General features: G+C 43.4%; 1 protein-coding gene across 1 annotated transcript; it reads left to right on the forward strand.

Annotated features, from left to right (window-relative positions):
- The first annotated feature begins 26,766 nt into the window (after positions 1-26,766).
- On the forward strand, positions 26,767-92,851 carry TNFRSF21 (TNF receptor superfamily member 21). Its single transcript, XM_039231195.1, has 6 exons — positions 26,767-27,266; positions 45,681-46,332; positions 48,019-48,513; positions 69,906-70,171; positions 89,878-90,106; positions 91,406-92,851. Exons 1-6 carry the CDS (start codon positions 27,180-27,182, stop codon positions 91,633-91,635), a joined length of 1,959 nt encoding a protein of 652 aa, XP_039087126.1. The 5' UTR covers positions 26,767-27,179; the 3' UTR covers positions 91,636-92,851.
- Positions 92,852-144,179: the final 51,328 nt, after the last annotated feature.

Raw genomic sequence — 144,179 nt, forward strand, 5'->3', positions numbered from 1 at the left:
TCCAGTCAGGAAGTTATTGTAGCAGCTTGGGAGTAAGATGGGAGACCCTGCGTCCTAAATGAGGGCCATAAGTGTGGGGAAGGGAAGGTGGGGAGAGACAGTAGAGAATATGTGCACCTTGAACATGCAATTAGTTACTAAGTCCTTCTATGTGCTCTCTACTGGGCAGGAGGCAAAGGGCAGGAGGTGTGAGGTTGAATTGCTCTAATTACTCCTTAATCCAGTGCAGCTTTGTGAACCCAGAGACGAGGTAGAGAAGATTCCTTCATTTTGAGGTCTTCTAGTGTTATAAAGTTGTCCTTTTGCCATGCTTTTGGATGAATGGCTGACATCTAGGAGGAAGTCAAGGAGAGGTCAAGGCAAATTTTCCCAAATTTTCAATTTTGCTAAACCCTCTGCTCATAGTTTGTGAGTAAAAATTCTAACTTTGAGGGGGCACTTGGGTGGCTCAGTTTTAAGCATCCAACTTTGGTTCAGGTCATGATCTCACGATTTGTGATTTTGAGTCCCACATTGGGCTCTTTGCTGACAGCTTGGAGCCTAGAGCCTGCTTCTGATTCTGTGTCTCCCTCTCTCTCTCTGCCCCTCCCCAGCTCGCACTCTATCTCTCTCTCAAAAAAAAAAAAAAAAAAATTAAAAATTAAACAAAAATTTAAAAACCTAACCTTGAGCAGCTCTTATTATTACAAGTATACTACTTTCATTTCCATGTGGCACTAAGTAATCGGGATTCAGTTATTCTCTTTGCCATCTTTCCTCTTCATTACCAGCCACAGCCATGAAGGTTGGGCTCTCCAGTTTTGGTGGGTATAAGATCACGGGAGGGTCCACCAGAATTGACCAGAAGGTTTTCCAATTTCTTAATGAAAAATGCAAGTTGGAAATCCTTTCCAAGAGGAAACTTTGGGAGACAAACTGGACTACCCTCTACATGAAACAAAACAAAAACAAAAAACAAAAACTAAAAAAAGAAACATCAACAAACAACAAAAAACACAGAAAGGGACAGCCTGAAAAAATTCACAAGAAAAGAACCCACGGTTCTCTCAGATTCCAGAGGGCCATCTGGGTGCATCTCTCACTGATATAACGGTCAAGAGGAATCATAAAAACTCACCAAGAAAAGCAACGGGGCTGCCAAGGAAGCAAAAGAGGCTAAGAAACCACCTGAAAAAGACAGCAATGGCTGCTGCAAGACTCCTGCAAAGGCAGCACCTAAGCCAAAGATTGTGAAGCCTGGGAAGGTTTCTGCTCCTCGAGTTGGTGGAAAACACCAAACTGGCAGATCAGATTTTTAAATAAAGCTCTGACTATATATTTAAAAAAGGAATCCGTTCTTAAAATAAGATACAAATATTTTACATCTTTTCCTCTATTCTCAGCACCTTCCCCTTTTCTCACCCAACAAATGAGTTAAGAGGCTTCTATGAGTTAGCCATGAGCTAGACCTTCCCTGGCCCTGAATATCTACACTTGATTATCTTGAACCCCACTCCATGCCTGACAGGAGTTCAAAGCCCACTTGAAGACACCTTTATTCCCAGGAAGTGTACAACGTATTCTGATGCAAGCTCCTGGTTTTCTCTGAGTCCACAGGTTGATGAATCACCTAGCAAAATTCTAGGTGCCTTTCCTTCTTGCTCAACGCTTCACTCCAGGCATGCAATATAGGACTCACTAAAGACCTAGGGCTTCTGAGGGAGGGTTTATATTTCAGAAAGGCAAATATATTCAAATCTACAAAGTCATTCAGCCTTATCACTGACAGTAACTTTCCACTTTCCCAGCACTGATTCCTAGTGTCCCTTAAAATCCTTCTCTTTGCTTTTATTTTAAAGTTTATTTATTTTGAAAGACAGAGAGAGAGAGAGAGAGAGAGAGAGAGAGAACAAGCATGTGAGTGATTGAGGGAGGGAGAGAGAGAATCCCAAGCAGGTTCCACACTATCAGCATAGAGCCTGACTTCAGGTTGATCTGATGAACCCTGAGATAATGACCTGAGCAGAGCTCAGATGAATAATTGGTTGCTAGGGGTGCCTGGGTGACTCAGTCAGTTAAGCGGCCAACTCTTCACTTCGGCTCAGGTTATGATCTCATGGTTCGGGAGTTTGAGCCCCGTATTGGGCGCTGTACTGATAGTGTGGAGCCTGCTTGAGATTCAACCTCTCTTCTTCTCTCTGTTCCCTTCCTTCACTTTCTCTCTCTCTCTTTCTTTCAAAATAAATAAAAGTAAACTTAAAACAAAATAGACTGTAAAGGGTTGGATGCTCAACTGACTGAACCACCCAGGCACCCCCTTCTCTTTGCTTTCTGAGAAAAGGTCCCAATAGCACCCTCCACCCCCTGACTCTACACCCATTGGACGTTTAAGAGTTCAACCACACTGTAGGGGTCTATACCGAGCACAATCTAGCCTCATTTTTTTTTAAGTTTATTTATTTACTTAGAGAGCATGAGCTGGGGAGAGGCAGAAAGAGAGGGAGAGAGAGAATCCCAAGCAGGCCTTGTGCTATCAGCATGGAGTCCAATGCAGAATTCGAACTCACAAACCATCAGATCATGACCTGAGCAGAAACCTAGAATTGGATGCTTCACTGACTGAGCCCCCCAGGCGCTCCCAGAATCCAGCCTTTTTAGATGAGAACTTGTGGTTGTAAAAAACAGATCTTCTTCTCCCTCTCCAGTCCCCTCACTCTCTTCTTTTACTGTTACATGATATCCTTCCTTTAGGAGATTGTAGTCTGTCAGGAATAGGCTTAATAAAGATATGTGCCAAGTGCTGGGAGGGTATCAGGAAAGGAGAGACTTGCACCTAAAGGGACTTGTGGGGATTAAGGGAAAGCTTATAAGTAGTCATCCATCTATACACCCACCCACCCACCCACCCACCCATCCATCCATCCATCCATCCATCCAACATTGACTGAGAGCCAACACTGTGCCAGACATTGCTCTAGCCATTGGACATACAGTCACGAACAAGACAGCAAGGGCAGTGCCCTACTGGGGTTATATTCCAGGAGGGGGATATGAATTTTGATTCATATCTTGCAGGAAGGATAGAAGTCCACTGGGCAGGTAAGGGAGTCAAGACTTTTCCAGTAAAGAGAATAGGACATACAAAGGCACAAAGGCAAGAAATAGCATGTAATATAATTAAAGCACTAAAAAAGTGTAATATAGTTAGCTCATAGGTTGCACGGTGGGATGGTGAAGATGGAGGGGGATGAGGTAGGGCCAGGCAGGCACACGGCTGGGAGCTTGGGTGTTCTCCTGTGGTGAGGAGAAGGTTTGATTAATCGTGTAATGTCTCTGCCTTCCTTTCCCTGCTGCTGTGCCCTCTCCTCCTGTCTATTCCAGTCAGCGTGCATGCATGTCAGTCCCACCAAATGAGTCCGCGGAGATGGGAACATTAATTTATTTGAGCAGACATGTGTCAACATCATTTGGAGAAAAGGCACCAGACCCATTACACACACTCAAATAACATAATTAAGACTAGTTTGAGAGCAGCAAGTCTCAGGCCTTCCTAATTTAGTCCTGGTTGGCTCAGCTTACTCTGCTTCTCAGCCTGTCTCCCTAGTGAATTTCTCCTTCCCTATCTCCCCACCCCCATCCTTTTTCCCTTGCTACACACACACACACACACACACGCACGCACGCGCGCTTGTGCGTGCTTGGTATAACTGGGTCTGTTTCCTGTTGTCTTGGTCTTGATTTATTGTTAGGGTGAGCCATAATATTCATTAGATCACCCTAACAAGGAAGGGATAAATTCTTAGAACCTGTTTCCCTTAATGTAGGGGAAGGTACTATAATAAAAACGTGGTCTGATCCTAATCTCTTCACATCTTTATTAGATTCATGAAATTGTAAAGGCAAGATCTGGACAGGATCTTAGAGACTGTGTAATGAAATCCGCCTCCTTCATTTTAGAAAAAAAAAGTCTAGAGAAATTTATCTAAAATTGACAAGGCTCTGCAGTTGAAAACACCATGAGCACTTTCTGGTTCCTTAATCAATGGTGGATGTGTGTGTGTGTGTGTGTGTGTGTGTGTGTGTTTGTGTGTGTGTGTGTGTGCGCGCGTGAGTGTGAGAGTGTGTGAGTGTTAGTGTGGGAGAGAGAGTGTGCGTGTGTGTGTGTGTGTATGTGTGTGTGTTGAAGAGAAGCCTGTGGTAAGAAGCCCAGGGGCTATGAGGTGGGAAAGTGGAAAAGGTAAGAAGCAATCCCAACAGCCACACAGGCAGGCTTTATGGATGCTGGAACATTCTTTCGATTCTGCAGGAGTTGAATCAGCACTGAATCCAGGCCAGGGGGCCATGCCTTCAGCATCAGGAACTCTAAGCTCCTACTTAAGGGTTATGACTTGTGATATCCCCATTCTTCTTGATCTCTGTTTCAACAATTTCAGCTGCCTCTACTACCTCTGGTTAATAACTTGTAAAAACCTCATCTGTCGCCTTTAGGGGTTATGCTGACGCTTGGCCTTTCCTGACTGTCATTTCTGCTTGTTGGTTCTCTCTGAGGATCCTTCAGCTTCCCTGTTGCTAACTCTCTCTCCTTCCGTCTGGCCTTCAATCTCCCTAAGAGAAAGGAAAGGGACTGACTGGTTCATTTAGTCTCACAGTTATTCTTTGTGGACAAAATTCTAGGGTCAGCCCTTCTTGGAGACCACCACCTGGCCTGTGGATAATCTGTCCGTGGGCCCTTCGCTTGTGGCCAAGGTGGCAGGAGTTTGCTTTCGTAAGATGGGATCGTGCAGGTGGCAGTGTTGAACTTCCTCTCCAAGCAAACCCTCCATAAATATTATTGACTAAGATAGAGCTTAAATCCAGGTTCAGACTCCTAGTTCAGTACCCTTTCTATTATACCAAACTCGCTGGGTTCTCGATCGTTCTGCCTATTTCTTCCTCACCCCCTGCCTGCGCCTTAGCTTCTCATGCTGAGTATGCCAACCTGTTGCCTTCATTCTCCCATAGAGCAAGGTCCACGCTCAGATCCTGGCATTATTGAAAAGGACCCAATAAAGTAATTGTAAGTAAGGATGGCTTAGTCTATTTCCGTGGGTATTTACATTTTAACGATGCCTTAAGCTGAGCGAATGACCCTCTAATGTGGCAATTCCTGCTCAAGGAGGAAAGAAGAATCTGGGAAGGAGCAAGTTTTCCAGCATGGCTCCAGCGACCATATAAACAGAAACTTATTCTGTATGGCAATAAACAGAGCTTCCAGCCTCTTCTACATCCATCGTGTCCTCTGTCACCACCACCTTTATTTCACTGATGAAGAATAAGAAGTTAATACATTTTCGGGGCGCCCGGGTGGCTTAGTCGGTTAAGCGTCCGACTTTCGCTCAGGTCACGATCTCGCGGTTCGTGGGTTCGAGCCCCGCGTCGGGCTCTGTGCTGAGTGCCAGCTCAGAGCCTGGAGCCTGTTTCAGAGTCTGTGACTCCCTCTCTCTCTGACCCTCCCCTGCTCATGCTGTCTCTCTCTCTCCTATAAATTTAAAAAAAAAAAAAAAAAAAAGAAGTTAATACATTTTCTAGGCACAACCCAGATTGGGGATGTTGAGACTGGCACACATAATCACTTCTTAAGCTCCCAAAACAGCGCATGCTATACAGGGGGAAGGATGGAAAATCCCTTTATAAGAGAAAATGTTTCTAATTTTAAAAATTCTCAAACATTCTGCTACCTATTGCACTCTCCTGCAAGGCAGAGGTGCACCGTCATTCACAGACCTGGAATAAGTTGACTTGGATTCCTGGAGAGTTATTAATCAACAATATTATTCTAATGCCTACTATGGACTGGGCAATATTTAAGAAGTGCCAGTTAGTTCCCAGAACTGAGTAGGGAGCCCCTAAGGAGAAGATATCCACTGTGAATATTTTATTTTTACATTTATTTCTTTCATGTTTCAAATAAAATTGGGAATATGTGTATGTATGTATATGCATATGTATGTATTAATATTCTATTTATCTTAATTTCATGTTATATGATAGGAATTTTTACATAACTGAACATGTGGAAAGATATTATTCTCAAAAGATGTTATCCTAAGAAGCTACATAGTATTCTACCACTTCAATATAGTGTATAAATTAAGTATTTCCCTCTCGGTGGATATTTAAGTTGCTTTCAAGTTTTCACAATGGCAATGATGCTGTAAATAACCGTTTACATAAATCCTTGTTTGCACCGATTATTATTCCCTAAGGTAGATTCCCAGATCTAGAAACAGTGAGGCAAAGAGTCTGATGATTTTCCCAGCCAAGAGAAAAAGTGATCTTTGAGACGGAGTTGTAAAGAAGATGCAGGGCAGACCTGGGAGCCATGCCAGGACCCTCTTCCCAAGTCCAGGGGAAACTCCGTGAGTCCACATTCAGCTTCCTCTTTCATGGGAAGGGAGCCCATGGGAAGGGAGCCCACTTGAGGGCTGTCTTCCATTTTGTCTATCTTTTTGTTGGACAAATGTGTAACCAGAGTTAAGAGGACAGGTCAGTCCTTTAATCTCATTGACCACTTCTCATTCTCTGCTTAAGCCTTATTTTCCTTTTTTTAAAAAATTTTTTAAAGTTTTATTTATTCCTGAGAGAGAGACAGCATGAGCAGGGAAGGGTCAGAGAGAGAGGGAGACACAGAATCCAAAGCAGGCTCAAGGCTCTGAGCTAGCTGTCACACAGATCCCGATGCAGGGCTTGAACCCACAAACCGTGAGATCATGACCTGAGACGAAGTCAGATGCTCAACCGCTCAACTGACTGAGGAGCCCCCCATATTTTCCTTTCAATGGAAAGGAAAAATTTTAATTTTTTTAATCTTTTATTTATTTTTGAGAGAGACAGAGCATGAGTCGGGGAGGGGCAGAGAGGGAGACACAGAATCTGAAGCAGGCTCCAGGCTCTGAGGGATCAGCACAGAGCCCAACACGGGCCTCAAACCCATGAACCTCAAGATCATGACCTGAGCCAAAGTCAGGTGCTTAACCAACTGAGCCACCCAAGTAGCCCACAATGGACTTCTGACAACTCTTAGAATAGCAACCAGGGCCCATGTCATCCACACCATCTGGCCCCAGGCTGCCTTTGCAGCCATCTTGTGAGACTTCCCTTCCTTAATGTCCTTCTGTGGCTCAAACGTGCCAGGCTCTCTAAAAAGCCTTAATTCAGCATTTTCTCTCAACCTGGAAAATTCTTCTCCACACTCTTTTTCGTTTGTTTTGTTTTTGATGTTTACTTATTTTTTGAGAGGGAGAGGGGGGTAGTAAGAAATCATGCAGTGAAGGGGCAGAGACAGGGAAGGAGAGAGAGAATCTGAAGCATCCTGGGCTCTGAGAGGGCAGAGCCTGACTCAGGGCTCAACTCACGAACCTGTGAGATCATAACCTGAGATGCAATCAGGAATCAGATGCTTAACTGACTGGGCCACCCAGATGCCACTTCTCCATACTCTTTGCGTGACCTAGCTCTTTCTTTTCCTTCAGGATCAGTTTTAAACGTTCCTCCTCAGAGATTTCTTACCTGGCCATGTCATTCAAAATGTTGCTACTTTTTAGGACTTACTAAAACTTGCAATTTTTTTTTTTTTTTACTTATTGCTCTATTGCTGTTACTTGTTCTTTTCCTCTGCTCTCCCATCAGGTTCTGGGCATAGCACATATGATCTAGAATCCCTGGAGCTTAGTGTGGTGACTGGAATGTGTTAGAGCATTGCATAATTATTTATTGTTGAATTTCTGATGAATTTGGCCAATTGCAGTGGTGGTACAGAGTGTGCAGTGAGACAAGATGTGAAATCAAAAGCCAGATTTTGAAGGGAGAGAGGGACTCGGGCTATAGGTCTGAGGTTGGGTTGATCTCCATTTCCTGATGTGGTGGTTGAATAATGGCCCCCAAACACTGCATGTCTTCAGCTCTGGAAATTGAGTGTCTCAGAATGAAATACTAAGGTTTGCTTGGCCAAATGGCCAACAAAACCTTCCCAAGGTTGGGGTAGCTGTGATTGAGGTTCAAGGCCAGAATTCTATTCATTAAGTTCCCAGCTCAGCAGAAATCTGAACGGCAGTAGTCACAGCATCCGATGAAGCCCAAATAAAATTAAGACAAGACCAGATACTGAACTCAAAGCTGAGTGTAAACCTCAACAGACCTGATGATGTGCTTCTCTTTGTGGAGCTGAATATTAGAAAGTGGCCTAGTGTAATTGAAACAACATGGACTGTGACATTAGACTCTGATCTGAATCTGACTTTAGCTATTTACTAATGACCTAGTAGCCTTGAACAAGTCCTTTAACCTAGCTGAGATTTAGTTTTCTCACCTATAAAATGGCAGTAATAACTACTACTACAATGTAGGATAGTTGTGGATGTCAGAAGTTCTGTTTAGTGTGCCTGGAACATAGTAGGCTTGCAAAATGGCAATTATTATTTTTACTGTGGTCTCAGTTAGGGAGTCATTGCCACAGCCGCGGAGCAGGGACTGGGGTTCTGCCCAAGGTTGGTTCTGATAAATGGAGTGTCTGCTTCCCACCCCCAATCTCAAAAAGGAAGGCAGTTATAAGAAAGAGTTAAGCTAAGGGACAAAATCCATTTCCCCTCCCACCCCCTACATACTCCTAATCTCAAACCCTGTTTAGCACAACCTGGCAAACTGTGGAATAGGAAACATGTGTATTTATCTACCTGGCAGAAAGCCTATGAAACTTCAGTGCAGAAAGTTACCTTTCTAAATTTTTTTAATGTTTTACTTATTTTTGCGACAGAGAGACAGAGCATAAGCAGGGAAGGGGCAGAGAGAGAGGGAGACACAGAATCTGAAGCAGGCTGCAGGCTTTGAGCTGTCAGCACAGAGCCCCATGTGGGGCTTGAAATCATGAACTGTGAGATCATGACTTGAGCCGAAGTTGGATGCTTAACCCACTGAGCCACCCAGGCACCCCTGGAAAGTTAACTTTCAATCTAATTTTCTTCATCTTTAAGATAAGGGTACCTTCCATACAGGGCTATTATAAACGTGGCATTAGATAACTCAGGTAAAATACTTATCAAGGAATCTGGTATAAGGTAAGTGCTCAGTAAACCTGAGCACTGTCACCATGTGGTACAACAATAGTGAGCCTGAAGATGCTAATAATAAGGACATGATGATGAAGATGATGATTCAAGAAGATTAGTTTCCTGGTTGAACTCAGGGAATACCCTGGGAGTTAACAGCACTCAAGCAGCCTTAAGGCAGAATTTTTTTCTTTTGTTGTCTTTTTCTTTCTTTTCTTTTTTCTTTCCTTTCCTGTCTTTCCTTTTCTTTCTCTTTTCTTTTTTTTTCTTTCTTTCTTTCCTTTTTCTTTCTTTTGGTGGGAGGTGGGGCTCAAACACCACAAATTTATTCTGACAATTCTGAAGTCAGAGTTTTGAAATCAAATGTCAGCAGGACTGGTTCCTCTTGGAGGCTGTGGTGGGGTGGGGGCAATCTGTTTCCTTGGCTTTTTCAGCTTCTAGAAGCAATCTTCGTTCCTGGGCTCATGGCCTTGCTCCATCTTCAGAGTGCTGAAGTCCAATCTCTGCTTCTGTCATCACATTGCCTTCTTGTCCCTTTGACCTCTTGCTTCCCTCTTGCAAGAATGTTGGCGGCTGCATTTATGACCCATTGGATAATGTGGGATAATGTCCCCATCTGAAGTAGCTTAACTTCTATCTGTAGTCTCTTTTGCAATATAAGGCAATATTCACAGGTTCTGGGAGTTAGGATGTGGATATTTTGGGGAGAGATTATTCAACCTACCACAGACATCCATCATCTGTCTCCATTTCCCACATTTCCCCAGTGTAGATTCCAGAACCGTCTGTGAGACCTCCAGTGTGTACACTCACAACACCCTTGCTCTCATTTATGTTGTAACCTCGTCCCTGGTCAACCCAACCCCCCACTGATGTGCCTACATCCAAGCAGCAAAGTGAGTCTGGAGAAAAATGCAATTTTGCCAGCAGGTCCTGCCTTAGAGTTTTTACCCCAGCTCTGAAGTGGGCCCTCAGCATTGTGGCAGAGCTCTTGACATAGACCAGGGCACAGACAGACAGGGGAGAGGTAGAATGATTCACTTTGAGATAATTAGTGAAGTAGAAGGGGGGAAAAAAGGTAGATGAGGTTAAATAGGGATAAGACAATCCAACTGGATTAAAAAGTGAATTGTGAGGAACATTTGTCCTGACTGTGAAGAGTTTGTATTCGCCCTCTCGGTGATGGAATTCTACAGCAGAGCGAACGCTGTGTGGCCAACTTGAAAAGAGGGAATCTTCCCAGATCTGCTAAGAAGCTTGGGGAAGAGGTCATGCAAGTACAGGGCTTACATTCTTTATGGGGGAGACAGGAAATGAGATAAACACATAAAGATAAAAAATAATGCCAGTTGGAGAAAAATGCTGATAAAAATAAAACAGGGAAGCGGATGGGGGGAATAACAGGGATAGCTATTTTAAATTATTATTTTAGCAAGAAGAGAGAGACAGAGAGAGAGAGAGAGAGAGAGAGCATGAACAGGGGAGGAGCAGAGGTAGAGAGAGAGAATCCCAAGCAAGCTCAATGCTCAGCATGGAGTCTGATGTGGGGCTTGACCCCATGACCCTGGGGTCATGACCTGAGCCCAAATCATTAGTCAGATGCTCAACCAATTGAGCTTCCCCGCGTCCCAAGGGATTGCTATTTTAGAAACAGGAATTAGAAAGAACTTCTCAGAGGAGGTGGACTGCGAGCCCAGGTTGCAGCCAGGGAGTTCACGAAGAGATTGGCAGGCAAGGGGAACAGCCAGTGTAAAACCCCTGGGGTAGGACTCGCTTGGGGAGTTTGAGGAACAGCATGGAAGTGAGTGTGGCATGGGCAGGAGTGGTAGATGAAGCTGGAGGCGTGTTCTTGGAGGATTTTTTGGCTTTGGCTGCTCCTCTCATCAAGGAGACGGATGCCCCTCTCCTCCTCCCAACCGGGGAGCCATGGTGCCGTCTGCAGAGCCCTGTTCTCTGTCGCTTCTGCTGGGAAGCCCTCTTGAGTGTCCCGGAGGCATACCCAATCACAGCCTCCAGCATTCTCCCAGGACTCTGGAGTACCTCCTCTCGGGCAAGCCATTGCTTCTCAAGATCTCAGCCTCTGCGTTGGACCAGCTCTACCTTTCTGGGAGAGTCGAAATGACACATCTCTTCCCAAACGCCAATTTATGAGTCACCACCACATGTCAGGATTTTTTAGAGGATTTGCTTCTTTCTGCTATATTTGAAAAGAAATTTTGCTTTCACCTCCATTGTCTAGTTTTGTTGACCTCTCCTATGATTTCCTTTATTACGTGATTTGCACTTTTGGCCTAGGGGATGAAGAGGGAATCAAAAGCATAGAAGGTGCCAGGTGGAGGTCAGAGAGGAAGTGGGAACTTAAAAGGGAAAGTTGAGAGCATATGACTGAGGCAAGGGCAAAGGAAGAGTCTGACCACCCCTGAGAAATCAACTTCTACGCCATTGCTGCTAAGCTTTCTTGTTGATCCAGAGGCTAGAGTGGACGTCCTTGACCGTCCCCACCAGGGGTGGCTCAGCCCTGTCTGCCTCCTGCAGCTGAAATGTCTGAGGGCTCCGGAGCTCACCTTTGAGGATGTAGAGGAGGAAAAATGGGCATTAGGGATTTGCTTTTTGTTTGTTTGCTTGATGAATTGCCAAGGTTTTATTGATTTTATGTCCTTCCATAGGTTATCATAGGAACTAGGACCAGAACTATGTAAAGACAGACATTCTGAATGATGTTTCTATAAGAAATTTTAAAAAAAGAAAACAGCCAAAGGAACATTCATTTTAAACTCTTGATCGAATCTCAACTCTCTTCCAATGTTAAAATAATCCTCAAATGATGAGGGGGCAAAGAGTGTTTGTGACCTTGTCCCTTATGTTTTCTCGACACTTTTGGTACCTTTGACATAAGTCTATGGTTTAGTTTTTGAGGAACCTCCATTCTGGCTTTTCGGCAGTGGCCACATCAACTTTCATTCCCACCAACAGTGCATGAGGGTTCCCTTTTCTCCACATCCTCACCAACATTTGTTCTCTCTTGTCTTTTTTTTAATAATAATTTTTTAATGTTAACTTATTTTTGAGAGAGACAGAGAGACTGCGGGTGGAGGAGGGGCAGAGAGAGAGACATACACAGAGAAAGCAGGCTCCAGGCTCTGAGCTGTCAGACAGAGCCTGACACGGGGCTCGAATCCATGAACTGCGAGATAATGACTTGAGTCGAAGTCGGACGTTTAACCAACTGAGCCACCCAGGCACCACTCTCTGCCCATTTTTTAATTGGATTGTTTCTTTGTTTTTGCTATTGAGTTGTATGAGTTCATTTATATATTTTGGAATATTAGCCCCGTATCAGATATATCATTTGCAAATATTTTCCATGTAGTAGGTTTGCCTTTCATTTTGTTGATGGTGTTCTTTGCTGTGGAGAAGTTTTTCAGTTTGATGTAGTTCCACTTGCTTAGTTTTGTTTTTGCTGCCTTTGCTGTTGGTGTCAAATCCAAAAAATCATCACCGAAACCAATGTCAAGGAGCTTCCTGCCTGTTTTGTTCGAGACGTTTTATGGTTTCACGTCTTGCATTCAAGTCTTTAATCCGTTTCTATGGAGCTAAATTTTGCATATGTGTAAGATAGGGGTCCAGTTTCACCTTTTTCCATGTGGCTATTTAGTTTTCCGAAACCATTTATTGAAGAGACTGTCCCTTCCTCATTGTACGTTCTTGCCTTCTCTATTGTAAATTAGTTGACCATCTATGCGTGGGTTTATTTCTGACCCTCTATTCTGTTCCATTGATCGATGTATCCGTTTTTTTATGCTTATTTATGATATGTTTTTGTTTCAGTTACTGCAGTTTTGTAATAGAGTTTGAAATCAGGGAGTGTGATGCTTCTAGCTTTGTTCCTGTCTCCCAAGATTGCTTTGACTATTCAGGGTCTTTCATGGTTCTGTACAAATTTTAGGATTGTTTTATTTTTCTGAAAATATTGTTGCAATTTTGATAGGAATTGCACTGAATATGTAGATTGCTTTGGGTAGTGTAGACATTTTAACAACATGAATTCTTCTAATCCATGAGCATGAATAGCTTCCTATTCATTTGCATCTTCAGTTTCTTTTATCAAAGTCTTACAGTTTCCAGTATTTCTAAGTATCTTATTCTTTATGATACAATTCTAAATGGAACTTTTCTTCTTAATTTCTCTTTCTGATAGTTTGTTATAGAAATGCAATAGAGGTCTGTATATATTTGTGCCCCGGATTTTAAAATTGTAACTTAAAATTACACTGGTCAAAATTGAAGATTGAAAAGGTAAAAACCAATATTAATAATAACAATTGTAACAAAAACCAAAGGTAACTTTTTTGTTTTTGACAAATCTCATGATCTTAAATTTATTTATTTTTGAGAGAGAAAGAGAGAAAGGGAGGGACAGAGAGAGACAGGGAAACACAGAATCTCAAACAGGCGCCAGGCTCTGAGCTGTTAGCACACAGCCTGACTTCGGGCTCAAACTCTGAATGGTAAGATCACAACCTGAGCTGAAGTCGGAGGCTTAACTGACTGAGCCACCTAGGTGCCCCAACTCTGGTATACTTTTAAAAAGAGTTCAAAGAGGGGCGCCTGGGTGGCTTAGTTGGTTGACCGTCCCACTTTTGCTTGGGTCATGATCTCACGGTTCGTGGGTTTGAGCCCCGCGTCGGGCTCTGTGCTAACTGCCAGCTCAGGGCCTGGAGCCTGTTTCGGAGTCTGTGTCTCCCTCTCTCTCTGACCCTTCCCTGCTCATGCTGTCTCTCTCTCTCGCCTAGAAATAAATAAAACATTAAAAAAAAAAAAAAAGAGTTCAAAGAGTAGGCTTGCAGGCCTGGGTTCAAGTCTTAATTCTGAAACTTAACAACTGTGTAACTTTAGGTACATAGTTACGGGGGTTTTCCTTGTGCGTAAATGTGGATAAGAACGTGGCTTGCAAATGCGTGGATTTACTAACAGCATTTATCTACTAAGTTGCCTAACCTGTCGTTAAGGCCCACTCTCTTAGCTTTCCTTCCTCCCTTCCTCTCTCCCCTTCTTCTTTCTGAGTTTTTAAGGAGGTGTATGGCATTCCAAAGATACTTAGAATGTACAAACGTACCAAAAGAATTTAATAAAAATGCTGACATTTTTCTAAGGAAGCGTGTCAGTGTTTATACAAGGTGTCATACCAAACTCAAAGGAATAACAAGGAGAGGGAGGAGGAGAAGAAAACAAAGGAAGGAAAGAAGGAAAGAAGGAAGGAAGGAAGGAAGGACGGAAGGAAGGGAGGAAGGGAGGAAGGGAGGAAGGAAAAGCCTGCTTAATTTTATCTCTCTCCTTCCCCACCACTTTCTTTCTCTCTCTTCCCCTCTCCCCCTTTCAGAATATAAATTCCTGGAGAACAAGCAATTTATATTTTCAAACATATTTTAAAACATATTGTGATATGTTTTTTCAACATATTTTTACATCAAGTTTTTCAAACATATTTTTATATCAAGTCAGAAAAAAGATTAGATATACTGCTAATCTTGAATTGGTTAAGTGAGCAAAAGCTTTTCAAGCCTCTGTATGGAAAGCATTGTAGCAGGTGCTGTGAGATGAACAAGAACAAGAGAAGTCTCTACTTTTAAGTGCCTTAAACTCTAGCTATATTCACTTAGAATCTTATGGAAATTCAATAACTATGATGCAGTGCAGATATCCACGTGTACAAAGAGGCTGAGTCAGAACCAAATAACCCAACTCTCTACTCTACCTGCGCTTGAGGTTTTTATATCTACAGAGGATATGAGGATGTAGGGCACAGTTGACACTTTTGATGCCAGCCCGGGCCCAAGCCACCGCCCTTTCTAGTCTGGGTTTATATCAGTGACCTCCTAACTGGTACCCCAGCTTCCTCACGGTCTGTCCTCAACACAACAGCCAAACCGATCTGGACAAACACACATCAGCTCACGAAACTCTGCTCAGTGGCTTCTTGATTCACTGGGAAAAAGCCAACATTTTACCATTGTCCATGAGGCCCTCCAGGATCCCGTTTTCTGTTGTCTCTCTGAGCTCTCTCCCTCCGCCCTATAGCACTGGGCTTTCTTGGGATTCCTCCAGAACTATGGGGGCAATCCTGCCATGGCTTCTGTGATGTTGCTTCTCCCAGACACCTGCTTGGCTCCCTCCTTGCCTTTCGTCCTATCTTTATGCAAATGGTCTTCCTTGTTCAGAGACTGTGATCTTTTTCTGCTTTGCCTTGTCAGTATAGTACTGTGTGTAACTGTATCGGTTTGTGGAGCTGTCTTAACAAAGCCCCACAGACTGGGTGGCCTAACAACAGAAATTTATTTTCTCACAGTTCTGGAGGCCAGAAGTTAAGAGGTCAAGGTGTCCCTGGGATCATGCTGATTCTGAGCTCTCTCTCTTTGGCTTTAAATGGCTGCCGTCTCCCTGTGTCTACACACAGTCTTCCGTCTGTACGTGTCTGTGTCCTCATCTCCTTTTCTTACGAAGACATTAGTCAAATGGGAGTATGGCTCACTCCAATGCCCTCATTTTACCTTAAATGCCTCTTTAAGTACCTCACTTGCAAATATAATCATGTTCTGAGGTACTGGGGATTAAGACTTTACCATATATGTCTGGGGAGGGGGTGGGAAGGACACAATTCAGCCCATAAAAATAACTTAAGTATCGGGGCGCCTGGGTGGCTTAGTCGGTTAAGCGACCGACTTTCGCTTAGGTCATGATCTCGCGGTTCGTGGGTTCGAGCCCCGCATCGGGCTCTGTGCTGACTGCCAGCTCAGAGCCTGGAGCCTATTTCAGAGTCTGCGTCTCCCTCTCTCTCTGACCCTCCCCTGCTCACGCTGTCTCTCTCTCTCTCTCTCCTAGAAATAAGTTTTAAAAAAATATTAAAAAAAATTTTTTTTTAAAAATAAAAAAAAATAACTTAAGTATCTATTTTTATCTGCTTCTTGGTAAGTTCCAAGATGTCAGGGTAATTGTTTGGTTTGTTGTCGGTTACCCAGAACTTAGAAAAATGGCTGGCCCATAGCGAATGATTAATCAATATTTGAAATGAATAGATAGCAAAGGAATCGACAAGAAAGTAAAATATAAATCTTTCAATAGTTTGGATACATAATGGCTGGGGCCAATGTACACTGTGAATTTAGAGAGCTGTCTTCAGCAAGTGGTCAACTGGTCAGGGGGAGACGGAGCCCAGATTCTTCTCTGATCTTAGCTGATCCTTAGGGGGATAGAGCTGCATTTCTCAAACTGTATCTTTGTCCCTGCCACAAACAGGTCTGGGAAGGACCCTTCCCAAGAGGCTGGGAAGGACTCTAGTGTCATCACTTGGCTGTGTAAGCTTGGACCAGTTGCTTGGCTCTCTGATAGTTTGTTTCTTCATCTGTAAAATATGGTTAAGGATTTTCACTTCATAGGATTAATACGAGATGCTCTTTGTGAAAATGTCTGGCATATAGTATTCACTCAAGCTAGTTTCTGACCCATGACATTTCAAGTTATATCCTTCTCAGAGGTATGCAGAGATAACATTCCATCCCTTAACTCTGCCTCCCCATCCTTCAGTTCTGTTCTCTGCCTTCTGTATCCTCTGTCTCAGCCCACTGACAGAAGAATTTGAAAAAGAAGCAATAGAAATGAGGGTGTGCTTATTTTTTTCATAACTTGTAAACAGATAAATTATTTTTTAGGAAAATAATAACTTAATGCCTTAACATGAAACTCACTTTTACAATTACCTCAAATAGAAAAATTGTATAAGATAGCTGTCTAGCAAATGATACAGTCATTTACAACCCTTCCTTTCTTTTTTCTTAATGTTTGTTTATTTTTGAGAGAGAAAGAGACAGAGCATGAGTGGGGAAGAGGCAGAGAGACACATATGGAATCCAAAGCAGGCTTCAGGCTCTGAGCTGTCAGCACAGAGCCCAAGGTGGGGCTCCAACTCACAAACTGTGAGATCCTGACCTGAACTGAATTTGGACACTTCACCAATTGAGCCACCCCGATGCTCCCTACAACCCTCACTTTTTAAAATAGTAAACAGCTCTGTGTTAAAGACAGAGTTTAACTGATTTGTGGAGTAAACATGTAAGTAGGATGGATTTTCAAATAACACTGTTCATAAATCATTTCTAGAAACAACTACTTTAAAATACAAACATCCATTGTGCTCATCGTTATGAATTCTTTATGTAGCATTAGTTTTAGTGCTGTGAAGACGGACAGCTGAAAACCGCACAGCGACAACATTTTTGGATAAACTAAGCCTTTTAAGTACTTTAGATACTTCAGTGAAATGATTATTTTCCAAGCACATTCTGGTTGTCCATGCTACTTGGGAAATGACTTCAGATTCAAGCAAATGACTTCAACTGAGCCTAAGGCATAATATGTAAGGATGTCCCAAAGTTTTACTGCGGGTTTAAGCTTTAATTACTGGAAAAGCATATGTGTTACCAGCAATAACGAATCGTTTGAAAGGGTTGTTGTTTCAAGTATTTTACTTGTACGCAACTTGGTGAATTTTGAACAATCACTGTTTTAATTTTCTTTTGTGTTCTGGTCAATGTATGCCACTTTTGGTTAGGTCCAAAATTCGAATGAAATGTGTATTATTCCAAAGACTAAAACATGTAGTCACGGTACACAGGTTAAAAATGAAACTTTCAAAGGTCTTTTGGTAAGTTTGTGACACAGACTTCTGCAAGTATTGAAGTTTGAAACTGCACTGAGACCTGTAGGGCGTTCCCTCTAGAACCTTCTACATCGTAAGTGCTATGAGGAACAAAAGTGCAAAAGATTTAATCAGAAGGGGAAAATTTCCTCTCCAGAAAAAAAAAAAAATCCCTTTTCCCTCAGATCAGTTGCTTCACGCAGGGTAGGAAAGACCAATCTTCCAGAAACCCCCAAAGGCCTTTGAAGGGGTGAGGCAGGGTGTGTGGAGTGGAGAATTGGAATGAGATCGTATTACCTAAATTTCCATTGCTTCAGTGACTCTGGATCCAGTTTTCTCTTGCTGATGAAGCTGTTCATCCATTTGTCAGAGGCTTTTAATGCTGCCATTTACAAAAGCTGAGAGAATGGCTCAAGGGAGGTGCTGCAGTAGCTCTTTTCCAAGGGATCTTCTACAGCCAACAACCTACCGTTGTGAGAGGATCTGTATATTGGCTGAGCAGGTGAGCTATGAGCTCACAAGACTTGGGTTCAAATCCTGTCTCCACCAATGGCTGGGTATGTGACCACAGGCAAATGACAGAACCTCTAGAAAACTCAGTTTGCCCATCTGTACAAGGGAGATGATGACTCCAATAACACATACCCCAGAGGTTTGTTGTAGGGATCAAATAAAATAATGTATGTGAACGGCTTATATGGTGCCCGGTGTATGGTGAATGTTCAAAAGGTGTTGCTGACGGTTAGTGTTACTCTGATTACAGTGCCCCCCACCCTCTCCTTACTCTCATCATAAATGGAATCAGATTTCTTCACTTGAAGCTGGCAAAAGGAGAACACTGCTGTTTGCTCTGCAAAGTGCCTAATTGTGCGGCAAGGTTCTCCATGTCCAAGACACAGGAAGCCAAAAGGCTGGACGTGAAGAGTAAAATGTTTCTTCCCTACGATGTGTAAGTTTGTCCATGCGAAATAACTTGGCGTTCTAGTGGGACAGACCTTAGGAAGGTTTGGGGAAGGGCAGGGAAGCCAAGAAGAGAACAGATGCTGGAAAGGACTCTGGAGAGAGGGCTGGCCCAGAGGCAAGGTGGGAATTTTGTTTCCCTTTGACTCCCTTGGCTCCCTTTGACAAGCAAGTGGACTTCAGAACACCGGCATCGAGTCTAACTTAGTGTGGTGCCAATGATCTTCACCTCTACACTGCAGGGCCTCCCTCTCCCGTAAATCTAACTCTTTCTTTAGGTCTTCCCAGATGCGCTCCCGGTTGAAATGAATCTTTGCTTCCTATGCTCCACTACTGCACTCTGTTCGCATCTCATAGAACACTTCATTATTTAGTCATTCAGCAACCATGCATCACATAATCTGGGTGCCAGGCTCTAAGCTAGGCGTTTAGGGCAGAGTGTGAAAATCTGAAGGCCATTTGTATGTTTCCACTATCATGTTTCTCAATAATATTGCCAGCCCCTGAAGGCAGAAGTCACCTTTATTTATTCCTTTATTCAAAATTGTATGACTTACCATTGCCTAGCCTAATGCATTGAACCCAGTCCCCAGAAAATGTTCGCTGAATTGAATGGAATTAAATAAGAGAGGTGAAATGTTAAGATGAGCCTTGACTGATGGTTTCAATCGGTAGAGACTGCTGGCAGAGAAAATGGACGACACAAAACCACTTAGGAAAATGCACGGTGTCTGCTAGGAATGATGAAAAGTTTTTACTCTCTATAGCTAGAGGATGGTGTGGAAAAGGAGGAGGAAGGCATACTGTAGAGACCTTGAAGGTCAAAACAAAAATTGTATACTTAATTTTTCAATCACTGGGGAGCCATTGAGTGTTCTTCAGCAGATATGAGGAATAATCAAACCTGTGATTTAGGAAGCCGAATTTGGCCCCGGTGTGTAAGAGTGTTGGGGGGGGGGTGAGCTTAAGATCAGTAGCCCAGTCATCAAACTAATTAATTCAGCTAAGCAAAGATGTTACCAACTTCATTTAGATTGTTTGTAAAGAGAAATGGAAAGACATACAAAGACACAAGAGACTTTGCTAAAGTACACGTCTTAGCAGCAAAGTAGATGCAAGGGGTAGGAGGTGGGAGAGAGAAGACAAAGAAAAAGAGGACTCAGGGATACTTTGGGAACCCAGGGCTGTGGATGCCATTAAGAAAACAAAAACAAAACAAAAAAGACAGCAATCGCAAAAAGAGGTGTTGGTTTATTTAGGAAACAAGTGGAGAAGTGTAAGAGTTTTCTTTATTTTGTTTATATGTTTATTTACTTATTTATTTACATATTTAAGGATGAAGGTCCCTGGATATTATAGGGATGGGTAAACCAGAAAAGAGAGATTTTTGAGAGGCAGGGGGAGAAGCGGTTGTGATTTTAGAGACAGAAGCAGTGAAGTCAAGATCATAAAAGGAAGCATCCGCCTAGCCGAGGACAGGCGCTTCAAGCACTGAAGTGGAAGTAAAGAAAGAAAAGAAGGGGAGGTTAGAGAATGACTCAGCCTTGTGAACAAGGGAGCAGAGAAAGCTCACATTCCAAAACTGTGATCATCAGCGGGGCGCCTGGGTGGCTCAGTCGGTTAGGTGTCCGACTTCGGCTCAGGTCATGATCTCACGGTTCATGGGTTCGAGCCCCGTGTCGGGCTCTGTGCTGCAGTCTGGAGCCTGTTTCGGATTCTGTGTCTCCCCCTCTCTCTCTGACCCTCCCTTGCTCATGCTGTCTCTCTCTTTCAGAAATAAATTAAAAAATTAAAAAAAAACACAAAAACTGTGATCATCAGGGAGATCTGATGAGGGCGAAGGGGTCAAGGTGGGAAAGAGAAGATTTGAGGCACATAGAAGTAAAAGAAAGCCTGAGAGCCACCGAGCAGTGAGGACCAAGCCAGAGTATGCCCACCGTAACAACTTAGTCCCTGAGCGGGCGAAAGATCCATCAGCGAAAGCAAGTGAGGAAAGGGGAGAAGCCAATGACTTGATAAATGCCAAAATGGAAGAGCAACTCCTGACTAGAAGCTAACTGGCCTCCGCGCATCTCCCACCCCTCCTAGCATCCGCTTCAACTTCCTCCTCCCCCAATACTTCTATCTTCTCTGCCTTCTGATTTTAAAGAACTTGAACCCCCGCTTGGCCAGGAGAAAGTATACAACATGAGCCTACTACTAGAATCCCAGCAGTAGAAAGAATCATACACGATTACTTAGTTCGTATTTATCATGTCGCACACCAGGAAGCTTAAACAGACTCAGACAGGTACAGAGGAGTGCAGTGACTTGTCCAAATTCGCACGGCTGGCTAACGCCAGAGCCAAGACCGGAAACCAGATTGCCTGTTACACCTTTCCTGACACCACTTCGCATCCCAACAGAGTAAGCAATTTTTCTATTTGTCCCAGCCCCAAATTCTAATGTGTCTAGGAAGAAATATTACACTTTCCAGCCTTTCTGTGATTAGAGTAGTTTAAAAAGATTATCCTCTCAAAAGGGAACTGGAGAAGGGGAGTTGATTTATTGAGTACAAACGAAAGGATAGGCACTGTGCTGGGAATTTTACATAATTTATTCCGTTTATTCCTCGTATCACCACTGTGAGATGGTTCTCATGTCTTACAAATGGAGAAGCTCAAAAAGATTAAGGGACTTTCTCATACCCACCCAATTAGTAAGTGGTATATAACAGAGATTGTATCCCATATCTGGTCAATCCTCAAACCAACTCTTTAGATTAAACTATTAAATGTTAGACATAGAAATAAAAGTGTATTTTATAAACGTATCATACATGGTATTAGTATATAAAATTATACAATGATGTATTTATAAATACATCTGTATGACAATTAAGTCTTAAATATAAAATTATTAAGCTTTCTCATCAACTCTCACATGAAGTGAAAAATTATTTAGGGCCCTGAGTGAAAAAGCTTATGGCAAAATGAAAACATTACCAGGGTAAAACCCTAATGTGCATCGATGATGGGCAATTCAAGGCGAACCCCACTATTCCCTATGCTACAGATTCTCTCCTTTGAGGAAAGGAACTAATTTAGTCACCTCCCTGCTCTTGGGAGTGAGACAAAGGTGTCGTCCCTTCAAAGGACTGTCTATTTTATTTTTCAAATCATCTCTCTCCTGTTTTCTGAGAGAGAAGGAAGCTTCTGGAACTGTGCCTGCTTTGCAATTCTATTCCCATTCGATCTTATCCAAGAGTGCCTTCTTTGTAGAATGTCACCATGGAGACTTGATCAAACTCATGCTCATGCACTTAATCTGGCAATCTGTTGCTGAATGGCTGATATTTCTTCTTAGGCCAAAGCACAGCTAGTTCGTAAATGAATTTTTGTAGGAAACAGACCTGTGGACAAAATGTTAACCCATGTGTGGGATATGGCACTTGAGTAATATGCAAGATTAAACCTGTTGTTGCATAATACGACTCAGGATGTTTAAATTAAGGCTTGGAAAAAAAGAATGTACAATCTGGTATGTTAACTATTCTGCTGCTTGTCAAATTTCTCCAAGTGTGTGTCACTCAACACATATTTACTGAGGCAGGTAAATAACTTGAATCTTGACTTTAGAGATGTGAAGATGATTAAGATATAGACTTTGGCCCCAAAGAGCTCAAAATCTGGCTGGGGACACAGAGAGGTAAGCTAACTATAGTATAATGTCATATGTTCTATACCAGAGCTGCCTGGGAAAAAACGGGAGAAAGGAATAACTAAATCTTTCAAAAGAAGGCAGAGAAGGTGAAGAGAGGACATTACAGAAGGCTTCTTAGAGGAAGTACTGCTTGAGGTTGGTCTTAAAGGGTAGATTCACTGGAATTCAAAAGCAGAGGCGGGGGAATGAAAAGAAAACACCACCTAACAAAGGACAAGGTAGTCAGAAACACAGTGGTCTAAAGGGATTAGTACACAGACCTTGGGATTTGTAGGGACTGGTAGCATTGCACATGGGAAATACAGGATGTAAAGGCTCTATGTGCTATATTTGTGCTTGTTTACTCAGTCCGGTAGCAGTGGTGGTGGTTGAATCATAAGCAGAATATGAATGGCTTTATTAGGACTTTGAACTTCAAATTGAGCATAACGGGGGTTCTTTGTGGGGCTTTTGGTGAGAGAAGGGCCTGATCGGATTTGGGTTCTAAAAAGCTCATTTTCCTTAGGGTGTGAAGAGAAGATTTATTGCCGAAGAAGAGGTCCAGGCAAAACTAGAGGCAGAGAGGCAATCATGGGGTTTGCGTAATCATCTAGGCAAGAGGCAGAAGGGATAGAGGAGGAGCAAGGGGGAAATTTTTGATACAGAATCAGATCTGAATTGACTGAGATAGAAATAGCAGGTTTTAGTAAAGTTTGAATGGGGATGGGTGGTGGATAACTACGTGCTAGCCAATGGGAATGTTTTTTTTTTTTTTTTTTTTTTTTTTCTTTTAACAGTTTTATTTTATTTATTTATTTATTTTTTTTACAAATAGTTTATTATCAAATTAGTTTCTACATAACACTCAGTGCTCATCCCCAAAGTGCCCTCCTTCATGCCCATCTCCCCCTCCCCCCCACATCCATCAGTCCTCAGTTTTTGTCAGCATTCAAGAGTCTCTCATGGTTTGCCTCTCTCCCTTTCCCCCACCATTCCCCCCCTTCTTCTCCCCCTTATTCCTCCGTCAAGCCTAAGTGTCCATCAACAGATGAATGGATCAAGAAGATGTGGTTTATCTATACCATGGAATACTACATGGCAATGAGAAACAATGAAATCTGGCCATGTGTAGCAACATGGATGGACCTTGAGGGTGTTATGCTGAGCGAAATAAGTCAGGCAGAGAAGGACAAATATCATATGTTTGCACGTATAGGAGGATTAGGAGGAACTTGACGGGGGAATGTTTTTCAGAAGACACACGTGACAATTCTGCTGGGCTGAAATGTGAGACACGTGCATGCCTAGAAGCACTGGAGGCTGGCAAAGGTCGACTTTTATCCTGCGCAGCCGCATGACACCCGAAATAGGTGTGCATCTGTAGTGGGGTTACAAGAGCAATCTTTTACCACCCACACCAGCTATACTATTATTTCCTCTCCCCGAGACTCCTCAAAGGCAGGATCACTTAGTATTGTTTCGTGGTACCCAGGACACCTAATAGATACTCTATACATGCTGCAATGAAACAATCTTGCTGTTGCTTCACAAGTTTCTTGCTCTTCTTCCCTTCGAGCTTGACTTTAGTGGACTCTTGTACTTTCCGTGTGCTCACACCTATTCCTGTCAATTCCTGCCATTCCTTTACAAGGATCAGCTCAGGATATTGGCCATACAGCTATCACTACTCAGGATGCAGACCACTTTTATTTTCTTTATAAAAATTGGGTGCTCGCATTGTTGGGCAGCTCACGTTTTTGAAAGTTGAAATTTTATTAGAACTGCCCCAAGTGCGCAGGATAAGGCAAAACTCCAGGCAAGATGGTAATTTTGGTGATTTCTCCAATGTCCAAATATATACTCAGGATTTAACTAGAAAGATGAAGAAAATGGAAAAAATAGGAGGATAGAAAAAGCAGATTGGCTGGAAACGCACTAATGGAGGGAAAGGAATCAACAATGATTTTGAAACTGGACGCCTAGGAGAAATGTGTAGCACTGGCAGAAATTTTTCAAAAGCCCAAAGCTGGGATGTATATAAGGAGATGGGAGCTGGAGAGTGATATTGTGGCAAAGATATGACAAAGCTAATACTTCCATCCTTTCCCAGAAAATAAACACGTCTAAGTAGCCATACTGACAATGTGGTAATCAGTTAATCAACAGTTGAATCCTTACGAAGCGAAATAAGATCACTTATGTATTTTAATTCAAAGTGATAAAGTTTCACACCCCATTTAGATTCAAATTATCCATAATCCATTTATGAGTCATATAGAGGGACATTTATTTAAATATTAGTAGTAAACAGGATTGAGTGAACTTTTCATCCCTCAAAGTGGATATTTGATTTCAACTTGATGTGATCAATACCACACCAGGAAATGATAAAATTTGGAAGTGATGGAAGCACAATTCAAACTTCTTTTAAGAAGAGAGATAGTTAAGACAAGACTCCTTACACCCGCATAGTCACAGAAAATCTAGACCTGAAATGTGCCCAAGTTCATGGAGAAAATCAATCAGATCCGACTTTGAGAAAGATAGGTTTGGTGTGAGGAGTTAAATGAACTAGCTAACAAACAAGGGCTTTCACTCTCTGCTTACCCACCCCCATTTTTTTCACACCTATGTAACTTCTTTTTTTAAAAAACATGATATTGACCAGTCCTTTGAATTTTTAAAGAAATAGGAAACTGTTATATATGGAGACACAATAAATAACCCTCACTCTTTTGAACTTTTGGAAATAGCTAGAGACATTTAAGTCCAAACATTACCCTCTCCTTCAAACTACATGTTTAGTGGTAATATTTTCTACAACTTCTTTGAATTTCACCAGAGGTTATATATTATGGCTTTTTTTCCCCTGTAATATTTATGGATAATCCTTTCCTTAAAATTTTTTTTTATGTTTATTTATTTTTGAGAGAAAGACAGAACATGAGCAGGGGAGGGGCAGAGAGAGGGAGACACAGAATCTGAAGCAGACTCTGGGCTCTGGGCTGTCAGCTCAGAGCCCCATGCAGGGATTGAACTCCCAATGGACTGAGCCACCCAGGCACCCCTGGATAATCCTTTTTTACTGACAGATGTGTCAAATAAGAGACTGGAAAGAATCCTCATTTTTTTTTTTATCATCTTCCAAGTGTGCACAGAACAATGGCCAAAAGCACAAATATGTCAATCAAAAAATGAAAAGCTCACACCTCTGTCTTAGTAGGTTATCTTCAGGAGTCCTGGGTAGTGAGCCTTGAAGCAGCTGACTGAGAAAGGGTGTTTACCTTGAACTAGAAGGGGGTCAAGGAAAGCTGGAATAAGCACAGCACTACAGGGCTCACAAATGAGTGAGGACCACATAGTGAAAGTGGCAGGTTCAATACAGTATCCTAAGAGCAAATCAGTACCTAGATAATGAACACCACTGTACCAGACATGGTGGTCACAGTCCAGAGATAGACGGCTCCCAGTGAAACAAAGAAAGGGATGCCAGGTCCTATCTCACATTCAGAAATGTAGATGTTAACTATCCAAGATAATGTTCCGGTTGTTCCCACTTCTGAAGCAGTGTGCTAACTTCCTTTCTACCCGCCCACAATGGCATTTGAAACTCAACTAAAAAATGTTAACACTTTTTTGGGGGGGAGAAATGTTTTTCATCTCTGTGATAATCCGATTCAAAACACTGGATCCTTTATTTAGGAGGATGCACCTGCCCACACATTTCAAGGATTTCCAAGGCCTCACAATGACCACCTACGGACCCAACGCTGTAGACTCTGAGTTTGGAACCCTTAGTCCGGATTTTCTTAACTGTATTCATCAGCCCCGAGGTTTTCAGAGTTCGCTCCATAGTAAAATCACCTGGAGAACCTTTAAAAATCCCGATGCTCGGGCCACACCCCATTTTCGATTAAATCAGAATCTCTGGGGTGGGATCAGGCATGCATACATGTGTTTTCTAGGTGATTCGAAAACGCAAGCCAGGTGCGAGAAGCAGCTCACCGGTACATTTTTTGGCACGCAGTTGATCTAAGTGCTCTAGGGTGCTTGGTTGTCTTTAATCACTGCGTCAGAAACAACAGATCGGCGCTTGTCGCAGAAATAATTTACTTAGAATCGTCGTAGAAAAAATAAGTAAATATGGGTCAGGGGTGGGCACACCTTCCCTGCGGTTTCCTTGGGTCAAAAAGCAGCTGCAATTTCTTCAGCCAACGCCAAGGGGCACCCTCTCTCTCTCCGCTCGACCTGGAACGCCTTTCCACGTCGGATCGCACAAAGAGCCCGGCCTCCTCCCGGGTGACATCACAAAGGGCCGATCCCCCGCCCCTTCGGCGCCACCACGTGTGTCCCCGCGCCCGGCGGTCGCCCGACTCAGTCCCTCACCGGCCGGTCTAGGCAGCGGTGGAGGGTGGTTGGCAGTGGCCGGAGGCTTCGCTATGGGAAGTTGTTCCTTTGCTCTCTCGCGCCCAGCCCTCCTCCCTGGTTCTCCGCTGCCGCTGTCGGAGGAGAGCACGGGGAGGCGCGGGCTGCAGCCGCCGCTGCCTCTCCACGCCCGGGCGGCCGCGCGGCTGGGCAGGTGCTGAGCGTCCCCGGAGCCTCCGTCGCCGCCTCCCTCCTCTGTCCGGCTGCCCGGCTGCCGCAGTGCACATGGGGTGTTGGAGGTAGATGGGCTCCCGGCCCGGGAGGCGGCGGTGGATGCGGCGCTGGGCAGAAGCAGCCGCCGACTCCAGCTGCCAGGGGGCCACGCGCCCCGGGCGCCTCTGGGAGCCCCGGGCTCAGCCATGGGGACCTCCGCGAACAGCAGCACCGCCCTCGCCTCCTGCAGCCGCGTCGCTAGAGCTACAATGATCGCAGGCTCCCTTCTCTTGGTGAGCGCGCTGGGGGGCCGGGGGCGGCGGCCGCGCCAGAGCCGAGCGCGCCGCGCTCTGGGAGCGGGGCGGGTCCCCGGGCTGGGAACTGCTGGGGGCGCGGGGTTGGCCCGGCTGGGTCGGGGGGCGGAGGCGGGGGGTACTTGCAGGCAGAGCGAGGTACCCGGGTCTTCTCGGGGAGCCACCGGGTTCAGCCGGGACTCCGGCATGACGGCGAACTGTTTTGCTCGCAGTCTGGCTGCGCTGGAGGAGGCGCTAGAGGTGGCCACCCGGCTTCCTGCGCATTTCAGGGCTTGCCCCAGTCCTCGGGCCCCTCGGGACCCCACCCGGTCCACACACCCGCACGGGCACCGGCTGCTGCGCCCTCCGCGTGGCGTGGGCCGGGGGCTGCGGTGCGGGGTGCCGGGGGCTCGCGGCGACCGCCGCTTTGTTGCAGCTGCAGTGTCATGTCGGGATGCTACCGCAGTGGGAGAGCGGGACCGGTGAGCCCCGGCCGCCGGAGACCTAGGTGCATCCGCGCGGTGCGGTCCCGAGCCGGCGCCAGCCGCCCCTCCCCCACCGCTCCTCCTCGGCTCGGGTGGGTCCCAGTTTCTGCGTGCCAAAAAAAAAAAAAAAAAGGAACCCTTAGACCTACACTCAGGCGCCTCCAAAGCGCCGGCTCCCAGCCAGCCAGCGCGCTGGCGCTTGAGTGGGGGGAGGGGGAAAGATCTACAGAAAGGAAGACAATTTCTCCCGTCTCTTCCTCCGCCTCGCTTACCTGTGGTCAGGCAGGTGACCCTGCATACTGGAACAGGTTCGTTCTTCAGCCGAGCTGCATAAAGCTCTAGGGCGTGCCCTGTACCTAACCCTCCCTCACCTATTTGGTCAAAGCCTGAAACCCACCCTTGACCCAAAACTTATCCTCAACTTCCCCCAGGTCCCCTTCCCTTTCCAAATGTTACAAGGGAGGGGCCGAGTTAGGGGGAAGAAAATTTGAGATCAAACCCTTGAGCCATCATAAGCTTCCCATGCCTTTTTTGTCTCTGCAGGGAGAACAGAGATTCTTAGCTGAAACCCAAACAAAAACAAAAGACAAGAGCCTATTTTCAAGGCAGGGCTGTGTAAGGGAAAGGCAGGCTTGCTGTCTCCTTCCCCAAAAGGACTTAATGGCTGGTTAGCCAAGATCTCTTAGATCCCCGGGCATTGCAGTTGCTATGGCCTGGGAATTCATCCTACAGACGCTCTGGTTCCCTGTGTGAGCGTGGGTTTTAAGGGGAAAAGAGAGGCTAAAGAAAAGTTTGGTGCCGTTAGCATTTATAATGAGGCAAGTCCCAGTGTCCTTTCAAAAGTCTTTCCTGCCCATTTATAGTAATGGCAAAGTCAAGATCTGTATCCTTGAAACAAGTGGGAGAGATGCTGAGCATAAGGGGGGGTAGGTCTCTTCCAGCAATGGACCTGGGTTGACAGTGTTGGGGTGGAGAGAAACCCATCTGGGTCCATGGGAACACTGACCCTAACATCAGTGGAGTTAGATCAATCCTTGAATTTCCTCCTTCCATACTGCTCTACCCTCCACATGCCTGTCGGTCTCTCAGACATATCTGATTATTACATGCCCCACACAGTATCTGATTATTACATGCCCCACACAGCCCACACCTAGGTTAAATCTTAAGTCTGTGTGATATTTCATTCATTTTACATTTGAGCATGAGATATGTGTTTAAAGGAGGGTCTCCATGTAATAAGTGTCTCCATTGCTTTAAGCAACTGAGAAAGAACCAAGTGTCTTTTCTGAAATCATTAAACTCCGTTTCTCTAAAAAATCCACTGCACTGGATTTGCAGTGAAAGACCTGAGAATTTAAAAGTAGCTGTCTTTTTTTTAAAAAAATGAGATTTATAGTGGGCCTTAGAGGCTAGCTCAGGTCGTTAACTCAAACAAGAGTCCTTATTCTCCCGGCAGCTAATTTCAGTCCATGAAATGGCTTGGGGTTGACCCCGTTGTTCTGAGGGTGACCAGTAGGATGTACCGGGGTCACTGGGGATTTTGTTCTAACACCCAACCAGGTAAGGTTTTTTATCTTTTGCCCTTCCCCACTCTGCCAGCCCCAATCCTTGGGATAGGCATTGCTAATGTATAAAATAATGATGTCATGATCTTGGTATAAGGATTATTTATCCCTCTGGGGTTCTTAGCCATGTGAAAATGGTAGACACCAGGCACTGGAGCCCAGCTAACCATGGCAGGTGCTCAGATCTGGGGGAGGTGGGGAAATTAGTGCCCTACCCACATAGTGCCGTTAGATTAAAAAAGAGTAAACTCAATAAAATATTCTGTTTATTACGGCTTTCAGTTACCCTCGTTTTTCCAATATCTTCCTTTTTATGACAGTAATTGTGATTGTCATCATTTTTGACACTGTTTTCCTTGCAGTGACCTGCTAACTGTATGAAAATTTTCATATGGCCTTAATAAGCTTTTAAAAAACTTATGATACCCACAGAACATACAGTATCATATATATAAAAATGACTATGTCTGGTGCTTTATGTACCGTATCTCATTTGCTCCCAGCATCTCTGCGAAGCAGATGGTGTTATCCTCATTTTACAGATGAGAAAACGTAGGCTGCAAAAACTTCATTGGTTTGTCCTGGGCCACACAGCTCTGTAGTGATGGCCCTCGGGCCGGGACCCGGGAGCGCCTCATTCCTTGGCAAGTGCTCGCTCACTCCTGTGCCACATTACCCATTTTACAACTCCAAATTGCCAGACGATGAAATGTAGTAACAGAGAAGGCTCAGCGAAATGTAGCAACAGAGAAAGCTCAGTGGAGGAGAGTTGATACTGCTGGTTTGGTTTGTTGCAGAATATTAATGAGAATTACAGGAGCGCTTGTGGAAGAAAGTGTTCCTGTTCCTTGCATGTCTGTTTCTGATGGGTCGAGGTGTCTGCATGATACTGGCAAGTAAACCACAGACTGAAAGCTGAAATGTTCTGTGCTCCAGGCCAAAAGTCTGGAGAGAAGTGAGGCCTTGAAGTTTGTGCCAGTGTTAAGGAATGCCCTACAAGGGCTCACCCAGTACGGACACACTCACAGGTGTCTTCTGCCCTCAGGGAGCTTGCTTTGACTGAACAGATAGAATGTTGGCAGGAAGGCAGTCAGAAGAGAAGGGAACCGTAACGGATAAGGAAATGAGGTCTGAAGTTTTGGAGACTGCTCTTCTGTATGTATGACAATTCCAGATAGAGGGGCGTCCATTCTGCTTGGCCATGTGCCAGCCTAGAAAGTACCAAGTATTCGTGTCAGGATCATTGAGACTGGATGTCTAGCTTTGGGTCACCTCCTGCCCTCCGCTTATTGAAGTTAATTGTCTAGCTTCTTGGCACTTGACTTTGGCTATTTGGCTAGGCATGCCTGGCATGGTCTGGTGGGGGCTGACGTCCTGATGCACTTGATGGCAAGTTCAAGTAGAACTCTGAATCAGAGCTGATGTTGTGTCCGAAAGATGTTCTCCTTTCTGTAATATAACTTCCAGATCACAGAGTAGGAAAGTGGGGAGGGAAAGCTGGAGGGAAGAGCCTAGGTTAGGGAAGTTGATGTCCTTCCCATGTGAGCAAACCTACACTGAGCACCAGCTCTGAGAGGGGCACTGTACAAGGCAGTGGGAACCCAGAGATGAATTAGGATTTGGATCTTGGCCCCGCAGGCACAGTTTCGGTGGTATGTAAAATGTACATAGCTGTCAGTAGTGCTGGTTGCATTTCACATGCTGATATGAAATCCATGGATGAATGTACTCAAAGTAACACACAGCATGCGGTTGATGTTAAAATCTTGAGACTACTTACAGTGATGTTGGCTTGTTTAGTTTGAAAGCCAGCAGAAGAAAAACCTTCCCAGGTCTCAGAATAGCCCCACATTAGCATTGCTAGGGAAAGTGACCTCTAATGGGAAGAATAGGGAGGGCAGACTTGTGCTGGAATGCAGGATCTCTGACTTACCTCGTGAGTCTCCCATCCCTCTGGTCAAAATGTACAGTATATGTATAGGATCAAGCTTCCTCAATCTGAACTGTTTCCAAAGGCATATGGCTGAATCGGCCTCAGGTCCAGTGCAAAACAAGCAGACAAAAACCCAGTGCAAATAAAATACACAGGCAAACCAGATCAGCCGGAAAACAATTCCTTGTCGTGGAATGTATGCTACCTTAAGTGGAGGGAAAAACCTGAGACCAAATAGGCAGAGATCACCAACTGGCCCAATCACGGGTTTTAGCGAGGCCAAGTTTGCACAAAGGCTAACCAAGCTGGATGTGGTCCAAACCGTTAATGCTCTGTTTCCCACGACAGGTTGAGGAAGGTGCCTTTCTCCAGGTATGCCTTACTGGGTTGAGGCAGGTACGTGTGGCCTAAGGGCTCTCTAACAGGTGGTCTGTCTCCTGTCTGCGTTGTAGATCAGAACGTGGGGACCTCTTACACTTCAGCTGTACCTTTGAGTCCATCTGTGGGAATGAGGGGTAAAGTGTCTTTGGTGACTCCTTTGACAAGCTGTAGTTTGGTTTTGTACTCCACTGGCCTTTTATAAAGTATAAAGCTTGGGTAAACCTGATTGATTGATAGATGCTAGGAAATGATCAGAGCGATCACAAGACTATTTGGGAGCCAGTATGAACTGAGTGACTTATCACCGCATAAATGGCAATGTCTGTTTTCCAGTAAGCACTAAACGCCATTGGCCTTCTTCCCCCCCAAACAGGCCTGGCAAATTCTGCTGAGGCCAGGTCACTTGCAGCTTCCTGGAAAACTCAGATGCTTCTGCTCTGTGACAGGAGGATCCCAAGATATGCCATCACCGTTGGGCATGTGCCTGATGACCATATGAAGCAGATTCAGTCTGGACCGTCGGGCGCGTATATGTGTGTTTGATGGAATGAAAACAGAAGCCTTAATGGGAGCCGACTTGTTCCTCCAAATCTGATCCCTGTTTGGCCCAGGACACTGAGCTTTGTTGCTACTGGGGTAGCAGCTGTTGAGCTTTGATTCTTTAGGAACGGGGTGGGGGGGGGTGCTAGATCATGAATAAATACTGGCCTTGCCCCAGTGTTTGTATTTGTCAAATACCAAAAAATAAACAGGGATCCTAAATTGGCTTCTCTGCTGACCCCTGGCTTTCCTACCCCCTCCCATTTCCAGCCTGAGTCCAGGGGAGAGGAGAGGGCAGAGGTTATAACTGGGGAGGAACATAGCAGATGTCAGTGAATGCGCGCTGACTTTGGGGCCACAGAGAGGTGGGGCTCCCTGATACTCTGGCGTTGATTCAAAACTGTGGTTTCACGGATATTTAGGCTGTTGACCTCACTCTTCTTGAGGGGTGGAGAGTCCTCCAGGAATGGTCCATTCTCCCTGGATTCTGGCTATCTGGATTTTTTTTCTTTTTCACATGTCAGCAGCCTGGCCTTTGTAGAGGCCGATGTTTGCAGTGGAGGGCAAGTCTGCTCCAAGGGAGCTCAGGCAGGGTGAGAGTGGGCCGGGTGTAGGTGGGTAGTCAGGGCCCCAACTCTTCCTTAGAAGATTTGGCAATTACGGGAGCGTCTGGGTGGCTCAGTCAGCTCTAAGCATCCAACTTCGGCTCAGTTCATGGTCTCACGGTTTGTGAGTCCGAGCCCCACGTCGGGCTCTGTGCTGACAGCTCAGAGCCTGGAGCCTGCTTTGGATTCTGTGTCTCCCCTGTTCATACTCTGTCTCTCTCTTCTAAACAAAATTGAGAAGATTTGGGAATTATGTCTAAGGCTTTGTTGCAAAGTAAAGAACAAAACAGAAACAGAGAAGGGGGCTTCATAAGCTACATCACAGCCAAGGCTCATTCCCTGATCTTTATATCATTTTCCATTTGCCCACTCGCTACCAGAACAGCTTGGTGGGTCATCTGCTTGGAGCTGAATGCAGATCTGTGCTGGGAGAAGGAACCTGAGTGTAATGGATTTAGGAGGCAGGAGACGGGTGAGTTCCAGGAGTCCTGGAATCAAATGTGCTGAGAGCCCAGAGGGGAGCAATATTAATGGTTGTTCCTATTAATCATTGATGTTGATATTACTAAGCTCCTATTTATTGACATTGCCATTGACATTGTGTTGAATACCTTCTACAAATGATCTCAGTATATCTTACAAGTCCGTGATGTAGTAGCATTAGCCCCATTTTATAGATAAGGGGACTGAGGTGTGCGTGAACTTAGCGTCAAGCAATTGGCAAGTGGCAGAGAGAGGATTCAGATCTAGGTCATTGTGGCTTTGTACACACTGCTTTCTCAGCCAAGTTGTGGGGAGGGAACAAGTAACCTTCATTTATTGGCATTTTGTTTCTTGTTAAGGGAGTGATTTTACCAGAGAGTCGAACATTCCCTTTCGCCCTGGCAAGCCGTTCTGCCCTGTGATGGCGCTTGGAAGGTTAGCCAGAACAGCCGATTATACAGTGAGACCAACCTGTGTGTGTGTGGAGGGGGGGTGGGGGACTGAAAGCAGAGGGCGTGGAGTCCCTGGCAAGCCTTTTCCTATGGGGTGACTCTGACGGGCAATGGTGCCATGGTCAGGATGGAAAGATACTCTTGCAAATTGAAATGTTATAAATAGGGAATGGTTGCTTTGCCTTCCTGCTCCTTGGGTCCTTTTGAAAAATATTTGCTTAGTGAGTAACGGTATGACATGGGTTCTGCTTAGCAAGTAGTTTTCACTCACTTATCCGGAGAACTTGAGGAGCCAGTAGGGTTTTCTTTGCTGCCGACCCGGTTATTTGTGTAGGATTAGTGCACGGGCTTGCATCATCTGCTGGTAGTATTTACTTCGGTTAGATTTTCAGATCTCTTAGAAACTGGTTGAACTGCGTGATCTGCATAGTCCCATAAGTCATGTGTTTGTGTGTGGTTTATCACACTCACTTTTAGCATTCTCTTAAGTGGGCTTTTGATCATGTCTCTTCCTAGATTGTAGATGCTGCGTAGCCTAAAGAAAGGCTAAAGATGAGAAGAAGTTTAATCATTGCTTTTGGGAAAGAGGTTGAACAATTTTGGTTTCCCAAAGAACTCTTGAAAGAAGACCGTTATTTGATTTCATCCTAGGTGTGGCCAGGTCAGCCTCACCAGGATTAAGAGAGATGGGTCGGGGGAAGGAGAAAAAGACTCAAAGGCCAAAATGGTAACAGGTTTGCAGAATAATTTAATTGGTTATCATTCACTTCTTGCTCTTTTTTTACTTCTAGGAGTCCATGCCCCTCTCTCCTCTTCAGTTTAAACCTTGTGTTTCTGGTCCAAGAAAAATACCAAATGGGACAAGGTTTGGGTGTGCTTCTCTCATTTGGAATGCTCAGGGCCAATGCCATTGCTCCATTTTAGCTTCTTAAAGACAACATAGAGTGTACTATTCATCTTTGTGTTTTTGGCGGAGTGCCCTGAGACATAGTAGTTAAGGAATAAATGATTGTTGAATGAACTCCAGAAGGATCTTGCCCTAAACTGACTGTTCATTCATTCGACAGATTAGAGGATAGCTGGGACTCGAGCTACATCTCAACCCTTTGAGCTACAACTGATGGGTATTTGAGTTATTAACAAAGAACATTTTAACCTTAAGCAAATTGGCAGATTTGAAGAACCTAGTGGATATGGATTTCCCTTCCCAATTTGTTTTTATTCTTTGACATACACACATTTACGTATAGTTAAAATTAATGTGTACGTACTTGCTTGTATTCTGCTCTCCCTTATGTAGCTATTTCGTCTTACAGAGATATATTTTCCTTCATTTAATAAATATTTATGTGCGCTGCTAAATTGCACTGCAAAATGTCAGGCATTGCTATACTTTGGGTATGACAGTAAAAGGCCTTTCATGGTCCTTCCCTTTTAGACTTCATAGTATATCGGGGAAGACAGGAAGGGAGGTGTTCTGAAAGAGCCCAAGGAAGAGGATGCTAGTGAGAAGGAAGAGCATGTAGAAAGGTCCAGGGGTAGGAAGGAGTCTGCATGCTCAGAGTAGGCAGAAGGCCATTGTGGTTGGTGCCCAGCGAGTAAGGGCAAAGGGAGTGTGGACTGAGGTTGAAGAGGCAGGCAGGGGCCGGATTAGATAAGTCCTTTAAAGATGTGAACGTGCCAGGATGTCACTGGGCATACAGTGGTAAGCAAGATTATAATGTGGTTTTAATGAGATTTCTTCAAAAATATTTTTAATGTTTATTTTTGAGAGAGAGAGACAGGGACAGAACATGAGCGGGGGAGGGGCAGAGAGAGAGGGAGACCCAGCAGCCAAAGCAGGCTCTAGGCTCTGAGCTGAGAGCACGGAGCCCGACACCAGGTTCCAGCTCATGAACCACGAGATCATGCCCTGAGCCGAAGTCAGTTGCTTGACCAACTGAGCCACCCAACCAACCCTTAAAGAGATTTCTTTTAAAGATCATTCTGGCTGTTCTGTGGAGTGAGGCTTAGAAAGGGGACATGGAGATAATACAGGAGGGCCAGTTGGTTTCTTTTGCAGTTAGTTCCGGGGAAAGACAATGGTTCGGGGGTGGTGGCAGTGAAGATGGGGATTACTTGACACATTTTAAAGATTTTGGAGGTGTTTACCGACTGTGAGATGTGAGGGGGCAGGAGCTGAAGGAAAGCATGGCAGCTTTCACTCAGGCGTCAGGGTGGATTCCCGGGTTCCTGAATGGAGTCTTTGGTGGTCTGATCACTTTGAAGAGGAAAGCTGGGGGAGGGGTGGGGTAGGCTTGGGGAACCCAAAGTTTGGATGTGTGTTAATAAGTTTGAGGTGCCCGTGATTCATAGAGTTCAAGCCTTCCCTCCTGCCATTTTTGAATAGCCGCCTCTCCTCCGGTTGGCGATGCATTGAGCCACCCTGCTGCGTTTGGACACTTGGGTTATTGGCATTATCCCGCAAGCGAGCAGCACTAATGCAGTTGTCTCTGTACAGACCAACTGCTCTTTTTTCCTTTTGGGTTGGTCCCAAAAGTGAAGTATATTTGGGGCGTCTTCCCCAAAGTGGATTGCTGGGTCAAGGGAAATGAATGAACAGTTTTATGGCTCTAGCTGCATACTGCCAGATTGCCTTTAGAAAGACCGAATTAATTTAAATTGCCACCAGGAACTATAAATGTGCTTTCTATGCCACAAGGCTGCCAACATTGGAGTTTATCATTTTAATTTATTTATGCCACTTTAGTATAGATGTGTAAGGGTTCTTGGTTGCCCACACTTAACATTTCGGTAATTGCTAGGATGTCATAAGTTTATCCATGTGATAATTACCTTTGTAATTACTCTTGTCATTTTCTGTTGCAAGGATTGAGCGGAATTTATGCTAACCTCATGTGCATTAATTCTTTATGTTTTTGTTTATAAACTTTGGTTAGCTGTGTATGGCACACATTTTTGTGTTCTACTTTTAATATTAAATTTAATAATGAAAACTTAGGTGAATCTTCCCTCTGCTTTTTCTTTTGTGTGTCTGAGAGTATCTTTTTTTTTTGTCATTGGTTTTGTTGTAATGGTCACAAATGGATCTCATTACAGACAAGGCTCAATCAACTGTTCCGATCACTTTGAATTTTATACTTGCTCTTTCTAACGTCGGGTTTGCTGGCTTTTCTGGTCTTAAGCAGCGCTTCGGGGTGGTGGACACCTCATCTGTGTGTTCTGCGGCGTGTTTGTACATCTTGCACGAACGAGTATAGGATTGTGTGGCCAGATAAGTTTAGGAAATGCCAGATTCAGCAAAGTCACGATTTTCTCCAGCCCTTCTCACTGAGGCTCCCAGAGCCGTAACAGCTAATATTAATTGTGCCTCTGGGAGAGCTGCCATCAGGAGTATTTCCTAAACTTTTAGTCCAGGGGCTGGTACACTTTATCTGTAAAGAGCTAGATAGTGTTTTTTGGCTTTGAGGGGCACGTGATCAAGTCTGCTTTTGTGCTTTGAAAGCAGCTCTGGGCAGTACCTAAAACAAAGGGCGTGGCTGTGTTCCAATAAAACTTGATTTGTGAACACTGAAATTTGAATTTCAAATTTTCATGTGTCACAAAATTTTATTCTTCTGTTGATTCTCATGCTCCACCCCCACCCTTGCAACTATTTAAAATGTAAAAATCGTTTTTAGCTTGTGGGCTATAAAAAAAAAAAAAGCAGGCAAGGGTGGGGGGGACATTGTTTACCCAAGTTTCAGACCCAAGATCATTAGCATCCTATGGGACCTCGTCAGGGAAACTCACTCTGGAACGTGCTTACTGAAATTCTGCTGCTCCATTTGTCTAAAAGTGCATTTTATTGAGAGTAAATCCTTTCTCCTCTCTTGTGTTTTCTCATTTCTCATTTCTCACAAACAGGTATATTGTTTACCTGTTAAACCTTTTTTGAAGTGTCCGAAGTATTGGCCCTTGTTGTCTTTTAACTCATCACCAAGCTGTCTGTATTTTGTTTTTCTTTGTTTTTGTTTTTGTTTTCTAGAATGTTCCAAAGCTAGTAGGGGATGTTTTAGGATTACAGCTTTTAAAAATTTGGCATTTTTTAAAAATTAAAAAAAAATTTTTGTTAAGTTTTATTTATTTATTTTGAGAGAGCGATAAAGAGAGAGCATGAGCAGGGCAGGGTCAGAGAGAGGGAGAGAGAGAATCCCAAGCAGGCTCCGTGCTGTCAATGTGGAGTCCAAGGTGGGTCTCAAACTCATGAACCTTGAGATCGTGACTTGAGCCGAAATCCAGAGTCTGGATGCTTCACCGACTGAGTCACCCAGGCGCCCCTGTAATCTGGCATCTTTGATACACTTCTCAGGACTTGGACGTTTGCATTTTAATTGGGATGTTTTAGGAGACCCTCTAATCCCAAGGGAATGAAGCTGCACTATAGTAATATGATATGTAGAAGGGAGTGTTCATGAAAATAACGAAAATATATGGGGGGCTTGTGTCTCAATATTCCACCTGCTTTGTCTGTATTAACCGTGAGTTCTGCAAACAGCCTTAGGAGAGTGGGTATTAACTGTTCTCTCCATTATGCTGATGAGGACATGGAGACACAGGTTGGGTCCCTCGCCAGTATCCTACAGCTAGGACCTGGTGGAGCGGAGCCTGCTGAGCACCTGCCAGGTGAAAATAGGTGTTGTTTTTGCTCTCTTGCTGGAGCTGCTGCCCTGGCTGGTGGTGTTCGTGCTGCCTTGGTTTATAGGAGGATTCTGTAAACACTTAGGGAGCAGGGAAGCGTGTTTCCCCCTGAACCTTTACCACCGCCTCGTTCAAACTGCGGCTTCCCCACGTGGGCGGGGGTCTTGGCCCCCCGGGGAACAGCCGCTGGCCTGGACTGGAAGGAGATGAAGCGTGTGGTCCAAGGACTCGGGGCCGGGTGCGGGCACGCCTCTGCATTGCAGGTTTCGGGCAAGACGGCATCTGGGTTAAGTCGTGCCTGTGTTTTTCCTTTTCCCAGTGTGCCCTGAGCTCGCCTCCTTCCAACCCCGGAGTCAGCACATTCTAGCCTTGGGGTTCTTTATATTCACCGGCCTTAACAGTCGTCCCTGCTTTTGCCCTAGCAACAGAAGGCCTTTTTAAGGCAGGGGAGATAATAGGAAATGCAAGAGCTGACCAGATTTATGTAACCTACCTGGGAACAGTGCAGTGTTTCGGGGAAGCTTTATCCTTGGAGTTTTCCTCTTCATACCGTTCATTTTCCCCTTCAAATCTGGAGGACTCCCAGCGGCGTCTCGTTCCTGTAAATTTAGTGTGACCCTCATAATAAAATGGTCAGAAATTCGGGGCCTGCCTAGCTCTGCCTGGCTTTTGCCTTGTGATGCCAGTCGGCGTGTTTTATGGTCACCATCTCAGGAATAACTTGCTTGCCTGATCTTTGTTAGAATATCACAGTCACTGAGATCCCTCGTAAAGTAATCGTTTTGTGAGCCATTAAACATTTTCTGTAGCAAACTCAGAAGCAGTCTTTCTGCTTGCCCATTACGAACAGACAGAAGTTTCTCACCGCCTTGGGCTTACTCGCTTTCCATGAAAAGTTTTTGGAATTTGATACAGAGCAAGAATGGCATAAAGGCATTGTCCCGGTAAACCGCAGGGGATTTTCTTTCCCATTTGTTTGAAGGATGAGGTCACGGGATGCGAATCGTTGAGGATCAGTAGGCATCAGCGATCCGACGCATGTTTGCACATCTGGGTGCTTCTGGTCCTCAGTCCCATCCCAGTGCCCTAGAGAAGAAGTGACAGTAGGGCCACTGTGATGTGGGCCACCAAGGGCCACCAAGGTGAGCGTGGCAACCTGGGGGCCTTTACAGCCGGTCACGTTGGAGCTGCCTCTTCCCTTGTTTGCAATTTGCTTTGTCCTGGGCTGCTCCATAAGCATTTACAGCATCCCGTGTCCTGTACAGTGAGGGTTGGTTCACTGACATTTGGTTATTTATCCATTTTTGCCGGTGAAATCAGCCTCCTGGGTAAATAAAAATTTCCAAAGAACTGAAGTTTAAACCAGGATGGAACATAAACAACTTCTGGAGAATCATCTCATTATACTTCCGACAAGTCTAAGACTCAAATTAGTGCCTTTTTTTTTTTTTTAATAAAATGGGGAGGGATGTTTTAAATCCTTTATTACATCTGGTTGTCATCATAAGCGCCATGCCGAGCATAATTCTTGTAAACCCGGTATGGTTCTGTTAAAATGGCGATGGGCCCTTCGTGTCTTTGGAGGTGCAACAGACTGTCCCTCCACTGAAGGCTGCCAGACCGCTTTGGATTTTGATGGTTACATTGGGGGGGCCGTTTGGTTTTCTCACGCTTGCTCTCATACCTGTGCTCCAGCAACTGCTTCTACCATCACACTGTGATTTGTTGCTTCTTAATATTTATGGGCCGCACATCCACTCACTGAGTCCATAGACACTTGTCGGGTATGTCATGAATCGGGTACTGGCCTTGAGGGCTTGGATGAGCATCAGTAAGTAAAACAGACTCTAACCTTGTCTTCATGGAGCCTGTGGTCCAGATGGGAAGGCGCACTAAACTAGATGAATGTGCCACTACAAAATTATGGTCATCCTATAGGAAAAAAGGGGAGGGGACGATGTGAAACCTGATTTAAGCTAGGAAGAGGAGGGCAGGAATGATATTGCAGAGGAAGTCCTATCTCTGTGAAAGATTTTGCATTTCATCCTCAGCCATTGAGGTTTTTTTTAAAGTTTATATATTTCTGAGAGAGAGAGAGCAAGCATGAGGAGAGAAGGGGCAGAGAGAGAGAGGGAGAGTCCCAAATAGGCCCTGCACTATCAGTGGGGAGCCTGATGTGGGGCTCGATCTCACGAACTGTATGATCATGATCTGAGTGGAAACCAAGAGTTGGATGCTTAACTGACAGAGCCACCGGGCGCCCCTCGAAGCTATTGAGTTTTAATCAGGGGATAAAAGGATCAGATTTAGTGTATGTCAATAAAGGAAGCCAAGAACTCAATCCTGATTGAGACAAGACTAGACTCTAGAGGAGGTCTGGGGGTTTCTATGAATGGGTTCCTGGTCCCTCCATTTTTTGACATTTCTTTTGACTTCACAGAGCAGGTATTAGTTGGCTTTTTTTCCGGTAAAGGGCCAGATAGTAAATATTTTTAAGTTTGTGGGCCATCTGGTCTCTTTTGCAACCCTCTGGCTCTGCTGTTGTCCTGTGAAAGCTGCTATAGGCAATACATAAATGAATGGCTGCATCCCAATAAATCCTATTTACAAGAATAAGTAGCATGTGGGATTCAGCTCACTGACCCCCGGCTCAGAGGTTGCTTTGTTTATGATTTCCATGGTCGTCATTATTGAAGTGGTTGAGCAAGGAAGGAAATGCAATCTATGTGGTTGTCCCTGGCCTTGAGCTGCTTGTAATCATTATGGAAAGATAAATACATGCACTTATGAGGCCATCAACAAACATTACCAGCAAGATGTAATTAGGCACTGACATGAAGAATAGAAACAGGAAATGTGATGAAGAGTTTGCTCATCTGCTTGGAATCCTAGACATAGGAGTAATTGTAAAGCCTTTGTGGAGGAGGTGGAACTTGACCCATAGTCACAGACACTTTGAAGGTTAGAGTTGAATAGGATCTAGTACGACATACCTAATTTGACACTCACATAAGGCAGGGTCCAACTGATCATAAGGCAGAACCTGGACAGAAGCATGTCTTCTGTTTTCTAAACCTTGGCGCACATATTCTTTCTTATTCAGGCCTTGTCCTCCAACAGGCTGAGAATACCTATATAGTAGATTCATTTTAATAGGGAGGGGGCAAGGGAGAGGCAGAGAGAGGGGAGAGAGAGAGAGAGAGAGAGGGAGAGAATCTCAAGCAGGCTCCACACTCAGCATGGAGCCTGGCTTCGGGCTCGATCCCATGACCCTGGGATCATGACCTGAGCTCCAATCAAGAGTCACCCAGCTGACTGAGCTACCCAGTCGCCCAGCACAGCATCAAAATTACCTGGGAAGCTTTTTTTATTAATCCGCATCCTTCCACAATGCCTATCACCTCACCCCCAGACTTATCTTTGGGGAGGATTTTCACATCATTTTAATTTTCTTAAAAACCAGAGGGCTGCCTGCCACCGGCCTCGTGGGAAAAGCTCTAGTTTTAGATCACCAGCCTTCAGGCAACTACAAGTCTTCGGGAAAATAACTTCTCGGGTGCCACCTGTGTCCCTGAGGAGAAAGGGATATTGCCACTTCTTCCCCTCAGGAAGGTTTTGCTGTGATGATGAGGAGTCCACGGGACAGGTTCTCCAGCTTCATAGCTCAGATGGGTTTTGCTCTTAACTTTGGAATTGGAGGAGATGTTAGAGGTCCCTCAAGTGCGGTGGTTTTCAAACTTGTTTTAGGAGTAATCCTGCCTTCAAACGAATTCTTACTTGGAGCCTGATAGAGGGCTCGTTCCCACAAACCATGAGATCATGACCTGAGCCAAAACCAAGAGTCGGACGCTTAACTGACTGAGCCACCCAGGCTTCAGAACTTTGCTGCGAGGCTCCCTCTGCCTAACCCGCCTTCCCTTCCCACTGCCCAGAATTAAATTCTGCTTTTCTGTCCTTCAGAACAACTCCAAACACTTCTCTCACATCCCTGAGCTAGGAAGCACATGCTAACCTCCCCCTCACAAGACTCTGTTTCTCCTTAGCAGAAATCTCCATTGGAATCAAGTAATTCCTGATGTAATTAGTTGTTCTGTCCCTCTTCCTTTAGAAGGTGGACTCCATGGGGCTGGAATGGAGTTCACAAGGCTCTGTTTTCAGCCAGTGGTGTGGTACCTCATACACATAGTAGGTCTCCACAAAATATTTGTCCAGTGCATTCATAACGCCTCATTCTGCACAAATCTCATTTCTAGTGTTCAGTCCAGGGGAGGTGCTGACACACCATTGTTTGGTAACTCCGTGTGTAGGAGCCAGAATTGCCCCCTGTAACATGAGGTAATCAAAAGGTCCATTTTTAGAGCCCCATTGTCTAAAGTGGGTTACTTAGTATGATGTAGTTAAAGAGCCCTGAGCTTTGCTTCAGTTAGAAATTTGACCAGTTATTCCAAAGAAACAGAGAACTGGAAAGTCTACTTAATGAGTGGTGAAGAGTGTGGGTACAGTGGGATTTGGAAGTGAGTTTTGTGTGCCTCTTGGGGGACCTCTGGTAATTCAGTAGTCAGGGACTGATGTGTCCCCGAGAGGTATTCATCCTGGGGAGAGAAGTGAAGCTACAGAAGACAAGCTCCATGCTTGGACCCACACACATGTGCATGTGCTCGCGTGCACGCACACACACGCACGCACACACACGCACGCGCGCACACACACACACACACACACACACACCACTATTCACCGCTGACTGTGCTTGTCCTGCAAAGTCACCCTGAGCTAGATGCCTGGCCAAATGCCTGCCCTCCCTGCACAGGTAAGGGGCCAGACTCAGAGCCCATACATAGCACAGCATGGTAGTGGGTGTCCCCAGCACCACTCTCTGGCCAGATCTCCTCTTATGTTCTCTGATTTCTCTCCTTTACCAAAGTGTAATAACCTGCCATTTAGGTTACTTATGCATCTTTCAAACTTCCAGAACACTGTATCCATTCCATCTAGAAGTGCTTTTGCACTGAGAAACTAGGTATAATGGAACGTGGAGAAATATAGCGCAGAGCCACTTTTGCGACCTCTTGAGTCAGTCCTTAGTGTCAAGGAGATGGGAACAAGATTTGTCCCCATGTGCTTGACAACTGGAACTTGGCTTCCACACGACGGTGATGGGCTTTCTTCCCTCAATCTAATACATCTGCAATGCTCAGAAGAGTGTGGCTGGGCTGATTTTGCAAACAGAAAGACCAAGAGAAGAGGAAAGAAAGCCAGAAGCAAACGCGGGTAGATAGTCGGGAATTTATCATTATTAAGCAGGCGATTCTTTTTCTTCACAGTCCAACCTGCAGTTAAGGGTCTTACCAAGAAAAATCAACCTGCTAGCTCTTGTTTTTCCTAATGTTTATTTTTGAGAGAGAGACAGAGTGTAAGCAGGGGAGGGGCAGAAAGAGGGGGAGACACAGAATCTGAAGCAGGCTCCAGGCTCCGAGCTGTCAGCACAGAGCCTGATGTGGCACTCGAACTCACAAACCGCAAGATCTTGACCTCAGCCGAAGTCAGATGCTCAACCGACTGAGCCAACCAGGTGCTCCCATACTAGCTCTTTTTTTGTGGGTCTCAGATGAAAGAAACGATGAATAGATTCTCACAAGCTAAAAATTTGTGTTGAGCATTGTTTAACTGGAGGCGGTCCTGGGGGAGAGTACGGGACTTCAAGGGAGAGAGATACTTTTGATCCAAATAGTTAAATTTTGTGGTGGAGGGGAAGTGGATCTTGGGGTATGTTTCAAGGTTCTAAGGAGACAGGAACTCCAGTCAATTTTTGGAAAAAAATTCTGCTTTTATTCTTCTAGTTACTGGTACTAATTTAGAAGGAATTTGCCCTGATGGATATCTGGTAGTTTGAGGCAGCCATTATTTTCCTGACACTTGATCTTTCTCCATTGTGTAGAGGGTAGTGGAAACTTTCTTGTTGGAACCTCTTAATCTTCATTGATGCAGAAAAGCTCTCTCTTAATATTTATTCGGAAACATTCTCCCTCCCCTTCCCCCAGAAGGACCTCAGGATTTAATTTTTTTTAATGTTTTTTTTTTTTTTTAATTTATTTCAGAGAGAGAGACAGTGTGAGCAGGGGAGGGTCAGGGAGAGAGGGAGACACAGAGTCTGAAGCAGGCTCCAGGCTCTGAGCTAGCTGTCAGATGCAGGGCTCGATCCCATGAATCCTGAGATCATGACCTGAGCCGAAGTAGGACACTTAACCGACTGAGCCACCCAGGCACCCCAAGGATTTAGTACGACAATTATAATTTCCTTTTTCCCCAAGTTTTCAGTCTAGAAGCTAGTGTAAAACCTAGCTGGATGAAGTTTCCATCCTATGACTTAAATTTACATCTGTTGAGTCCTTGCTGGGTCCATCTTTGTGTTTGGACCCCCTGGGTGTCTGTAGATCCATGCTCCAGCAACCATGCCCTTCAGAGGCTGAGCAGAACAGGATATACATCTAAAAGCATCGACTTTGTTGTTTAAAGCAAATTAAGAATGCCAAGGGCCTGCCTCCATTTTGCACATCAAACCAAACCAAAAGCTGTTTGGTGTTTCATAGAGAAAAGCTTTGAAAAAATCGTGCATTATCGGTTAACTCCAGGTAGGTAATCTGGACCTACATATTCAAGCAGAAGTAGCTTGAATATATGTCGTCATACTTTTCAGTTGCTTTGTCCGGGTACCAAGAAATGGCAGCTTAACCTTTGGGCTGTGGGAAGGAAGACGACTATTCAGGAAGTCATCTTCTTGCATTAGGATTTTTCATTTCTATACAGCATTTCAAACAATTTTTTTAAGTCCAAAAAATTTATTTTAGGTAAGCTCTGTGCCCCATCTGTTCAAGGGGGCTTGAACTCACCACCTTGGGATCAAGGGTTGCATGCTCCGCCAACTTAGCCAGCCAGGTGCCCTGGGATGGTATGTTTTAATATGAACTACAAAGTGCTTTCATGTTCATATTCTCAACTGGATTTTTATAATCCATTTGAGCGGTATCATCAGCTTCACTTCATTGTAGACAGAAAAAGAAGGAAGTTGAGGCAAAGGTCATGCAACAAAACCAAATCAAGCCCCAGAATGGAATCAGAGTCTTTGTCTCTTTCTACCGTGTTGCTGCCATAGTGTGACGGGATACGGGATGGGTCGGTTCTTTAATGGGAATGATGGTGGTGGTGTTTCACCCTTTCTTCTCCTCTGTTCCTGTCTAACATCTTCTTGGTTTTTGTCCCTTTTCTCTCCCCTTTTCTCTCTCTCAGCTTGGATTCCTTAGAACCACCACAGCTCAGCCGGAACAGAAGGCCCCGAATCTCATTGGCAAATACCACCATGTGGACCGTGCCACTGGCCAGGTGCTAACCTGTGACAAATGTCCGGCAGGAACTTATGTGTCCGAGCACTGTACCAACACAAGCCTGCGCGTCTGTAGCAGCTGCCCCGCGGGGACCTTTACCAGGCATGAGAATGGCATAGAGAAATGCCATGACTGTAGCCAGCCATGCCCATGGCCGATGGTTGAGAAATTACCCTGTGCTGCCTTGACTGACCGAGAATGCACTTGCCCACCTGGCATGTTCCAGTTTAATGCTACCTGCGCCCCCCATACGGTGTGTCCCGTGGGTTGGGGTGTGCGGAAGAAAGGGACGGAGACTGAGGACGTGCGGTGTAAGCAGTGTGCTCGGGGTACCTTCTCTGATGTGCCTTCTAGTGTGATGAAATGCAAAGCATACACAGACTGTCTGAGTCAGAACCTGGTGGTGATCAAGCCGGGGACCAAGGAAGCAGACAACGTCTGTGGCATACTTCCGTCCCCCTCCAGCACGACCTCACCTTCCCCTGGCACAGCCATCTTTTCATACCCGGAGCACACGGAATCCCATGAAGTCCCTTCCTCCACCTATGTTCCCAAAGGTAACTTCACCTCGTGAGTTATTTATCTGAAAAAGGCTTTGAGCCCAGTGAAACTGCCAACAATGGGCTTGTACGGAGGAGGTTTTCTCCATTTTGTATATTCCAAAGTCACCCATTGAAGAAGGGGCCTCCATTTTGTGGCTGATTTAACCTGGCTTCTTTGGATGTATTAGAAGCATTTAGACTCAGGTTTTCTGTTACGGGGGATCAGATATCGAAAAACTAGGTCATATCAAGCTTAAAAATAAGAACGAGAAAACTAAGGTTAGTGTGTGGCCTTATGTAAGTCACATCTTCAGGCCTTGGTTTCAAACTTGTTAAATACATGATGTGCAAGGTTCTTTCCAGACTAAAAGTTTTCCAACGTGGAATCAATCCTAGACAGACACAGCCCGAAGGAGAGAAAATACCATGATGCCTGGAAGGGATGGATGAATATTAGAAACAAGTTGGGGCATAAAAGGGGAATCGAGAAGTTTCAGGAAACAAGCAAATTTGTAGCACGTTGAACATAACTGGCATTCACATTTGGAAGATAGTAAGTTTACTTTTTTTCTTAAAAAAATTTTTTAATGTTTATTTTTGAGACAGAGAGAAAGTGGGGGAGGTGCAGAGAGAGAGGGAGACAAGAGAATCTGAAGCAGGCTCCACACCATTAGCAAAAAGCCCGACATGGGGCTTGAACCCACGAATTATGAGATCATGATCTAAGCCAAAGTTAGACGCTCAACCGACTGAGCCACCCAGGCACCCCCATAAGTTTAATATTTTCAAATTATTTTAACTTTATGCCTTTCATCAAGTATCCTAGTTGTTAGGATTTGGATGTCAGGCAGAATATAAAATTTATTTTTTTTTTCAAGTCCTTTTTGATTAATTTTCATGAGGTGATAGCCAACTCGAGTTGTGCTTTCTAGCATACTCTTCAGGAATGATTACACTGGACCTTCATGATAACTCTGTAAGGAAGGCCTTCTTACAACCGCCATTTTGAAATGAAGAAACAGGCTCAGAGAGCTCAAATGACCTGTCCAGGTTTTCTCAGTGAATGGCGCAGTCCAGGTCCTGTCTTTTGGGACTCCAAATCCCTGGCTCTCACACCACAAGTATGTGGAAGCTTCTCTGAAAAAAGTCCCCTAAGCTGCCAGCCCTAAACTTACTTATTATCTATTAATAGCAGATGCTAAGTCCTGCTTTGTTTTATTCATTGACTTGTCTCACCAAAGCTTTCTCTGATCAGATTTGGAACTGAGTCTGAGCTCTTTTCCCTACCTTAGTTATATTCTCAAATTTGCCATTGTGTCCTGAAATGGCCAAAAGGCAGGAGAGGAGGAGTAAAGGATTTAGATTCTTTTTGTGAATAATCAAGACAATTAAGAGTTGATTAGAACCCTGAATATATATGTGTCTGCTCTGAATGGGAAGCAAAGGAGAAGCTGCCGTGAAGCTCAGATGTTGGGTCCCTTTTTTGCCATGAGAAAGTGAGTTTAGTTGTTAGGTGTAGTTTTTACCTTCCACATAAAAGTGCCGTTAGAGTCCTTACCAAAATGTGCAGTATAATTTACTCTTAAGCTCCATGGTTCACCTCTTCTTTCATTATCTGGCCTGGTTTGGAAATGAGCAGGAAGAGGAGGAATATACAGATCCCCAAATATAGAAAAGCTCTTCCCCCCTCCTTTTTTCTAGGCATGAACTCAACAGAATCCAACTCTTCTGCCTCTGTTAGACCAAAGGTACCGAGTGGCATCCAGGAAGGGACAGTCCCTGACAACACAAGCTCAGCGAGGGGTGAGGAAGGCGTGAACCAGACCCTCCCAAACCTCCAGGTAGTCAACCACCAGCAAGGCCCCCACCACAGACACATCCTGAAGCTGCTGCCATCCATGGAGGCCACTGGGGGTGAGAAGTCCAGCACGCCCATCAAAGGCCTCAAGAGGGGTCACCCCAGACAGAACTTACACAAGCATTTTGACATCAATGAACATTTGCCCTGGATGATTGTGCTTTTCCTGCTGCTGGTGCTTGTGGTGATAGTGGTGTGCAGTATCCGGAAAAGCTCAAGGACTCTGAAAAAGGGGCCCCGGCAGGATCCGAGCGCCATTGTGGAAAAGGCAGGGCTGAAGAAATCCATGACCCCAACCCAGAACCGGGAGAAGTGGATCTACTACTGCAATGGCCACGGTGAGCCTTCTTTCCTCCTTGCTCACAGGTTCCCCTGCCTTTCCTTTCTTAGCCCTTGCTGCCTGAAGGAGTGGGAAATGCGAAGTTTCTGGAAGCTACTGTATACCAAGTGCTATTTGATCTAGTTGTGTTATGAAAAATGAGGTGGTCAGCATTTGACGTAATCCATTCAGAGAGAATAACCACTCTGCCCTTTTCTCCCCTGGCACATTTAAAGGAGAATGTTGACAACTCAGAGACCTGAGAATGACCCTCAGGGACTTTGTTCAACCGTGTCATTTAACAGGCGAGGAGATAGAGTTCAGGAAAGTATGGCTGTGTCCTTGACCCAGGCTGGTTGCTTGTTCAGCACAGATGGGATTGACTCCGTGTCTCCTGACTGTTGGGTCCCTTGCTTCTACAATACTAGGCTGCCGGAAAAACAGAGGGCAAGAAATCCCAACTTGTCTTAATTAAGTTTGCCTTTTTGAATCTGAACCTCGCTCTTAGATTCCTATCACTTTCTCATGCACTTTCCCCTCCTTGTGTCTTTAGGAACCCATTTCTGTCAGGAGGATAGGAAAGTCTTTTAGATTAACGACTCCAAAAGCTTACTCTACTGGTTCTTAACGGAGGCTGGACCTATGTCTTCTACCTAGTGGTCAGTATGTGCTGTTACAGGCTGGAATATTTCAGTTTTTCCTTTTTGTGAAGGCTAAAAATAGCTAACAGAACTTGTCCCAGCAACTAAGTTTTGTTTGAAGAGTGCAGTTTTTAACTTGTGGCAGTTACTTCCCTTTTTTAAATTCTCAACAAGATTTCAGCCCAAAGTTTCAATAATCCCCTTCAGGTGTCTTCTTTTTCCTCAAAGATAGAGGCATAAGCCTAACTTTCTAAAAAAGCCATTGGGCCTTTTTTGCATTGTCTTTTTTTTTTTTTTTTTTAATTTAGAGAATGAGTTGGGGAGTGGGGCAGGAGGGACAGAGAGAGAGATTCTCAAGCAAGCTCCAGGCTTAGCGTGGAGCCCTATCTGGGAGCTCAATCCTATGGGATCATAACCTGAGCTGAAATCAAGAGTCAGACGCTCAACTGACTGAGCCACCCGGGCGCCCCTGTATTGAGTCTTAAAAATTTGAGCCCAAAGACCTTATTAAACTTTTAAGTCAGCATGTTATATAACAAATAAAAATTAAAAAGAATTGAAGGCCTAGCTTTAAAGAAATGAATGAGTAAATTATGGCATATGCATGCAATGGAATACTGTGTTGACATTGAAGATTTAATGAGGTGTTGTTCTTTTTACCCATGACATAGGGAAATGTTTCTACTAGCTTAAAAGAACAACAAAGCCAAACCAGGCTACACACTTTATACGATATAATCCCGGTTCTCTTAAAATGTTGGGAAAAAGGCTGAAAAGAAATAAGCCAGAATAAAAATAATGTTCCTTCCAGTTTGGTGGGGTATGGTGGAATTTATGAGTGCTGTTTTCCCCTTCGTTATTAGTTTTCTGTTCTTTTCCCCCAATTTTCTATAATAAGCACATGCAATTTTTATAATCAGAAATTTAGGGAAAGTTAAAAAAAAAACCCAAAATTCATTTTGCTTCCTTTTGCTAGTCTGCATGAAAATCAGACGGGGAACATCCTGCTTGGGATAGAGCCTGCATAGATTTGAATAAGACGTCTCTTTGCAGGCAGCCCAGCTGGGGAAGGAAGGCTTCAATTAATTCTCCCCTCCTTTTTCACAAGACGTAGTTTTATTTGGACATAATTTCAGACCTAATGGAAATATTTGCAGTAGTACAAAGAATACCAATATACCTGTGCCCAGATCGACCAGTTGTTAACTTTTGTCCTTTTGCTTTATTATTTGCTCTTTTTATATAAAAATACATACAGACTTTGTGTTGTGACATATGTATAATATAGACTAGTTTATTACATATAGCATAATGTTATATAATATATATACTATAATATTATATAATGCATAGTGTACATATACAGACTGTTCCTGACTTAGTGATGATTCAACTTAAGATTTTTTGACATTATGATGTTGCCAAGGCCATGTACCTTCAGTAGAAATTGTACTTCAGATTGTGAATTTTGATCTCTCTGGGCCAGTGATATGCAGAACGATACTCTCTTATGATGCTGGGCAGCAGCATCTTCCAGTCAGGCACGCAATCGCGGGGGTGAATGACCAGTACATGAGAACCACGATGTACCCAAATAACCATTCTGCTTTTCTCTTTCAGTACAGTATGCAGTAAATTACATGAGATACTCAACACTTTATTATAAAGTAGGCTTTGTGTTAGATGATTTTGCCCGTAGGCTAATGAAGTATTCTGAGTATGTTTAAGGTAGGCTAGGCTGAGCTATGATGTTTGATAAGTTAGGTGTATTTTTCTTTTAATTGTGAATAATGGATTAGGTGTATTAAATGCATTTTCAACCTACTGTATTAAATGATACTTTCAACCTCTGATGGGTTTATCAGGATGTTACCCTATCATAAGTTAAAGAAGATCTGTATACATATATACATACATACAATAATTTTTCTGAATCATTTCATGGCCCTTTAAGCCTAGATACATTAGTATTTATTTCTTAACAGTAAGGGTCGCCTTTTTATTTTTTTCCTTTTTTAAATTAATTTTTTAAATGTTTATTTATTTTTGAGAGAGAGAGAGACAGAGTGCAAGCAGGGGAGGGGCAGAGAGAGAGAGACACACACACACAGAATCTGAAGCAGGCTCCAGGATCTGAGCTGTCAGCACAGGGCCCAACGTGGGGCTGGAATGCACAAAAGGTGAGATCATTACCTGAGCCGAAGTCAGATGCTTAACTGACTGAGCCACCCAGGAGCCCCAAAGATTCTCTTTTTAAAAGACATAGTCATTTTCAACCTCAATACATTTAACATGGATACAATATTTTAATTCAACTGCCCGTATTTCCAGTGTTGTCCGTTTACCCAGTCAAGCCCTTGACTGATAGCATACCTTTTTCCTCTGGTCCAGGATCGGCCAAGGATCAGATATTTCATTGAATTGCCCTTCAAGTGGCCAGTCGGGACACTTGTTCTGATATATCTAATTAGGAGAAATTAGCAAAGAACATCCTGCTGGATTCCGTAAATGTCCGGAACTCTCTCCCACTTTATTAAAAAAAGTGATTCCATTCTTCTAGAAGCTGCACTTACGGATTAGATCACGGTCATCTGTATTTCTAGATGCTTTTTTTTTTTGCAGCGTAGCTGTCAGAATTCTTGGGAACACCATAAGCTGTAGAAGTAAAACTGGTCCAGCAGTAGAAAGCAGCTTAATTCAATGACCTTAGACATTCTTATGACTGCCTTGTAAACTCCCGTGCCCGTGTCTTTGAAACAATATCCTGTTTCGTAAGAAGAATGGAAGTGCCAAATCAAATAAATCCCAACCAAACCTTCTGCATTCAAAAGCAGTACTTTGGGATTATGCTTTTCCAGCTAAATCACAGTAGTCTCATTCAGGTATGATGATCTCTTCCCGTACTTAACCTTTTCCCTTAGGTTTTTGCTTTGCAATGTTTATATTTAAGGTTCTTTTTTTTTTTTCTTTTCTAAGGAAAGTGTCTTCTTTTCAAATTGTGATTCTCAAAGGTCCAACCAGGTAAAATCCCATTACAAAGAGAGGTTCTGTTTAATAACCATCCCAGGGGCTCAGAGAGGCCTCTAGAAACAATACCTTGTTGATCTGATTACAGTGAGTTCTGGGCAGCAGATACTTCTGTATAATAAGATCTTTTTGTGATCCTCACCCATTTCACACTGAATTGTTCATGAGGATGAGAGTGGGGATAAAATCACCTAGGCCTGGGGTGTGCTGTATAAAGAGATCGTGCACATGTATGTCCTCACTTATCTCTCCCTACCTTAGCAGACTTTGCTCTGACCCTGAGTGCCTTATAGACCGTTAGCACTCCGAAGCTGGGCTGTTGGCTGCCATCTTTTTTCACAACAGGAGCCTTTTCTTTTATTTGCCCCCACTTACCCCTCTTTACCTACTGTGGACTTAGGTTAGGGGTCATAAAGTTGAATTCCACCAAACTGCAGTCCTACTTGCGTGGAATCCTAGTGTTTGAACCACCAAATGAGACATTCTGTGGCCAGGATGGTCAAAGACCAAAGGTGCTGTGGTAAATGTATACTTCTTTTTTGAAGTTGTAGCAATTTTATGTCTGGTAGATTGGGACTGGACTGTGGTTTCCTGTAATACATCTGCTGCAGCAACAGAATTAGAAGTCCTTTCAGAATTTTTAAAATTTACTTATTAGAGAGAGAGAGAGAGCATGTGCATGTGAGCATGAGCGTAAGTGGGGGAGGGACAGAGAAAGAGAGAGAGAGAGAGAGAGAGAGAGAGAATCCCAAACAGGCTCTACTTTATCAGCAGTCTCATGAACCATGAGATCATGACCCAAGCCAAAATCAAGAGTAGGCCGCTTAACTGACTGTGCCTCAGATGCCCTCGGAATTTTTATACATAAAAATCTATGTCACTATTTATTACTGGGTCATGAGTGTCCTCAAGATGGATGTCTGTTGTTAATGTCCCATTCATCGTCATTTTGTCACTTTTAAAAATTTTTCGTCCTTTCTGTAGCATAACCTCAACATGATGGGTCCAGTGGTAGGTTCCAAAATGTTCCATTTAGTTTAAAATTAAGAGAGGTGTGGGTTCACATTCGTTGGGCGGTTACACGGGAACCAGTAGTTTTTGTTTGAGCTGCTTTGTCACAAAAAGCATGAAACGAAAGATAGTGAAGCTCAGCCTGTGCCCCACTGGCCATGCATTGCAATGGGAGAGGCTCAAATGATCTCAAAATAGTCTCTCCATTCCCATCCTGGTAACCATGGAAGATAGAGAACTGTCACTGAGGGGATGGCTGACGACGGAAATCTGTCACCGCTCTCATTGCTGTCCCTTTATGGGCCATTTCTATTTACCGTTCCTTCCTTTCTTCCTCTTCTCTCTCCATCCCCACTTCTCTGTCTTCTTCCTTCCTTTATTCCCTCTTCTCTTCAGCTATTTGCAAAGAGGCAACCTATTGTCCTATGGATTTGGAAGGGGAAGTGGAAGAGGAAGTTTGAGAGGCAGGGCGAGGAGTGGAAATCACCCGGAAAAATGCTGGTACAGATAAGAGGGGAAAATACAGACAGGAGACTCTGCAAGGTGATAAAAGGAATAAAATAATGGACAGTATTTCTCCTCGAATGTATTTCTTTTTTCTCTCAGACTTCAGGATATGAAGAAAAATGAGGAATAAAAGGGTGAGAGACAAAGGAAGTGGATTTATTTTGTTTAAACTGAACTGAGTTCCTGGTTAGCACGTTCTGAGTTCTGTGTCTTGGGGAGATGGTAAGCATTTGCCAGGGACAGCTATTCCTTCTGGGGTGGCTACTTCAAGCCCATGACCGATAAGGACAGCGGCACCTCCTAGAAATTGCAAAAGCAATAAGTGTGAGCAGCTGGTGCACTCTTTCTCAAGCAGACTCTTATAGCAAAAGGGTAAAGGACACATTCTGTAGAACTAGATTCTAAGATGCTATTTCTTAATTCCTTTCGCTCTTATTGTCTGTTACTGTTTAATTGTTTGTGTCTGTGTGGTTTGTCTCCTCACATTACTTCTAAGCTCTTAGAGAGCAGACACTGGGTTTTATTGTGTGTCCCCAGCACAGGGCCCTTGGAGGGGTGGTCTGGAGCCCAGCTGGTCCATATGGCAGCCACCTGAGCTATTTCATATAAAGGCAACAGTAACTAAAATGAAAAAATTCAGTACCTCAGTTGTACCAGCCACAGTTCAGGGGCTCAGTAGCCACATGTGGCTAGTACTTACCAGGTTGGAGAGGACAGATCTAAAATATTTCCATCACAGAAAGTTCTATTGGATAGTGCTGGTCTAGAGCAACCATGAACTAATTAATCTACTTAATCTTTTTCAAGGTTGGACTGTTTTCAGCCCATTCAACTATTGGAGTTTTTCCCTTTTGACTTCCAATAATATTTGGTGGTAGGGATTTCACACAGAGATCTTAAGGTAGGTTCTTTACATGAAATTGCCGTAGATACCAAGAATTCTTATTCAGAGGTCAAGGAGGCTCCACAACAGTAGTGCATTAAAATACGCAAAAAACAGCTACAAAATTTGCTGATATTTCTCCATCTGATATGCGTCTTCAAGGTGGGACACTTTGGCTCTTGGATACTGGAGAGCTGGGTGACATGAAGAGAGAGAGAAATTCTCTTAATTGACGAATACTTTGGTGCTTGTGTTTAAACAGAATGGTAATGGCTTCGTCTTTTTTATTTATTTTTTTAAACGTTTATTTATTATTGAGAGACACAGACAAAGCATGAGCAGGGGAGGGGCAGAGAGAAGGGAAGACACAGAATCTGAAACACAGATGTGTGCTGTCAGCACAGAGCCCGACGCGGGGCTCGGACTCACAAACTACAAGATCATGACCTGAGCCGAAGTCGGATGCTTAACTGACCGAGACACCCAGGCACCCCTCCCCCCCACTTTAAAAAAAAAATTTTATTTTGGAAATGGCTTCGTCTTGTGGGTGCCCTTAAGCAGGGAGGCCAGTGGGCGTCCCACGGTTGGGTCAAAGGTGAGAGCAGCAGAGGCAGTGGAGGTCAGGGGCTTGGGGAGGAAAGCAGCACCATAAACTAGAAATGACAGCAATAAAGCTGAGTTTGAAAATTCTAGATTTGCCATCCCCTGTTCATTTCAGCCAAGACCTTTTATTTCTCTGGGCCTCTGTTGATAAGGTTAGAAAGAAATTGTTCTAATATGCGCTTCAGAGCAAAACCTATGGAGTCTGATTCCACTTTACCGGCTGTGTGATCAAGATCAAGATCCAGTTATTTAATCAGCCTGTGCCTCATTTTCCAGGTGTGTAGAATCGGAATCATAATAATAGTTTGTCATGGGAGTGAACTGAGTGTGTGCCCAGGACGTTGCTGGCCAGGTGGTCAGTGGTCTGTAAGTGCTGGCAATGTTCAGGCCGGTGATGAGGGTGGTGGAGGTGAGTGGTCTCGTCATCACCTCTGTCCTCACTGGTAATCTCTCGGTTTGCTTCCTGATTCACTCGCAGGAATCATGACCATGAGAAAAGGCAGAAATAGTCTCCTTTATAATGCATGCAGCTGTACTTACATCATGTCACCGCCACCGTGAAAGAGCTTACTGGAAACATGGCTTTCCCTCCATGTGGGTTATGGTTTTCTTCCTGGTTTGCTTCATCTGCTGCGGTCGGCAGTGCGCTCTCAAATGGCAGAAAGCCTTACAGGCAATCAAACAAGACTCATTGGCTTTATATTTAGATGTGGATTTATACTTTCCATAGTAATATTTTCTCTATACTCCACCGGGGTCGGCAGGCTGGGAAGTATTTTAGACTTTGAAGGTTATACAGTCTATGTTGCTATACTCGGCTCTGCTTTTATGGTATGAAAACAGCCATAGGCAACATGGAAATGACGGACGTGGCTGTGTTCCAGGAAAACTTTATTTGCAGAAATAGGCGGCTTGTCCTGTAGCTTCGAGTTCTCCAGCCCCTGATGTATACCGTAGCATTGTCTCTTAGCAGCTTAAAAAAATTTTTTTTAAGTTTATTGATTTTTGAGACAGATACGCAGAGCATGAGAGGGGGAGGGTCAGAGAGAGAGGGAGACACAGAATCTGAAACAGGCTCCGGGCTCTGAGCTGTCAGCACAGAGCCCCACACGGGGCTCGAACTCACCAACTGTGAGATCATGACCTGAGCCGAAGTCGGACGCTTAACTGATTAGGCCACCCAGGCGCCCGTCCTGGCAGCTTTTTTTTTTTTTTTTTTCTTGCCTCCTGGTGCTTGGCACGGCTTGGAGAAGCAGTCTGGTTCTTGGACAGCTTCTTGAATTCTAGCCACTAGCGTTCCACCTTATATTTAGCAGTAACTGTTTCCCAGTCTGACTGCAGAAGGGATGAGTTATAAAACAGGGCCATCAGATATGTGTGGGAGTGAGGAAAAGGTGGCAGTTACCCTGCATTTTGCCTAAAAATTGCTCCAGAGTTCCTCCATCTCCTCCTGATTGGTAGTTTTTGCCAGGAGGCCTCTGTCTTACCTCGCGGGTCACTGCACAGGGGTCGCTGCCAGGCACCCGCCCTAACTTGGCTCTGAGGCAAACGGGAGCCATAGAGGAGGAGGCAGTAGTTTGGGGTGCAGTCTCCTCACCTACCTTTGGTTGTTTGCTCAGGGAACCAATGCACTGAGTGGAGAGAGGGACCAAGCAAGCCAGTAGACACACACAACCAGCTAGAGGTTGCAGTGCACCCCTGCTTTCCTCAGAAGCTGAGAGAGTGCATGGTTGCATCATCTATTTTCTTAGTTCGATGTCTGATCAGTGCTGTTGAGGACAGTTGGAAGGGGGAGGCGTGCCGGATTGCCACGCCGGGCAAGCGTATCTGAAATGCAGTCCTTGTAACAAGTATGAGCCGGTTGAGTAGATCCATGGACTTTTTCTTCAGAGGCTGGATTGCAGTACCCAGAAGGTGCCACGGCAGCAGAGATGACACTGGGCTGTGACACCTGAAGTCCAGATCTGGGTCTTCTACTAAAAGACTGCATGGTCCTGGGAAGAAGACTTGCTCTCTTTGAATCTCGGCTTTGTAGAATGAGGAAACTTGAACCCAGCACAGTGAGGTCATCAGATTTTGATCTGCGTGATCATTTTGCTGTAACTGAGGATACTACGGTCACACCGACATCTATCCTGGGAAATACTGCCCTCACTGATCTTGCAGCCTGCTGTAGAGTGGAGTACGGGGGCAGAGATAAGAGGCCAGGCTTAGCCCCAAACTGATGCCAAAAGAAGGACCCCTTGCTCATTGCCACACGGGAAAGCTTTCCCCTGTGCTTACACCAGAGTAAGGTCAGGGCAGTGAAAATTTCCATCTCCGTCCAGACACGTGGCTGGGGAGGACGTGCAACAGCCATGCATGCTTTTGGTAGTGTGGTTGAGCCTGGGGGGAGACCTACTTTTGAGACTTTCTGTCCCTCCAAATGTGTCACCTTGATTGCCAAGGGGAAGCTGTGTCCCAGGCTCTCATCCGTTTCTGAATTATTATGCTGAGGGAGACCTTGATCCCCTCGTACAGGCCAGGGAGCTCGAGTCCCAACAGAACTCCCGAGAAGAGCTCTACCCTGGTGACACAGACAGCATACCTGGTAAATGCTTTCCTGCCTTGGAAAAGTTACTTGACTCTTGTTCTGGCTGGCGGGTGGCCAGCAGCTCATATCCACCTGTCAAGAGCGGGCAGCTTCCAGAATACACGTGCTGGGGCAGTACTCCTCCCCGTCTAACTGAGTATCAATAAATAAGTTCAGACTTCTGCTGAAACTCTCTTGCACTTTCATATTTTTTTATTCACTCTGATTAGTTCTCAGGGAGCATTACTCTCCCTGCCAAGGGGTTCTTAAATTACAGGTTTAGCACAGATCCCTGTAGCTTTGTAATTTGTTGGGACTTTGTGCTTAAAATGTTACAAGATAATCCAAAAATAATCCTTGAGGATGAGGGGGAAATGCCACTCATAGGAGAGTGGAAGGCTGGGGTTATAGAAAGAATGTATCTCGCTTCCAGAAAGGCAATGTCCAAGTGTGGTTTCACCTGGTGGGCACGGGAGGGGCCCTCCCGGAGACTCCAGAGGCCAGGGCAAAGCTTCTGTCTGCAGGTTTTGCCTTTAGCCTTGACAGTTGGGAATTTCTTCAGGGTAAAGTGCTTTGAGAGACATTAGATCGGAGAGGAGCTATTCTCCATGTCAGTTACACATTTCCCTCTCTTCGTTCTGTCTTCTGCTGTATTATCTCCTGTTTCAGAGGCATTGTCCAGATGTTGAATTATTTGCCTAAAGAGAAACCCAGTGGTCAATCTGCCTGATTCTGAATTAGCTGCACTTCGGCTGAAGTAGGGGCTGAAGTGTCTGAAAGAAACTTTTCCTGTTTGTAACCAGGTGCACCTTTAAGGAATCCCAAGGGGGAAATAATGAGGAAATTTCAAACATGACTCATTATTAAACTGCTTAACTTCTGTTATTTTTTCATTTAATTATTTGTGTGTGAACACCAAGTTTAAGGTATTGTCCTAAGACTAGGCTTGAGTAACATAAAAGGTATTTTGCTTTAGTTTTATTTGGGGAGAGCTTCAAGTTGGAGATCGTGGAGAAGTGTGTGTGTGTGTGTGTGTGTGTGTGTGTGTGTGGTTTGTGTATTTGTCTAACCTACCATTTTACAGAAGCTGAAACTGAGTCCCAGAAGAGAACGGTGACTTGCCCAACGTTACGTGGCCAGTAGGTTTAAAGAAGAGACTGGGGCTGAGTCTCTTGGCTCCTGGGACAGAGCTTTTTATATATCACGTGTTGTTTCTCTGGTCAAAGGACTGCAGAGTCCTGTTCAGTTCAGAGGCTATTGTGGTTTGAAAGCAATTACTCCCATTTCTTAAATGACAAAACGGAGAGGCTGTTTGCCTGTGAGGGTACCGAAGGCTGAGGTTGGGGGAGCAAAAGAACTTAGCCTTTTGGCCGCAGGGACTCAGTAGTGGATGAGGGAGGCAAAGACGAAGGCATGTTTCAGAGGGGGGACATCTCCCTGGATTGCCTTCATGGGGATGGTGATGGTCCCTAGGTGCTCGCTCATTCAGTTGGGGGGCTGGAGGTGGTGGTGGTGTCCCGCTGTCTTTGCCACGTATCTTAATTGGATGGTTTCAGACTAGGAGAGGTGAAGATGATGGCTGGAGATGAATTAGATCTTGGCTGCAGGTGAAAGAAGTTCTTAAAGCTCTTGCAATATATACCTTGACCTTAAAGAGGCAAAGGCATTCTCCTTTCATTTATCCTTTCCTTATACCCTCATGGCCTGCTTCTCAGGCACTTGAGCATCTTTCTGGCTGCTCTTGACAGTCTCTGACTTTAACTCAGTGTTACTCAAAAGTGTCCTTGTCTCGGATTATTCTATAAGCAGATTGCTCCAAGGGACTCTGTGTAAGGCCTTGGCATTGACACACTGGTTTGGGGGAAGGGAGAGAAATACTATATCAGGGTTATATGCTTACTGTATGCCAGGTACTGTTCTGTGGCATTTATATGTACTTCCTCATTTAATCTTCAGAACAACCTTATAATGTCAGGACCGTGCCCATTTCACATCATATTAAGAACAGAGGCACAGAAGGATTATATGGCTTGACGAAGATCCACACTTAAGGCCAGTGGTGAGCCAGGACTGGCACTCATGCACCTGGCCTTGGATTCTGAGCTGGTAGCTAGCGTATGACACTGCCTCTCACTCCTGTCTCTTCATTGTTTGGAGGAGGAAGAGTGGGGTGTGGACAGAAGGTGGAAACCTAGGCTATCTTAAATGTATCATTGTAACAGATTTCTCCTTTATTTCCACTCGTCTCCTTTTCTCTGACCCCGTGAGGGGGAGTCGGGGTTGGTGGAAGACGTAGTCAAAAGACTTATGTTCAAGAAAGCAACCAAGATGCAAGAAGGACAGGGTTGGTAACACTTTGTTTGGTCCTGGGAGGCATCATGGTGCAGTGAGAGATGAGGGCCACGGGCGGATTCACCTGCGGTTTGACTCCCAGCCCTGACGGTGCAACTATGCCAAGCTACCGAACGTCTCCTTAGTGTTCTCATCTGTAATGTGGACATAGCTCCTATCTCATGGGGTTGTCAAGAACTAAGTGAGATCGTATGTAACTATCGATAAAGCTGCCAGCTTGGCTTCCTTTTCTTTCTTTCTTTCCTCACAGGAAGGTCAGGCGGTTGAGCTGTATTCATGGAGTGCTGAGGTCAGGGTGGAGGGACAGTTGCATCTGATTTTCAACACAAGTAGAACTCCATTAAGGGTGAGATTTAATGAGTCCTAAGGGCCAGGAGAAATGGCTGCAGGGAAAGCATCTATACGAAGAACATTGGCCATAACATGCCTCAAAGCGTGACTGACCCAAACAAAAAGAGCTGGAAAGGAGCTGGCAGTGTGGCACTTGGAGTGTGACTCTCCGCATTCTCGAGGGCGAGAGGAAGGAATTTTGCTCACCCAGCCTGCTCCCATGGTGTGAGGCGCACTGTGAGGCAACAGTGCAGCCTGGGGCGGTGGGGGTTTGGGAACACACCGCGCACAGGGGCATGTGCAGTAGGAAGCTTTGGCTTGGAGGGAGACTCTGCAGAGGGAGGGACCTTGTGACCTTGTGGGGCCCGGTTTTGCTCCCTGGTGGGATGAAGCCCTTGGCTCCAAGTGTCTCTAACATCTCCCATTCTAAAATCCTATGCTTCGGTGCTACAAAAACTTGACTGGTGAAGTTAAGAACAACCCACCACCAAACATCTTCCATATCTCAGGCTTCAAACCCGAAGATAGAGTTCAAGTACAGACCAGCTGGCTTGGCGGTTAAGCCTCTTATTTGCATAACTTGATTGCATAACTTTATTTGTCTAAGACTGATATCCCAATCTGTCTGTGAAGACTGCTCTTTGGGGGAAACAGTGCTGCCTGAGAACCAGCACAGAATTTGCTTGTGTACTTACTCAAAAAGTTCAGACACTGCCCTTGAACCAAGCTCCTTGTTAGGGGTTGCGTCTCTGCTAATGTGTTTTTGGTTTCTTCCATCCTGTCCCCTATTGGCATCCTGCTGTTCAAGCAAAGCTCTCCCTAGCAAACAAGCAAAACCTGTCCCTTCTCATCGGGGCTGTCTTTGAGTTTTACTCATGAATGACTTTCTTGGTTCTAGGTCCTTAATGAATTCTATGAAATGTGTTTCCTTTCTTCCCAAATTGGGGGTCCTCCTTCAGGATGGGCCAGGTATGGGAGAATGCATCTTTATGGAGGTTGTGAAGGAAACCTGTTTCTTGGATTCCCAGCACTTATATATAGCCTTTATCCTCTTTGCAGGGAAGCAGCAAGATGCAGTCCAATTGGGATTGGGTTTCTGGTGTAAATCTTTCCCCGAGGTTGCAGTGGTTGGTAGGGGACAGAGGCTGAGTAACTGGGCAGCCGTGCCCTGGATATATTTGAACAATATCAATATACTCTTCAGTCAGGTTTTGGGGATGACTGGAAAGATTCCAGTCGAATTATGAAAACTACCATATGCGGCATTCAGAAATGAAGGAGAAGTGAAGTGTGTTAGGAATTTGACAATAAGGACTCTACTCCCCCCCGCTTTTTTTTCCCTAAAGTGATATTGTGGGATGTTTGTTAGTGCTGACATCAGCAAGATCGTGAAGATCATCAAGATCCTGGGGTACAACCATGACATAAGCTGTGACCAGTAAATATATTTTTCCTAGCCTTATAAGAAAGCCTTCTGCTACCATTAAGTTTTCATTATTTACTTTTCTTCAATGAAGACTTATCTCATGCTTACTGAGTGCCGTATCCTGTTCTATGAATTTTATAAATATTTTAATTTTTATTTTTTGAGATTTCCCATGAATCACCTGAGGCTGGAAATTTCTTAACGTTTCTATGACTGATTTTTTTTTAATCATGCTCTATTAATAAAGAAAATTTTATTTCCCTTAGCAAAACCCAACTCGTCTGAAATAAAACACTACAAAATTGTCATCAGTAATGAGTTCTCCTCTTTAGAAGTTACACTGGCTTCCTAGTTTTCACTTTTTTCTGAAGCTTGCTCCAAAGGGGAAAATTCTAAAGCCAGATACTCAACAGGCTGAAGGCTTGGAGGGCTGTGGTAAAAAAAAAAAAAAAAAAAAAAATTAAGGGCTGTTCCAGATAAGTCAGAGGTGATGGAGCCCTGCTAATCGGAAGTCACATCTGTTGAAATTGGTGGTTTTCTCAGCCCCAGACAGCAGACAGCTGCCACCAAGGAAACCTTACTTCTTTGCCTCAAGCCTCCTTGACTCAAAATTCCAGACGGTCACCTCTCTGTCGGCCCAAATTTCCTATGGGAAGTCAACTTGAAACATAAACACTGGGAAGCTGGGCTGAGGGGAGCAGACTGTTCCATTTTAGAGGCTGCTGTGTCCTTCCCTGGGGGGCTGCCCCACCACAGTTATTTTACAGTGGCAGGAAGAGGCTTTGTATCCACCTCACCCCTCACCCCCCTGCCTTTCCCACCTTTGCTTCCACTAATGCCATTTCCCGAAGACACCACCTTTCTGTTTAACCTCGGAGGATGTCTGACGATTATACAGCAGACAGAACTGTTGCAGGAGAAAAGCCTCTTATCGCTGGAGCCTAAAAAGCATTATCTCGTGCACAGAGTGGCCGGGGATGGGCTCTTGCCCTTGGGGATCGCAGGCTGCTGTCTTCCCCAGGCCCACCCACTGGTGATCCTTCCTCTGGGCTTTGGGAAGGCATTATATTTTATGTTACAATTTATCTAACTAACAGCTTTTGCATTTAAGCTCTTTGGGATATTAAGCAACAAATTAGTGTTTTCTCCCCCATAGGGCTGAAATACAAATAGAAACCAAAGTTAAAAATTTCCTTAAAAATCAGTGCCCTTGAAGCAACCTGGTCAGGTGTTATGTAAGCAGATTTCACAGAGGAGGAGGAATTAATTTCTAGATTTCCGTTGGTCATTCTTCAAGAGTAATTGGTTGTTAACATTGCAGGGGATGCACAGAATTTGACGTATTAAGTGTGTTGATGCTATGTTGTATTTTAAACAAATAGATGGGTTCAAGTTTAGAAGTTAAAAAGATAATGACTCAATATGTTATTAAATCTAAGACACCACTAATGGTGACATAACATGTTTTAAAATACTACTAAGGTGGGTGCCTGGGTGGCTCAGTTGGTTAAGTGGCCGACTTTGGCCTAGGTCATGATCTCATGGTTTGTGAGCTAGAGCCCCGCATCGGAGCCTGGAGCCTGCTTCAGATTCTCTGTCTCTCTCTCTCTCTCTCTCTATTTCCTATTTCTCTTTCAAAAATAAACAAACATTTAAAAAAATTACCACTAGGGAAGAAAACCCACCATAACCAAGCTATGAAAAGGCATTGATTGAAATACACATTCAGATGTCCTAGAATCGGTGAAATATGACAATATTTTAGCTGTAATCTTGCATCTTTTCTGTAGAGTCTGACAACATGATTCTTTTTTTTTTTAATTTTTAAAATTTTTTTAAATAGTTTATTGTCAAGTTGATTTCCATATAACACCCAGTGATTCTAACTGTTCAGTTCAGTTTCCTCTGAATCTGTGTGGCCTATTGACAGCATTTAACACTCTTGGTCCCCTTCTCCTTGAAATGTTTCTTCACCTTGGCCTCCAGGACACTGTTGTCTGCTGGTTCTTGCCCCACCTCTCTGGTTATTCATTCCCTCTCCATCTCCTTGGCTAGCTCTTCCTCTTTAACTTGACCTCCCAACAGTGGACAGCCCCAGAGCTCAGGACTTGTAACTCTTCTCTCCTTCCACACACTCCCTTCCTTGGTGACCCAGACCTTTACATACTGTCTGCTGGTGATTCCCAAGTGCGTAGGTCCATCCTGCTTCTTGTACCTGAATGTAACGTACATTACATTTCCTGATGTCTAGACGCTCGACACCTAAGACATTTAAACTGAATCCCAAACCACACGTCCACATCAATTACCTATTGCAGAAAGAGGCCCCTCTAGCCTTCCCAGTGTTCAGGCCAAAACATTACAGAGTGACTCCTTCCCTTCTACCTCACCCCGTATTTAGCAAACCCAGTAGCAAATCCCATCAGCCTCCCTTTCAAAATATATTCGGAAATTGACCATTTCCTATCATTTTGCCCCTTTGGCCCAAATGACTGTCCCCTCCTTTGGGAGACCGTTGTGGCCTCTGACTGGTGGCTCCTATTCTACATGTATCCCTTCCATGTGTTCTTGACAGCAGCCAAAATGGCCCTGCTCAAATGGAAGTCTCATGGTGCCATTTCTCGGTTCAAAAGTCTGCAATGACTTTTTGTTGCATTTTTTCCCCCAGCACACCTCACTGTCTATCACACTAAATATCTTACTGCTTTCCATATCTCCCAGTAGAATGCAGGAAAGGCTTTTGTTCTGCCCTGTACACCACAGTGTTCCCCGTGCCTACAATGGTGTCAGGTGCAGAGTAAGTGCTCAATACATTTTTGTTGAATGAATAAATGAACAGCTTCAAACACAGACTAAGACCAGGAGAAAGGAGGCGTGTTGAGCTTTCTGCTTTTTATTTTCCTCCACGGAGTGAAATAAAAGGTCATTACTTTTCCTTACAGCATCCGTGGCATTTATTTCTTCCATCTGGACAATTGTCTACTGTTTTGATGGAACGTGTCATTGGTAGACAGTCCGTCGTTAGCTTTATGAGACCTTTGCACCGTGGTGTTTTCGTAGCTTTTGAGATTCATCTGAGCATATGGTGATTGTCCATTGAACCTTCAACAACGTAGTGATTAATTCTGCTTCAGAAGTCACTTTTTGAGTTAAAATGAAGTTTAAGCAATTCCTTCAACTTTTGTACTTCAACTAGAGAAGGAGTATGTTTAACGCGGGGAGTACTAAGCTCCCAGCTGCTGATAAAGTAGTTTCCTGTGTGGTGCATTGAGAGTGATTCCTGTTGCTATCCCATTTTTTAAACCATCCTGTAATATACTAGTTACTACAAAACATGCACATGTTTTTGGTGTGTTGCTTTTATTTTTCTTTTTTTATTATATTTATTTTTTGTTTTATTTTTGAGACAGAGTATGAGTGGGGGAGGGGCAGAAAGAGAGAGAGAGAGAGAGGGACACACAGAATCTGAAGCAGGCTCCAGGCTCTGAGCTGTCAGTGCAGAGCCGGATGTGGGGCTCGAACTTGTGAACTGTGAGATCATGACCTGATCCAAGGTTGGATGCTTTACCGAGTGAACCACCCAGGTGCCCCGGGTACGTTGCTTTTAGGAGCGCTTACTGTGTCATCGGCCAGACAGACCTTGGTCTAGACAGCTTCTCTCTGCAGGAGGATTTGGCTGCGGAGGCAGAATCCAGGAGACCTTTTCCCCTGGCGCCTGACGTGGATGTGGTGGACCACCCACACTGGGAAGAGGACACTGCCAGAGGGAGAGGCTGTTGCATAGGAACTGAGTTCCTGTGCCGGGAAGCCCGGGTTCCACCCATTGTTGACCCCAGGAGATCTGGCACAGCTAAGTGACAAGGGTGTATCAGCATGTGGCCCCTCAGGTTATCAATGGCTGCTGTTATAGAGATTAATGAGATGATGGGGGGGGCTTCAGGCAAGACAGGAAAGCTGAGAAAAAAGGCTCCCATTCATTCTTTCATTCATTCAAGATGTTTGTTGTAATTCCTGTTATGTGCTAGGTTCTGGCAGGTACTGGGGATAATAGTAGACAAAGCCAATGGGGGGCTTAGGCAGAAGGTCGTCAGAAAAGGCACCAATGAGGACATGACCGGTGTATAGGGAAGAACGTCATTTCTAGGAATGCTAAAGCCAGGCTTTTATTTAGATTTCGAACTTGACATACATTGCTCTGTACATATGTTGAAACATGCTGTATCCATCTTTGCCCCGTAAGCTTGAGGTCACAGCACATACTGATAAGGAGTAATGTCTGGGGGGCAAGAATTAGGGTGATGGTAGAGGGGAGATAATCTTGAGCCCACTTCTCCTGGGGTTTTTTGTGTATACCGCAGGAGACTGCTCTGTGTAGAGAAACCAGCATAGAGATAATTATGGAGTCGTCTGTCCAGGGAGGAGGTTGGGTATTAATTGCCTCTATGGGAATTTTCTCATTATTCATCCCTCTACCTCTCTTTCTAAGGATAGTGAAAACAGACATTACATTTCACAAGTATGGGAGATGCAGTGGGAATGCTCGATTTCTTTTAAATGATGAGAATTGGGCACCATCACAAAGCTTATAACCCACTCATCTTTTCCACACACCCATTCTGTTGAAGCCAGGTCTACAGCCTGAAACTAGGTGCTGTGTTGGGGGTTACAGATGGCCTTTGTTTCTGTCATCCCTGTCCTTCATACCTTGTCCAGGGAGGCTTTTATGTGGCCTCTTAATGGTGGCACTCATTTCAGATATTTATCTCGAAAAGGAAAGAGCTTTAATACCTTCTCTGATTATAAAGGTTAATTCAGGTTTTTATGAAAAGAGGTGGAATTCTTTTCTTTTTTGCATACTGGAGCTGACATCGAGCTTGACAAAATGAGCCTCAAATTAATGTTGTCACCCAGATGATATCTAATTCAGGATTTTAGAATGCACTAGAAAATGCCATTCCTTCCACAATACCCAGTTGATGACCTCATTCATGTCTCTGTGCTTGAGTTCCCTGGTGGCGGATCTGGGCAATGTCAGCAGTGAGCGCTGATGGGAAGTCCCACATATTGCAGGGGCGGAAACATTTTTCTTTCATAGTTGCCTTTCTGTGGATGCTGCCCTTCTGTGTCATGGTGCCTCTTCTGATATGTACTAGTGAGGCTCCAAAAAGGACAGGAAGCGAGGATGCCGGTGCTTGCCCTCATTGTTGAGTACCTATGATCCTGGTGTTAAACCCTATGGCTCAGTGTAGTAGGCGTTGGACTTGGGCACATTTCATGATCTCACCACTTGTGAGTTTGAACCCAGTGTTGGCCTCTGTGCTGACAGCTCAGAGCCTGGAGCCTGCTTTGGATTCTATGTCTCCTTCTCCCTCTCTCTCTCTCTCTCTCTCTCTGTCAAAAATAAACAAACATTAAAAAAATAAGATGAGACCTGATCTTTGGGCCCTAAATTTAGCTTCCAGTCAACATGAGTTGAAAGAATGTTTTGTTGTAACCATTCTTTGTATTTTTCTTGTTTTCCTCATTTTTCTTTATTTTGTGGCGGAAAAAGTATAAATACTGGGTTTTGGAAGAGGGAACTGTTGTTAAATTTGAGCCTTTTAAACTCTGTAATTACTCTGTAAAGGCTGTGTATTCGTATCAGAAATGCATTTAGTCTTAACTTTTAGTGTTTAGTATATGGAGCATTTATAACGACGGGGTGCTTCCAAAAATAAATCAACTCTATAGAAAATGTTAATCAGCCCATCTCCAGGGACCCTAGTCAGTCTCTCCATTGTACACGTGAGGAAGTGGACATGACAGTTAGTATTTGTCCAAGGCCACACTGTCACCAGCATTATGAAGATTTAAGCAAAGGTCCCATGTACAAGAAAATGCAGTCATGTCTTCATGTAAGACACTGTGGGCCTTAGTCAGATTAACCTAAATTAAGATTCAGAGACTAACACGCCTCTTGGTATTCGGAAGAACCCACCACATCAATCACAAAGCGCTGGCTGTCTCCTTAAAATTACCTGCAGGGTTTTAAGTAGGACATAGATTTTTGTTGTTGTTGAGGTGTGTGTTGCTTGAAATCAAAAGGTCTGTATCTAGCTAAACGTTGCCATGAAAACTGAAAAGCAACTAGTTCAAGTGTATTTCACACTGCCAGGGAAAATCGTATGGAAAGGGCGGTAATGCCTCAGTTTGTGGCATTCTGCGCCTGGAGTTGACAAGAAAGCAGCTTTCTACTAGGAACTTACTTTTCAAAAGCCATCTGTAGGTGGTTGATTCAGGAAATGTATGCAATCTTGCAGATCATCTGTGTCTATAGATTGCATGGCAGGGTAAGGATTGACATTGTGGAACAACAGAGTTCTCCATTTTCAGAGGAACTTCTGGAATTAGTGTTGGTCTTGGCAAAAATTGAGAGCTAATTTTACAATTATTTTCCCCAAGAACTGACTGAAGCAAAAAAAAAAAAAAAAAGACTTTTTTCCCCTGGTTAACCTCTCGTTAATTAAAAAAATCAATTCTCTATCACAGGAATCTTCTCTCTATTCTCCGCTTGTCTTTTTTCTTTCCCCTAAGCTGCATGTGAGAATTTGACTCCTTTTTTTGAGTAGTTGGTGTTTTAAAGATGTAACTGTTAACTATAATAACTCCGGTATCTGGGCGTGGGATTATGGCCTCATTCAAAGACATGGTATTGGCTGAGAGGAACCCCCCCTCCCCATTGGGTAAACTACCAGATGCCTATGTGCGAGGGTCTCTATGATGCTGTGTATCAATTTGGGCAAAGCCAATGTGTAAATGCCAGAGAAGATGCTGTGTAGAGGAAGACCCCAAAGTGTGTTGCTAAGGGAAAGCCACACCTCACAGAGGGTCAGGGTCAGGCAGTCACCTTGAGCTTGACGCTTCCGGGATTTGACTCCGCATTTCAGCCTGCGTTCATCAAATCTGGGTACTGCAGACCCACGCTGACGGAGTTTACAAGTGACCGGTCCGCCTTTGTGACCATATAATACATGACCCAGTGAGTTAGATTCAGTTCCAACCCAGCTGCCTTTGTGCTGTTGGGCAAATTGTCTAACTTTTCTAGGTGCTCTTGTCTTATCAGTGCAATTGAGATGTTAATGCTTTATGAAGACGTTCCAAGAGCTAGTGCCTTAGACTTAAATCCGGGAAGATAATAGCTATTGTTATTATACTGTCACTTTGGTGGTTGTCTCCATTATAACTGTGCAAGTCAACTTCGGAGACTGAATAATAGATGAGAAAATTGCTTGTTGAGCATAAGATTAGAGCACAAGGAGCCAGAGGTTCTTAAGGGGTGCCTCCATGCGGCTGGAATGCCAGGGCACACCATCAGTTGATGTAAAGGACATTATTTCCAGAATCTTAACACTCTACCTGGACGGTGCTGGATAAACTCCACTGCAATTTTAATCCCGGGCTTACCTTTTTCTTAATTTCATGAAGTTCTTAACTTCTTAATTTCACCCCTTTTTTAGTCTGGGGGCCTCTATTTGGTTACCCCTTTTTTTTTTTAGTTTATTTACTTATTTTGAGAGACAAAGTGTGTGCGGCAGAGGGGGAGAGAATCTCAAGCTGGGTCAGCACTCTCAACATGGAGCCCAGTGTGGGCCTCAAACCCCTAAGCCCATGAACTACAAGATCATGACCTAGGCCAAAACCAAGAGTCGGACACTTAACTGGCTGAGCCACCCAGGCATCCTGGTCGCACTTGTTTTTCATAGTCACAAAGGAGTCACTCGTTATTTTGCTTGGATTTGGCTTTCAAAGCATCATTTTGGGGGCTATTTATCGCACGTCCAGGATTGCGCCTTCTTCCAGTTCCATATTTAGGAAGTGAAACTTGTAGAAAGGAGGGTGCCTAGCTAGTCCCCAGAAGGGGTTGTGTGTGCTAAGCACTTACAGAAGACACTCCATTCCTTTGATGTCTTACAAGGGAAGAACATGCTTCTTTTAGTTCATTAAAACAGAGTAGCCATACATAAAGACCCTCCCTCGCGGGCCTGTGTCTGTGTTTCATTTCATTTTCTCTCCGGTTTAGGGATCGACATCCTGAAGCTCGTAGCAGCCCAGGTGGGAAGCCAGTGGAAGGACATCTATCAGTTTCTGTGCAACGCCAGTGAGAGGGAAGTGGCTGCTTTCTCTAACGGGTACACGGCAGACCACGAGCGGGCCTACGCAGCTCTGCAGCACTGGACCATCCGGGGGCCTGAGGCCAGCCTCGCCCAGCTCATCAGTGCCCTGCGCCAGCACCGGCGCAACGATGTTGTGGAGAAGATTCGGGGACTGATGGAAGATACGGCCCAGGTAATGTCCCTGGGTGGTTGGTCTTTCCAGCTAACCTTTTGGTCCGGTGTTCAGCTTTTACCAGGTGTGCATAATAAGGAAAAATACGGATATTAGGTGTCCCCTTCTGGGACAGTGTGGCTCTCAGTGGTTGTCCGTTAGGATCATCTAGAGAAGGACGTATCAGAAATAAAGAAAATTCTGATACTTGGACCCCGTTGTAGACAGTCAAATCAGAATCTATAGGTGGAGCACAACAGATCAGTGTTAAAAAAATTTTTTAATGTTTATTTTTGAGAGAGAGAGACGAGCATGAGCAGGGGAGGGGCAGAGAGAGAGGGAGACACAGAATCTGAAGCAGGCTCCAGGCTCTGAGCTGTCAGCACAGAGCCAACGCAGGGCTCAAACCCACGAGCCCCAAGATCATGACCTGAGCCGAAGTCTGATACTTAACCGACTGAGCCACCCAGGCGCCCCAAAAATCAGTATTTTAAAATGATGTTAATTTGGAGTTGCAAAGTTGAGAACCATTGTGTTTGGGGAATGATTTAGCATCAGACTATGCAGCCAGATCTCCTCGTCATCCCATTTATGGTCTCATTGTGCATGACACATTTTGAACAAGTCCAAGAAGGAAAACTTTTTCTCCCCCATTCTCCCCTTCCCCATCCCTCCCCCAGGATATTTTTTGTGCTGTAGTTTAGGAGAACTCAGTCTTACCTTCTGAGGATACACATGGTGCTGACCGCAGTGGGTAACAGGATTGACCGATCCTTTTTCTTGGGCTTGTTCAGTCTGTACCTCAGATGGGAACTAAGAGGACCCAGGAGTGACTTACTTATAGTCGCTGGTTACTGAGCTCTGGCTTTGGGGCCAGGCAGCACTGGCTTTGAATCCTGGCTCTGACACCTATTAGCTGGGTGACCAAGGGCAAGTTACTTCAACTTTCTCTGCTTCTATTTTCTCATTTGTAAGCCAGCCTTATAGGGCTAATTAGGATTGGAAATAAAGTATATGGAATGGCTGATGCGTTGAAGATGTTCTACAAATGGTAGTTATGATCATAACCTGATTTTACTCAGCCTTTCCTTCATCATAATGTGCTTCCCTGAAAGGCCATGAATTAAGTACAAATTTGAGTATTGACTTCTATTTCTCCCAAACTTCGATTAAAGTCTCTGAATGTATTCCCAAAGTAAGGAAAATGTTGCCACCGAAACCTGATAAAACCCACTTAAAATTTAAAAGGCCATTCTGTCGGTGTTACTTTCCAATGCTCCAAACTCATTACCAAAAGAACTGGAGAGAGATATTCCCCCCCCGCCCCCCCCGCCGTCAACTCTAATTCACTACTATTCTGTACCAAACTTTGTATATCAAGGGACTCGATTTTATATATTTAAGAGGTCTAAGTGCTTTTATTTTTTTTGTACTAACAGTGGAGTCTTTCTTCCCTATTGAAGTAAACAGTCAAGAGGTAGATCTTTTATCTAAGTGACTGGATAAAAATTTATGGGTGCTAATTGGCACTGAAGGTGATCTTTAAACTCCTGGTATGTTTTTAACTTCTTCGAAATGTGGAATTTCAGAAAAAAAAAATATATGTTTATTTATTGTTATTTATTTATTTTGAGAGAAAGAGAGTGAGCAAGCAGAAGAGAGGTAGAGAAGGGGAGGGGGGTGAGAGAATCCCAAGCAGGCTCTATGCTGTCAACACAGAGGCGATACAGGGCTCGAACCCACCAACTTTGAGATCATGACCTGAGCTGAAATCAAACCGGACGCTTAACTGACTGAGCCACCCAGGCGCCCTCAGAAAAAAATATGAATAGATGCCGTTGTAAACATTCAAAGGCATACATTCGTGTCTTGTGGCTTCCTGAGAATGGTACCAAAAGTATGGCTCACAGCTAAAGCTAGGCTTTAGGTAGCTGGATCTGGGGGAAAGAGGAGGAAGATGTTTAATCTGTAATTGAACAAAATGACTGCAGTTCGAATAAAGGGAGTTGAGGCAAACATGAATGGGCTTCCATGGAATATTGACTTCAGGGAAAGAGCTGATAGGGCAAGCAGAAGACTTGAAGAGAATTTAGATGTTGGAGAATAAGCCACTAGGTCTTTTCAGTGATACCCACAAGAAAAGTAAAATGTGATCGATGCAACGTTAAGATTTGGCTAAGTGGAATCTTTGATAAAGTAGAAAAATGATCACGATGAATTTTTTTTTAATGTTTTATTTATTTCTGAGAGAGAGACAGCGCGAGCAGAGGAGGGTCAGAGAGAGAGCGAGACACAGAATCTGAAGCAGGCTCCAGGCTCTGAGCTGTCAGCACAGAGCCCGAGGCGGGGCTCAAACCCATGAACCGTGAGATCATGACCTGAGCCAAAGTCCTGACTGAGCCACCCAGGTGCTCTGATCACCATGAATTTTAAAGGAAAAATAAAAAGGTTTCTCATTAGAAAAAAAAATACAAGTATAGGAAATATAAAACAGGGAAATGAAAAAGCATTAATGTTATGTTATTAAACATAACTTTAAACATGACTTTTGAAATTTCTTTCTGTAATGAAAACATACTACTTTTGTGATTTAAAGTTTATGTATTTATTTAAATGGCAAATAGAATATGACTTATTTTAATTTTTTTATTATGTTTATTTATTTTGAGAGAGAGACAGAGTGCAAGTGGGGGAGAGGCAGAGAGAGAGGGAGACACAGAATCCGAAGCAGCCTCCAGGCTCTGAGCTGTCAGCACAGAGCCTGACACAGGGCTCAAACTCATGAGTGTGAGATCATGATCTGAGCCAAAGTCGAACACTCAACTGTCTGAGCCACCCAGGAGCCCCAAATCGACTTATTTATATTCAAGTTATCAGAACATACAGATTTTCATAAATCAAGTGATATCCACAGTCCACCCCTCAATCATAGAATTCAAAGATATAGCACGAACTCTAAGAAAGTAAGCTCTGGAATCAATCTGTCTAGAGTTCAAATTCTGGATCCTCAGTTTACCCACTGTGTGACCTGGGCCAAATTACTAAATCTCTCTGGTCTCCCATTCCCCATTAAAGTATTTTTTAAATGACTGAGCTGAAAGGGCACAAGAGAAAGGTTAGGTAGGGCTTCGTTTGACTGTGCTGAATTGCAAGAGGGAGGCCATCCTGTTTCAGTTTAGGGAGACTAGACATTGTGACCATATCTGTAGGACAACCCATTCTTCCTTGTTAGCACCGACTTGAGGTTCGTGCTGTTGGGTCAGGTTTGCCAAAAAAATTGCTGAGGCTTATGTCTCCTTTTGGTTTCTGCAAGTCAATCTCATTTCTCTGTGTTTGCTCAGCAATCACTTCGAATTTGGTCCTAGTCTTCAGGGTAATTCTCTTTTGGGGGTGGTGGTAATGGTGGTAGGGTATTGACTAGAACAAATTACCTTTGTATGTTTCTCTGATGATTCTGTTGAGGTCCGTAAATGTTTCTTGAGCACCTGCTTTATTCCAGGCACTGTCATGGGTGTTGGGCGAGGTAGGCCCAACGTCTCTGGGGAGGTGACTGTGTCTGCATTTCAAGGAGAGTGATTCGTAACAAAAATCACGGAGTCAGTGAATCAGAAAACAAAACAAAATACGTAGTCCCAAAGTGCCAAACTCTGGTACCCTTTGGTAGTTTCCTTTTATCTCCTCTGTATCCAACAAGATTCCAGCACCTATTTTGTCATTTATTTTTTAAGGAACAGTGGCATCGATGCTTTCTATAGCTTTCTCTGTAATTCTGGTGTAGCCTGTGTGTGATGATGGAGCCTGAGAAGCCAATATTAAGCTTCTCGTTCCATGTTTTCATAATGGCCATCATTGTCTAGCAACATTGTGGACCCAGCTCTGACTCCAATTTTAATAGCCAATGAGCATGGATTTCTGGCTGCCAGCTTTTATTAATCACACAGTGTGTAATTGTCTGCAGCTTATCTCTGAGATTAGTTGAGTCAAACAAGGCACAGAGTGCAGGGGGCATAATTGAGACTTAGTCTTCCCACTTTATGGTGGATTTGTATTCTCGGTGTATTGTGGTATTGCTGGCGACTTGAGATTTTGCCCTAGGAGTTAATGGCAGCTTGATGTGCAAAAATGACTATGTGTGCGTATCTTGAAAAATGGTGAATAGTTTTTCCTATTGATGAACCTAAGAGCACCCACATTATGTTCCACTCAAAGGATTAGCCGGGTGTACCTCTTATTTTTCTCTGTCAAGAACAGCTGGGCCATTATTAACCATGGTGGCCTATCAGCCATGTTTTAATTAAACACATCCAGAGTCTGACTGTTTAAAAAAAATTTTATGTACTAAAAAAACACTACATGGTAAAATTCACTTTTTGGTGTACTGTCCTTTTTTTTTTTTTTTTTTTAAGACTTAAGTTCTTAAAAGCAGTTTTAGGTTTAAAACAAAATCGAGAGGGAGGTACAGAGATTTCTCATATACCTTCTGCACCAATGTATACATAGCCTCTCCCATTGTCAAGATCACTTACCGGGATGATACCATTTTTCACCAAGGATGAACCTACATCGACCTACAACAGTTACCCAAAGTCCATAGTTTACCTTAGAGTTCACTAAGTGCGTATTCTACAGGTTTGGACAAGTGTATGATACATATCCATCATTATACCATCATGCGGAATGTTTAGACTACCCCTAAAGTCCTCTGTGCTGTGCCTGTTTATCTCTCCCTCCCACCCCACCCTGCAACCACTGTTTTGTTTTTTACTGTCCCCATAGTTTTGTCTTCTCTAGAATGTCATATAGTTGGAATCACGAAGTATGGTAACCTTCTCAGATTGGCTTCTTTGGCTTAGTAACATGCAGCGAAGAGTCCATCGTGTCTTTACATGACTTGATAGCTCTTTTAGTTTTTAACCCTGAATAATATTCCATTGTTGAGTTGCGCCAGTTGATTTGTCCATTTGGCTACCTGACTCTTTATCTAAGGTGTGAGTTGTTTTTCAGTCCTCTCTTCTTTTGAGTTCAACGTTAAAAGCCTTCTAGAATCGTATCTATTTTTCCCATCCAGGCATCAGCATTCGGTAGAAGCAGCAAAGCAGTGGGGCCATAGTTGGAAGTTATTGGGGCTTTGCCAAAGCTATTTAAAAACCTTAATACAGCATTCCAAATTGTATGTTATCTCTTTTTGTCCATCCTTTTACTTTGATGTTTCCCCCTGTGGCTTTATTTAAAGCAATTCTTTTGTAAGTAGCATATATTTAAGTCTTCAAAAAATTTAGTCTGACAGTTTTTGTCATTTAATTAGAGAATTTTAGTCTGGTTACATTTCTAATGTAAACTCCTATATTTGGGTTTAAATCTACCATCTAATTATTTGTTTTGTATTTGTCTTCTCTCTCCCCGCCCTTCTTTCTTGCCTTCTTTGGGGTTAATCGAGTATTTTTTATTGTTCTACTTCTCCTCCTCTTTTAGCTTATTAGTTACACATGTTTTACTGTACTTTTAATGGTTACTATAGAGATCGCAACTTACATTATGAGAGACATTTCATAAGTGTGTACTCCTTACTCTTTCTAAACAGCACAACAGCCGTAGGAGACTTTAATTCTATTTATCCTTCTCTTGCATTATGTTTTTTGTTGTCATGAATTTTCACACCACACATTTCCTAGCCCCCAAAAGTCACAATTATTATGGTTTTTCAAAAGCCAGGATTCCCATGGATATACCTGCATCTTGATCTTTTCTGTCATTCTTCATTCCTTTCTGCAGCTTCAGCTTCTACCTGAGATCATTTTTCTTTGGCCCAAAGAATACTTAGGGTAGGTTTCCGGCAATACATTTCTGTTTTTCTGGGTCTGGAAAATGCCAATTCAATAAATAAATTGCATTAGTTTCCCTTTGTCTTTGAAAAATGGCTGGAAAAGAGAATGTAGTGGGACCATTATTTCTTTTCAGTGCGTTCATGTCCGTATTTAAGTTGCCTCTGCTATAGAGCAAAGGGGATGATGTGATTTTACGTTCAAATCTCTATTACCTAACAAACTAGGTGGACAGTATTATACCAGACATTTAGGCCAAAGGCAAAGACTAGTGTAAGACAGAGTCAGGGCTGTCAAGGAAGCTTACGGTTGAATGGTAGAAACTTCTATATACTTACAAAGTTAAAGGGAATCAATCCATGAGGGTGAGAGGAGGGGGGTGCAAGATGTACAACTAATCAGTCGTTAAGGCTCCTAATCGGAGCATCAGTGTGGAGATGTGGGCCAGGTGCACTTCCTGCCCTGCAGCACATCACTGGGAACACTGGCCTTGCTGCCTCAGTTTGCTCCTGAGGACATGGGAGCACCATTAGTGCCTGGCCTATGAGGTGTTATGAGAACTAGGTGAGTGTGCCCCCCACAGTAAGCACTGGGTGAATGGTTAGTGTTCATAGCTGCAATTATTCCCCGGGCTCTAGAGGCAAGAGAGATGGAAGAAATGTTCCTAAGTAGCTCCAACTCATGCACATAATGGATCCTTTAAATCCGGAACACCGAGGGGTTATGTAGTGTTGGTTGGGGAGGTACTTCCAATTCCAACACTGCTCAAAGTGGATGGTTTTAGCATCGGGGCTGCCATTCGGGTTCAGTGCCCAAGAACTGGAAATTCCACTAATGGTAAATATTTATTCCTTGCTGCCTGAGCGAATGTTCCTAGGCTGGGGATGTTTTCTCTTTCTCTAGACAAGAAACAAAGGTGATGGTATGTGTGAAGATAACCGTCTGTTTTCTCAGTGGCTGTCAGAAAAAGGGAAACAAAATTGAGCAACTGAATTTCTAGATTTACTTTCCCTTCGCCTCACCACCCCTCCCCTACCTTCTCCTTCCCTCCCCTGTCCCCTCCTCTCCTCTCCTCAGATTTTATTTTTAAACATTTATTCGTTTTTGAGAAACAGAGCATGAGTGGGGAGGTGCAGAGAGAGAGAGAGGGGTGCAGGCGCGTGCACACACGCGCACACACACACACACACACACATACACACACATACACACAGAATCAGAAGCAGGGTCCAGGCTCCAAGCTGTCAGCACAGAGCCTGATGCGGGGCTCAAACCCATGAACCATGAGGTCATGACCTGAGCCAAAGTCAGACGCTTAATTGACTGAGCCACCCAGGACCTCAGATTTTTCTATTTAAAATGGGAAATCAAGTGGCTATCAAAATTAAATGAGGTACTGTTTAGTCAAACTGCAGGATATAAGAAAGTGAGGTAAGAGAGCACTACTTCCTGGCTAGGCTCAGCAGTCGTTGTGATTGGAATTTCAGTATTCCTTTATCATCGCATTTTGATAAAGGGTGGAAAAAAGAATTTTATGTACATTTCAAAGGATGATAATATTAAAAAGAACTGCAACAATTGAAAATAACGTAAAGCATTACTTCTGCTGTCTGCTTTGACCAGCGATCCTCAAATGGAAAGAATTGGTGCTAATCAGGCAGGGGGATTGGGTACCTTACCCCTCCCGCCCTCCTCGCATTAGATAAACTAGATTAAAACTACTCTGTAATGTAACTAGTGGACTTGAAGCCAGTGTTGTTGTTGTGGACTGCTGTGCAGTAGAATGACTCTTTGTTAGGCATCCTCCATCCCTTCCAGAAACCACGCAGGAGACTACCTCCCAGAGAAAGAGTCCTCCCCCCACCCCCAACTCCCACGGGCAGCCCCCAGCTATAGTCCACGCTGTCTGGACACTGGACGGCTTTGCCCTGTGTAAGCAACTGGGTCGGCCTCCGCAGTGGGGACAGCACTGGGCATTCTAATTGGCAAGGACGGTTCACTGTTTCTGCGGCGGAGGGAACCACAGTTGCTGATTTTTTTGGTTTGTTTTTTGTTTTTTGTTAACCAGCTGCAGGATGCAGCTGTCCTTACCTAGCGTCTGACTGAGACCAGCTCTTTTCAGAAACTTGACACAGTGATGGCAAGTCGAGGCAAGTAGCAGCTATACGTTTAACGGCTGGCTTTTGGGCCATTCAGACTTGTCTTCATCTTTAATTGGTCATCTCTGAGAAAATAGGGATTATTATCCCTCGGCCCTGTGATCAACAGCGCGGAGGCTCGTTTAGGGTCAAGTTACTTCATTTGCAGGTACTTTCGGGGTGTGCCTGTGGGCTCTGAGGAACTCCCCTGTGTGGTGGCAAGGGGACTTTATCAAGGGATTGTTGCCACACAGGAGGCTTAGGTACATTTCGTGGTGCTGGTGTGTAGGGTGGCCACGTGTACAAAGCAGCACGCTCTGTGAATAAGCTTTTAGGTTTTTAATGTCATTTCAGGGCGTTCTATTTATCATCACATTCCAGGGTGTCATTCAGTTAGTCAACAACCTTTTGTGGAGCACCAGCTGTGTGTCTGGTACTCTGTAAAGAAGAAAGGTGGTCTCCAGGCCTTTCGGGTGCTCCGTCACCGAGAGGGAGACTCCTGGGCAAACAACGTGCAATTCAGTGTGATAAGCACCTGTTGTAACAGAAGGGTACATAGGATAATATAAGGTTGTAGCAGAAGGCAGGGGTACGGACGCACCAAAAAATACAGAAAACAATAGCAGACATATATTTGTCCAGTTGAAAAAGTCATTTTTAGGGGTGCCTGGGTGGCTTAGTCAGTTAAGTATCTGACTTTTGATTTTGGCTCAGGTCATGCTCTTGTGGTTCGTGGGTTTGAGCCCCATGTCGGGCTTTGCACTGACAGTGTGAAGCCTGCTTGAGATTCTCTTTCTCTCTCCTTCTGTCCCACCCCCACTCATGCTCTCTCTTTCTCTCTCTAAATAAACAAGGAAAAAAGGTAATGTTTATTTATTTTGAGAGAGAGAGAGATAATGGGCGAGGGAGGGGCAGAGAGAGAGGGAGACAAAATCTCAAGCAGGCTCCATGAGGCCAGCACAGAGCCCGACGTGGGGCTCAAACCCACGAACTGCAAGATCATGACCTGAGCCAATATCAGGAGTCGGACGCTTAACCAACGGAACCATCCAGGCACTCTCCAGATAAGACTCTCTTAAATAAAAAAACAGACTGTAGTTTCTTTCAAGGATGGGTTTCAGCCCTCTTTCCTGACACCTTTTTGTCTGGTTTCTGCTGAGGGAGCCCTACCTACTCCATCACATCAGGCACTTCTCAAGCCGTTGACTCTGCAAGAAACACTTGTTTTACTGAGAACTTTGTTTTGTTTTGCTCAGTCGCAAGGTTTTCAGAAAGCTTTCACTGTTGTGCAATATAAAGGTACATAAATAAGTTTCCAATGCCCCACTTCATGGAAGGGCTGAAGTTTGCACTTTGAGTCTCTAGGAACAAAGAACTGGGGGATCCAACAAATTGACTTTGAACTTCATGAATTCATAGCTGTCTTGTAAGGATCTGGGGAAGATTAGAGACAGAGTATATATACTAGAGATCAGGAGTGTAAACGCCCAGCCCTGAACTTGACATTGAGTAGGAGGAGCTCAATACATTTTTTACTACTATCATCTATGTTGAAATTAAATTCTACATTCTTCCTTTTTTTCACTCAAAAGCAAATGATACCACTCTGCTTTCGATAAATGAACATTAAGGAGAAGGGGAGCCAACATTTGCTGAGTGTTCGTTGTGTCCCAAACACCGTCTGGGTGTTTCACATCTGTGATTATCTAGTAAGCTTCATGGTCTTCCAAGGTATAGGTAGGTATTAGAATTAAGACATAGTTTTGTATTTTGTTCAAGGCCATGTCCATTGTAAGATGGACCATTATTGTATATACCACCAAGGTAGCAATTAAAACACTGCCAATGATAGTTGTAAGATACGTACGTGAAGTGCGCTTTTACTTTTTTCCTGAGACCCAGTGTCTCCATGTTCAGAAAAGCCAGAGTCCATTAGTTGATGACATTTTCTACCCCTTAATCCACACCCTCACTGGCTTTCTCAAAGGATCCACAAAAATGAAATCAGAATCAATACAGTGAAAAGAAGCTTATTTTCTCCATCAATTACCATTGCTGGATATATTTTTTTAAATTTATTTTTAAAGCCAAAACTCATATCTTGATTAAGCTTAGTAGCTTCCAATTTGGGCCCAGTTTCTCCATTTTATGTTTATGAGACGGTCTCTTGATCTGTTAAAATACATGTGCCAGCAGCAGGTATTCTTGCTGGTGAGGAATTGAATCATGGCCAGCAGTCAGTTTTATTGTACACCAGCTAATTTCAATTCAACATTTTCAATGCTTAAATTCTTCCTACTCTTTGGGAGAGGTAGCTTTTACTCCCGACTTTCCCATTAAATTTTTTTTCACAGAGAAACTTGGAATTTATCCACAGTTGGGCTTTGTCAGGGAACAGTTTGCAGCGACCAACCATTAACATGACTTGTCACCAAAGAAGTACTAGAAGAAAACATGAGGAAATTTTCCTTTGTTTTTATTATCCCAACAGCAGGTCAATCTCTTTTGAGAAGGATAGAAAACACTGAAGTCATACAAGTAAGATTCAGCTACTTAACAATAAATGGACAAGCCAGAAAACATCATATGTAAATTAAAAGAATATTAACTGGAGGAAGTTGTTTGCAGTATAAGGTTAATAAACTTAAAAAAAATGAAGAACCTTTACAAATTAATTAAGAGACCAAGGACCCAGAAGAAAAATGGGCAGCCTGTGAACAAGACAGAAAAGGAAATAGTGAGGGTTGTTAAAGGTATCTAGGCTTTTTAGCCTGGCTCTGAACAATAAAAATTAAACTGGAAACCTGCACGGAGATACAATTTTAACTTATTAGATTGGTAAGGAGGAGAAGGTATGACGCCATTTTTATGTTGTGAGAGTGTAGAGAAAGAGAGATAGTACCTGTTGCCAGATGTGTGTGTACATTAGCCCAACCCTTATGGAGAACCATCAGGTATTATCTGCCAAAGTATACGGCTGTTGACTATTGACCTTGCACTTCCAGGAATATCTCCTGCGTATAGTCCCACGTGCCTCCGCCATGTGTGTAGAATGTTCCCAGTACAAGTATTCCTTGTAACGTCATCTGCAGTAAAGGAGTGGAAGCAGCATAAATGCCCTTCAACAGAGAACTGGCTGTAGAAGTCATGGGAACATCCAGGCAGTGGAACAACATGCCCTTGTCGAAGGAGCGAGTCAGCTCTTTTTGTGTGCTAACATCAAGAACTGTTTTAAAATGAGAAAAAGGCAAGATGCAGAACAGTGGGTGGACTCTGCCACCATATTGTATATTTAGAAAAAAGTAAGAGTAAAAAAATGGTAAAAACCGGAGAAGAGGTGGGGAGGGGTGAAGACTATAGTAACTCCTTTATTGGTATCAGTATCAATTGGGAGGAAGAGCCCATGAGGAATTGGTAAGAGTCACCATCAGCAGGGGCACTGAGTAGAAGAGAACTGTGAGTCGGAGGTTAATAAGGGAGAAGTATTTTTCACAGTAGCTCCTTTTGTACTTTTGGAATTACATACCAGGTGTATTCTAATTCTAATGGCATGCGTCCAACTAAAGATTTTATTCAATAATACTAATTCAATCAGATTTTTAAAAAAATTTTAATGTCTTATTTATTCCTGAGAGAGAGAGAGACAGCATGAGCAGGGGAGGGTCAGAGAGAGAGGGAGACACAGGATCTGAAGCAGCCTCCAGGCTCTGAGCTAGCTGTCAGCACAGAGCCTGATGAGGGGCTTGAACCCACGAACTGTGAGATCATGACCTGAGCCGAAGTCGGACGCTTAACCTACTGAGCCACCTAGGTGCCCCAAATTCAATCAGATTTAGCAAGTTCAAAACTCTTGAGTCACTGAGATGAGCTTGAGCCTTCTTCCCTCAGGGTCATGAGTTTCCTATGAAATTGCTTTCTGTCTTCCACAATGCCTTAAGGCAAGCTTTGTGAGATTCATACAACTCCTTTTCATGGTTAGAATTGTTCAAAGACTGTTTTGTGGGAAAGGCTTCCTAAGGGGTTCTCAGTGAGTGAAATGGAGGGACACCCACATCACTTCCGACAGCGTGATCTCCTCATGTGTCCACGGGGCTGAGGTCTTGTAAGGCTCAGCAGTATGTTTGAATGTGAGTGGGCTCCAGCTCTGAACCAAGAGAGCCCGCTTATTCTCTCTATCATCACTTCCTTTTTTGAGAAAGCTAGTCAGTGAGTCAGCTCGGGGCTGCAATATTATCGTTGATGTCAGCAGCCTGGACAGCTTGCACACACATGCGCCAGCAGCTGGGCGGGGCTCACCCTCCCTTCCTTCTCCTTCCGGAGCCAGCTGGTTCTTACCAGCGCTGGCAGCTCTCTCTAGCACTACTTGTGGCTTCCTGTGGCTTTCCCCCCTGCTCCAGGAGAGGAACAGTTCTCTCGCTTAGGGCAAGGATTAGCCACCTTCACTTCAATGTGGGTGGATTTGTAGCCTTTGGGATTCAGTTTGGAAATTAACTCTTAGAAATGACATATACACACAAGACGGTAGCAACTACCTTGACTTGGGCTTGGCGTTAAATATAGTCTTAACTAAGGTTGCTGTTGATACAAACTACTTAAATTATGCTATGCTTGGACCGATCTAGCGTGGGTGGGAGGTGTCTTTTAAAGTAATTTCCCAGTGGCTTGGCCATTCTTCGGCCAAGTTAATCCTACGAGCCTCCCGAGGATGAGTATCGCAGGCTGTGCTACTGGTTCCCAGCTCTCAGGGCCAGTGCACACCTCAGGGTCCACTCAGCCCTGCTGCTGCCGTGTTCGGACCCAGGGCTTTCCGGGGAAGACGAGCTGGGCTTCTTGGCATTGCGCACCTATTCCTGCTTCCAGCCCGTGGCCTCCAGTGGCCCTCGGGGGATCTAGACAGCATAAGGCCTGCAATGTCCACTTGCCAACTGATGGTTGAGATTTAAGGGTTAGCCCTGTTCTCTACTTATGCAACGGAAGCATAAGCCCCTTTCCTGTGACAGAGGCAGGGCAAGAGAAGAGAGTTGGAATGACAACAGACTAAAGAATCAGAAGCCTAGGAAAAGTTTGGGGAATTTTTGTCTTACAGTTATTTGGCTCTCAGCCCTTATTTAAAATATATTTTCCTAATCAAAAAAAAAAAAAAATAAGGCTTATGAAACAAAGAAGAGTTGGAAACACAGCACCATAAACACACCGCTAAGCTTCTTACCACCTAGATTTAACGGTTAATTCACATTTGAACATCGTTGCTTTGTCTATAGATGTGCATGCCTATTTCCAGCTCATATTCCCATTTCCAAGACTTCCCTCCAAATTTCTTACAACTGATAACACTCTTTTTAAAGGCTGAGAAATAAGCATCTTCCCATTTCCTTCTGTTTTTTCTTTCGTTTGCAAAGAAAACTTTTATAATTTTACTGGATGTAAATCTTGCCAACACCTTTTACTCTGAGTTTAATTTATTAAGAACTCACACTCAAAAGAATAAAGCAATTGCCTTCCACCCATCTTTCTCTTTTTTGTTGTCGGGGATCACCGCTGTATTTCATTTTTAAAGAGAGACATCATTGTATTTCTCAGGTTTTCTTCAGTATCTGAACTTAGGAATTGAACAGATTCAGATAATGTTTTTGAGAGACAGCTGGTAACCATCATTATCTGAAGCCTTATTTATATAAAACCCTGGAACCACATAGGTTTAGATAACAAAGCTTTCCTTATTATCTGAATTCCTGTTCTCTAAACAAAGGGGCTACATAAGATTCAGCTATCTAGATGCTTATGGGAAGGAAGATAGCACTTGCTTTTATCAGAGCCCCGGCTCACATATCTACCAGGCCTATAGGAGGTCATGAAATCTAATTTGATTTTGATTACATGAGCAGCTGGGAGAGCAGGGGAAACGAGCTCGAGATAATATCATAATCCTTAAATAATTTTAGTTACGTATTTATTTGTGACTGTAATTCCTTTGAGATAAAACTTTAGCGGAAACTGCACGTGGTTTGTTTTTTTTTTAAACCGTCACTGGTCTGTTGGGATCGGAAATATTTTCGAATACAAAAGCAAGTCATTGGGCCACCGTTGAGGTGTCTTGATATTTACAGACTCTCTCATCATTATCTCAGGGTCGTTCGTGCAGCTGGAGTGTCAGCTCTACCATAGAGTTACAGATCCGCACAGACCCCGCCTTTTGCCTCTTCCTTCTGGCTCAGCAACCAAGGGCAGTTTCTTGTGGTCATGTGGTTGTTTGTATTGAGTTTACGGGGTTTGTAAGTTTTCTGTAAATGCAGTGGGTCCAGACAGAGAAGCGACACGGCTCAGCAGAGAGGCTCCCTTTGAAACTGGACAGACCTGATCTTGAATCCCGGCTCTATGGCCTTGGGCAGGCTACTCAAACCTCTTAGAGCCTCAGGTTTTTTTCATCTGTAAAATGAAGGCCCTAAGAGCTACCTTCACAGCAAGTGGATTATGTGTATTTGATGCTGAATCATTTAAACACAGTACTGGTAATGGTTTATTTCTTAAAGTCTCTTATTGTTTGCTGCATCTGAGTAACAAGCTGGTCAACTCAGATGGAATAGCAATTAGTTCTCATTGAATTTAACAAATGGGCTTTTATTTATTTTTTTAATTTTTTTAGAAATGTATTTCTGAGAGAGAGAGACAGTGTGAACAGGGGAGGGCCAGTGAGAGAGGGAGACGCAGAATCTGAAACAGGCTCCAGGTTCTGAGCTGATTGTCAGCACAGAGCCCAACACGGGGCTCGAACCCACGAACCATGAGATCATGACTTGAGCTGAAATTGGATGCTTAACCGACTGAGCCACCCAGGTGCCCCGCAAATGGGCTTTTAAACACCATTATTACAGTGACAGAAAATGTCACAAATGCGACATAAGATTCTTCCATCTTTCTAAGTGTTGGATGAGGCCTCTAGGGAATGGTCAGCTGAAGGGATAAACTTTGACTGTAAGGACTTTTCTTCTTGAGGCTGTCAGGCATATCTGGTCTGTTGGGATTGGAAAACGGGGTCTTGCAGAATCCCAACGGGGTAGTGCCAGGAGCCAAGGGGTTAAGTTGAGCCATTTTAGCAGATTGGCAAGGAGTATCTAGGCTGGGTAATTAATGCTTCATTTCAGGGGGTCATTGATGCATCAAAGTGGTTCATTAGTTTTATGAAAACAGATTGTGCAACCACAGGAAGATTGTAATTGGGCAGTAATTGAAAATAACTCAGTGGTAAACCTTAGCTGAGTGAATCAGTTAGGGGTAACTTGGAAGGAGAAAGGAAGTTGGGGTGGGTGGGTGGAGGGGAGAGAATGAAGTAGACATAGTATGGCAAACAATAAATAAGACGTAAGTTGAACAGAGATGACTTAGTCTAATCTTTTTTGTTCAGAAATGAGAAAATAGGTCTAAGGAGGGAAGTGATTTTTCTAAGGCCACACAGCTAGTTGGAGGTCTACTTCCCTTCTTCCTTTGCAACGGAATTCCAGGATATTAATGATTTGGATGGTGAGGAGTTGACTGTGCGGAACATAAAATGGATGCTGGAAAGACAGCCTCTGAGGCCAGAGCTCTCTGGCCAATTCCTGTTTGCAGACTCCACTTAGGAATGCTGCTAGGTCACAGGAGGGAAGAAGAGTGGTCTTGGAACATTGTCTCATTTATAAACCACTTTTGCCATGACTAAGGCCTGGAAGAATTTACCTTTACCACCCATGGCTGCGCCATCCCCAGAGCTAGTCAACAGGGAAAGTGACTTGGGGTTTGATACTAAGAGAGAAGAATTATTTTTGAGCTTCAGTTTCAGGTTGTAACTTACCTGAGCACCCAGAGAGGGTGCTTCATTTGGAAGCTGTAGAAGCGGAGGGTTGCAAAGACCCCGCTGGGAAAAAATCCAGTGCAGCCCAAATTCAAGCTAAATCACTGTTCTCACAAACACTGCTACTAACCTCTATAGCCCAGGAATGTTCAGGCCCACATATTTCAATCAATACCTTGTTTACCTCATCCATTTGGATGGTTCCTTGTACTCGGTGGTTCTGCTAATCAGAAAGGGAAATAGTCAGGTCAGCAGTGGAACTTTGGGTGTGACTCAGCTGTTGAGTAGGTGAACTATTTATCTCTCTCCCTTCCCCTATCACTTGGGACTAATAAATACACTATCTGGAAAGGCTAAGTGTACTTGCATGGAAACTAATCAGGAGAACATTTGGGGCTTATCTGGCCAAAGGAACTTGCATGCTCTTGAGGCTCACACAATAGACTCTGTCTGGTTTTGGCTACCTGGGGAGCTCTTCCCTCATTACCCCTGCTGCCTCCCCTTTCCGTGTGTCTTTCCGTCTCTACCTCATTTCTCAAGTGAGTCTCCTAAGTTTGCATGATTATCTCATACCTGTAAGGCAAAAAGAATTGTGTTTTTAAAGTTTCTGCGAAGGGACTTCAAATATCTGGTGGATATATTGCCTTCACTGGCTGAGTTTCTCCAGACGCCTTTCTTTTAAGTCTAGTATTTACCTCCCTGCCATAGGTTGGAGGGCAATGTTACCATTTTTTTTGCCTGTGGACACTTAACCCAAGTACAGCGAGGCCCTCAGCCAAGTAGGTGATCTTCCAACTATCCTCTTCCTTGGCTACCAATATAAATAAATAAGAGATGCTGCAGCCGTAACATTTCCAAGTTAGCAAATGGAGAATATACTTATCAGTGGTGACTGCTTTTATTTTATTTATTAAAACTTTTTTTAATGTTTTATTTATTTTTGAGAGAGAGAGTACAGGAGAGGGGCAGAAAGTGGGGGAACCGCAGAATCCAAAGCAGGCTCCAGACTCTGAGCTGTCAGCACAGAGCCTGACATGGGGCTCAAATTCATGAACCGTGAGATCATGACCTGAGCCAAAGTCGGTCGTTTAACCGACTGAGCCACCCAGGGGCCCCATTGTGGTAACTGCTTTTATAAATAACGTGTATTGTTTTTATAATTATAAAAGTTAATATGTCCCCGTAGAGAATTTGGAAGGCCCAAAGATGCATAAGGAAAAAATTAAGTCCCTCCTAATCTATTTTGTGAATATTTGGATAAGTGTATGCTTAAAGATTTAGCAAGAGGATAAGACCCTGTTCTGGCGTTCTTGTTTAGAGTGTTTGTCTTTTGGTATCTAAATCTTGTTAATAAGTATTCTTTTTTGCTATCAACTCAACAACGAACATGAAGTTTCTGAATTAATAAAGAATTAATTTATTCCACATATCCTGATGACTTAATTTTTCTTTTTAAAAAGTTTTTAAGGGTTTTATTTATTTTTGAGAGTGAGAGAGACAGACAGAGTGTAAGCAGGGGAGGGGAAGAGAGAGAGAGAGAGAGAGAATTCTGAAGCAGGCTCCAGGCTCTGAGCTGTTGGCACATAGCAGGCTCCAGGCTCTGAGCTGTTGGCACATAGCCTGATGCAGGGCTCAAACTCATGAACCACTGGATTATTATCTGAGCCAAAATCAAATGCTTAACTGACTAAGCCACCCAGGTGCCCCCCGATGACTTAATTTCTGATTAGAACTATGGTAGATAATACAAGGCTTGAGTTGCTTCGTTCCAATCCAATGTTGATGGATATTGTAAATAGTAAGTAAAGGGAGAAAAGAAGTTAGCTTTCTATGAGCACGGTTATTTTTCTTATAGGAAAAATGCAAATAATTTTAAAGAAATCTGGAAATCAACCAGCTGCTGTGTATCCTGCATAAAGGGATAGATACCTATACTTAGTAGGGGAATAGATTTTCTAGAAAGATGATTGTCACATGAGCTCTGGTTTCAACTGTGGTTGTTTGCCCTACTGTGATGACACTAAAACCATTCTTAGGGACATTTTCGTATTTACTGGATTCGTCGTTGATCATAGGAGAGCATCACTGTAGCATTCTGCCTCACTGAATTGTGTTGGAAATCATGTACTTAATTTCCACTGACAGGATCCTTTGGCAAAAGTGGGGAAAAAATTAAATATTTAAAGTTTTGAGCTAAGTTCAGGAAATAGGTGGGTGGACTCCTTAGTCTGTTGGCATGTGATTTGTGGGCAGGAATTTCTTTTTTTTAAGCAAGAACAGTGCACTATATTGACTGCCCATGTCGTCCAATGTAATGTGGTCCCTGAGAACCAGAGTGTAGACAAGTGCTCTTTGTCTAATTGAGTGAATAAAAAATGTGTATTGGCATGAATGGCCATGTGCATTTCAGAGAGGAGGGGCACATGCCGGGGCTTATTGAATTAAAATTGTGAAAGCATAAACATAAAATGTGTCTCTGGATCAGAAAGGGGGCAGCTGGGAATGTGTTATCCGAGTCTTCAGTTTGTACTGGGAAGCGGAAGCAGGGTGGTTGTGCAGAGGAAGGATGCTTTTGGGACAGTGGGCAGGTGCAGTAATCGGTGGTCTTCGGAATCTCCGGTCAGTTGCAAGAATTTTTCAGGCCCTCCAGGCTGTGAAAGAGGCCGTTGGGTTTGCTTTGTGCTTTTTACAACTCTTCAATATAATATGTCGAAGTGAGGGTCAATGTCTTCCTGACTGAGGAACTTGTCACGTGTGAGTGAAGTCATGAGGGTTCTAATGAGTGGTGATTAGCACTCCCTGAACCCTGCCCTATGTGATCTAGCCACCCGGCCCCCAGATTTTCATCCATGGCGGGAGAGCCAATAAAAAGATTAAAGGCAATGGACTAAGAGATGCCACAAATGCCTGCCAGAGTTCTAAAGCAAAGTGTCAAATGACAAGCTAAGTAGAGCTATCAGGCAGACCTGAGTTGAGCACTGGCCTTCTCCCAGTGGCTGTGCACCCTCTCTGGACCTTAGTCATTTCACCCATAAAATGGGGTGATATTACCTATCATTTCCCCACTGCACACCCAGGTACAAGTCCCACCTCACGCAGCTACTGTGGCAGCATCCTAACTGGGCTTTCTCTTTTGTTTCTTGCCCCTCACTAAAATCCATATCATTTCTCTAGACCTCAGTTTCCTTCCTTGTAAAGAGAGGGTATATTAGTTTGCTAGGGCTACCATAATAAAGTACCACACATGGGAAGCTTAAACAGTACACACTTGTTTTGTCACAGTTCTGGAGGCTAGAAGTTTGAGATAAAGGTGTCCCCAAGCTTCTCGCCTTGGCTTGTAGAAGATGGAAGCCATCACTCTGGGTCTTTACATGGTCTTTCTGCTGTGTATCTCTTCCAAAGGCTTCTTCTAAGGATACCAGTCATATTGGATTAGAACCCAATTATACTTTAATCACTTCTTTTTAAAGTTATTTAGTTGGCCCCATCTCCAAATGGGTCCAAACAGTCATATTCTGAGGTTTCCTTACCTTCAACATATGAATTTGGGAGGACATAGTTCCGCCCATACAGAGGGGAATGTACTAGATATCATCTAAAACCTTTACCGGCTCAATCAACATTTTTTTAAGTTGGAGATCTTCCTGTTCACTCCCTTGTCCAATTCCATTCCTGTGAGGTAACAGCTTCGCGCACATTAATGCTAACACTTAGCCAGCATGACGTATATTCTTGAAGGGTTTAAAAGGCGTGTGTCTATTCTATGTGTGTGTCTAGCAATAATGTAAGTTACAGACTGTCAAAATGGCAGAATTTATCTATAAAATACTAAATGGAACAAAAATAGCATCTGAGAGGGTGTTTCGATTTCATTTTTTTCTCTATAATTTTGGAAGTGGATACTTACAAACACTTTTGTTTGTTTGTTTCCCCTCACAGCTGGAAACTGACAAACTGGCTCTCCCAATGAGCCCCAGCCCACTTAGCCCAAGCCCCATCCCCAGCCCCAACACGAAACTTGAGAATTCCACCCTGCTGACAGTGGAGCCTTCCCCGCTGGACAAGAACAAGGGCTTCTTCGTGGATGAATCGGAACCCCTTCTTCGCTGTGACTCCACATCCAGTGGCTCCTCGGCGCTGAGCAGGACGGGCTCCTTTATTACCAAAGGTACAGACAGCAGCAGAATGCCTAGAGGGCATATTCATTCTTTAACCTTCTCCCAAAGAAGCCCCCAGGGTTTCTCCTTGGCCTGTTCCACAGCCCAGTGGTAGTTGCCTCATGTGAGGGACCCGCCCAGGAAAACGTGCCCTACACCCCAAGATGAGGCTGACCCCAGACAGTGGGGACCCACCCAGAAAGTCTTTGCAGCTCTCTTGATCTGGCCAAGAGCCTGCATTGGTCGCCCTTTATCCTCATGATGCTATCGAAGGTGTTTCGGGGAAGGTCTGATACAATGTTGTCTGGCAGGTTTTTTTGAAAATTATTTACCGGACCAGGGTAGCAGCATCCAAGGATTTAAAGCATAACCTATCTTGAGGGTCAGAAGTGTAAGTCTCAGTGCCTCAAATTAAAATTCGCTCTGTTAGGAATCATTGCAAAGAACAAGGTTTTAAACACCGGGGATTGGTACGTTTGGTAAATAATGTCCCACCTTCAGATTTTCAGGGCAGGCTAGGTAACTAGCATGTACAATATATCGATACTGGGTTTTTGTTCAAAATTGCCCAGTTTGGGTAATTCCAGTTAGATGTTAAAGAAAGGGTTATATTTTATGGTATGTTGCAGTTTACGTTTATAAGATACGTTCCCTCATATATGCCTTACCTATTCACCTTGATCTGTTTTATATTTATATGAAAGATTTATATTTTAGTTTGTATTTGTGCCACATATTATATTTTAGAGAAAACTTTTTAGAAGAGTGATACGTGACAGTCCCTTGCCTCATTGTAAGGTGCGATCCAAGAAGCAGTACTTTCTTATTTCTGTGCTTTTTGCTCTTTGTAGTTTAGTTTTGAAATATGGCAATGTAATTGTCAGATTCCATGGACTTGGAATCTTTGAGGGGGAAAGGGCAGACAGATCTTTGTTTAGTAAACACGTGACAGATGGAAAGGTGGGCTTTTTTTTTAAATTTCCTTAAGTTTCTTTAAGTATTTCAGCATTCTCCTGAGTCTTAGAAGAATCCAGAAGTCTTTTAGGTTTAGGCAAAAGTCATGCTAAGGACAGTCAGCAACCCATTCAAGTGGTGCTTTGCTGCTCTCAGTCAGATCTTGTTTGTTACCTTAAGGATAATGTGAGTAAAAACTACTGCATTGTTTAGAATGTGCCAGGGGTTCTCTCACACGCCTAGGGGTGGAGTTGGGGATGGCCTGGGAGAGGGGAGCCATCCCTCCTAGTCCTGCTCTGTTTCCCCAGTCCAGTCCCTTGACTGCTGTCCCCTTACCTTCCTTGTCCTTCCTGCAGAAAAGAAGGACACAGTGCTGCGGCAGGTGCGCCTAGACCCCTGTGACTTGCAGCCTATTTTTGACGACATGCTCCACATTCTGAATCCAGAGGAGCTGCGGGTGATTGAAGAGATTCCTCAGGCTGAGGACAAGCTGGACCGGCTATTTGAGATTATTGGAGTCAAGAGTCAGGAAGCCAGCCAGACCCTCTTGGACTCTGTGTATAGCCATCTTCCCGATCTATTGTAGACCGTGAGGGACGCTGAACTCTGGAAATTACTCAATTTAGTGGCAGGGTGGTTGTTTTGTTTGTTTTATTTTTGTTTTTCTAGTTGTGTGTGTGCGCACGCATGCATGTGTGTGTGTGTGTGTGTGTGTGTGTGTAGCAGAGCATATGGCCAGTGTTTTGAGTTCTTCCTTTCTTTTTTTAACCCTTCTAGGAAGTTAGTTCATAAGCCTTACTCAAGGTGTAACTGTTGAAAAATACCCACCACTAAAGTTTTTTAGGTTCCATATTTTCTGTTTTGACTTCTTAATGTATTTTCAGAATTGTTCTGTGCACTTTAAATTCACTTAATGTACCACAAATGCAGTGTGGCTTCTCCTGCACACTGGATTGTGAGGCTCTTAACTTCTCAAAAGTGTAATGGCATCTTGTGAATTCTATACGCAGTCTTCATGTCTCAACATCCGCATCAGCTTTTTTTTTATTGTAACTATTTTTATTATGATTTGTAATTTACAAATTTTCTTAAGGGTGAAAGAAATGTAATACCCTGTTGAGTTACTGTAATGCAATAGATTTTGAGTTATCGTTTTAATATGCCTTGTTGTATAGTTCATATTCGTGGCCGAAACTTGACCACACTGTTGCTGATTGTACGGTTTTCACTTGGGCACCGTGTAGAATGCTTGATTACTTGTGCTCCTCTTATGCTAACAATGCTCTGGGCTGGAGACGTGAAACCCTCAAGCCATCAGACCTTGCTATTTAAGTGGCTTGACAACTGAGCCACCAAAAAACTTGAACTTCATCTTTTAGGAATTGAGCTGTTCTGGAACGTATTGCTGCACTTTGGAAAGTCACAACCGAGTGCCCGTGGCACCTTTTTCCATAGGGAATTTGCCCAGCTTTGCTTTAAAAGATGTCTTGTTTTTTATATACACGTAGTCAGTAAGTCCAGTCTGCCCTCAAGGCCTTGGTCTTGGTGGGTGTCCTTTGTCATTCAATCACTTTAATTAAAAGTGGCTGCAGCTGTAAGAGCTCTTGTCTGATATATTTGGAACTCTGCTCCCATTTACAAACATGCTCTCTAATAACGCTCAGTTGCCAGACTCTAATGCAAAGGTGGCGTGGACTCCCTTTGTGTGGGTGGGGTTTGTGGGTCGTGGGGAGGGACGGATAGCAGAAAAATGCCTTCAAGTGTACTAATTTATTAATAAATATTAGGTGTTTGTTACTTGAGTAGTTCGAGTGTATTTACTACTGGCCTTGTACATGTGCTCAAATTAGAACTCTTTGATTAGCCTCTTGGAAACATTGTGTGTATTCTAAAAATCTCAGCATTTCTGATCCGTAAATCATGCAAATTAGCAAAGCGTTGTGTCTCGAAGAGTATTTGGAGATGCATAGAGAAGGATAACCAAGTGTAAGAATGACCAAGCAGTCCCTAGTCTTTTGGGGGTAAATCTTAGGCTACTATTTTGTCTCTATTTTAAGAAAAGAGGAATTTGAGGCGAAGAGGTATAAATGATGACGTAGGCCCTGGAGTCTATTCTTACTCATTTCCATCTAGGAAGGTTACCCCTCGTGGGGTGGGGGTGGGGTCTATACAAGTTCACCAGCTTCCATGTGAAACTTCATTGCCCCTGCGTAACTTCAAGGGGGCTTCCTTGGCAATAGGGTGAGGTAAAGTCTTAGGATGATGGATGTATTATATCATATTATATATCTTATTTTTTGTTATATTTTATCACATCTCCTTAGCTTGGGAACCCTGGCTCTATAGAATTCCAGTGGCCAGGACATCAGCAATTTTGAGTTCCTCTTTTGGTGAGAAACCGGAAGTCAATGCCCCATCTGAACACTCTGACACCCAGGTGGGTGACATTAAAGGGGTGTTCTGCTTTCATCCGGTCCCATGTGGCTGGTTTCTAGAGAACAATTCTGTTCGTCGGTTTTGTGATTCTCAGGCCAGGTTTCCCTTCCTCTTTTGCGAACAGAAGACAGAAACTCTTCACAAAAGGAAAACAAACTAGGATAGGTCAGTGGTTGTAGGGCAGGAGAGAGGTGGGTTTTTCAGAGGATTTTGAGACTGCTATTTTTTTGTTGGGGGGGGGTTGAAAACAAATCAGTGTTATGGTTATTAAGTTTGCAAAGTACTTACAGCTTGGAGATTATTAGTTTCTTCACCTTTACAGCTTTATATTTTACAAAGAGATTTTTACAGTATCTCATCGAAACCTCATAACCACCTTTAAAGATAGGTACTATTATTTTATCCATTTTACAGATGAAAATAGGCTTATGAGGGCTAAGGAACTTGCTTAAGGCTCTACAACAGAGTTGTAGTGATCAGACTTGAATCTGAATCCAAACTCTTTATTCAGGACTGATAGCCTGAAATGCTTTGTCAGGCTGAGGCTGGGGATGCAGAGATCACAGTGATAAAATGTATTTGGCTTATAAATAAAGCCTTATACATAAACTCAATGAATAATTGTGAAAGTATAAGAATGGGGTAGCATCTTTTGATGATGCAGGGGAAAGGGACATAGAAGTTATGGTTAAACAGAAGCTTAATATTGAATTAACATAATACATAGCCCCCCTCCCCCCGAAAGCAACCCCAAGCTGCATTATTAAAAAATATATATAATGCTCTGGTCAGAGTTGATGACAATCTGATTTATAGATTATGTTGCTCACTCTGCAGGTTTTCTCTGGATTGAATTACCCTACTTTGAGGGCTGTGCTGAACTAGGTTTCCAATGTGGGGTTGGAGGGATAACCAGAAGAGTAGGAAACAGAATCAGGAGCCATTGCTGAGAAATCTAAACCTGACTCTGAAGATCATCTGGGTAGGGAAAGACTATCTTCAGCTTTTTGCAGGGCTAAGGACGAGACAATTTATTCTTCTTTAGAGAGTAATACTGTTTCTTCTAGGCCAATTTAGGTGAAAGGCAGAAGAGCTTTTAAACAATTAGATCAGGCTGCTTTTCCAAGGAGCAACTAACTCCTACTCTGGGGGAAAGTTGGACGTGCCTCATTGGGTTCTCACCCTTTCATGTAAATAATCACCTGGGAATGAGCAGTCTGTTCTAAACGCAGCTTCCCAGAGTGTGCGATTCAGAAGGTTTACCGTGATGTATAGAACAAGCGTCTCCCGCATTTATTTTCCCAGAAAATCTTGTGGGACTCAGCGCTTGAGATCCTTGCCACTGTGGACTGTCACCACAGCCAGGAGGCTGTTAGAATGCACCGTGGGAGGCCACTTTGCTGTGCTCCTTAAACTTTAATGAGCACATGAAACACTCGGGGATCTTGTTAAAATGCAGATTCTGTTTCAGTGGGTGAGGGGGTAGGTACCTAGGTGATGCAGATTCTACTGGTCTCTAGATCACATTGAATAGCCTGCAACTGGGTTTCAGTTTCATGCAAAGAACAGTGCAAATATGGGATATTACACCAATTCCAAATGAGAGAAGTGAACAATTTCCGATGATCCAAAGAGATTTCCAGAATCAGGCAGTCCTGGTCAAGATCTACAGCAATGGCTCTTGATCCTGGCGGCATGTCAAAATCAGCAGGGCAGCTTTGGGGAAATCCAGTGCCCAGGGTAACCTCCATACCAGTGATGTAAGAGTCGAAGGGCCTGGGACCCAGGAATCTGCATTTTTAAAACTCCCCAGGAGATGCCAATGTGTAGTCAGCTTGGACAGCCACTGATAAAAGAGTCTGTGAAGAGAGTGCCTCTCAGTCCTCACCCCAGATCTGACAGATAAATCTTACAGGGAGCTAACTTGGAAATCTGCAATTGTGAGTTTGCTATGTCATCTCACTCAACTCCACAGACTTGCTTTAGAACCCATAACCTTACTGTAAAATTATATGTAACTGTTAAGAATTGATACACTACATAGCATGGGTGGGCAACATCTTAAAGCTTAATTGCATTGATGAACAGCTAACTGATGCAACTGACCAATTCTTCATGACTTTGAGCCTAATGTATAAGGTATGATTAATCAAGAATATTTGGGATGTAATGTTATTCTGCTTTATGTCTCTCTATATATTTGATTGAAGGTTTGCCAATTTTCAAAAAATAAAGTAAAATCTGATGAGTCATAACTGCCCTGACTATGTCATAGAATCTCAGACTGTGGTAGCATCTGGGCTATGGGAACGTCAGTTTCATTGTACGGTCCTGTGGATGTATCAGGGACCTATCTTACACTTTGAGAAAAGTGTGATCAGTCTCTCGTCTAGCAGAATTGTGGCCCCTACCTTTGTAAGGAGACCTGGACATTATCTAGAAATCTTGCGGTTTTCAGGTGGGAAGTTAGGGGTCGTTTCTGTTACTTAATGGCTGAGCCCAGTTACCATAGTCCCTGCCAGGGCTCATTCACTATTCCAAGACACTTTGGCCTCTTTTCTTGCAAGTAGGTAGAAAATGAAGTTAGCGATTTGACCAAGAGTCAATTGCATTAGAAATCTAAAAACAGTTTTTACCCTATTTGACTTCAAGCAGCTGAATTTGTGAAGCACGTTGGATGCCAGAGTCATACTATTTCCAAAATATGGATATTCACAAAATACCTTACAAGGATCTAAAAAAGCATGGCAGTGGATACGTCTAGGGAGAGGGACGGGCTGTCCAGGAGACAGAAGAAGAAAGGAAGGACACATTCTCTCATGCTTTGCTCTTCAGAGACTTTTGAGTTTTGCACCATGTGCATGTGCTGTATGTGGAATTCTAAAAATTATAACTAAAAACTATTTTTAGAATATTTCTAAGGCATCCAGGGAATGTACACCCGTGAAGACCAAGGTAAGAGTCACACGAACCGGGCTTAAACTCTTAGTAACAGTTCCGTGAGGGGCATTTTTGTAAAATCTACAAAAGGGAGACAGTGTCTTGCTCTGCTCACCGCCCACCCCTGACCTCTGTGATTTTAGATTCTTTTCCTGGACTTGGATCCCACCAAACGTAATTAATGCAAAATTTAGATGGAGAGCCTTCAAACCTAGAAATTAAGAGAGGTGGAACATAGCAGCTATTTTCTGGCCCACTTTTTTATATTTCTCAATACAGGAGTCACTCGTAAGTAAGGTCTTCAGGAGAAAAAAGGGCAAGGATTTCTTAGGAGTCTTTTGGTAGTTCCTCATCTCTCCAAAGGGGATGCTTCTCTTCTGTGCTGGCATTGTCTTGTTTTCACTCGCCTATCTCTTCGTCCGTAGCAAGATGCCATACTAGAAATCTCATGAGAGGGGCAGAAGAGCCCAACAGCTCATTTCCCAAAGTCCTATGACAACCGTGTCTCATTCTTCTTAGAAATTAGAACAATTTCACACTAGGTTTTGGCCCCTTTTGTTTAAACACAGGGTACCCATCAACAGAAGTGCTCATTTTATCACTTCACTCATCCATCCATGAAACATTTGAGCTCCTGCCATGGGTCAGGCACTATGCTAGGAGCTAAGAATACAAAGAATTCCATACAAGACAGTAACTCCCATCGACATCAGGGCGTTTGTCTGTTCACCGCTATATCCTCAGCATCTAGAACAATACCTGGAACATGGTAGGAGCTCGGTTACTATATGTTAATTAAATGAAAGCACGGAGGCCCTGACCTCAGGCTCACATCTCAGAAAGGAAACACACGTGGACATTATAATCAAATCCAATTATAAATCAAATGTATCTCCATGAAATGATAGAAATACAAAGAGGGTATTAGAGTTAGACGTGAAATATGAAGAGTTAGAAATGAAATATGAACCGAGGAAGAAATATCACAAAATCCTTTAGGGGAAGTCTTCCTTCTAATTTCAAGGAAAATTGCACTAAAAACAAAAAGCAGATAGTTGCATGCAGTTCCATGCATTTCAAATCTTTGGGGAGTGAGATAGTTTGAAAAGGGGAAGCAAAGGAAAACATAAGTACCGTAGACATTACTATGCAAGCAAGGAGTTCATATTGTTTTATATATTAGCTTACCATCATGATGAGACAGGAGGCCCAGTCATGTGACTGCTTTCCATATGTCATGTACTCAGAGGACAGAATGTGTATGTCACTTCATGGAACTTCTCCTCCTATAAAGTATCCAAACCATGTAGTATTTTTCACTCTAATCTTAACCAGGATCTTATGATGCAGGCACTGTTAGAATTTCCCTTCTGCTGATGAGGAAACTGGTGCACAGATAGTGACTTCCCCCAACTCCTCACACAGCTAGTAAGTGGTGGAACCAGAAGACTATTGTAGAATTGGGTGAGCCAGGCATGGTCCTAAATGACAAATTAGGTGGACTGGATTCCTGCCCTTCTAGAGGCAGATTCCATCTGGAATCGACCAAAGTTGAACTGTTTTTTTTTTTTTTTTTTGTCTTTCACATTGTTAATTTTTTTTTTACTTTGAAATAATTTAAGATACACAAAAAGTTTCAAAAGTATCATAGAGAGTTCCTATCCACCCTTTGCCCAGTTTCCCCAGGATAACACCTTACATTGCCATAGTATTACCAAAACCAGGAAATGGACATTCATACAATATTACTAAGCTATAGACCTTACTCAGTTCACACCAGTGTTTACATGCGCTTCTTTAGAAAATGTTTATTTATTTATTTTGAGAGAGAGAGCAGGGGAGGGGTAGAGAGAGAGGGAGAGAGAATTTCAACCAGATTCTGTGCTGTCAGCACAGAGCCTGACTCAGGGTTTGATCCCATGTACCATGAGACCATAACCTGAGCCAAAATCAAGAGTCAGTCACTGAACCGACTGAGCCACCCAGACCCAGATGCCCCTGCTTTTTGGGGTGTGTGTGTGTGTGTGTGTGTAGTAGTAGTGGTAGTATGAAACTTTATCACATATGTAGACTCATGAACCCACTACCATAATCAGAATACAGAAGTGCTTTATCGCCACAAAGAAACTCTTTCCTGGGGCGCCTGGGTGGCTTAGTCGGTTAAGCGTCCGACTTTCGCTTAGGTCATGATCTCGCGGTTCGTGGGTTCGGGCCCCGCGTCGGGCTCTGTGCTGACTGCCAGCTCAGAGCCTGGAGCCTGTTTCAGTCTGTGACTCCCTCTCTCTCTGACCCTCCCCTGCTCACGCTGTCTCTCTCTCTCTCTCCTAGAAATAAATAAAAATTAAAAAAAAAAAAAAATTTAAAAAAAAAAAAAAAAAAAAGAAACTCTTTCCTGTGTCCTCTTTACAGTGACACCATCCCCTCTGCCCTAAACCCTGACAACCGTCTCCCATCACTAGTCTGGAAAGTCATTTAGAAAGTGTTATATAAATGGCACTATGCAGGATGTAACCTGAGATTGGCTTTTCACTCAGCATAATTCCATTGCAATCTACCCAAATCGTTGCATATACAAATGCATTGTTCTTTTTCACTGCTGAGTAGTCCATGGCAGGGATGTACCACAGTTCGTTAACTATTCATGCATTGGAATACATTTGGGCTATTTCTAGTTTTTGGCTATTACAAGTAAAGCTTCTATGACCATTTGTGCACAGATATTTATGTGGAAATAAATTTCATTTCTTTAGGGTAAATACTCAGGTATAGGATTGTAAGATAATATGCTAAGTGCTTTTGCAACTTTATAGTAAACTGACCAACTGTTTTCACAGCGGTGGGACCATTGTAAATTCCCAGAGTGATGCATAAGAGACCAAGGTGCTCTGCATCCTTGCTGGTCCTCAACATTGTCAGTATTTTCATCTCAGTTATGCTAGTATGTATGCAGTAGTACAAACCTGAATTTATAAAATCATGGAAACACGCAAATGAGTAAGAATTTAAAAGTGAAAAGTGCTACTACTCTGATGTTCACTTCTATTTAATTGCCATATTTCATTCTTTTTATAATTTCATTTATTGGGGTAAGACTATTTAATATGAGATTGACTCTCATGACACATTTTTAGGTGTATAGCACAGTATAATTGACTACAGGCGCAATGTATACAGTAGATCTTTAGAATTTGTTCATTTTGCTTAATCAAAATCTATGCCCTTTGGGGCACCTGGGTGTCTCAGTTGGTTAAGCATCCGACTTCAGCTCAGGTCAGGATTTCCCAGTTCATGGGTTTGAACTCCACATCGGGCTCTGTGGTGACAGCTCAGAGCCTGGAGCCTGCTTCGGATTCTGTGTCTCTCTTTCTCTCCACCCCTCCCCCACTCATGCTGTATCTCTGCGTCTCTTTCAAAAATAAATAAACAGTAAAAAAAATGTATGCCTCTCGATTAGTAACTCCTAATTTTCTCTTTACTCCCAGCCCCTGGCAGCCACTATTCCACTCTTTGATTCTATGAATTCGAGTATTTCAGATACCTCACATAAGTGAAATGATACAATATTTGCCTTTCTGAGACTGGCTTATTTAAGTTAGCGTCATGTCTTCAAGGTTCATCCATGTTATCATGCATTGCAGAATTTCCTTCTTTTTAAAAGTCTTAATAATCTTCCATTGTATATACATACCAGATTTTCCTTATCCGTTCATGTCCCAATAGAAATTTAGTCCATTTCCCTATTTTGGCTATTGTGAATAGGGCTGTAATAAGCATGAAGGTGCTAATATCTTTTCGAGATCCTGATTTCAATTATTTTGGATAAATTCCTAGAGGTGGGACTGCTGGATCATGTAGTCATTCTATTTTTTAATTTTTGAGAAATATCTGTACTGTTTTCCATACGGGCTGTAACCAATTTACATTCTTAGTAATACTGTACCAGAATTCCTTTTTCTCCACCAACATGTTATCTCTTGACTGTTTTTTATTGAGGTATAATTGACATACAACATTATGTTAATTTCAGGTATACAACATAATGATTTGATATTTGTGTATATAGTGCAAACAGATCACCACAATAAGTCTAGTTAACATTCATCTCTTTTGACTTCTTGATAATAACCATCCTAACAGGTATGAGGTGTTAGGTCACCGTGATTTTGGTTTGCATTTCCCTGATGAATAGCAACATTGAATATCTTTTTATGCACCTCTTGGCCATTTGTATGCCTTCTCAGGAGAAATGTTTATTCATGTCTTTAGCCCATTTTAGGGTGTTTTTTGTTTTGCGTGTGTGTGGTTTTGTTTTGGGTTTGTTTGTTTTTTTTGGTGTTGTTGTTTTTGTTTGTTTTGCTATTGGGGTGTAGGAACTCTTTATATATTTTGGAAACATGGTTTGCAAATATTTTCTCCCATCCCATTGGTTGCCTTTTAACTCCACTGACTGTTTCCTTTGCTGTGCAGGTTTTTAGTTTGATACAGTTCCACTTGTCTATCTTTTGCTTTTGTTATCTGTGATTTTGTTGTCATACCCAGGGAATCATTGTCAAGACCAACATCAGGCTGTTCCCTGGGAGTTTCATAGTTTCAGGTCATGTATATAAGGCTTAACTCCATTTTGAATTGGGTTTTGTGAATGGTATATGATAAGAATCAAGTTTTAGTCTAATTTTGAGGCAAGTCTTGACTTCCTTGCTCCATTTACAATCTGTCAGAGAGAATTTTGTTCAGGTGGCTCCAGGTCAAAGAATGGAGCTTAAATGACTTAGCATTTCCCACACGAAGTTCTGAGGAACTTCTGGTGACATGCTTAGAGTGTTCCACAGAAAAAAAGAAAAAACCTCTATAGGTCAATACACTTGAAAAAGCTGCATGGTCTGTTTTTCTCCCCCCCTCCCCCAATCCCTGATGTTACAATGGCCATTAGTAGCATATTGAAAGGCCTGAAAATTCTTGTAATGAAGTAACACATTTAGCGTTGTTTAACACGGCATTTTCCAAATTCACACGATTATGAAATATACATATGCAGACTTATTTAGTGAATTTGTTTGCTTGTTTTACAAATGCTTATTGTCTTGTGGAGTAGTAATTTTCTGCAGAGTGTAGAAAATCCTGAGATAGATCATAACATTGTGGCATCCTGGAAAGAACATGGGTTTAGCAACAGAAGATCTGTGCTCATTGCTGCTGTTGGTTAAAGCTGGGAAGATCTGAGCACACCTGAGCAAGCTGTTGGAGTCAGGTAATAACCCCATGGCTGAAGAGGCCCCGAGAATTCTAGAGAAGCAAGGGGCATAAAACAGTCACTGTGACCATGGTCAGGTCAAGCTCTGGGTCCAAGACCAGCATTTCGACATGTAAGCAAGAAAATTGATACCAGGCAAAGGCAATTAGAAAGTGATAATGTGGTGCCGATACCCGAAGAAAAGGTTTCGTAGAGTCAGAGATTTTATTTCACTTTCTTTTTGGTCAGAAGCCAAGTCTGGGATCATACATGGGGCCTCTGGCCTGGCAGGGGCTGGGACAGACATGGGAATTATGCAGGGTTATGAGCCTATGCTGAAATGTCAGGTCCGGCCTGAAGGTCCACATGGGAGCCCAGTTGCGAGATGGATGGGGGCATGGTTCTAGGTAGGATGTGTCCTAGGAATCTAGAAATTGTAGGTCACAAGGACAATTTTCAAGGCCTCATGGTTTAATATCCAGTGGTGGCTTCAAGCAGGAGTAGAGTGGGAGATCAGCCAAGGTTCAGAGAGCAGGACGTTAGTTTCTAGAAGGCTAGTAACATGGGTCAAGTCAGCAGCCCTCCAAAGATTGGAAATAGGGCTAAAATCCACAGCTAGTGATGGTCTGGTGGTCTAGTGGTGATTCAGGAGGATTTTAGTCTCCAGGTACCCCCCAAATAGCCCTTCTCCCCTAAGACTAGATCTATCCCTGGGGGTTGGGGGCACAATTGAGCTAGCAGATGAGGGTGAGAGGTAGGTGAACGGAAGCCAAGCAAGACAATCTAGTCAGGGCATAGAAAACCATGGGCCAGAAATGAGGAAAATAGGTGAGTGAGCCCTTGACTCACGTGGGGAACAAATGAGTGGAAGTGAAGTCCCGTCTAGACGCAGGGGACCTGGCATTGCCTGGAATGAGGCTCTAAATCTCATAAAGTAGGAAACTAGATCTCAGCATGGTCATACTCTCCCCTTCACCATTCAAACTGGTCACTGATTCATCCTTCCAAAGTTTGGTTTAACTTTATTTTACAATAAAATGCTTATCAGTGTAGTAGCTCCAGATATCTGTGGCCCAAGGACAGGGGAGTTATGTAAATGGAAGGAACATTAGAGGTCACTTAATCACACTTCTCACTCCCAAACTCTTCACTGCATACTTCGTTGCAATTCAAATGCATGACCCCTAGAACCTACCAACATCCCCCCCAGTCTTTGAGCTCTGAAACCAGTCAAGTGCAACAGCTCAAGTGCAAAGTGTGGGACTTTCAACTGCCAAGCAAATTGGGGCAGTGGCGATAGCCAGGGTAGATAGTTCCATGCCAGTGATTGTCCACACCCTCCAATTCAGCTGCCAAATGGCGACTCTGGATTGCATTTTGAGTTCTGCAACTCCAGCTCAAAGTCTCAGCTCCGTGATTAAGCGGCTCTTGCACTACGAAGTGCATATTTCCAAATATATTTGCACAGGTGCAATTGCAGATATTGTCAACCTGATAACAAGCACAATAAAAACAATTTATGGACATTACCTCCCTTTCACTCCAATTAGCATTTGTTTCATTGCACCAAGTGAAACAAATATAGAAAACTAATAAAGTCCGGTCTGCTTTCCGTTTTGAAAACACTTTTAGAGAAAACAAATATTTGCACACTAAATAAACCCACATGCTTGAATAATATGCCTAGTCTGGCAGGTAGGTTCTATATCAAGGAAACCTCTTGGAGGGAGGCATCAGACTTTAGTAAACTATTCAAGAGGTGTGCTAGTCCCAGGATGGCATGTTCTTTGAAGTTGTTTTTTTTTAATGTTTGTTTATTTTGAGAGAGAGCACATATGTGCCCACAAGAGAGTGGGAAGGAGCAGAGAGAGAGAGGGAGAGAGAGAATCGCAAGCAGGCTCTGTGCTGTTAGTGCAGAGCCTGATAGGGGACTAGATTCCAGGAACCATGAGACCATGACCTGAGCCAAAATCAAGAGTCAGACGCTTAACCAACTGAGCCACGCAGGCGCCCCTGACAAGGTCATGTTCTCACAGGAAACACTGCAGGAGGTGAAAAGTGCCTTGCTGAATCCCTGGGCTTAGGATGCTTCCTAGCTGTGTCTCCATCATTCAGGACTCCTCCCTCCTTCCAGCCCTCCACCAACCAGCTCCCATTCCAATCCAATCAGCACTGTCCTCCAACGACTAGACAGTGCTTAACTCTACATTTTCAACTCTCATTATTCTCCCCACTTATCCACTCAAATTCTCTGGTCCAGCCAAATGATACATTTTGCAGTTCCTCCCCGCCCCGCCACCCACAAGCCCCAAATTTCCTTCATAGATCCTTGTCAGGGCTGCTTCCTCTGCCTTGAATGTCCTTCCTGAACACCCAACAGACTCCCACCTCTTTTTTTAATTTACGTTGAAAATTTCTTTTCTTTTCTTTTTTAATATTTTTATTTATTTCTAGGAGAGAGAGAGAGAGAGAAAGACAGCATGAGCAGGGGAGGGTCAGAGAGGGAGGGAGTCACAGACTGAAACAGGCTCCAGGCTCTGGGCTGGCAGTCAGCACAGAGCCCGACGCGGGGCTCGAACCCACGAACCGCGAGATCATGACCTAAGCGAAAGTCGGACGCTTAACCGACTAAGCCACCCAGGCGCCCCTCTTTTCTTTTTTTGAGAGAGAAAGAGCGTGAAGAGGCAGCGGCATAGGGACAGGAAGAGAGAGGCAATCCCAGGCAGAGGCCACGCCCAGCGGGGAGCCCCACAGGGGTTCCAGTGAGATCGAGAGCTGAGCTGAAATCAAGAGTAGGACCCTCAACCCACTGAGCCACGCAGGCGCCCTCCCTCCTCCTCCTCTGTTGCTAACGCATCCTCAGCCCACAAGCCTCAGCTGCACTCACCGACTTCCCGCTACCTCTCAGCCTCCGGTGGTCTGCTAAGTGTTCCCAGCTTTGTTTTGTCAGCTGTATGGCAGGAGCCGCGCCGCGTCCATGTTGATGGAATTTATAAAAGGAAGTTTCAGAGCCATCAGAAGGTTAGGAGATTGGTTAGGGAGGAAGAGAGAACATTAAGAAGAAAAGGAGGAAGGCAGGCCAGATGTCATGAGCACTAGAACATAGAACATTGAATTCATTGCGAAGAAAACGTGGCTCTTGCTAACCAGGTGTTTCCAATTCAATTGCAGCTGGTGAGGCAAAGCCATGTAAGACTATTAAATTACAAATTACAGGGAAACATATATAACTACAATGAGAAAGCACAGACGGAATAAATACATCGTGGAGAAGCAATTAACATGGTGTAGAATTAGTCACTGCCCATCCTGGCAACTGGATGTCCCGGAAATGTAAAATATATGTAAAAATTATGTGTCCCTTCTCCCTTTCCTTTCTTTTAAAAATCTTATTATTATTAAGTGATCAAGTGTTTGGGATTGCCTTCAAATTAATTTGGGTTTGGGCAGGGAGAGAGTGGGATATAAGAAACATGCCTGGCTATGAGTGGACTATTCTTGAAGCTGGAAGATGGGTACACTGGGACCTGTTAAGCTTTTCTACTTTCGTGTAAATTAATCATAATAAAAGATACAAAACAGATTCTCCTCAGGAACCAGGATGTCTGCCCTCATTGAATAATTTACCAGGCTAAATGAAATACTGATTGGATGTTTATACATGCCTTCAATAAAATTTAATGCACACATGAAATGTGTATCTCTTATCAAGATCCTCGATGAGGTATAAGATATTTACTGTGATACATGCAAATAAACCTATGTTCCCTACCCCCTCCTCAACCTGAATCCTCCTGGTTTTCCTGGACCCTCAGTTCAGATGGCGAGGGTTATCAATGGCCTCATGACTGAGTAATGGGCATAGCTTTCTTTTGTCGTTGGATGCCACTGAGGGCCTCCTACATGGTAAATATCCACAAAATATAGGGAGACTTAGCCCTAGCCCTGCTCTATCTCTCATGTGGTTTCCTTCATCCACTATTCTTAGATAAGGAAACTAAGGCAGAGAGAGGTTAAGTAACTTGTTCAATGTCACACAGAAAGTAAGGGACAGATAGAGGATTGGAACTTTAGGGTCTCAGACCCCAAGGCCAATTCACTTAATCACTAAGAAATGCCCAAGTTGGCTTATATGCACTGGTTTCCATATCCACTTCATGTGGTCTCATACCTTCCCACTCTCGAATACTGGCCTTAGGGAAAACTTTCTCACTCCCTTTCCCCCGTTTTGAAGGATAGCTTTCCCTCTTTCTCTCTCCCTCTCTCTCTCACCTGATCCCTAGATTACCTTAGGCTAAATATGCCTACACTAACTCTCAGATACAATTTTTCAACATGGCTAAATTATTTTTGGTACTGGGGCCTTTGAAACTGCCAGTTATGAGATAGGGTGCTATGATGGCCAAGGACAAAGAGAAGGAAGGAGATGCCAGTTGCTGTCTTAAGAAATTACTGACACTCCTTCCTCTTCCTAGAGACAGCTCAATGAAGAGGTAGCAAAGGCTAATGATAGTAGCAGCAAACATTTAGTGACCACTCAGTGGATTCTAATGCCCAGCACTTTGTGTTAGCTTCCTGCTTAGCTCTTAGAACAACCCAGTAGGGTAGGCACAATGGGCTCCATTTTATAGATGAGGGACTGAAACTGACAGAAGTTAAGGACTTGCCTCGGGCCAAGCAGCTAGCGGGCAGCAGAGGAGGGATTTGTACCAGGGCTGCTGGGTACCTTTGTGGAGATCTTTCTCATGGGCACACAGGGGCCATGCAGCTTAGTGTGGGCCTGTGTGAACTCGGGTCCTGCCGACCTGGGATTCGGACCTTTGAGTCTTGATCTCCCCCCTGGAATAAGTCTGAACTTTCTACAAAGCACAGATTCGACATTCCCTGGGGTACAATGGACTTTACGATGACATATAGAGAAGGGAGAGATCAATGTGGATTGCTAGAGAAGCATTCATGGAAGAAGTGAGCCCAAGCCACATTTTGATGGATAGGCAGATCAGTTTTAGACAGCGGTGAAGACAGGATTTCCCAGCTAAGGGAAGATGAGAAAAGGCGAGAAAGAAGTGAGCACAGAGAGCACAGGGCGGAATAAAGGGCCTTCTAACGAAAGTGGGTGTGCAGGTGAAAGGGTTGCTGGGGGAGGCAGAGCTGAGCTGGGGGAGAGCAGTCTAGACTTGAAGCAGGATGCAGTAGGGAGCCAAGGGAGTGCTCTGATCCAGGGAGGGGTCAGATGAAAGCATTTTTGGGAGGATTAGGCTGGCCGAGGCACAAGATGACTTGGTCTTAACACAGGTTCAGACCAAGGGTTGATAAGAAGGCCCGAAGGAACAGCCATCTTCTGAGATTTGGCCCCTCTCGGGTCTCCCAGTTGTAATCATAATCTTCATACAAAGGCTTCAATTATCTAGTGGACCTCCCACCACCAGCTTGCTTCCCTGCTATCCTCTCACCTTACGTTTCTAGCTAATGCCAAGCCAAGGACTCAGCAGGCTGGGGTTTTTGAAGTTTCTCCCCAAACGTGCCTGGTCTGGCGTTACTCCCTGCAGAGAGGAGAGAACACATTGCCCCACTTGACCAGGGGCCTTTGTAACCATGCATCCACAGCTGACCTGCGCTTCTCTTTGGCTCACCTCACATCCCCGTCGTCTCTTGTGTGGCCCCTTCTCCCACCTGTTCACTCATTGCACTGGTTGAAACCTTCTCTAACCCCTCTGGCTTCTTGGAGCAGAGACTTGGAGGAGAAATTCCGCTGCCAGCTCCAGCGGCAAGGTTTGGGAAGACACTGTGTACTGCCAAGCCTAGGATGGGGGCTTAATGAGAGGTGAGTCTCACTACTGCTATTCTCCCAGCTGGCAGTGTTTTATGGGCGACAGAGAAGGCTCCCGCCGGCAATTGTGCCCCACCCCTAGGCAGGTCGGGAGTGGGCCTGAGTTACACCTCTTGCTCTGCCTTAGCCTGGTCCAAGCTCGGCACCATCTCCAGGTCCCACCTCTCCACTGGTACAATGGGGTGAGGGGGGGCGGGGGCTTCAGGATCCCCAGCAGGATTCACTGAGCATCTTCCCATTCTCAGCATGTTGGCCCTGTAAAGTCGGGGTTCCCCTGGGGTTGGGGCTGCCCAGTGTGGGTACATAAAAGTGACCACAATGTAGAAACCTCTCCTACACGCAACAGTCATATAGGTGCTCACACTCACAGACGCACATACAAACTTTGCTCCTGTGACTCTGACTCCCCTCTCTCTCTCCAGGAAGGATGAGTTTGAATTATATTTTCCCCAAGAAGCTTTAGTGAACAAACTACCTGGCCTTTGTCACTAATCCTCCTGAGTGTGTTAAGACCCTTGGTTGAGACAGAGCGAAGGACAATTCTAGGCTGAGTATGGCTGGTTGCTCCCTAAGTCACACCACCGCCTGGTCCCACTGCTCTGCCCTGTTCCCTTGAATTGTCAGACTCGCTTCTCTGTTGATCTTACCCCACAGCAGCATTAGTCAACAGGAGATGAATACCCACATGCTGCCTTGGATGTGTGCAGGCCAGGTTTTCAGCTGGAAGGAAGATTAAAGTCTCGTTCAGGGAGATGGGTACCAACCCTCAACTGTGCAGAGAGGTTTATGTGGTGAATCCCCAGGAAGGAGAGAGGGCATAAGAGTCCTCCTTTCAGTTGAGGAACTGATAGGCACAGGGAAGGTTTCCAGAGGATGCAACTGCAGTGAAGATATGACGGGTTGGGAAGATTTAGTAAGTGAAGTATTCACCAGATTTCCCAGAAGAACGTGAGCCAGGGCTCATGTCAGAAAGAGGAGCTCTGGGGGCACCTGGGAGGCTCAGTTGGTTAAGTGTCTGGCTTCAGCTCAGGTCACGATCTTGTGGTCTGGGGGTTCAAGCTGCGCATCAGGCTCTGTGTTGACAGTTCAGAGCCTGGAGCCTGCTTCAGAATCTGTGTCTCCCACTCTCTCTGCTCCTCCCCACTAACACTCTGTCTCTGTCTGTCTCTCAAAAATGAAGAAACATTTAAAAAATTTTTTTAAAACAGAGGGGTGCTTGGGTGGCTCAGTCGGTTAAGTGTCCGACTTCGGCTCAGGTCATGATCTCACAGTTTGTCGGTTCAAGCCCCGCATCAAGTTCTGTGCAGACAACTAAGAGCCTGGAGCCTGTTTCAGATTCTGTGTTTCCCTCTCTCTCTGCCCCTCCGCCACTCATGCTTTGTCTCTCTCTGTCTCAAAAATAAATAAACTATAAAAGTTTTTTTAAAAAGAAAGAGGAGCTCCATGACAAGCCTGGACTTGCTATTTAGGGTAGTTTCATGGGTAGTGAGAGATGATGTTGGGGAGAGAAGGGGCTTATATCAAGGACATGGGATGGGCTAAACAGCCAGCCTACAATGAGAAAGGTGAGTGTGTACCCATTAAGGTTCTCATGGGATAGTAGGTAGATCATAAAGACTTGGTTATGAGTTAGTGCTGCTACGAAATTCGAAGACAGCTTTGAGGAAATGAACATTAATAAGAAGGCAGTTTGCTTTTGCAGCCAATGTGTTTCCTTGGAGTGAGACTGGCCTTCCTTTGTTCATTCCACTCCCTACAGTTGCTTAAAGTGATGCCTCATAGACTTGAAAATGAGTTTCCTATGTGCAGGACAAATTGCTAGCAATATCATGTGTGTGTGCATGTGTGTATATGTGAGAGAGAGAGAGAGAGAGGTGGGGGGTATAGAGAGATAGCACGTTGAGGTTAGGAAGGGAGGAGAGAAAAGACAATGTAGTGTCTTACTGTTGATACTCAGTAAAGGTTAGTGCTTAATAAATGCCACCATGTTGAACTCAAGAAAACACCAGAATTAGCGATCTGTACTGGGATCACCATACATTCCCGCTCCTGTTCGGTGGACTCTTTCACCCACCAAGTCAGCACCATGCAGTCATGCCCATGGCAACAGAAATGCAGGCAAAATGAGGGAGCAGTTTGGAAGCCAATGTCTTTGGAGGGAGCTTTGCTCTTTCTTGTCATTAGGTTCCGTAGTTCTTCCTAGTCTCGGATTTGGACTTCACACCAAGGCTATCACCAGTACCCATAACCCTGGGCCAACCACCTTAAACATGCAGTGACCCTTGAGAGTATGATTGTTTCTACAATAAACTGTCACTGCTACGGAAGTCATGCAAGGATCTCCTGAGTTTGGGCCAGCACTGCCATGGTCAGTGATGAATGGAGGGTGACATATGCCATCCTTCTCAAGGAGCTGAGCTCTTTCTCCTGTTAAACAAGCAATCAATTAATCTCATAAGTACTAATTGAATGTCTATTATGCCAGTCACTATCTGGAGGCAGCCTTCTGTCCTTTGATATCTCAGAACTTCTAACTCTGACTTGAACTTGGACTTGTCCTTGCTTCAGAATCACTTGGTTTCTTTTAACTAAATATGTTTCTTCCTCTAGAAACTGAAGGAATATCTCTGACCTAAGTATTCATGGGGCAGTAGAAAACTGGGATATTTACAAATCAGTACAAGAAATTCTTTCATTATTGAATTCTCCAGTAATTTTGGGCTACCTAGATATTTTTTCTCTTATCTTAAAGGTATGGAACATTTCACACCAAGAAAAAAGAATGGAGAGTAACACTGCAATAACCTGGATAGCCACTATCCCATTCTGTTAGGTATTAACATTTTGCCATCGTTGCTTTTCAAAGAAATGGAGTTTTGTGCTTAATCCTGATTCTATGATGTGACCTAGGAATAGGTTGGTTGTCTCTGTGCTTTGTTTTAAAAATGCAGTGGAAGGTTGGGCTTTGAGAGGGGAGAGGGGACTAAAGTTCCAGATTCTGTTGCAGAAGAATTATAAAGTGTGCTTAATAGAAATTCTAAAATAATTTTCAATGTGGTTTGTCAATTGTATTCATTAAACAGAGTTTAAGTGGATCTTAATTTCCCTAATCACTAAAATGTTTGAAAGATTTTGAAAATCTTTCTATCTACAGCATAATAAATAAATTCATCTATCATTCTAGCTATTGTCCTTTGCCTTCCTCAAATTAGCATGTCTGAGTGATCATCAGGCACTTGGAATTTAAGAATATGACTTATTCATTTGGTTTCAGTTCTTGGAAACCCAGAAGTTCAATGTCACTTCTTCACTTGGGCTTGGTTTAACAATTTCCTAGATTGTTCTTTGAAAAGAGAGATGCATGTGAATATTAACCCAACCTCATTAATAAGTACCATGTGCTTAAAAGCTTGAGTGGCTTGGGCTTATTTCACTTGAATTAGAAAGTTGTTTTGTATTCATTCATATAGAAAGCCAGTCTGATAGTGATTTATAGCATTTGGAATATGCAAAACATATGAGTAAGAGTGGAACTATTTTGAAAGATTAAAGATGACCGTAGCAAATCCTAAGGTTTTCCATTTTTGTTATAGATACTATTAAAAATCACTGTCGCTAAGTGATCATATCATACATAGCATGTGTTTACCTCAATGCAAGAGAGAGAGAGAACAGGCAGTTGAGTTAATTTGAATGACAGCAGTGCCCGAATGCACTTAGTTGGGAACTCTGAGAAGTTCAAAGATGACTAACACACAGCTATCTCATCATCAAGTTATGGAGTCAGGGAAACAAGTGTGTGCAACTAAACAAACCACAAAGTTAGGAAGAAACAAGTGCTATGACCGATGTACAAGGGAAATTCCATGTGATCAGTGAACACACTTTGCTAATTCAGCAAAGATTGATGTGGCAAATACTGAGTAATCCGTTCTAACTGCCAGGAGTGCAGGGAAGCTCAAGATATGATGGTATTTGATTTGGGTCTTGAAAAATAGCCAGCATTTTAGTGAAAGAAAGTTGGGAATAACGGTGTAGGCTAAGGAGGGAAAGAAGTGGGACAGGAGGAAACTGGTACAGAATGAGCAAATGGCATAAAGATATAGAGTTTTGAATTTCCATAAAGATTTTCTAGAATTCTAGTCATCAGTGTCTTACCTTCCATACATTTCTCTCTCTACTGTAATCTAACCTTGCCTGCATCAGTTGCTTGAAGGGCTCCTGGCCACTAAAGTCATTAGTGATTTTTCTATTCTAGAGCCAATGGACACTCTAGTCTTCATCTTATTTGACCTCTTGGCAGCATAGGCCCTGTAGTCCACTCTTGCTTTCTCACCCATCCCTTGGCATCTACAACGCTTGGTTTTTCTTCCTTTTCCTCTGATCCCTATTCTCATTTCTCTTTTCTCTGGCCATCCTTTCTTGCCCCAAGTCCCTGTGCATACATTGCCTTCTATATTAATAACAGCCCTCCCCCCACATTATATCTGAATAATTCTTATTTAGCTTCAGTTCTCAACTCAGTTATTACCTATCTCAGAAAATACCTTTCCTATTTCTCCATTCCCTAGATCTTGCCTCGATACAGTTAGGAACCTCCAAATGATGGCTCATAGTACTGAGCTATCATCGTAGATCAGTACTTACAACATTGTGTTTCTATTGATTGCATCATCTAAGTCTGAACACAGAAGTCATGTCCCCTGTTGTATTTCCAACACTTAGGACAGTATTGGGCTAATACCAAGTGCTTAGTAAATACTTCTTGAGTGAATAAATGGTTTACTCAGGGGCCATCAAGAAATCTGGGTTGGTTAAAATAGGGCGTGTATAGGAAGAGATGAGGAAAAAAATAGGTTGGGAGAGAATCCTGGACTTCAAACGAAAACGTTTTAACTACATTCTATCGGTGAAATTGACATTTACCAAGGCATGGAGCCTGCAAATGACATGTTCTAGCATTAGCCTAGTAGTCTGTTTTGTTTGCTGGTGTAGTGTGACCCACAAGGTGAGGCATACAGGAGAATCTGGTTGAGCAACTGTAAGAACAGAAAGATAGTGATTTATTGATGAGGCATGGTGGCCAAAGATATATTGGGATGATGAAAGAGAGAAAGGCATTGGAAGTCGGTCTGAGCATTCTCTTCTACGTGACTACTTTTCACTGAGAGAAGGCATGCAGAGGGAGAGCCAGAAGAAAGAAGAGTGCGTTCATTTTTGGATATAGTTTGTTGAACCTGGCAGTATGTTAAGAAGATAGTGCAGAGATGTTTGGAAATTCCAGCCTGTAGTTCAGAGACGGTTTGACCAAGAGATCTGGATTGGAGAGACATTTGAAAAGATTGAAAAGGTTGAAGCTGTGAAGTTCCCCAGAGAGAGAGGACAAAAGGAAAAGCATTAAGGGCTGTGGGTGGGACCTTGAAGAAATCCCACCTTTTTGGTGAAGGGATAGAAAGCCAGCAAAGAAAGAACAAAGGACGAGTTTTACAAAAAGGAGAAGGTAGTCACACTCAAATATGGTTGCGATCAGAATCTTCAGAATGTAGAAAAATAACTTGAAAGTTGACAGATAGCAGAACAATGATGGAGAGAAGATGATAATCTGATATGGATTTCAAGAAAGGAGAGATAGTTGAGTTTAGAATGTGAAAAGCAAAGATGATCCAGAGGCAACAGGAGGGTAGAGGGCAATGAGAATGTGCCTCTTCTTGACTTTGAGATAAAGGAGAAATGAGGAAGAAAGTAAATTCCACTTGAGAGGTTGAAAAGCCAGATTAAAGAGAAAGCTTTTCTGTAATGGAAGGAAGTGGAAGAAGGAGGAAAAGATGAAAGCGTTGAGGGCAAAGGTCCCAAGTGTAAAGGAATTTATTGACAATGGAATGAGCGTTCCCAAGGTTAGAGTAGCAAGGTTTAACCAGTCATGTTTCCATTGAGTCAAGTCAACCTGACATCATAGTGCATCTCATCAGCTATCTGCCCAGGTATGTAAAAAATGAGTCTGTTAACTTTTAACATAGTTAATTACATGTTTCATAAAGATGATTGTTGGGTCATTAGCATTCCACCTTCCTGATTTTTGTTCTTGGAGAGCCATCCTCCTATTATTTTTCTTTAAAAGGACTCATTGTTTTCTTATCCTCATTCTAAAAAGTGATATCTGTGAAATCACTAGTTCATACTTACATTTTTATATGCTGTAAATTAAATATAGAACTTAAAATACAAAATGTTTATACAGGTAGAGCGTGGGATCCAGCACCTGACAACTTGAGTTAAATCTTATCTCCTAGCTGTGTGACCTTGGGTACCTCACTTACCCTTTCTGTGCCTCAGTTTTCTCTTACATAAAGTGAAAATGCTGGGTGCTCCAGCCCTCTATCATGTCCTCCTCCTTTCAAACTTTTTAGTGGCTCTTTCTATCCTGTCTTCTGAACAACTTATTTGTCCCTTATTAAAGCACAAAAATCCAACAAAGAAAACTTGAAGATCTAATTGGCTTTATTAAGTGATTTGTGAGTCAGGCAGCAAGTAGTGGAAGCGTCTACGAGTTGTACAGAATGGAAGATTTTTATAGGTAGAAAGGTGGGGCAAAGAAGTTATTAGCCAAAAATAAAAACGAAAATGAAAAAATAATGAAAGGATGTTCCAAGCAAGGTTACCTTCCTTTAGGGGGAAAATAAGGGGTCTAATTAGGTGGATTATCTCATCTTTCTTTCTTTGGGAGATGGAGAGGGCGCACTGGGTAAGGAACAGAATTTTCTAGATTTAAGTTTTACCTTTAACAGGGGGATAATATCAGTAATTATAGATTTATCTCATACCACTTACTGTACATAAAGTGCTTAAAACAATGTTGACCAGTTAAGATTACATTTCTGGGTATGGCTGAAACTGCAGTTAGGTTAGATATTGCACCCTAATCTGGTTACTTGGCCTTAGTGACACCATTTTGAGCCTGTGGTTTTAACACTTTTGTCATATACCACCTTCACTCTTCTTCATTCCAAGAAAATTACTGAGCACTTGCTATGTGCCAGTCACTGGGAATACAAAATGATAAAGACCCAGGCCTCTCTCAAGGAGCCCGTAGACTATTTTAGAAGGTAGAGACACACGGGCAGTATCGATCGTACCTCTGGTATAAATCTCAGAGAATGACTGTGATCATGGAAGTCCTACCAGAATGGTGAGGCTCACATTCAGGTTCAGAGAACAAACAGGAATCAACTGAATAGGCACGGAGGGTAGGATTTGGGCAGAGGGAACAGGTTATGAGATTGGAAGACACTAAGGTTTGTGGCCTCACTCTATTCAGAAAACTCTTCTAAGTAGTTATCAATGTCTAGAGCATAAGGCAGTGTTGGACCATGAAGAGTTTTATAAGTTGTATTAAATACCCAGACTTTACAAACAAGATGAGGTTAAAAGTACAGATTCTAGGACCATATTTACAGAGTTGACATCCTACTTAAGCTACTTAGATGGTATTGGGCAAGGAACAGAATTTTTTAGATTTGAGTTTTACCTTTAACATGGGGATAATATCAGTAATTATAGATTTATCTCATACCACTTACTGTACGTAAAGTGCTTAAAATAATGTTTAACACATGGTAACTTCTACAAAATGATTGTTATTAGTTATGAAAGGATCACTGAAGAACCCAAATGAGAGAGGAAACATGGTCAGGTTTGAGTCATAGAAAGATGACTTTTAGGGGCTCCTGGGTGGCTCAGTTGGTTGAGTGCCTGTCCATTGATTTTGGCTCAGGTCATGGTCCCATGGTGGTGAGATCGAGCCCTGTGTTGGGCTCTGCACTGAGTGTGGAGCCTGCTTGGGATTCTCTCTCCCTCTCTCTCTGCCCCTCCTCCTGCTAATGCTCTCTCTCTCTCTCTCCTCTCTCTCTCTCTCTCTCGATAAAAATAAATAAACATTAAAAGAGGGAGGCACCTGGATAGCTCAGTTGGTTGAGCATCTGACTTGATTTTGGCTCAGGTCATGATCTTAAGGTTTGTGAGTTTGAGCCCCACATGGAACCCTGCGCTGACAGTGTGGAGCCTGCTTGGGATTCTCTTTCTCTTCGTCTCTCTGTTCCTCCACAATTTATGCTCTCTTTCTCTCAAAATAAATAAATAAACTTAAAAAGATGTTTTTTAAATAAAGAAAAATAAAAAAGAAAGATGACTCTAAGAGGGATGTAGAAAACTGGAGTCAGGAAAAGAAAAGGAACTTGTAGTAATTTAGCAACGAAGAATGCAGATGAAGGAGGGAGCAGATATAAAATAAATTAAGGAGGCCTTGTAAGATCTGATAGCCCTTCAGATGGGAAGTGTGAGGGTGAAGGAGAATGAGGAGTTAATACTCAGTGTTCTAATATGAACACTTGGATTTCTATTTATGCCACTAACCAAAATAGGGGAAACATGGGCTTTGGAGTCAGTTGAACCCGGGAAGGGGAGCATCTCCCTTTTTAAAATAAATTTTTTTAATGTTTATCTATTTTTGAGAGAGACAGAGAGACAGACCGCAAGTGGGAGAGGGGCAAGAGAGACAGAGACAGAATCCGAAGAAAGCTCCACACAGAACTTGATGCAGTGCATGAATTCACAAACCATGAGATCATGACCTGAGCCAAAGTCAGATGCTTAACCGACTGAGCCACCCGGTGCCCCGGGGGAGTCTCTCTTTTATTGAATGATCATGAAATCCCAGCTGTTATGTGGCCATACTGAGGTTTGTTGATGTCTCCTCCTAGAAAATGGGAATGATGAAATGAAGCTTGCAGAGTCGTGAGGGTTGAACTGAAGTCAAGTGAGAAATGTGCCTCTAGTAGTGTCTGCCACACACATGGCGGTCACTCATTGGAGTACTGTGCTGTGGGTGGTGTAGGGTTTGAAGATGCTGAATCCCAGGCCCCTGAAGATTAGCTCTGTGGACAAAACATCTTCCCAAATAAACAAAAGACATTCTTAGACTGTCCCTTACTGCACTTATCAAGAGCTATACTTTCAACATAGAAGACTCATGACACCTCTCACTTGGATTTATCTCACGTTGCAGGACCCAGAGCTGTCATTGCTGTTAGACCTCCAAGGCCTACGTGAATTCATTGTCAAGTGAGAAGCCCACTTAGACTTGGTCAAAAGGAGAGTAGAGAAGGGTGAGGAGCAGTAGAGAAGGGTGAGGGCCTCAGGAGTGATGAGTCACTAAATAGAAGGAACATCCCTATCTGTTGATAAGGCTCACAGTGACCGGTTGGCCTTCTTTCCTGTTTGGGACTTGTCAGAGCCCTAAAATCTTGGTTTGCATTTCAAATCTCAGCCCAAAGAGTTTCAAGGAAAACACTCTCTCCTTAGCCCTAGTGAATAAAGAAATAGCAGAAAATACTTCACATCACCAGATTGGATTGCTGCTCTCCTTCTCTCCATGTGTGGAAGGTTTTTGAGCCCCGAGTAAGCCCTTTTGCTTGAAGAAATCACAAACTTCGAAAGCAGCCCCCTGTGGTTTTTCAGCAATTCAATATTTGTTGAATTAAATTTGGAGAACCACAAAAAGCTCCATTTCCAGTCTAAGCTCTGGGAAGGTACTGGCTTTTACACAAAGAGGAGTAAAACTCTTCTGGAATCTGTGGACTGCCTGGTTAATCAGATAGAATCTTCTGAGGTAGAATTAAAAGGGAAATTTCTGAGGTGATATCAAAGATTTTGCTTTGACTCCTGGCATTCAGGGTTGCCTTTGGATAAACACCAGATTTATCCCGGAAGTACAAAGAGCCTGTTGTGGGTCTTCATTGCTTGAACTCTAGAAAAGAGAATGTGAAAGTGATGAACACACCTTATAGCATTCCTGATTTCTGCATGTGATGGATTGATCTATTTTTAAAAAATTTTTGCCTATCAGTATGATATACTATAAAGCCAAATCAATACTAGTCAACAATAGTTAATTATGAACTGGCTTTAAGCTGAGATCCGACTAAGCAGTACTGGACATCTAGAACAAACTGTCATTTCATACATGTCATCACATTTAATCATGTTAATCTTCACAACAAATTAGCAAGACAGGTATTATTAATCCTGTTCTGAAAATGAAGACGCGGAGACTCAAGGTCACCTAGCTAATATCTTGCTCTAACTGTGATCTAAAGAAAATCTTTTTTTTTTTTTTTAAAGATACCGTTTTCATATAGTGAAACTCATATGAAAGGGATCATGAACGAATGCAGAAACATTTACCAAATCATATTTTTGAAGCTGCAAATTAAACTGAACTGTCAACTTCTTGAGCCCATAGGCTATTTCTTGTTTTGTTTTTCATCCCTAGATTCCAATATGAAAAGAAGTTAAGAAGGGTTTGTGGAATGATGTGGGTAAATACTAATGATTTCCTGGGGCCGTGGAGAAATGCATACATTGGCAGGAAAAAATAGAATTCCAGAATGGGAAGGGATCTTAGAACCATCTGCACCAGTGGTTCTCAAGCTTTGACATGGAGCGTTAGAATCCTCTGGAGTGTTTCTTCAAACACAGATTGCTGTGCCCCAGCTCCCTCCTCCCCCGAGTTTCTGGTTCACAAGGTCTGGGATGGGACTGAAAATGTGCATTTCTAACAAGTTCCCAGATGAGGCCGATGTTGCTGGTTCAGGGAGAACACTTTGAGAATCACTAATCGGCTACAATAATAACATTTATCAAGGGCATCATGTCATTTAATCCTCACAATAAGTCTAAGGATGGTGATGTTATTAGGATCCCCACTGTATAAGAACAATGAAACACAGAGAAGTTAGATCTTTTGCCCAACTTAACCTTTCCAACAAGTGTTGGGAGCAGGGTTTTGAACTTGGGTGATCAGATGCTAGGTCTGGCGCTATCAGTAACATTATGGCACAGGACCCCACAGTGTGAACCGCTCCTTGCATCTGTCCAGATGAGGAAATGAAGCCTCACAAAAAGTGACTCACCCAGAGTCTTGCAATAAATTGGAACACGAGTGTGAATGAGGACACAGGGGTCCTGATCCAGCATCTTTTAAGCTTCCTTCCTTTGACATAGAGCACTAGGAAGGAGCAAGGGCTCTACTCTCTCTTCGTATTGGGATCCCCAGGGTGGACACCTTCTAATCGACTCAGACGGCCTTACGGTGTTCTGATAGTCTAATGATTTCCCCCGCTTACCCACTGTTTCATCTGACTGAGGGGGGTGGTGGTGGACCTGGAGGAGAGAGTTTGGGGGGAGGGGGTGGCAATGGTTCAGTCCTGAAGCTGGAAGCAAAGCCCCAGAAAGGAAAGGGGTTAATCAGATTGGTAAACAGCTAGAGGGAGTGGAAGGAAATATCTCCACATGTCCTGGCAAGTCCTCAGTTATGTCTCAACCAACACTCAGAAAATCCAGCTCTTAGGGACTTTAGGCCACTGTATCTCGACCTCCAAGTCTCCCAGGGATGCTGGGAAGGAAAATTAAGACCATTTGGTTAGCAGAAGCTGGGCCCAGGAGGACTCATAAGATCCTAAAATCAGCCCCCAGAGGCTCTGTCCTTAGCTGTGCTGTGCCCATTGCCCCAGAGCGTGCCCTCTCCTGGGCCAGCTGTTGGACAAATATTTACAAAGACAGGCAGCGCACTGCAGTGGACAGGGCGCTGGCCTCAGCCCAAGTCCCTCCTAGCTGCTGACACCTTCATGAACTTGAGCAGGACTGTTATCTTTCAGGGCTGGCTTCCTCATTTATAAAAGGGTAAGCAGTAAACAAAGTCATGACTTCCTCCGATGTCCACAGCATAATCCCCGGAACCTGTGAAAGTGCTACCTCAGAGAGCAAAGGGAGATTTTCAGGTCTTGACATGTAGATTGTCCTGTATTATCTAGGTGAACCCAGCATGATCACAAGGGTCCTTATAAGTGAAAGAGAGGCAGAGGAAACAGAGCTACAAGAGATGTGACCGCAGAGGCTGAGGTCAGAGTGATAGGGGCTGGCTTTGAAGACAGAAGGGGACCACAAGCCTGGGAATGTGAGCAGCCTAGGAGTACAAAGTGGAACAGGCAAGAATCTGATTTGCCACTCTGAGCCTGCAGAAGAAGCGTAGCCCTGCGGACCTTGATTTTAGCTCCTCAGCACCCATTTCAGACTTCTGACCCACAGATACTGTAAGATAATATATAGTTTCGTTTTCAGCCACTCAGTTTGTGACGATTTCACTTTTTTTTAATTTGTTCTTAATGTTTATTTTGTTTTCTGAGACACAGAGACAGACTGTGAGCAGTGGAGGGGCAGAGAGAGAGGAAGACACTGATTCTGAAGCAGGTTCCAGGCTCTGGGCTGTCAGCACAGACCCCGATGCAGGGCTGGAACCCATGAACCGTGGGATCATGACCTGAGCTAAAGTTGGATGCTTAACTGACTGAGCCACCCAGGGACCCCTGTGATAATTTCCTATAGTAGAAGTAGGAAACTAATTTGGGGCCAATGATGCTTTCCTTGTCTACCTCATAGGGTTGCTGTGAGAGTCAAATGAAATCATTTATGTGATGCCACTTTAAATATTTTAACCCACTGCCCAAATACAGGTATCCCTGTTACCCAACACTAGAATGTTCCTATGAAAACTTTCATAAAGCAAAATGACGTAAAGGGAAGAGCGATCATCATTAATTCATATGCAAATTTTTTGGAGGGCTCCTAGACCCTGAAAATAATCTCTAATATATGGACAATGTACATTGAGATAATGCACAGATGCTCCCAGACACAGCTCAAAGTTATGTTGGCTGGATGCTGGGTGTAGTTCCCAAGGAAGAGGCTTGGCAAGGCCCCTCTTCCTGCGTGGGGTATGCTGTCTCCATAACAGCTTTGCTGCAGAAACAAATGCTGAACGCTATTTTTGCTTTTCTTCTTTTTTAGTAAATGCAAAAATCCCCTTTGGATTTCTCTGTTAGCAAAACCAGGTACTAATGTAGGTCTTCTGTAAAAGCAAAGTGGCCTGATGCAAACTTTTGAAAAGTGTGGGGATATCTAAATAAGGCCATCATTCTCTTCATTGGAGTGGTTACTTGAGATAGGAAACAAGGATAGATAAGCAGAGTGGTATGCTGGTAAATATTTAATCACTAGCTTTTTGGGACCAAGGCTGGGTGAGGGGAGCACTGATTTGTACCATTTACCTATTTCCACATGATAAATACTCTCATGATGGTGGAGTTCAAGCTGCAATATGAAGCCACTGAACCAAGAGTTTGGGGACGGGTACTCAGGTTACCTCTGCGAGGCAGATCCAAGACACTACTACAGAAACTCAAATTCTGCCCCCCACCACAAAAAAAGTGCATGGAAAATGCTCATTCCTGTGCACTCTCAAGGTAATCCTCATCTAGGAAGGCCAGAACATGACAGTGAGCTCAGTGGTATCATCAGGGAAATAACCTTCTTTGAGAATCCGCACTAGATTAGAGTGTGTAGTTGTCTCAATGGGAGTACCTCTGCCTTGAATAAGGGAAGGTGGAGAGGGAATGTGGTCAAAAGGTAGAAACTTCTAGTTATAAGATAAGTTCTGGGGATGTAATGTACCACAAGGTGACTGCTGTTAACAATACTGTAGTGTATACTGAAACTTGCTATGAGAGTAGGTCTTAAAGGTTCTCATCATAAGAAAAGAATTGTAACTATGAGGTGATGGATGTTAACTAAATTTATGGTTGTGGTCATTTTGTAATACATACATTTGTCACATCGTTATATTGCATACCTTGGACTGTTGTATGACATATGTTATATGTCAATTATATCTCAATAAGTTTGGGGGAAAAGAGTGAATAGAATTCTTACACAGCCTCAGGAAGAATTCAAATTTGGTTGAAGGAAAAGTCTTGTATTGTGTTATGAACGCTGCCAGGCCAGGTTCCTATAGGGAAAACAAGTTTGGAGGATTTGTGACTCCTTGCTTGGAATTGTAGGGAGGTTCCATCCAGCAAATATAAATTGGACATATGCTGTGTTAAAGATGTAACAATGATTAGACATGGTACCTGTCCTCAAGGAGCTGACAGTCTAGTATAATCATCACCCAGGTCTCACATAGATATCATTACTCGGGTCTCATATTTATGACACCATCACAGTTAGATGTCATTACTTGGATCTCATACTTCTTTTTTTTTTTTTTTTGCATAGTCATGGATCATCTATACTTATATTTTCAAGTTAAAAATTTTAGATATTAAGTACAAAACTGGACTTGGCTGGATATAAAAGAAACCCAGCCACAGTGGCTTAACCAAAAAAAGGGGTTGTTTTTCATATAATAAAGAGACTACAGTTAGAAAGTCCAACACAAAGACAACTGTTCAATGAAACAGCCTTTCTTTCTTTCTTCTCTCTCATGCTTAGCTGTTTCATGGTCCAATGTAGCTATACCTTGTCCAGCCATTTCACCCGCCTTCCAGACCAGAGATATGAGGGATCCAAGAAAAGTGAACAGAAAAGACATCTGTCAACTGTCTGACCCTTTTAATCAGGAAAACAATAGTTCCCCTTAGATTCTTATTCAGTAGTCTTTTATTTGCATCTCATTGGCCAGAAATGGGTTACACGCCACCGGTAGCTACAAGGGAGTCTGAGGAGATGACTATTCTTAAACTGGGAATAATGGGGTGCCTGGGTGGCTTATTCGGTTAAGCGTCCGACTTTGGCTCAGGTCATGATCTCATGGTTCGTGGGTTCGAGCCCCGCGTTGGGCTCTGTGCTGACAGCCAGCTAAGAGCCTGGAACCTACTTCACATTCTATGTCTCCCTCTCTCCCTGACCCTCCCCTGCTCTCGCTGTCTCTCTATCTCTCTCTCAGAAATAAATAAAACATTAAAAAAAAATTTAAACTGGGAATATTGCTACCTGAACAAAACTTGGGTTCTGTGAATAAAGAAGATGAGATAGTCTAGGCAAATGGAAATGGCCATCACCTTGTTAGTCTCATTTAAGAAATATCTGTATAAGCACGTCCTTAAAGGACCAGTTGTAGTTAGTGGGCCAGCTGGGCTAACACATGTTAGAATACAAAATGGAAGTTAAAGCCATAAATGCATAGCTATAAAGAATTTAAATGGTGGACTTAGGAAACTAGACAGTCACTAACAGGGATTTTCTGGATTGCTTTGTGGGGCTATTGTATTTGCCGAGTTCCTTTCCTGGGCTATAGGATAAGCCCCAGCTTCAGATAAGAGATGGTTTCCAAAGCCATATGGCCAGAACTGGCTCTAAGAAGTAGAATCAAAAAGCAGGAATAAATTTTTTTTTAATTGAGGTGTAATCATATACACTGAATTGCATGGATCTTAAATGTACCTTTTGTTTAGTTTTAACAAACTGTGTACCCTCTGAAACCAATATCCCCATCAAGACCTGACTGTTTTCAACACCTCAGAAAATTACCTTGTGCTCTTCCAAGTCCACCTTCCCTCTGTCTGGGTATCACAATATTCTGATTTGTATCCCCATAAATTAGTTTTGCTAAACAGATGTCTTTGAGCCACCTTCAGAGTGGCCCGGGTAAGAACATTTTAAGAGAATTGAACACCAGAATTAAAGAAGAAATGTGCCCACTTTTCAAAGATACACAGTACGTGGCACATAGCTGGTATTGGCCAACTGTAGTCGCTTTAGTTGTGTTGCTAATCAATGCTATCCTTCCTTTGGCCAGGAGAGGTTTCATTCAACACCCTGCCTGCAAGGAGCCAGTTTCTTAAAGGACTCTCCCCTGCCTCCAGAGAACATCGTGCACAAAGCTCTTTAATATGGAGATCACGGGCATGATTATTAACGGAACAGTTTCCTAACTCCCTCCGCAGCTTCATAGGAACGAGTAACCAGGCGAATGCCTGTGTGGCAGGCAAGTTTGTTCTTCAGGACCAGACACTCTGTGAACTTGCAGCCCTGAGAGAGCAGATGCCTTCCATGAGTCATTGGTAACAAGCTGATGAGACAGAAGGCGTGGCTTGTCCCCTCTCCCTGCCCTGGGCCCTCCCGGGGACTCCAACATCTCCCCAGACTCCACCCTCCGCAGGTGGAACCCCCTGGGTGGGAAGACACATTTTTGCAACCAAGATAAGGTTAGAATGACAGTTGCTAGGACCTAGCTATTCATCAGGAAAGCATTTTCAGAGTCACCACAGTCACTGATGAGCTTGTGAAACTGCATTTCTCTTTCGCGCCAACGTGCAATGGAGATGCACTCGTTTGTAGCTTTTTTTGGGGGGCAAAAGCCAGCACAAAAGGGATGCAGTGCCTGGAACACTGATATCTAGCTGAAGCCAAATGCTTCTTTGGCCAATAAAACGCCAGGGGCCAGTCTGGTTCGCAGCCACACTAAGTTATAGGGCCGAGGGTTTCCACAGACGCTCTGGATCTGGGCAGCCCAGCGACCCCTGTGGCTCTCCTCATGCACAGTCCCCAGAGTCCCCTTTGTTAGCTATGGTTTGGGCATGCGGTGTCCTTGGAAGGTTGTATCTTTCCTCATACCGAGTTATTCTTAATTAAGCCCACAGGACAGCCTGGTATTCCAGTCCCTGGACAGTCTGTTCCCCAACCAGCCGTTGTCACTGGATTCTACTCCAAGCAGACCTCATTCTTCTCCTACTAGTAGAATGTGATAGGCCTGGACTCTGGAGATGGGAAAACCTGGGTTCTAATCCACCTCTATTCATTCTTCTTTTTTAATGTTTTAAATGTTTTATTTATTTTTAAGGCAGAGAGAGAGGGGAGGGCAAAGCGAGAGGGAGATGCCAGAACCGAAGCAGGTTTCAGGCTCCACAGAGCCCAATGCAGGGCCCAAACCCATGAACCGTGAGATCATGACCTGAGCTGGAGTCAGCTCCTAACCAACTGAGCCACCCAGGTGTCTCCCTCTATTCATTATTCTTAGCTGTACTGAGCTAGAACTATGTTTTCCTACCCATGTTCTTGCTTACACCATTATCTTGGCCTGAGATGCAATCTCTGCTCCTTCACATATAGGCAAACCCTATTCACTTTCTAAGGTCAAGTGCAAATACCACCTTTAGCCCTTCCTAACAAACAGGTGTGATCTTTTCTTCCGAGCTATCTCAGCCTAGTCTATTTGCCATTTTTCAGAGCTTGATTTTTCTTGTTCCTAGAGCTTTCTCTCTTCTGCATTTCGACCTTGATTCTCAGTCATAAAACCTATCGTACAGTAGGGTTGCAGATAAAATAGAGATACCAGTGAAGTTTGAATTTCAGATGAACATTGGTTTAGTGTAAGTATGGTTCAAGTAGTGCATGGGAAATACTTCTATTAAAAGATTTGGGTCATTTATCTAAAATTAAAATTTAACTGAGTACCCTGTATTGCACACCCAACTCTGGCTTCTTCACTGGGTTGCACATTACGTGACTGTAGCCATCTAGTCTCATTTATCTTTGCAAACCCCAGGCTTTCTTCCTTTAAGCAGTTGCTTAGTAAATCTTCATTGATTAGTAAAGGAAGTGTCACACTAGCAGATATGAGCACAGAGCACAGTGTCTGAGAAGTGGAAGCTATGGCCCATGCTATTCTTCCATTAGATGAAAAGAACCCTTATTTTGGTGATCCCTCCCAAGTTTTTATATATTGCTTTTATTTATTTATTTTTTTTGGTGGGAGGGGGGACTTGGCTGCAATTTACTCAATTTCTAGAGAGTCATTTCTTCCTGGACAATCTTTACTTCAGAGACTAGCTCATCTTTCTTCAGGCCAAGATAGGAGCAGGCTAAGTCTGTATGATTTGTTTTCTGTGATCAGCTGAATGTGTCTTCTTTTTTGTTTTTATTTTAATCTAAGGATTCTTCTGATTGTATTCACTTTTCCCTTTTCTTTTGCCTTCAGGGTACCTTAGAAAGTCTTCCCCACAAAGAAAACAGTCATGTGCTATTCATGATCTACATTTGAAGTTGCTCTTTGTTTCAATACCATTGGTCTACTTATTAGGGCCGTATTCTGGGACCAGTCTCATTTTGGGGAATCTCAAGTTTTGTCCATTGCTAAATGGATTGATAAAAATACCATTCATGGGGTGTCTGGGTGGCTCAGTCAGTTAATCGTCTGACTCTTGGTTTCAGCTCAGGTCATGATCTAATGATTCATGAGTTCTAGCCCCATGTCGGGCTCTGTGCTGATAGCATGGAGCCAGCTTGGGATTCTCTCTCCTTCTGTCTCTGACTCCCCCCACCAAACTCTTTCTCTCTCTCTGTCCCTTCTCCTGCTCATGCTCTTCCTCTTTCTCAAAATAAATAAATAAACTAAAAAATAAAGATAAAAAACCTACCACTCATGATTTCCATGAAAATTCATTTACCAAACAAAATTGGTGTGTTTATTTTTCTAATGCATCCCCTCTACTGTAAGATCTTCTAGGAAGCTAGTTTGTTTTGATTGACACTGTATGTCTGGTGCCTTGAATTGTGGTGGGTTTAATAGATGCTCAGTAAATATTGGTGGCACATTGACTGTTGAGTGGGCTTGGGAGTCAGGCATGCTGAGATCTGGATTTCTGCTGCACCACTTACAAGCTGTGTAACCCTGAGCAAGTTGTTTAACTTCTCTGACCCTTCATTTCTACATTTGGAAAATAATAATAATAATAATAATAATAATGATAATAAACCTGATATGGTTGTAGTGAAGATTAAGTGATATGTGACCATAAAGAAATCAGTTCAGGGGCACCTGGGTGGCTCAGTGGGTTGAGTGTCTGACTGTGGCTCAGGTCGTGATCTCACCATTCATGAGTTCCAGCCCCATGTTGGCTCTGTGCAGACAGCTCAGAGCCTGGAGCTTTCTTCGGATTCCATGTCTCCCTCTCTCTCTCCTCCTCCCCCTGCTCATGTTCATGCTCTGTCTCTCGAAAATAAATAAACATTAAAAAACCTAAAAAAGAAAAAAAGAAATCAGTTCAGTGCATGGCACATAGAACACCCTTATAAGTGCTAATGAAAAGGACACCTGAGTGGCTCAGTCAGTTGAACGTCTGATTCTTGGTTTTGGCTCAGGTCATGATCCCAGGGATGGCACCCCATGTCAGGCTCCACACTTAGTATGGAGTCTGCTTAAGATTCTCTTTCTCTCAATGAGCAAATCAGAGAACTCTAGATGCTGGCGAGGATGTGGAGAAACGGGCACCCTCCTGCACTGTTGGTGGGAATGTAAACTGGTACAGCCCCTCTGGAAAACAGTGTGGAGGTTCCTCAGGAAACTAACAATAGAACTCCCTTATGACCCAGCAATAGCACTGCTAGGAATTTACCCAAGGGATACAGAAATGCTGAGGCATAGGAGCACATGTACCCCAATGTTCATAGCAGCACTCTCCACAATAGCTAAAACATGGAAAGAGCCTAAGTGTCCATCAACAGATGAATGGATCAAGAAGATGTGGTTTATCTATACCATGGAATACTACATGGCAATGAGAAACAATGAAATCTGGCCATGTGTAGCAACATGGATGGACCTTGAGGGTGTTATGCTGAGCGAAATAAGTCAGGCAGAGAAGGACAAATACCATATGTTTGCACGTATAGGAGGATTAGGAGGAACTTGACGGAGGACCAAGGGGGAGAAGAAGGGCGGAAATGGTGGGGGAAAGGGAGAGAGGCAAACCATGAGAGACTCTTGAATGCTGACAAAAACTGAGGACTGATGGATGTGGGGGGGAGGGGGGATGGGCATGAAGGAGGGCACTTTGGGGATGAGCACTGAGTGTTATGTAGAAACTAATTTGACAATAAACTATTTGTAAAAAAAAAAAAAAAAGATTCTCTTTCTCTCGCTTCCTCTGCTTCTTCCCCACTCCCACACGCACGCTCTCACTCTCTCTCTCTCTCTCTCTCTCTGAAAAAAAATAGTGCTAATGAAGATGACGATGTTTTCTAGAAATATTGATTTCAATAATAATATTGTTGGAAATCAGACATATATTCCAAATTTAAAAGCTACTTACAAAACTGTGAAGTTCCAATGAGGAAACTTAATGAAATAGAATATGAGGACTTACTTTTTCCTATATATTTTCATCCTGTGGTGTGTTACTCCTTTTGAAGAGGAAAAAAAAAGAAGTAAATTCAGTTTATGCTCAGATATGAATGATGTCAGGAGTTCTTCTGGGTGTGTGTATGGGGGGGTGTATATGTATATTTGTATTTTAAAAGAGAACACAAAGTAAGACTCATTGCCACATTTAAGACCTGTGTATTTGATTGTATGTAAATAATACTTTAAAATGGGGGTGGGGTGGGGCGAGCATCTGGTGGGCTCAGTCAGTTAAGCATCATACTCTTGATTTTGGCTCAGGTCATGATCTCATGGTTTGTGGGATGAAGCCCCCTGTCAGGCTCTGTGCTGAGAGCATGGAGCCTGTTTGGGATTCTCTCCCCCTCTCTCTGTGCCTCTACCATGCTCACACTCTCTCTTTCTCTCCCTCTCTCTCAAAATAAATAAATATAAAAAAGAGAAATTGTATACAAATATTGAACTATAGTTAATGATACACAGGCTGCAGAATGTAGGGGTAAACTGTATCGATGTCTGCAACTTACTCTGAAAAGCATTACAAAATATGATGCATTGATGAATATAGAGATGCCTAAATATGTGATAAAGCAAATGTACTTGAGCCTTGAACAACACAGGAGTTAGGAGGTAGCAACCCCCATGTGGCCTAAGATCCATGTATAACTTTTGATTCCCCTAAAACTTAACTACTAATAGCCTACTGTTGACCACAAGCCTTACTGATAACACAATTAACACATAGTTTGTATGTTACATATATCCTTACAGTAAAGGAAGCTAGAGAAAAGAAAACACTATTAAGAAACTCATAAGAGTAAGAAAATACATTTACAGGACTGGTAAAAAACCCACATACTAGTAGACCCAAGCAATTCAAACCTGTATTGTTCAAGGGTCAACTGTACATCAAAATGCTTACTATAGAATCTAAGGGTTAGTGGTGTTCACTGCACATCTTTACCAATATTTCTGTATGTCTGACATTTTTCATAATAAACTATTGGGGGGGGGTGCTGCCTAGGTGACTCAGTTGGTTAAGGCTCTGACTCTTGATTTCAGCTTAGGTCATGATCTCAGGGTTGGGCATTGAGCCTGCTTAAGATTCTCTCTGTCTCATAAATAAATAAGTAAGTAAGTAAGTAAATAAATAAATAAAATATTGGGAGGAAAAAGAAAGACAACCCTAAATCAAAGGAAGGCTCATTGTGCTGGATTTCAGGCATGTGGTCCTTGTCAGAATCTATATTTAGGAAGACTTTACTGATTCTCTGTTAATCACAGCCCATAGAAAACTTCCAACACTGCCTCTGCATTATGCTAAACCATGTGAAGGAAAACAAGGTATGAGTTGAAAAAACAGCAATGAAAGGGCATCTGGGTGGCTCTGTCGGTTAAGTGTCTGACTTCAGCTCGGGTCATGATGTCGCAGTTTGTGAGTTTGAGCCCCGCATTGGCGCTGAGAGTTCAGAGCCTGGGGCCTGCTTCAGATTCTGTATCTCCCTCTCTCTCTGCCTCTCCCCTGCTCACGTTCTCACTCTCTCTCTCTCTCTCAAAAACAAATAAAACATTAAAATATTTTTTAAAAATAGTAATGAAAAGAACACACTACAAATGGAAGACAGAAGTAGGCTATCTTTTAGCACTTTGGGGAACAACTCAATTATTAGAATCCCAGACATCCAGGATGGCTAAGCGACTATGAGGCTCTGATCTCTGGGTTTTGGACTTTCTGCCATACCTGCTACTTACCATGTAGGTCAGAAATGTTAGAAATGATTGAGCATTTCATAGGGAATCATGAACAAAGGTACATGTAGGCCATTTCTTTGGAAAGGTATTTATGATCTTGGGTTTCTGGAATGGTAGTTTTTATTTTGTTGCAGAATGACATAATAAGAAAGGATGTGATACATTTGAGAGTATGTGCCAACTTCTTACAAGCTGGGATGTTTTGGAGAATTGGTGAAGATGAGTTTTAGGTTGATGTACATGTAAATGATCAGGAACATACCCTGGTAGTCGAAGGAAATACAAGTATCTTCTCATGACCACAGGAGTTAACTGATGGAGCACTGGAAGCCTTTAAAAAGCAGATGGGAAGGAGTGCTTATGCTATTGAACATCTGAACAAAAGGGCCATGGTTTTATCATTAGCTCATTCAAGTGGCAGTTGTGAGGCCCATTTATTTGACTTTTTATTCTGTTTACACAAATGGAAACACCCTGCAGGGTTTACTAAAAGCAGATGTATTAAATATCAACACTAAAAACTGGTTTAACAAGGAAACAATGAGCATTAAAACACACAAAAAGGAGAGAATGAACAAGAGTGAGGGAAGAGCCATGTGGGAACCCGCAAGAATCCTAGGCAGGGCAAAAATATCCAAATCAAGGTCATAGCCAGTTACCATCAGTCACACAGGGAAGAGAGCAAATAACACTCACTTCTTTAGCATTTGTTCAAGAAACAGAACCAACTTCCTGCCTGTCTTTGAGGCCTGCTTGATGATCCCAGGACTCTTTTTGTTTTTTTCCTGAGGGCGAGAGAAAGCATGAGCAGGGGAGGGGCAGAGAGAGAGGGAGACAGGAACTTACAGTAGAGAGCCCGATGTAGGGCTTGAACCAATGAGCCCTGGGATCATGACCTGAGCCGAGGTCAGACACTTAGCCAGCTGAGCTCCCCGGGGACCCCAATCCCAGGATTCTTAACAGCAGAGCCCATGGGCTTGTCCTTGTGGGAAGGTTGCAATTGACAAGACCCTGGCACCTGCAGTGAACACCCCTGTGTGGGTGACAAAAGGTGCCTTTGGGTGGGTGAGTTACAAAATGTGTTTCCTTCTGACACAAGATTTGGGGAGGGGAGTGGGGGCTGGATTTCAAACCCCACCCACCCCTCAGCTGGGTCCTTTCATGATGTACAGACACTCTGTAGATATATGGTGGCCCTGGAAAACTTAACTACTCTGCTAAGGGTGGATCCGCTTTCACCAATGAAGAAGCTACATCCCAGGAGACTAAAATATCTCATTTAAGGCCACAACACAGATAGTAATAGACTTTTCTTGGGAGAAGAGCCACTCCCAATGTGGGCCTTGGTCAATGTCATTGTCTAAATCATGCAGAGTACTCTGCCAGTTTCTAGGGTGTCTGGGTTCTAGGGTGTGGGCTGCATAGATGCCTGGGTGTCTCAAACTCAGTTCCGAAGGCAGGCAGTGCATGCTGCATGTGACCTGAGCACCGTAGGCAATGAGAGCTATGGGAGCTCACAAGAGAGAATAACATTCCTTTCTTTGCAATCAGAGAAGGTTGCCCTGACGAGGTGGGACTTGAGTTCAGTGAAGAATAGATAGGGCTCTGACAACCAAAGAAGAGGAGGCTAGATTGCCAGGGGGAGAAAGCAGTGTGCATGATGGTATGGAGACCGGCTCCATGTTGGTGACTGTAGTCGCTCCCTGGCATCATGTGACCCGCTCTCATTCCTGTCCTCATGTGCGGTCTTCACTCCAGACCCCAGCACTCTCTTCCACAGAGTTACCCATCCCCAGTCTCATACATCTCAGGTCTAAAGGGAGGCAGCTAGTTATATAAGAGAATCTGGAGTTAAGGGTTCATATATTAACCCACTCACATAGCAGAGAGACATTTTAGCGAGGAATTTCTGGCTATCTTGCCATAAAGCATTTCTAAAACTTTTGGGATTATGGGCAGGGCAGAAAGCGTTTATATTTGATACCTATTGCTATACAATACATTCTCCCCCACACTTAGCAGCCTGGAACAACAAACATTCTCCTACAGTTTTGCAGGATCAGGAATTCAGGAGCCACTTAGCTGGGTAGGTGTGGTTTGGGGTCCCTCACGAAGTTGCCATCCAGGTATTGGCCAGAGCTGTGTCACCTGAAGCTTTCACTGGAACTGAAGGATGTGCCTGTGAGCTCACGCACCTAGCCTCGGTTTCACGGGTATCTCCCTAAGAGAGCAGGCTCACAGCTCACCCGGGAACGAGCAATCAAAGAAAGAAAGAGCAAACAGGAAGCTCTGTCCCTTTTATGACCTAGCCTGTGACAAAGCATCACTTCTGCTCTATTTTACTGGTCACTCACACTCTCCGGGATTCAGCGTGGAAGGGAATAATATCAGGGGACACATAAAGTTAGGAAGCACTTGGGACCATCTGAAATGCCAGTACAATTGAAACCATATTTTGGGAACACTAGAGAGCTTTTAAAACATACACCAGAGGTAATATGGTGCTCTGGATATCCTAAAATTTCCTTCTATAAAACATCTAAGTATTCTTCTAAAATTTTTTTACAAAGTTTATTTATTTATTTTTTTTGAGAGAGAGAGAAAGTGTGAGTGGGGGAGGGGCAGAGAGCGAGGAGACTGAGAATCCAAAGCAGGCTCCACGCTGTCAACACAGAGCTTGAATGCACAAGCCATGAGACCATAAAGTGAGCCGAAAAAAATCAGGAGTCAGGTGATTAACTGACAAAGCCATTCAGGAGCCTCTGAAACACCTACATGTATATTTAAAAAAAGTTTTTTAACACTTATTTATTTTTGAAAGGGAGAGAGACAGACAGACAGAGCATGAGTGGGGAGGGGCAGGGAGAGGGAGACACAGAACTTAAAGCAGGCTCCAGGCTCTGAGCTGTCAGCACAGAGCCCAACACGGGGCTCGAGCTCACGAACGGCGAGATCATGACCTGAGCTGAAGTTGGAGGCCCAACTGATTGAACCACCCAGGCGCACCCATAGCTAAATATTCTAATAAAATACTTTTAAAAATCTTTAAGAATGCACTGCTATGCTGACTGGAAAGGAAGAGGAAAAACAAGCAAATGAGAGAGCATGAATCCAGAGAGATGCATGAGTGTTTAAGCTGAAGGCTGCCTTGGCGGCCATCTGGCTCTCTCATAAATTGCCTTGGACCCCAAAGGAGGCCTCCTCAGTGACAGTTAAATCAGGAATTTCTGGGACTCTGTTTCCCCGCTAAAGGGCATAGAAAAGAAACTGGCCTGTCTTAATCCCTGGGTCTGGAGAGCAGGAGAAAAAATCTAACAATTTATAACCGCAAGCTAACCTACACGCAAGCTTGCAGCCAAGTGGACATGCTCAGTGTGGTTTGAAAAACCCTAGTTGATAATTTGTCTTAATGTGGCTCGGAGAAGGTAGCACTCTTGGTCTAGAAAGAAATCAAATCCTCACTGAAGTCATCGCCTTTATCAGAGGCCTCAAAGATTCCCAGATATAACATCCCATTGAACTGGGGTTCATGAATTAAAAAACAGGAAGAAAGAAAGAAAGAAAGAAAGAAAGAAAGAAAGAAAGAAAGAAAGAAAGAAAGAAAGAAAGAAAGAAAGAAAGGAAGGAAGGAAGGAAGGAAGGAAGGAAGGAAGGAAGAAAGAAAGAAAGAAAGAAAGAAAGAAAGAAAGAAAGAAAGGGAAAGAAAGAATCACAGAACATTTGAGGAAACAAGGCAGGGTTAGAGAAAACCAGCAAAAACCACAGATGGCAGAAGATCAGGCTGACAAACACTTCAGATATTTGGCGACTGATTCTGGAATACATTGAAGTTTATTTAATACAAAGAAGAAACGTTATCAAACGGATGAGTGAAAAATAAGAGACTGTTGAAGTTATGAGTCCTATCTGAGCACCAAATAGAACTTCCAGGAGTGAACATTAAATTGACATTTCATTTAAATGTAACATAAAATTACATTTTAAAGGGTTATATAAGTAGCCATACGATATCTTTGATTTTTGCCTGTTGGCTCATAAAGCCTAAAATATTTCCAATCTGGCCTTTTTACAGAAAACTGTGCTGATCCCTGCCATGGAGGCACCTGCGTAGAAAACCCTCAGACCGCCTGAGGGGTCATTCTAAGGTTGACAATACAAGGAATAGCCACACAGTCAAGGCTGACCACTGCAGGGGAGGGGGCGTGGGGGTGAGGATAAAGCGGTTGAATGAGGGCATCCAGAGAAGTCTCAGTGAGACACAGTCTTGGGCGTCAACACAGAAACAAGGCTAGTTTTACGTACCCGTTAAAAATAGCTGGATGTCTACCTTGACTGAACTTTTATGTATGGGGTGGGGGAAATAAGTCGTAGTTGATCTGCAGCCTCAAAAATTGAATGCTCCCCCACACAGTGGGGAAGTCTGCGGTACAAAGATACTGGTCCATGTATGTAACTATTAAGCAATTATAAATGGCATTCTGAAGGAAAGGGAGAAAGGGGATTTCTTCGCCTGAGTCATGCATCTCAAGCTGCATATCCTTAGGTGCTCTCTAATTGCCAAATGTGGATCAAGGCCAAGTGGCTCTTTTATGGCCACTGGGTAGGCTGGGATGGGCCTCAGAACTCTGTTTTTAAATACCGAGTGGTGACGCGTTTGCCCTGGGAGGAGGGAGGGAAGAGCAGGATGCTGGGAGGAAGCTTGGGAGACCCCGGGGTGGTCCGACTCCAGGAAGCCAGCAAGGGAAGTGATTTGGGGAAAGGAAAGCAGAAAGCTCACCACACCCAAGGGCTCTCCTTTGAAGATGGACACCACCCTCGGCCTGTCCAAGCTTCCCTTAGCACAGATGCTCTTCTTTCCCTGGTTTGTCAGAGTAAGTGAGCAAGGATGGAGTCAGAGAAAAGGAACCTGGCTGTGAGCAACCGTCTTCTGGGCCTTGGTTACCTGCCAGGTGCTTTACACATCAATCTCACTGAGCAAATATTAGCCTTTCCATGTTGCAGATGAGGAAGCTATGGCCCAGATCGAAGCATTAAGAACTGGGTCCAGGGCCACAAAGGAAGTTAGCGATGAATTCAGGTCTTGCTCTAGCTGGATGGTCTTGCTCCAAAACTCAACTCTTTCTTCCTTACCGAGCAGGGGTACGCATGAGGCCACACGAAGGGAGTCACCCTAGTCCTCCGGCAAGAACAGGAAGAAAGGCAGAAAATTAAGCCCTGCTACCCTGGCTCCCATAAATATCCTTGTCTGACATCCAGGGTTACCCTGCTAAACAGAGCAGTTTGCCCCCAGATGTCTCTAGTGACATGCCATGGCTCTTTTTGTCAGACATGTTAGCTCAACCCTCAGTGTAATAAATGGATGAAAGCACCAAAATTTTTAAAAGAAGATTCTGTTATCAGCAAGTTGCTGTGACAATATAACATGCTGGAGGTGGAAAGTGCAGATGGGCTGCTGAGATTTTCTGCTGGGAGGGATGTACTAAGTAATGAGGCTCAGAGAAAGCCAAGAAAGCCTAACCCTGACGCTGGAGGGATTGATGGCCAACACAGAGTGGAGGGAAGAGTTCGGGGGGGGGGGGGGGGGGTACAGAGAGTAGATCAACAGAGCTCCTGAGTGAGGAGAGCAGGCTTGCGGCCATTGTGTAGAGACAGACTTCATTCACAGGCTCCATGGCTCTCTTGAAAGCTGGGCCTGACTCTCACACCTTTTGCTAGAGGGGCCAAGCCTAGGATGGGCATTCTCGCAAAGGGTGGAGAGAAGGGAGAGAAAGAGCATTGTAATGGTTAATTTTATGTGTCAATGTGATTGGGCCAGAGTTGCCCAGATATGTGGTTAAACATTGTTCTGGGTGTTTCTGCGAGCATGTTTCTGGATGGAATGAATATTTGAATTGATAGATAAGGAGTAAAGCAGATTGTCCTCCGGAGCATGACTGGGCCTCACTCAATCTGTTAGAAACCTGACTGGGCAGGCAACGTGTGCCATAGACCTTGACCTCAGGAGGGTCTACACCTAGTGCTTTGCTGGCGCAGTCTTGAAATTTTTAATAAGATCTGAATGGGGTATTCAACACGAACATTTTCATGTTGCCGAAATTGGGTACCTAGTCCTGAATGGACAGTCCTGAATGGTGTGGTTGTGTCCCTTAGAGAAATGTCAGTGACTGAGGTGGGAAGTGACAGAGATAGTTATTGCATAAAAACCTGGACCAAACAAACAAACAAACAAAAAGGGGCGTGTGGGTGGCTCAGTTGGTTGAGCATCCGACTTTGGTTCAGGTCATGATCTCACGGTTTGGGGGTTCAAGCCCTGCATCCGGCTCTGTGCCGAACTCTTGCTCAGAGCCTGGAAACTGCTTCAGATTCTGTGTCTCCTTGTCCCTCTGCCTCTCCCCTGCTCACACTCTGTCTCACTCTGTCTCTCAAAAATAAATAAATATTAGGGGCGCCTGGGTGGCTTAGTCGGTTAAGCATCCGACTTTCGCTTAGGTCATCATCTCGCGGTTCGTGGGTTCGAGCCCCGCGTCGGGCTCTGTGCTGACTGCCAGCTCGGAGCCTGGAGCCTGTTTCAGTCTGTGACTCCCTCTCTCTCTGACCCTCCCCTGCTCGCGCTGTCTCTCTCTCTCTCCTAGAAATAAATAAAACATTTAAATAAATAAATAAATATTAAACAAACAAACAGACAAACCCAGACAGTGTTGCCCAAATTCCCCCATTGTTGTTCCCCCACCCATGACAGACCTCAGAAGTCAGGGACTCAAGTTTCTGCTTTAAGCAGCTACAGAAGGGGAAGAAGGAACATGCTGATGACACAAAGCTAAAGAAGGTCCTCGGTGGAAACAGTATGGGCTCATTCTGGGCCCTCAGGCTGTTTCATAACCCTTTGTAACTTAAACCCTTTCCTCCAGGGCTGAGAAGTTAAGTAAGGTGAATAGTGTGGCAAGGCCTTCCCCCTGCTCGGAGAGACTCTGCACCTACGCCGCAGGACCTCCGGGAGCCATTAGATGGTGAGTCAAGCACGTTTTGCCGGAAGGATCATCAGAGCTGTGCTGGATGTAGCTGGAAGTAGCTTCTCAGGCTGCCTGCATGGCTCTAGGGCTGGGCTTGGCCCAACCGTGCAGGTCAGTACCAGACCTAGAGAAGCTTACGGCAGCTCTTGGACTTCTTGGGGGGTGGGGGACAATCTCAAGCATGTTGTAGCCAGTGTTCCAAGCATTTGATGTAACTTTATATAACCCTTTCTCCAGGAAAATCCAACTCTGCAAAAGACTTAACTTCCCAAAGTCCATACAGTTCAGTCTTTTAGGTGGTTGGTGAAAGCGAGGAGCTAAAAGGATACCTTTAGAAGTCTCTCAGCTGCCTGTATTCAGATGTAAATACGGCTCCTGTAATTCCTCATGGCCTGTGGCATTGATGGTTTTAGTGAACAGACTTTTCATCTTCCCACTTGGAACACGCACACAGAGGCACGTTACATGCTCCGTATTCTTCATTCTTTTTTTCTTTTTTTTTTTAATGATTTCCACTTTCCTTTGGGAAAATGTTCCTTCCCTGTTCCAAGTGTTCTGCTTGGATTCAATGACTCTTGTGGCAGTATGTGATTCCACTGGTAGTTTTCTAAAGGGCCCGTTCATCAGCTCTCGTTACCAAGATCTCCAGAACTGCTTTCTGTCTCATCCTTCTGACTGTTCAACACCTTTTTTAAGCCTGTGAGCTCTCCAGGACTAACACGGAACTTCTTTTTTGCTTATGGTTTTCAGGATCAATCGATGTCGTTTGTGATCAAAGACACGTGGTGTGGAAGAGAATGTCATTGTGGAAACCTTCTCTTCCTTAAAAGTGGTAACAGTTATAACAACTTTCTTCAACAGTCCATTGGAATTCCTTAGGAAGGGAAATATATTATGCAGGATATTAAAAGCCTACCGCTGTTAGTAATCACTTCTCTGTAGAAATTCAGATCACAGAAGCAGCAAAACTTCTTAATTTAATGGCTGGTAGGTAACAGTAGAATAGATGAAACGGTTTGCAGCCTCAGTAGCTTTTAGGGTTGTGAAGCTAAAAAAGAGAATATCCAGGCCCTTGAGTCACTGCCAAGTGTAGCTGGGTGAGCGGTAGGAATCACTATTACGGTAAGCCAAGTTCACAGCCAGCTCAGAGGGAAGATTGCTGGTGACTCAATGCTGGGAGGGAAGGATGGGGAGAACGCACACCTACAAACAAATGGTATTTCTTTGGCATTGACTTGGAGACAATTTTATTATCTATCATTATTAATAAGTAAGAAAAAGTGACAATGCATTAATTAAAAAGTAAAATTTAAATTGTCCGGACTAACTGAATGGTCTTATAAAAACAGGGTGGTATTCCTTTGAAAGAAAGTTTCTTTCTTTCAAAAACTTAAAAGTATTTCAGGGAAATTAATCATTCATTATTTAGGGATGAAGGAAGATAGTCTATTATAACTGAAAGGGTACGTCTTTGGAGCCAGATAGACCTGAATTCAAGTCCAGCTGTTTTATACTATTACTAACACTACTACTACTACTACTACTACTACTACTACTACTATCACGATCCTGGCCAATGACATTGGTTAGGAATGCTTTGGGCTACAAGTAATAGAAACCCCAACTAGCAGTTGCTTTAACCATAAATATTTTGTCACTTCTCCTAACAAGATGGCTGCAGATATTTGGTTCTAATGTGTATGCAATATTTCAATGACCATATATGGAAAGGGTTTGTTTCTCAGTCTGTAGTCTACCACTAATCTCTGCTTTAGTCTTTATGAGTTCCTTCCTTCTGCTAGTTGTGGATTGAAGAGGAGGAGGAGTAGCAGCAACAGTTTGTTCTTCTTTTTCTACTGTCTTAAGATGTAAAGTCAGGTTGTGATTTGAAATCTTTCTTTTTTTTTTTAATGTATGCATTTATAGCTATAAAATTTCCCCCTTATAAAACTTCCCACTGTTTTCTCTGGTCCCATTAAGTTTTCTTGTTTTCATCTTCATTCATTGTAACTATTTTCTAATTTTCAAATTCAAAATTTCAGAATTTCAAAATTCTTCTTTGATTCTTGGTTGTTTAGGGGTATTTTGTTTAATTTTCACATTGTGTGAATTTTCCAGTTTTACTTATGTCATTGATGTCTGGCATCAATGTGTTATGGTTGGAGAAGATACTTCATATGATATCTAGCTTTTAAAATTTAATCAGACAATTTGTCATCTAACTTATGGTTACAAGGTTCATATACCTGGGTGAAGCGTACTGGACCAGCACCCCACACTGGTACCCCCCCTTGCCTTTGCAGCCAGGCCAGGGCGGCTTTGAAGAACACTTCCAAATACACTTCCTCCTCAATGCAGGGGAATCTCTGTAATCTCAACTACTGGGAGGGACCCAAGGCTCACATTCGTAAGCTGACTGAATGCATCTGCTGGTCTGGTCATATGGTGCTGGGATTGTCCTTAGGCTCAGCAACATCGCCCGGCTGGAACTTAATTATTGCATCCCCATGGGCATGCAGAAGGACAACAGGATATATGACGGTGCGCAGTTTGGGGCGGGGATCAGGTTCCTGTAGCTGGCATGCATTCTCTAGACCCCGCAGGAGAAGCCCTGGGACTTGGCGGCAGTGAGTCACTTTCTTTCCGAGCAGACGCCTCTGAGCCACTCTTTGCAGTCCTTGTGGGAAACCAAGTCAATAAATTTTAAAGACCAAAAAAAAAAGTTCCAGGTCATATCCTGGAAAACAACACATGTGCACATAGGCAGAATGCATAGGCCATAGTTGTTGGATGGCGAGTTCTGTACATGTTTGTTAGATGTGGTTGGTTTTTTGGGGTTAAGCCCTTTCTTGCCTTACTCATCTCTTGCCTGGTTGTTTTATTCATAATTGAGAGTAGGGTATTAAAATTTCCAACTACTTTTGTAGAATTATCTATTTCTCTTTTCAAATTCAATTAGCTCTTGCTCCATACATTTTGATGGTCTGTTATTAGGATCATAGATGTTTATAACTTCTATCTTATTATATTTAACCTTTTATTAATACACCATCTCCTTCTTTGGATATTGTAATCTTTTTTGATTTAAAGTGTCTTTTGTCTGATATTAGGGTGGCTACACTAATATCCTTTTTGGTTAGTATTTATTTGCATGGGATATTTTTTTCCATCATTTCGATTTCAGTCTATTTGTGTGTTTAGATCTAAGGTGAGTCTCTTGTTGATGGCATACAGTTGGATCATGTTTTTGCTTTTTAAATCCATTTTGCCAGTTGAAGATTTTCCACCCAAGCGACAGCTCTGTGACTTTGAACAAGTCCATTCACTTCTATGATGTAAATTTTCCTACCTGTAAAATGAGCTGGTTAAATTAGACAGGCTCTGTGGTCACTTTCAGTTCTGAAATTCAATGATTCAAAGGTGTGCCTGATCTAGTGTGTGACCCCTCTCTGACCCTCATTATGTGGTTCTGGTATCCCACTCTTTCTATGCATCCACCTCTCTTTTCTGTTCTCTTCTTGACCCAGACTAGTTGATGCTATAGTTCCTAGGTGAGCAAGCTGTCTCCTGGAGCTGTTATGAGACGTCCATCTCCCATTCTAAGCCCTTCGCCAGAAGCCTGTAAACAATATATCTGAGCTCCCCAGGACACAGTCCTCTCACAGAGCCTGGAAGTCAACTTCTTTTGATAACCTCTGCATGGTGGAGATAAAAATGAAAGACTGTGCTTGATGACTTGCACGATTAGTATGGTAGCAACCTCATTTGAATCTCAGATATACTTTCCAGGTCCTTCCTGGATTAGTGGGAATTCTAGTTGATAAACCCCAGGGCCAATTGCACATGCATAAAATCCCAAAATAGCAATGCCTCATGCACGTTTGATCCTGATACAAGAAGGCAGTTTCTAGCAGTTCTCTGAAAGCTATAGAAAGGGAATTGATAATAAATTCAGCAGAGGAACCTGCCTTTGATGACTGGGATTGCTATAAAGGGTTAGAAAATTTTTGAATAGTTTGAGGAGGTAAAGAAAGAAATCAGCAAGGGCTATGCTGAGCACTGGGTAGTAAGTTTCAAGGTGGCAGTGTGATTGAAGGGGAAGAAGTAGAAATCACTGATCCACCTGGGACAATTTATGAAATCATAACTCTAATGAGAGATGAGGCTCACTAAAGGAGATATAGGTACAGCTCCAAGGGATACAGTCAAGATCTTTACTAGGTGTTGTGATGATTACAAACAGGCAACATCAGCAGGGAGCTATCCTTCCAAAGGAAGGGAAAGGAAGGTGTGATTCATCTGAATAATGGGTGATTTGGACAGACCCAAGACTCATTTAAGTTTCATCTTTTACTACAAGGGGGAACTCCCAAGGGAAAATCTGGATAAGTATATTAAGAAAACAAATATGTGGGCCCCAAATCAAAATGAAATGGAAATGAGTATACAAATTTGGCCAAAGAACCAAGAATACCTATATATCAGACCCTAGCCATATTTTTCTATAAGAGCACTGAAGGACATACAATAATAATAAACATTTCTGTATCATTTTGTGCTAGACATTGCTCTAAGCACCTTAGATTTATTAGCTTATTTAGTCTTCACAACCAAAGTTATATAAAGAAAAGGCTAGCATGTCAGGTAGATCATCCACTTGGGAGTCAAAGCAAACTTAAATGGCAGTAGACCATGAGGCAGAGACAAAATACAGAAAAGTCATTAAGTGACTGGAAGGGACAAAAATAAAGAGAAACAGAAAGTATTTTAACTAATTCTCTGAGTGGTTATTTGCTCATTAATGTATTCATTCAACATTTATTGGGGTTTGTTATAGGGCATGCCAATGTTCAGCTTTAACAATAATGCCAAATTATTTTATTTTATTTTAGTTAAAAATTAGAAAAATTTTTTTGATGTTTTATTTATTTCTGAGAGAGAGAGAGAGAGAGAGCATGGGAGGGTCAGAGAGAGAGAGGGAGATAGAGAATCTGAAACAGGCTCCAGGCTCTGAGCTAGCTGTCAGCACAAAGCCCGATGCGGGGCTCAAACCCATGAACCATGAGATCATGACCTGAGCCGAAGTCAGATGCCTAACTGACTGAGCCACCCAGGCGCCCTATTAAAATTTTTTTAAATGTTTATTTAATTTTGAGAGAGAGAGACAGACAGACTGTGAGCAGGGGAGGGGCAGAGAGAGGGAGACACAGAATCTGAAGCAGGCTCCAGGCTCCAAGCTGTCAGCACAGAGCCCAGTGTGGGGCTCGAACACATGAGCTGTGAGGTCATGACTTGAGCCAAAGTCAGGCACTCAACCAACTGAGCCACCCAGGTGCCTCAACACCAAATTATTTTAAATAATGTTTGTACTTTTCCTCCCTTCAGTAATGTATGTAAGATCCAACATTCGATCTTGACAGGCTTTAAAATTTTTGATATTTCAAATAATTTTACATCTAATGATTTCTTATTGTATCTTCATTTTTTATTTCTCTCGTCATTCTTGTGGATGTATGCTGGTACACATGTACAAGTTTGTTTACAGCAGCACATTTTGTAATAGCATAAAAACCACTGCAGACAACTCAAATATCCACTGACGGGAGACTGGATAAAATATTGGGGTATTCATACGAAGCAATGCAGTGCAGCAAAGAAAATTAAAGAATTACTGTTACGTATAAGACTACAAATAAATTAGAAAAAAACCTAAGTTCCAGGAGAATGTATATAGTATGACATATTTTTTATAAAGTTAAAAAGCCAAAGTGATATATTGCCTAGGCCTAAATATACATGATAAAGCTGATTTTTTTAAGCAAGAAAATGAGAAACATAAAATTCAGCATGGGGGTTATTTCAATACCGAGAGGTAGGAAGATGGGGTAAAAAGGAAAGAAACTAGACAGATAAATTATTGACAATATTCTAATTCTCGGCCTGGATGGGATGTTCATGGATGTTCATTATAAAAACATTGCACATAATCAAATTCAAGGGAACAGATAAAATGAAAGAGGGACACGTGTGGATGATTACTGAAATGGTTTCATGAACCAAAGATTACAAATGTTTTAATTTGGTGTGTCTGATTCAAGACCGTGAAATAGAATCTTTATTGAGCTCCTAATGGGAACTGAAATTATGCTCTAGATTTATTCTGCAATTACAAGCATTTCCAAACTGTCAGTGAGTTTCAGCTACAAAGGTTGGTTTCTTGCTCAACTATGCCTCAACAGAAGGTCTTTGCTCAGGGACCCAGGCTGACAGAACAAGCAACACCCTGAATATTGATATTTATCATATGTTTTGATCTCTCTACCATGCAATAGGTTCTCAGCATTTTCTCCTTTGATTTCTATTCCTGAGTTCAGTGAAGGGAAAGAAAGAAGTTGAGAAGGAGCAATTGTGAGGAATACCAAACACAATACCAAATGAGACGTTAGAATTCAAGACTTAGGTTGCAATGCTACTAGATTTGAAATTTTCCATTTCCAACAATATTTATATTATATGCATATGTTATATGTTATATATTGTATATATCGTCCCCATTTGACTTGGGGCTTCAGTTACCATAGTTCTTTCAGAATGTGTAGCTCTGGTCATACTCAATAGAAGGATTCTTAACTGGAGGCTCCCATTAAACACAATCAAAATGATCTGCAGTTCTCATTCCTGAAATTTGAGCTTACTCAGGTAATTCTACTGATTTGTTTAACTCTTTCTTGACAATCCATCAAATCAACTTAACAATCCAGTAAAGCCAGTTGCACTTGAGCTTTTCAGGATTTCAAATTAGTTTAGAGATCTCTCGATACAGGTAATTGGAGGATTGTTGTTCATTTTTTCTTCAGTCAGATTTATTCTCTGATAAATGGGCACAATTAGGGTTTTCTTTTTTCTTTCTGAAAACGTTTATTTATTTATTTTGAGAGAGGGAGAGAGCACATGCGAGCAGGGGAGGGGCAGAGAGAGAGAAAGAATCCCAAGCAGGCTCCATGCTGTCAGTGCAGAGCCCAATGCTGGGCTCAATCTCACAAACCATGAGATCATGACCTGAGCCAAAATCAAGAGTAGGATGCTTAACCGACTGAACCACCCAGGCACTCCTAGGGTTAAAACAAAACAAAACAAACCAAACATCCACAAAAAAACCTTAATAGGACTCCCTTTTACTCATCCCCTAATTTATCTATTCACATAGGTTTCATTGTCAGATTCTGGTTATCTAATGATGACTACCAATTACTGTTCAATCACATATTCAATAACCATTTTCGCTAATACTTCTCTAGAAAGCACATGTATAAAACATAAAACTTATAGCTGCATGGCACTTAGTACATGCTCAATAGATATTGATGTTGTTACTAAGTACAATTGGGATTGTATTTAGAAATATCACCGTTGACCACGGTTACGGTGGATTTTGCAAGCTTCCCCACTTCAGCCTTGCAACCTTTTCTCCTTAAGTAGCAGAAATTGCATAATAAAACAAAAGGAGTCACACAGCATTCAGTCTGAGATTGGGAAGACTGGGTAGGAAAAAATCCCTTGAGGATTTTTTTCCAATCCCTCTTCTCACAAGTTGCCTGTTTGGGGAAGAATCATCCGCTGATGTGGATGGAGAAGTCTCTTAAAAAGTCTCTGCCAGAGTTTAAGGGAGGGGTTCTTTTGGCTGTCACAAAAATTCCTTCTCTTTTGAAATATTGTCCCTTCATCCTGCACATCGGTGAGTCTAAGATACAAAAGGAAAATGTTCCTAAATCACTTCAAAATAGATTTTCAAATGTCTGCTTTGAAAATGCCTACCTTTCCGGGGCGCCTGGGTGGCTTAGTCGGTTAAGCGTCCGACTTTCGCTTAGGTCATGATCTCGCG

Source organism: Hyaena hyaena, unplaced genomic scaffold, assembly GCF_003009895.1.
Source record: "Hyaena hyaena isolate Hyena2069 unplaced genomic scaffold, ASM300989v1 scaffold_55, whole genome shotgun sequence".
Classification (NCBI taxonomy): Eukaryota; Metazoa; Chordata; class Mammalia; order Carnivora; family Hyaenidae; genus Hyaena; species Hyaena hyaena.

Coding starts and splice junctions, on each gene's coding strand:
- TNFRSF21 (XM_039231195.1), top strand. CDS start 27,180: ATGGGGACCTCCGCGAACAGCAGCACCGCCCTCGCCTCCTGCAGCCGC. Junction 27,267..45,680: donor TCGCAGGCTCCCTTCTCTTG/GTGAGCGCGCTG, acceptor TCTCTCTCTCAG/CTTGGATTCCTTAGAACCAC. Junction 70,172..89,877: donor TGATGGAAGATACGGCCCAG/GTAATGTCCCTG, acceptor TTCCCCTCACAG/CTGGAAACTGACAAACTGGC.